The following is a 144179-nucleotide window of genomic DNA, read 5'->3' as shown; positions in this document are numbered from 1 at the left end:
CTAACACCATACACAGAAATAAACTCAAAATGGATTAAAGACCTAAATGTAAGGCCAGACACTATAAAACTCTTAGAGGAAAACATAGGCAGAACACTCTATGACATAAATCACAGCAAGATCCTTTTTGACTCACCTCCTAGAGAAATGGAGATAAAAACAAAAATAAACAAATGGGACCTAATGAAACTTCAAAGCTTTTGCACAGCAAAGGAAACCATAAAGAAGACGAAAAGACAACCCTCAGAATGGGAGAAAATATTTGCAAACGAAGCAGCTGACAAAGGATTAATCTCCCAAATTTACAAGCAGCTCATGCAGCTCAATATCTGAAAAACAAAAAACCCAATCCAAAAATGGGCAGAAGACATAAATAGACATTTCTCCAAAAAAGGCATACAGATTGCCAACAAACACATGAAGGATGCTCAACATCATTAATCATTAGAGAAATGCAAATCAGAACTACAATGAGGTATCATCTCACACCGGTCAGAATGGCCATCATCAAAAAATCTACAAACAATAAATGCCAGTGAGGGTGTGGAGAAAAGGGAACCCTCTTGCACTGTTGGTGGGAATGTAAATTGATACAGCCACTATGGAGAACAGTATGGAGGTTCCTTAAAAAGATAAATATAGAACTACCATATGACCCAACAATCCCACTACTGGGCATATATCCTGAGAAAACCATATTTTAAAAAGAGTCATGTACCACAATGTTCATTGCAGCACTATTTATGATAGCCAGGACATGGAAGCAACCTAAGTGTCCATCGACAGATGAATGGATAAAGAAGATGTGGCACATATATACAATGGAATATCACTCAGCCATAAAAAGAAACAAAACTGAGTTATTTGTAGTGAGGTGGATGGACCTAGAGACTGTCACACAGAGTGAAGTAAGTCAGAAAGAGAAAAACAAATACTGTATGCTAACAGATATATATGGAATCTAAAAAAAAAAAAGGTTCTGATGAACCTAGGGGCAGGACAGGAATAAAGACACAGGCATAGAGAATGGACTTGAGGACACAGGGAGGGAGAAGGGTAAGCTGGGACGAGGTGAGAGAGTAGCATTGACATATATACACTACCAAATGCAAAATAGATAGCTAGTGGGAAGCAGCTGCTTAGCACAGGGAGATCAGCTCGGTGCTTTGTGACCACCTAGAGGGGTGGGATAGGGAGGGTGGGAGGGAGGCGCAAGTGGGAGGGGATATGGGGATACATGTATACTTATAGCTGATTCACTTTGTTATACAGAAGAAACTAACACAACACTGTAAAACATTTATACTCCAATAAAGACGTTAAAAAAAAAGGAGCAATACCAAGACTCCGCTGGCAAATGAACAGAAGCTGAATTTAAAAAAAGAAAAATCCAATTAGAAAATGGGCAAAAGACATGAACAGACATCCTGAAGAGGATATGCAAATGGTAAATAAGCACATGAAAAAAGAAGTTCACTATCTGTGGCCATGAGGGAAATATAAATTAAAGCATGTAAGCTATCTCTACACACCTAGCAGAATGGCTAGAATAAAAAATTGGCAACACCTAATGCTGGCTAGAGTGCAGAGAAACTGGATCAGTTACAAACTGCTGGTGAGAATGTAAAGTGGAACAGCCACTGTGGAAACCAATTTGTCTGTTTCTTATAAAACTAAACATGTAGCTACCATACAACTCAGCACTTGCTCTGCTGGGCATTTATCCCAGAGAAAAGAAAACTCATGCTCCCGCTAAAAAACTGTGCACAAATGTTCAAAGAAACTTTATTCAAAATAGCCAAAAACTAAAGACAAAACAGATGTCTTTCCACCAGTGAATGGTTAAGCAAACTGTGTACATCCACACCGTGGAACACTACTCAGCAATAAAAAGGAACAAATTATTGATATATTCAATGACTTAGATGAATCTCCATGGAAGTATGTTGCATGAAAAAGTCAATTCCCCCCAAATTACATATTGTATGATTCCATTATATTATATCCTTTTAATGGCAAAACTATGGATACAGAGAAGAGATTAGTGGTTGCCAGGGTCTGGGGAGGGAAAAAGAGAGGTGAATGGGGCTATAAGAGGGCAGCATAAGAGGCCCCTTTGATGATAGGACTCTTCTGTATCTTGACCATATCATTGTCAATACCCTGGTTGTGATATTGTATTATACTTTTATAAAATGTAACCATTGGGGGAAATTGGATAGAAGGATCTCTGTGTTATTTCTAACAACTGCATGTCAATCTACAATTATCTCAAAATAAAGAGTTTAATTAAATGAAACTGCACATGAATGTTTATAGTGTATTTATTCATAATCATCAAAAACTGGAAACAAACCAAATGTCCATCAATTCTTAAATAGTAAATAAATTGTGGTACAACCTTACAATGGAATACTAATCAGCATAAGAAAGAATGTACTATTGATAGGCAGCAATATGAATGAATGTCAAAAGCATTATGCTAAGTGGAAGGAGCCAGACTTAGGAGTATATACTTTATGATTCCATTTATATGAAATTCTAGAAAAGTAAGAAACCATAATGATAAAGAGCAGATCAGTGGTTGCCAGGGCCCAGAGGGTGAAGATACAGAATGACTGAATATGGTTTCCAACTAACTTTTGGGGGTGATGGAAATGTTCTATCAATATAATGATTGCAGGGCTTCCCTGGTGGCGCAGTGGTCGAGAGTCCACCTGCTGATGCAGGGGACATGGGTTCGTGCCCCGGTCCAGGAGGATCCCACATGCCACGGAGTGGCTGGGCCCGTGAGCCATGGCCGCTGAGCCTGCGCGTCCGGAGCCTGTGTTCCGCAACGGGAGAGGCCACAACAGTGAGAGGTCTGCGTACCGCAAAAAAAAAAAATAATGATAATGATTGCAGTAGTGGTTATATGACATTATATATTTGTTAAAACTCATCTAATTGTGCACTTAATATTGATAATTTTGTTGTATTTAAATTATACCTTCATAAAACAGACCCCCAAAATGGGGCTAATACATTTAGATGAATTTACAAATTTTTCACTTAACTGTGTATTATGGACTCTAGCTTCAGGGCATATAGCCTTACCTTCTTTCCACAACAGTTGCATAGTATGCCAGTGTATGGAGCCCCATAATCCCAGAGTTAATTTAGTTAATTTAATTGTCCCCTTTTGATGAGCATTTGGGATGTTTCCAATATTTTACTTTACAAATAAAGTTGTAATAGTCAACCTTATCATATATCTTTGCATATTTGAGTGTTTTTATTGAATGGATTCCTAAAAGTGATTTCTTGGTCAAAAGTTATATACAATTAAAAGTTTAGTAGTAAGTATCAAATTGCCCTATAAAATAGGGTGGGGTCAACTTACATTCTTGTCAGTGGTGAGTAAGAGTCCTGTGGTTGTTTCTAAGGGATTTTTTTTTTAAACTCAGGCTTTCAGAGTTTATTTCATCTATTTATTTTCCATCTAAGGGATTCTTTTTAAGCTCATTTACTTGTTCCTTTCCCACAGCTTTCTCGTGCAGTTAATATTTTCCTTTTCACAGGTCCCATAGGATTTCTGTAGCTCTGAGTTTTGACTGGTTTTTTTTGGGGGGGGGTATAAATTTTTTTATTTATTTATTTTTGGCCGCGTTGGTTCTTCGTTGCTGTGCACAGGCTTTCTCTAGTTGCAGTGAGTAGGGGCTACTCTCTGTTGTGGTGTGAGGGCTCCTCATTGCGGTGGCAATGTGTTGTGGAGCACAGGCTCTAGGCGTGCAGGCTTCAGTAGTTGTGGCACGGGGGCTCAGTAGTTGTGGCACATGGGCTTAGTTGTTCTGCAGCATGTGGGATCTTCCTGGACCAGGGCTCGAAACTGTGTCCCCTGCATTGGTAGGTAGATTCTTAACCACTGCACCACCAGGGAAGTCCTCTGAGTTTTGATTGTTGATGCTTTGCTAGGGCTTGTAGAATGTCTTAGTTATTTGCTGACCAATCCACAAGGAGCTCAAATGATAGTGGGGAGATAGACATGAAAAGCAATACTATATAGCATGTTAAATAGCATAATACTTGTGTATGTGTCATACACTGATAGTAATGATGAGAGAGAAGATGATGATAATGGTAATAATAATAGCCAAAAATTATTGAGCCCTTACTATGTACCAGGAAGTAATCTAAGAGCTATATATATACTTATTAAATCCTCCCCAAAATGCTCTGAGGTAGAAACTATTTCTACTGTGCCCATTTTATAGACTCCTTTGCTGGGCGTTGAATGACGAATAGGAGTTATCTAGGTGAAGAAAGGTTGTGGATTAAATGGAATCAGTCAGAATGAAGTGTGTATAAAGGTACCGGGGAAGAAAGAAAAGTCAATTCAGCAGTCCTGTGAGTAATTTCAGGTGGCTGGCACCCAAAGGGCACAGGAAAAGAAGAAGCTGGAGAGAGTTCATGAGAGGGTGGATGGAAATGTTTCTCATTTCCTCTTGCTAAACACACACACACACCCTACATTTGGCTGCCCCCACCTTGTTAAGCTATGGTTTCTAGTGGAGGCTGGGGGAAGACTTCTCATTAGCAAGTAATGCCTGGGGACTTCTCTGGTGGTCCAGTGGTTGAGAATCCGCCTTCCAATGCAGGGGATGCAGGTTCAATCCCTGGTCGGGAAACTGAGATCCCACATGCCGCGAGGCAACTAAGCCCATGCACCGCAACTAGAGAGAAGCCTTTGTGCTGTAGCAAAGAGCCTGCACGCTGCAAAGAAAGATCTGTGTGATACAAGGAAAGACCCGACACAGCCAAAAATTATTAATTAATTAATTAATTAAAAAGGAAGCAATGCCTGGAATTAGACCCAAAGGTTGAGTAAGAGTCGACCAAACAAAGAAGAGGAACTGAGTGTTCAGGCAGAGAATGTGACACAAGGTATCATGACTGGAGTGCTTAAGGAACTGACTGGAACTGGAGATGGCTAGTTATGAAGTGTTAAGGGAGAAGAGCCATTAGCGAGGCCAAAGAGGGTGGCAGAGCCCAACTCATGTAGAGGCTGTGGGTTGCATTAAGGAGTTCTCAAAACCCATGGTGACTCCAAAATCAATCAATGAAAAAGAAATGATCCAATATCTACTCTAGGCAGGCCCTGTCCTGGGGGCCAAGGGAGATGCAATGATGTGGACTGCCTTTAAGAAGCTCATAGACTAGCTAAGAAGGTAAGACATGAGCAAATATAAGGGAGCCAATCAAAGATAAAGAGCTGCATATAACAAGGAATAAATGTGAAATGTTGGGATTTATGGGAGGGAAAGACAATTGGCTGGGGAGGTGGGATAGTGAGGCATCAGGGGACGGAATGGAGTCTTGAAGGGAGGGTGCCATTTGGAAGGTGATAGGGAGTTAGCCTTCTGTATAGGACATTCCAAGAATAAACAAATGGAATATATCCTATATATATATATATATATAGGATATATATATATATATATATATATATTTGGAAGAGACTGAGTAAGTCTGCTGGCCCAAAGGGTGTGTGTGTGCAGGAAATATGAGAGAACCTTAGAAAAGGTGCATAAGGTCAAATTAGGAAGGGTTCTACATGCAAGGCTAAAGAATTTGAATTTAAATCTTTGTGGACAAAGAAGGGCTATTCTGTCTTTTTCAGTGTTGAGCAACTTGAATAAGGTGATCTTGTTTGATGATTAATCTGGAACAAAAGAGATAACCAAGTCAGGGAGACAACTTAGGAGGTTAGCGCTTATGTCACAGTTTTGTACAAGGTTGGCCAAAATAAAGAAGAAACGAGAAACCAGAGGGAAGAATGTGCCTCGTCATTTATGCCTTTTTGCAGGAAAGTTATTTTCTTCCTTACCATGACATACATTCTCTTTTCATGGTAATCTGCCTTCAGAACCTTGACGATGGATGTATTTAAAGTTCTAGAAGCCAAGTCGATGGCATAGTATGATGTCTTTTAGGAATATGTACTCAAGTTTCTTCATTGGTGTCTATCACTGTGTTTCATGCTCACTCTCCTGTCTGCTGGGTCTCCTTTTTCCACAGGAGGTTCATTATTGAAGCATTCTTGATACAATAATAAAATATATTAAAATTATTTAAAAGGATGTTTCCTTCTCTTGGGGTGTTTTTACTCACAACACTTCTGTGGGTTTTCCCATGCCAACAACCGGTTCTCCAACTCTCCAGACACCAACTGGGTGTCCTACAATTCAATTCTATTCTGACACTAACTACCCCGAGTTAGCACAGACTCCACAGTTTTAAGGGTTCAGTCCCACAAGACTGTCCCACTTCAGATGCCAGCTGAAAGTATTGGGTCCCCCAGGTACCCACGCTTTTGGCTGCAGAGTCAGAGTTCCCAAACTCCCCACCAACTTCATGTTCCATCATTTGCTAGAATGGCTCACAGAATTAAGGAAAACACTTTACTTTCTACCATTGGTTTATTATAGAGGATACAAATGAACAGCCAGATGAAGAGTTATGTAGGGTGAGGTCCAGAAGGGTCCTGAGCACAGGAGCTTCCGTCCCTGTCGAGTTAAGCTGTGCCACCTTCCCAGAACAGAGCTGTGTTTGCCAACATGGAAGCTCTTCCAGCCCTAGGTTTTTATGGAAGTTTCACTACACATGTGTGATTGAGTAAATCACTGGCCAGAAGTGATTAACTCAGTCTTCAGCACCTCTCCCCTCTCCAGACTTGGGAGTTCTGAAAATTCCAAACCTCAAATCACAGGGTTGGTTCCCATTGCAACCAGCCCCCACAAAGTTACCTAGGGGCCCACCAGCCACCTCATTAGCATAAACTCAGGTAAGGTTGAAAGGGGCTTATTATGAATAACAAAAGACACTTCTATCACTCAAGAAATTTCAAGGGTTTTAGAAGTTCTTGTACCAAGGAACCAGAGATGAAGACCAAATATAAATGTATTTATTATATCATAATATCACACCTTCCTCTTATTTGCTGAACAGAAGTGAATACGGCCTGTGTCATCTTTTAAAAATAGAGAGTTTTCAGTGAACACTTAGCATTTTTCATTATTTTGCTCTCCATTGTAAGGTCAGGGACCCGTATGAGAACCCGCTTAAAAACCACGGAGCATCACCCCACCCCAAAATGCACTATGTACACACACACACACACACACACACATGCACACATGTGTAAAATTTTGCCTGCAATCTGAGGGGTTCACTGACAGCTGAAACTTGTAGCCTCCAGGTTAAGAATCCCTGTCCCTCTGTATCCAGGAGACAAGTGCTGTCTGAAGGCCACAGAAAATTGAGACAAAATTCTATTACCTCTACAGTATTAAGGAAAAGGGAGAGAAGGTATGGAATGCATTCCAGTGAGGAACTTTACTGGATTCTTGAAAGGTTTAAATGGTAAGATTAATAATAACAACTAAAATGCTTTGTATATATACACCGTAAAATGCTAGACCTGTATAAATTTAAGGGATTCAGTCTCCATTTGTGTATACAATATGGTAGAGAGCTTAAAGTGGAGGAGAAACATCAGCCCTCCTCATTACCCCCTCCACCCCCCCCATATAATTGGCCCTTGCTGGACTTGTTTTCAAAGCAGTAAGCAGTTTTTGAGGGCCCTGCAATGTGCCAGAGGCTATGCTCAGCACCTAAGAGGGAAAAGAAAGACTGTGAAGACTCTTGCCTTCTAGGGAAGTTTATAGCCCAGCAGGAAGAAACAGATGTATATTAAAAAAAACACACTAATAAAAGGAATCAATGATGTGTTAAAATAGACTTGTGAAAATGCTGTGGAGAAAGGAGGTGGTACTAATTTTGCCTGGAGGTGAATTTGAAAGCTCTGCAAAATGGGAAGGATGTTCAGGTGAAGTTTTGTTTTGTTTTTTTCCCTTTTAGCACAGGAAGAGAGAATTCCAGGGTCCCTCTACCCTGGACTTATCACCTGGACTCTGTGTACCAGCTACTCCAGAAAGAGAAATGGCCAAGTGCATTCACCCTGCTCTTCAGTAATGAATGAAGTAGCTAATGTGTGCCAGGAATGCTGCCTGGCATTCTCCAGCTGTTATCTCTAATTCTGATAACAACAAAATGGTGGAGTGTTAGCCCCATTTTCCTGAGGAAACTGGGTTCTGAGCTAGGACTCATCATGGTCACACCACTAGAAAGTGGCTGAGCCAGGACTGGAGCTGACTCTAACTTCAAAATCACTATCTTTCTTCTATGCTACATGGTTGCTTTGGGCCTGTGTTTTAAGGCCTTGTGATGTTGTGGTGTACTCAAGCACACACATAGCAGACATTTGATACTTGTGGGGTAAATACATGGATAAATGAAGAAAAGAACGAAAGATTAAACTTCCCAGTAGGGGCAGCTCCTAGGAAGCCTGTTCCTGCATCCTGCAGAATGAATTTATCTTCCTTGCTATTGCCATATCATCAGTCAGACCCTGTTGTCCAGAGGGACTCCCCTCAGCAGGGTGTGCTGACCTCTGCTGCAGGCACTGTCTGGGGAAGTATAGATTTGCCCAGCCAGAAGCCATGCTTGTGACTGAAAAGTCATGGCACCACTTCTCATCCACTCTGCCAGATTTTGCCACCATCTGCCCTGGACTGTAACCACATGTGGAGAGACCTTGCTTTGCCTGTGAGGCTGAGAGTCCCATCTACCTCACTGTTAGCAAAATGAACTCGGGTTTGCTGGTCTGATATGCAGCAAAGCCAGCCTCCTGACACCAGGTGGTGGTGAAGGAAAGTGCAGATTTTATTGCAAGGCACCAAGCAAGGAGAATGGACAGCTCATGCTCGTAATCCCCAATGGCTTTCAGGGAAGTGTCTTTAAAGGTAACCTTTAGGGGTGAGGGTCACAGGGTGTGTGATCAGCTCGTGGACATTCTTCTGATTGTTTGGTGGTGAGGTAACAAGGTGGTATTTCGGGATTTTAATGATCAACCTTCTGGTTCAAATCAGTCTGGGGTCTATATGCTTGCAGTCAGCATGTAGTCACCATCCTAGTGGTGGTGACCCTGGCGGGTGGGGTGGTCAGTTTCTGCAGAACAATACAAAATTATGCATCAGATTGTAATCTGTATCCCTTCAGGAAGAGCTAGGAGTTTTGTGACTCTATCATTCTAATCATAAACTGCTTGAGTTTGTTCTTTGGAAACTTGGGGAAGGCCAAACAAGAAGTAGGGGACACGGAGGAGCTTTTGTACCCCAGAGGCTCTCTTTTTCTTTAAGACTCCTCAATCCTGAGGGGGAACAGGGGCAGGACAAGATAGGGAATACAGTTTTGGATGGAGAGGTTAATTATCAACTTAGCAGGGGAACTCAGTTTTAGGGGGACTTGGTTTCATCGCTACCCTGCTCCCCGTGGTCCCTGGGACTGACACACAACAGCTGGGGAAACCAGAGCAGCTCTAAAATGGGAACCACTTTCCACCAATTTTGTAAAGATTACAGAGGCATAGTTGTCACTTGAAGCCCTTTAAAGTATACTGTTGAATACAATTATTGTTATTATTAGAGTTAGCACTTGACAAATGTTTAGCAAATGATTAGACAAATGATGATGCGAAAAAAAGTATGATGGGGAAAATGTGTTCTAGGAATTCAGATTACTGTAGGGTGGGGGGCCACTGAGGAAGGGAGACTGGAGGAAGGGAGGATTTGGCTAGTTTGGAATATGGAAATGACAGTGGCCGTGGGGAAAATAACTAGAAGGGAAAAACTGCACCAGCATTCAGTTCAGCAACACTATTTATTTGCAGCAACATTCTGGTCTGAGGAGTCCTATAAGGAAGTTTTATGTAAAGGTAACTCAGCAATAACTAACATTGATCAAGAGTCACTTTGGTCTGGGCACTCAGCTAAGTGCTTTACATGGGTGACCTCCTTTAATTCTCACAACAGCCCAATGAGGTGATTACTGTTATAATCATCCTCAACTAATAGATCAGGAAATTGAGATGCAGAGAAGTTAGTTAACTTACCTGAAGTCTAGTGAAAGCCAAATCATGCAGTGATTTGAATGCCAAACTAAGACTTTGAACTCCCACAGTGACAGAGGAGAGCTGCTGAAGCAGTAATATGGGTAGTAACATGGGTGCTTCAGGAAGAAAGCAGTATGGTGCAATACTTAGGAGTTGGGACTTTGGCACCAAACTACCTGTTTTTCTAAAATCCCAGTTCTGCCACTTGCTAGCTGTGCCATCTTAGGTGTATTATTTAACTGCTCTGTGCCTCAGTTTCCTCATCTATAAAATGGGGGTAATAAAAGCATCCTGCTTTTAGGGTCTTATGAGGAGTAAATGAGATAATAAATGTAGAGTACTTAGAAACAGTGATGGCACATACATGTATGACAACTGTTAGCTACTATCAATATGTTAGCTATTTGCTAGATGGACTGGAGAGAGGTCAGAGGCAGGGGGCCAGCAGGAGGCAAGGACTGAAGCAGCGCTGCCTAGGGTGATGGCAACTGGAATAAAGAGTAAGATATTTTAAAGTAAGATTCAATAAGGTTCATTAACTGGAAATGTGGGATAAAGAAGAATAGTTAATAATGATTCCTGGTGTCATTAACTGGGAGGAAAAGGGTTTCTAATAGCAACAGGAACACTAGGAGAGGAGGTAGTTCTTGGGGGCCAAGACCACACTTCGGGAAGGCATGGGGGGCATGTCAAGAGGACTCTGGGTTCTATTGCTAGCTCTCACCAGCTTGGCAAAAGCCTCCTTCCTCCTCTGGGTTTTCCCATCAGCAAAATGAAGCTTTTACACTTGAGATCTCAAACTTCTCTCCCAACTCAGATATTTTCCTATTTTACTTGGGAGTGCCCTAAAGGGAGACTGATGCTGATGGCCTGGCTCAGGCTTTTTGAAGTTCAAGGGTAGGTGACAGGAGGCAGGCAATAACAGAAGAGGGGGACTCCCCCCTTCTTCTTTTTTTCAAATTGAATTATAATTGACATATAACACTATATTAGTTTCAGGTGTACGACATAACGATTTGATATTTCTATATATTACGAAATGATCACTGCGATAAGTCTAGTGATCATCTGTCACCATACAAACTTATGACAATATTATTGACTATAGTCTCTATGCTGTACATTTCATCCCCGTGACTCATGTATTTTGTAACTGGAAGTGTATAGCTCTTAATCCCCATCACTTATTTTACTTCTCCCCTCTGGCAGCCACATTTTTGTTCTCTGTGTCTATGAGTCTGCTTCTGTTTTGTTTTGTTTTTTCATTTGTTTTGTTTTTTAAATTCCACATATAAGTGAAATCAAACAGTATTTGTCTGTCTAGTTACTTTACTGAGCATAATACCTCTACATCCATCTATGTCATTGCAGATGGCAAGATTTCATTCTTTTTATGACTGAGTAATATTCCATATATATATATATATATATATATATATATATATATATATATATATATCACCTCTTCTTTATCCATTCATCTATCAGTGGGCACTTAAGTTGCTTCCATATCTTGGCAATTGTAAATAATGCTGCAGTGAATATAGGGGTGCATATATCTTTTCAAATCAGTGTTTTTGGTTTCTTTGGAAAAATACCCAGAAGTGGAATTGTTGGATCATATAGTAGTTCTATTTCAAATTTTTTTTGAAAAACCTTCAAGCCATTTTCCATAGTGGCTGCACCAATTTACAACCTTACCAGCAGTGTATGAGGGTTCCCTTTTCTCCACATATTTGTTGTCTTTCTGATAATAGCCATCCATTCTGACAGGTGTGAGGTGGTGCCCCCTTATTTTTCTTCATGCCCCCTTAAATATTGAACCTCAGGTCCTGCAAAGGCCCCCTCTCTTGAGATCCCAGGGATCTCTGGGACAGGCTCTCCAAAACAGCCTGTCCCAGAGATCCCTGCACCTCTCAAGAGATTCTGGGGAGCAGTGTTGGAGAAAGTCAAGGTCAGTGTTTGATTTAGATGCACCGCCTTCCACTTGACTGGTTCCTGACTGAGGCTTTGTTTTTCTACCAGATTAGAGAAGAAAGGAGAGGTTGTCTTTAAAAGTTCACTGTCCTTAGCACTGGCATCAGAAACACAGCAACAGTGAAACTGGAACCCTTGGTGGTGGCAGCAGCCCAGGAGAGCTTGTGTTTACCCTGATGGGCACACCTGAGGGGGTGGAGCATCACCTGCCCAGGTGCACCTGGAACTGGCCCTAGGCTGGTGCGTGCAGCCGGCCTTCCATTCAGAAGGGCTGTGGGAGAATGGGCAGGTGCTTTTCCGAGAAGAGCTGCATTTTGAAATGGAGTTTCACATAAAGTAAAATAGAATGACAAAACCTAGGCTGAATAATGAACATGTTGAATGCATGCCAATCAACTTAGACAGAAACAAACACGGGGAGAAAAATGTTTTTTCAAATAAAGTACTACTTCCACAACATAGTGGCATAGTACTACACAGAGGAGGTGCCTTCTCCTTTTTTAAAGCTGGCAACTGTGCTTAGACCATTTTCCTCAGATTCCTCACAATATTTAGGAATTAAATTTAGGAATTAAAATTAATTCTTACATATAGTGATTGGGAGTCATTTAAAAAACCTTAATTGGCTCTCAGACTTAATGATTAGAGGGAACTTTGACATTAAGTAGGCTCTTTTCAGTTCACACAGTCATCACTTTTACTCATGTCAGCAAATATTTATTGGACATTTTTGTATTAAATAAAATCCTACTTGGCAAGAGTATTTTAAACACTTTAAAGCACTGTGCAAAAATGTTCGTGTGCTTGGCGGATTCATAGATTTCAAAAACCTTATGCCCCACGTTTTACAGATAGAGAAACTGAGGTCCTGGGAAGCAAAAAGTCTTACCGATGATCATTCCCTATTTTAAATATAGTGCCAGGCTGTGAGGATTTAAGGAGATGAGACATGCAAGTAATGGATAATCTAGCTCAAGAGAGATAGCACTAAGAAATGGAACCCATGGTGTTTAATTCCTTGTTTGTGTCCAATAGAATGCCCAATGCTTCTGAGGGTAAACTGGGAACCTAGGAGACTGCATCTTCCGTGCAAATTTGGAGAGACCATAGTGAAACCTAAAAGAGAAGAGGACACAGAAGTGACTAGAAGTATATCCATGGCCCCCTGGAGAGATGGCAGGCTGCTGAAGACTGCTGGTGACCACCCTGAAACAAGTGCCTGATCTCTAGGGACAGGCCTGGCGGGGGGTGGGGGTGGGGTGGGGGGGCTCTGTTTTTAAGCAGCACCCACAGGAGACTTCAATTATTGGTTAAGTATCAAGAGAGAAACCATGGGGAAAGTAGGGCATGGTGTGGCGAGAACCCATCCTTTGGCTAAGTCATTCCACTGGAGTCAATCTCAGTGAAATAATCACTGTTAAAATAGTCTCAGTGAAATATGGACAAAGCTTTATACACTCCAGAATGATTTATAATTGCCTCTGTTCTCCTTATTTTTCTCTTCACTCCTTGCGCCAGTCATACTGAAATACTTGTAGTTCCTCTGAACTTGCTGCATCTTTTTTCACATCCCTATTTTATATATATAAAATATTTCTATCTCCTTTCACTTTTTATTCTTTACCATCCTTCTAGAATGAGCTCAGTGTCACCTCCTTCCAGCATTTTCTTGTCGCTAAATTTTGGCGGCTAAATCGTGTCTCCTTAAAATTCCTGTGTTAAGGCCCTGACCCCACCCAAAGCCTCAGACTGTGGCTGTGTTTGGAGATAGAGCCTTTAAAGAGGTGATTCAGTTAAAACGAGACCTTTAGGGTGTGATGACCCAATCTGACCGGTGTTCTTATAAGAAGAGGAAATTTGGACGTACAGACACCAGGGGTGCACACACACAGAGTACAGGTCACATGAGGACACAGTGAGAAGGCCACCAAATGCAAGGTAAGGAGAGGCCGCAGAAGGAACCAAACCTACTGACACCATCATCTTGGATTTTTAGCCTCCAGAACTGTGAGAAAATACATTTCTGTTTTTTTTGTTGTTGTTGTTTGTTTGTTTGTTTGTTTTTTGCGGTAAGCAGGCCTCTCACTGTTGTGACCTCTCCCGTTGTGGAGCACAGGCTCCGGACGCGCAGGCTCAGCGGCCATGGCTCACGGGCCTAGCCGTTCCACAGCGTGTGGGATCTTCCCGGACTGGGGCATGAACCCATGTCCCCTGCATAGGCAGGTGGACTCTCAACCACTGTGCCACCAGGGAAGCCCCATTTCTGTTGTTTAAGCCACCCAGTCTGTGGTACTTGTAGGTCCTTTCCTCTCTGGGTTAATGGCACTCCTCGTGCCTCCTCTTGTCACCTTATTTTAATTGTATATGTCTGCTTCCCCGTCATTTTTCTTCCACATTTTGAGTTCCTGGAAGTCTAGACTTACTCACTTTTATATCTTCAAACCAAGCCCAGTGCTTGACTCCTGAATGCCAGGGGTTCAGTAAATGCAGAATGAATTAATTACTCTGAATGAAAACAATATGCAATGTAAATGAGGAACAATGAGTAACAGGATATGCAAATTATAGCATATTCCTATGACTAAAACAATGCTTACAACCAATTTTTGATAATGTGGGAGAGGGCTTCCCTGGTGGCACGGTGGTTGAGAGTCCATCTGCCGATGCAGGGGACACGGGTTCGTGCCCCGGTCCGGGAAGATCCCACATGCCGCGGAGCGGCTGGGCCCGTAAGCCACGGCCGCTGAGCCTGCACGTCCGGAGCCTGTGCTCCACAACGGGAGAGGCCACAACAGTGAGAGGGCCGCGTACTGCAAAAAAAAAAAAAAAAAATAATAATAATAATAATAATGTGGGAGAAATGCTTATGTTCTTATATTAAGTGAAAAAAAAGGTAGGATAACAGATTCTACCTTCAGGATGGGCACAACTATATTAAAATGAATCAAAGGCAACTCAAAGGAATTATGCAAAATGTTCCTAGTGCCTCACCCGGGTAGTGGCATTAATGGATGTTTATCTTAGTTCTTGCTTCCTACTTTGGAAATTTGTACCCCTGGTATTTCCTATTGAAAGTCAATCTGTACTTACCTCCTTTGTTGCATCTCTCCTTCTGCATTTCAATTTTCTGGTTTCTTATTCCACTCTTTTACTAGTCAAGACTATATACTCCTTGGAACCGGAGCAGTGTTTTTGTACTATGGTTTCTCTGGTGCTTGGCATATCGTATTAAACACTAAACATCTAGTCATTCACTAAATAATTCTTCAATGAATGATGGCAATAACAACCACAAAAATGAAAGTTTTTGTTGTTGTTGTTAAGGAAACTCTCATTAAACCTCTTTTTCTTATGCCTGGCAATCCGGAAATATGTGAGCAGAGATGACAGTTTTCACTATGAATGGAGGCCAGTAATGATTCAAGTAACCTTGCATCAAAAAAAGGGATAGGGCTTACCCGGTGGCGCAGTGGTTGAGAGTCCGCCTGCCGATGCAGGGGACACGGGTTCGTGCCCTGGTCCGGGAAGATCCCACATGCCGCGGAGCGGCTGGGCCCGTGAGCCATGGCCGCTGAGCCTGCGCGTCCGGAGCCTGCGCTCCGCAACGGGGAGAGGCCACAACAGTGAGAGGCCCGCGTACCACAAAAAAAAAAAAAAAGGGATAAAATGGGTCCACAGAGCAGAGAAGGGTTTTGTGATTTGGGAAGACTCTTTGAAAGGCCTAGGTGTGTGACATGCTGAGGGTGGAGAAAGAAAACCTGACTATATTTTGTCAGATTTCTTCAAAATCCCTTACCAGTTAGTCAATTTGTTCATCTAAAACTTGACGTCATGGTAAGATAACACAGGAGTGTTTACAATGAAAAGTTACTAGCAAAACACATGGAGTGGGGAGGGTGGGAGGGAGGGTGATGCATGAGGGAAGGGATGTGGGAACAGATGTATATGTATGACTGATTCACTTTGTTATAAAGCAGAAACTAATTAAAAAAATAAATAAATAAACTTTAAAAAAAAAAAACAAAACACACATGGAGTGTCTAGTTGGCACAGCTAACACTTCTTGCTCTCTGAAGTTTAGCCTCAGTTTCTGGTGAAATTTAGTAATGAATATCCACATCCACACTTGCAGATGGGAGTGGACCTGTCTCATAAATACTAGGTCAAGGTTTCCTTCCGAAGCTTAAAAACAGCAGAGTGACTATTTGTGGCACTCACCATAGAGCCCCACTGTGAGCTCAGCACTCTGGGTTCATCTTAGCTTCACTCACACACTCAAAACAGGAGAAAACTCAGTGGGCCCGAAGCAAAGGTGGGATCTTAGAAAAACACAGCTGCCAGGGTTAGCATGTGTGTAAATGTTTCTCTCTGTCGTGCCCGTGTTGCTTTCTTATCTGCTTGGCTCTGAAAGCTAAGCTTTCGGGCTTTAAACATAATCCCGTCAGACCTGAATCGATGCTTCTTAATTATGCCTGTGATGTAGTAAATCAACACCCTATTAGGAAGTCATTCAAGCATTAAATATTTAGGAACTTATTACAAGAGAATTGCAACATGTAAGCCCTCAGGCAGGAAAAGATGTTGCTAATCTGTTCCATGTATGGAGCAGTGCTAACTGACATTGTGCAAACCAGGACAGGGCTGCTGGTCATATGTCCATTCATATATTTCATCAAATCCCACCTTTCAAATAAAAAAAACATCCAGTATAACCTCCCACCTTCACCTTTCCTTTTTATTTGCTTCTTTGTGGTTCCCTTTAAGCTGAAATTAAGTCCTAGTTGTGGCTCATGAGCTTAGTTGCTCTGCGGCGTGTGGGATCTTCCCCAATCAGGGCTCAAACCCGTGTCCCCTGCATTGGCAGGCAGATTCTTAACTGCTGAGCCACCAGGGAAGCACATGTTGGAAGATTTTTTAATCACAGTTCTATTTCAGTGCTTGTGATTGGTCTGTTTATGTTTTCTACTTCTTCCTGGTTCAGTCTTGGAAGGTTGTGCTTTTCTAAGAATTTGTCCGTTTCTTCCAGGTTGTCCATTTTATTGGCATATAGTTTCTTGTAGTAATCTCTCATGATCCTTTGTATTTCTGCAGTGTCAGTTGTTACTTCTCCTTTTTCATTTCTAATTCTGTTGATTTGAGTCTTCTCCGTTTTTTTCTTGATGAGTCTGGCTAAGGGTTTATCAATTTTGTTTATCTTCTCAAAGAACCAGCTTTTAGTTTTGTTGATCTTTGCTACTGTTTTCTTTGTTTCTATTTCATTCATTTCTGCTTGATCTTTATGATTTCTTTCCTTCTACTGACTTTGGGTTTTCTTTGTTCTTCTTTCTCTAGCTGCTTTAGGTGTAGGGTTAGATTGTTTATTTGAGATTTTTCTTGTTTCTTGAGGTGAGATTGAATTCCTGTAAACTTCCCTCTTAGAACTGCTTTTGCTGTGTCCCATAGGTTTGGGGTCATGTTTTCACTGTCATTTGTTTCTATGTATTTTTTTTATTTCTTCTCTGATTTCTTCAGTGATCTCTTGGTTATTTAGTAGCGCACTGTTTAGCCTCCATGTATTTGTGTTTTTTACAGTTTTTTTTCGGTAATTGATTTCCAATCTCATAGCATTGTGGTCAGAAAAGATGCTTGATATGATTTCAATTTTGTTAAATTTTCTGAGGCTTGATTTGTGACCCATGATGTGATCTATCCTGGAGAATGTTCTGTGTGCACTTGAGAAGAAAGTGTATTCTGCCACTTTTGGGTGGAATGTTCTATAAATACCAGTTAAATCTATCTGGTCTATTGTGTCACTTAAATCTTGTGTTTCCTTATTTATTTTCTGTTTGGATGATCTGTCCATTGGTGTAAGTGGGGTATTAAAATCTCCTACTATTATTGTGTTACTGTCAATTTCCCCTTTCATGGTTGTTAGCATTTGCCTTATTGCCTTATTGAGGTGCTCCTATGGTGGGTGCATGAACATTTATAATTGTTATATCTTCTTCTTGGATTGATCCCTTGATCATTATGTAGTGTCCTTCCTTAGCTCTTGTAACAGTCTTTATTTTAAAGTTTATTTTATCTGATATGAGTATTGCTACTCCAGCTTTCTTTTGATTTCCATTTGCATGGAATATCTTTTTCCACCTCTTCACTTTTAGTCTGTATGTGTCTGTAGTCTGAAGTGGGTCTCTTGTAGACAGCATATATATGGATCCTGTTTTTGTATCCATTCAGCCAGTCTGTGTCTTTTGGTTGGGGCATTTATTGATACATATTATCGATATGTATGTTCCTATTACCATTTTCTTAATTGTTTTGGGCTTGTTTTTTCTTGCCTTTTTTTTTTTTTTTTGCTGTACGCGGGCCTCTCACTGCTGTGGCCTCTCCCGTTGCGGAGCACAGGCTCCGGATGCACAGGCTCAGCGGCCATGGCTCACGGGCCCAGCCACTCCACAGCATGTGGATCTTCCCGGACCGGGGCACAAACCCATGTCCCCTGCATCAGCAGGCAGACTCTCAACCACTGCACCACCAGGGAAGCCCAGGGAAGCCCCTGGGCTTGTTTTTGTGAGTCTTTTTCTTCTCTTGTGTTTCCCTCCTGGAAAAGTTTCTTTAGCATTTGTTGTAAAGCTGGTTTGGTAGTGCTGAATTCTCTTAGCTTTTGCTTGTCTGAAAAGCTTTTGATTTCTCCGTTGAATCTGAATGAGATCCTTGCTGGGTAGAGTAATCTTGGTTGTAGGTTTTTCTCTTTCATCACTTTAAGTATATCCTGCTACTCCTTTCTGGCCTACAGAGTTTCTGCTGAAAAATCAGCTGATAACCTTATGGGGATTCCTTTGTATTTTATTTTTTGTTTTTCCCTTGCTTCTTTTAATATTTTTTCTTTGAATTTAATTTTTGTTAGTTTGATTAATATGTGTCTTGGTGTGTTTCTCCTAGGGTTTATCCTATATAGGACTCTCTGTGCTTCCTTGACTTGACTGACTATTTCCTTTCCCATGTTAGGGGAGTTTTCTACTATAATCTCTTCAAATATTTTCTCAGCCCCTTTCTTTTTCTCTTCTCCTTCTGGGACCCCTATAATTCAAATGTTGGTACATTTAGTGTTGTCCCAGAGGTCTCTGAGACTGTCTTCAATTCTTTTCATTCTCTTTACTTTATTCTGCTCCTCAGCAGTTATTTCCACCACTTTGTCTTCCAGCTCACTTATTCGTCCTTCTGCCTCAGTTATTCTGCTATTGATTCCTTCTAGTGTAGTTTTCATTTCAGTTATTGTGTTGTTCATCTCTGTTTGTTTGTTCTTTAGTTCTTCTAGATCTTTGTTAAACATTTCTTGTATTTTCTCAATCCATGCCTCCATTCTATTTCTGAGATTCTGGGTCATCTTTACTATCATTACTCTGAAATCTTTTTCAGGTAGCTTGCCTATTCCCTCTTCATTTGTTTGGTCTTGTAGGGTTTTACCTTGCTCCTTCTTCTGTGACATATTTTTTTGCTGTCTCATTATTGTTATTTATTTATTGGTGAGTGGGATTGTGTTCCTGTCTTACTGGTTGTTTGGCCTGAGGCTTCCAATGCTGGAGTTTGTAGGCAGTTTGCTTGGGAGTTCCTTCCGTCTCCTTGGGCATCAAGGGCCCCCACCAGCATCTGGCAGGTGCCCTAGTTGTGGGGAGACATGAAGGCTGTGTCTTCCCACACTGCCATCTTGACTCCGCCCTCTAAAGTTTTAAAAATGTTAATATTTTACTATATTATTTTATCTATCTATCTATCTATCTATATATTTATCTTTGTTGTTTTGTTGTTGTCAACCCATTTGAAAGTTGCAGACATCATGGCTCTTTATCCTCAAAAACAATCTCCTATTATATCACATCTCAGAAAACTAAAACTGGTGAAATCTAAATTCAAAATTCCCTTCTTTCTAAGAATCCTTTTACGTACTACCAGGATTCCAAACAAGGTTCATACATTGCATTTGATTGTTATGATGTGCTGGTCTGTTTTATTCTAAAATAGTTTATCCATGGTTTTGTTTTCTGATTGTTTATTTTCAAGACATTGACATTTTGGAAGAGTTCAGACCAGTTGTCTTACAGAATGCTCCCACTTTTGGATTTGATTGATTGTTTCCTACTAGTGTCTAACTCATTCCTCTAACTCCTGCATTCCCTGTAAACTGGAAGTTAGATCTAATGGAAATTTGTGGGTTTTAATTAGATTAAAGTACAGTGTAATCTGGGAAGTGGTGATCCATTTTCTAGGTATTGACTGGATTAAACACCATTTGGGGGACTTCCCTCATAGTCCAGTGGTAAAGAGTCGCTTTCCAATGAAGGGGATGTGGGTTCAGTCCCTGGTGGGGGAACTAAGAGCCCACATGCTGCAGGTCAACTAAGCCCTCGAGCCACAATTAAGACCCAATGCAGCCAAAAATAATAAATATTAAACACCATTTTAAGTTGTTGGTACTTTAGAAGATCATCTTTAGCCTTATAGGACTCCATTCCTATCCTTTACCCACCTAGGGAGGGATGCATGGTTATATATGGACAGAGAGGGAGAGAGAGAGGAAGATTTCCCTGGCATTAAGAGGAAGAGCACTGAATTTGGAGTTTAGCCCTGAAGTTGATCATATCCCTTTCTCAGTTTCCTCATCTAAAATTTAGAATAAGTTTCTTTTTAATGGATTGTTGGTTTCAAATGAAAGATCAGAAAAGTCTTTTTTTTTAGTGAAATAAGAAGATCTATGTGGAAGTAGCTCTGCTTCAGGGGCTGACATCCAGTTCACAGACATCCTTGATTCATCTCAAGTAAGTGAGCAAAGTATGAATCAATCAATCTATCATCTATTATCTATCTATCTATCTATATCTATCTATCTATCTCTCTCTATCTATCTATCTATCTATCTATCATCATCTACCTACCTACCTACCTACCTACCCACCTATCCATCTAGAGTAATGAATTTTTGATATTTCTCAAGAGTGACTAGAAAGTGTGGTGGGGGTCAGTTTTTCAATGATGATTTAAGACAGTGGTTCTTAATCAGCGGAAATTTTGCCTTCCAGGGGATATTTGGCAATGTCTGAATACACTTTTGGTTGTTTAACTGGGGAGCAGTTACTGGTGTTTAGTGGGTGGAGGCCAAGATGCTGCTAAATATCCTGCAATAAACAGGACTGTCCCCCTCACCCCCCCAGCCAAAGAATTATCCTGCTCAAAATGTCAATAGTGCCAACATAGAGAAAACTTGATTTCATATAAGGCACAATTAAATATTGAACCTTAGTCCAAAATCCTAGGCCAATCCTTCAAATAAGTATTGGGAATTTGAAATTCCATGCCATAAAACAGTGAATTATGAATAGAAGAAGAAAAATAGAAAGAAAAAATGGAGATACAAATATGTTAATCATTTCAGTTAACATAATTGCTACAGTTCAACTGAGCTTCCTCCAAGACTAAAAAGAAATCACAATCAGTTGTATAATTTTGATTATTAAAAAGGGTAACTCCTAAAGGACATTGATTTTCCTAAAATAAATTATAAAATGTAATTTTCAAAAAGTGTTTTATAATACAGGGAGCAATGAGTGACCTAATGATGGGATGGGCAATAGTCTCAGTATTCATGAAAAAAATGCAGAAGTAAGTTCCATATGGCTATTTATTATAGCAACTTAGATAAAAGCTACAGGGAAAATATTCAGATGAAATGCCTTTAGGGTGATTCTGTGCGGCACTGGATTAATATGATTCCATTTGGAGCCTTCTGATGGTCTAATTTGATTAAAGAATTGAATTATGGTACCTGGAGGAATATAAGGTTTAAGTAAAGGCACCACTGAACCATGGCCTGGAGCCCTTATTATGGTTTTAAAAACACTTTGTAAATATACTATTTAAAAAAATAACTTTATTGAGATATTATTCATGTACCATAAAAATCACCCTTTTAAAGCATAGAAATCAGTGTCTTATGGCATTTTCACAGAGTTGTACAACCATCACCACTGTCTAATTTCAGAATATTTTCATTACCCCAAAAGGAAACACTGCGCTCATTAGCAGTTACTCCCTCTTCATCCCCCCGAACCTCCTTCCTCCATCCCTGGAAAACACTAGTCTACTTTCTGTCTCTGTGGATTTGCTTATTCTGGACATTTCATATAAATGGAATCATACAAGATGTGGCCTTTCGTGACTGCCTTCTTTTACTTAGCATAATGTTGTCAAGGTTCATCCATGTTGTCACATGTGTTGATATTTCATTCTTTGTATTGCCAATTAATATTCCATTATATGGATATACTTATTCACTTCTCGGTTATTATGAATAATGCTGCTATGAACTTTGGCATGAATGTTTTTTTATCCTGAAAAGATATTGAATTTTGTCAAATACTTCTGCATCTATTGAGAAGATCATGTGGTTTTTGTTCTTTATTCTTTTAACATAGTGTATTGCATTTATTGATTTTCATATGTGAGATCAACATTTACATTCCTGGGATAAATCCCACTTGGTTGTGGTATAAAACACTTTTTACATGTTACTGGACTTTGTTTTCTAGTTTGTTAAGGATACTTGTGTCTATAGTTATAAGGGATATTGGTCTGTAGTTTTTTTGCATTGTCTTTGTCTAGTTTTGATTATCAGGTTCATACTGGCCTCATAGACTGAGTTGGGAAATATTCCCTCCTATTTTATTTTTTGGAAGAATTTGTGAAGAATTGGTACTCTTCTTTAAATGTTTGTAGAGTTCATCGGTGAAGTCATCTATCTGGTCCTAGGCTTTTCTTTGTGGGAACTTTTAAAAATTACTAACTCAATCTCTTTACTTGTTATAGGTCTATTTAGATTTCTATTTCTGCTTGAGTCAGTGTTTTTTTTTTTTTTTTGCAGTACACGGGCCTCTCACTGTTGTGGCCTCTCCCGTTGCGGAGCACAGGCTCCAGACGCACAGGCTCAGTGGCCATGGCTCACGGGCCCAGCCGCTCCGTGGCATGTGGGATCCTCCCAGACCAGGGCACGAACCCGTGTCCCCTGCATCGGCAGGTAGACTCTCAACCACTGCGCCACCAGGGAAGCCCTTGAGTCAGTTTTGATACTTTGTATCTTTCTGGAAATGTATCCATTTTGTCTAGGTATCTAATGTGTTGGCATACAATTATTCATAGTATTCCTTTATAAATCTTTTAATTTCTGTAATGTAGGTAATGGTGTCCTCTCTTTTATTCTTGATTTTGGTAATTTGAGTCTTCCCTCTTTTATTCTTGATTATCTGGATAAAGATTTGTCAATGCTGTCAAAATTTTCCAAGAATCAAGTTTTGGGACATCAGTTTTCTGTAATGCTTTCTTATTCTCTTTTCAATTTATTGTCACCCTAATCTTTTTTATTTTCTCCTTGGTAAATATACTATTAAATGTTTGCATAATGTGTTCTAAACTACATTCTCATTTTGCTGACCATCTTTGGGCTTTAGGTTTTCTCTTCCTTCCTTTTCCTCCATTATAAATGATATCTGAGTGACCATCTCTGTGTAAGCATTTTCTCTGTTTCAAATACTTATATATGTTAATAGAGGAGAAATGGCTTTGGAGGGACACACTGGTCCTTTAATTTACCCAGCTATTTGACATTGAACAAGTTACTCAAGTTTAGGTTTCTTTAGACATTAACGTCCCTTTAGGATGTTAATCCTTTCTTGGCACCCAGGTAATGTTATTAGTTTTCTATGATTGAGATATCTTGGGCAGAGGATGTAAACATTTCTTTAAAAACTTGATATGTAAAGGAATACTTTTTATTGTTCCTTCTTATATGAAATAAGAAAAGGAAATAAATATAGATATGGAAGGAGCCACTTCAAAAGTTCCAAGACAGGTATCTGAGTGATGTAACGGTCTTTTCTATGTGTCAACTTGGCTAGACCAGTTATTCAGTCAAACACTGATCTAGATGTTGCTGTGAAGGTATTTTGTAGATATGATTAAAGTCCTTAATCAGTTAACTTTAAGTAAGGGAGGTTATCCTAGACAATCAATTGGTTCAATAAGTTGACAGGTCTTAAGAGCAGGGCTGACTCTTTCCTGGAGAAGAAGAAATCCACCTGAGTGCTCCAGCTGACCTTTCCCGATGGTCTGCCGTATAGATTTCAGCCTTGCCTCGTCAGCCTCCACAATCGTGTAGGCCAGTTCTTTGAACTAAACCTCTTTTTTTTTTTTTTTTTTTTTTTTTGCGGTACGCGGGCCTCTCACTGTTGTGGCCTCTCCTGCCCAGCCACTCCGTGGCATGTGGGATCCTCCTGGACCGGGGCATGAACCCGTGTCCCCTGCATCGGCAGGCGGACTCTCAACCACTGCGCCACCAGGGAAGCCCTGAACCAAACCTCTTAATAGATATCTCCTGCTGTTCCTGCTTCTCTGATTGATCACTGACTCTTACAAGGAGGACCAAATTTAATGAAAAAAAGTTAAAAATTCTAAACCTCCTTATCCTACATTTATTGAGGCTGTAGGCTAATTTATTCAAAATTTATTGAGTGGTTACTACCTAATGTTTATTGTTGTAGTTGCTGGGACTATAGGAATGAATAAAATAGAGAAAATTCCTGTCTTCGTGGAGGTTACATAGCAACCATAACAATATTGACCACCTGCTACAGCATCCACATGTGGAGGATAAAAAGGTGAACTATACCCTCTCTCTTGGACCTTGTAATTAGTCCATGAATATTTGAATTGGTATGAAGGAGGGTGGAACTGAGCAGGAATTTTAATTGTAGGAACACATAGTTTCTAATGAAGAGATAAAATCAGGTATTTCAGAGAAACTATGAGGTACCTCTTGAAGGGATATTTGAGATCTTTAGGGTCCTGAGACTTCTTCAACAAATAAAATAATATTTAAAAAATGAAACTAAGTTCATAAATGTATTTAGATGTACCCTAAAAAAATCATAAGCTTAAAAAAATTATAAAGGGAATTTTTAGTAAAGCCCCAAGAGGTTTCACTTTGGCTTTCTTTGTGAGCAATATGAACTATTTAAGTATATTTAAAGAGTCCAGTGACAAAGAGCAATGTGCAAATAGTGAGATGTTTCTGTTGTTCTCCACTTTAACACCTGGTTCTATTTCATTTTGTGCCTGCAGCTGTTGTGGAATTTGCAGAACCTTGAGCTGTTTGGACTCTGCTTTCTAGACTGGATTAGATTACAGGTAACCTCATGGTGGAGGTGTATTTTGGATCAACTTACTTTTGAAATGTTTCTGAAAGAAATTCTTTGGTAATGGGACTTCCATACAGTAGCTCAGTCAATATTGCCTTCATTTGCCAATTTTGGTGAGGCATTTTTTCCTTTGACAAAAACAAAACGAGAAGAACAAATGGGTTCTTTTTCTTTATTACTATAAAGAAGCAACAGCCTTCAGCAAACAGATGATAACAAACAACCTTCTGGTGATCTTGAGATATGGACCTGTCATAGTGGGATGAACATCTGTCGACTTGAATGAGACAATCATACCCACCTACTGACCTGCAATCCTTTCACCATTACTGAGCAATTCTTTTTTGTTGCCAGGAGCCTAAAGGAAACAATCACCTATAGCTGGGCGTGTTCCTTGTTTGCTCCAGAAGCCAGAACTGCCAGCACGGAAAATAGGTCACAAGTGGCTAGCAGTCCCTGAGAGGCTCACAGGAAGTAGCTGCAGAGGTCAGGGGAGGTTTTTAACGATTATCTAAGAGGCCAGTGAATGACAGGCCTACAGGAGTTTCTCTGCTTGGCATCTGAAACAGCCACGTGGAGGAGCTGCCTCGGAGACAGACTGACAGGTGTGGAGATGTGAGCCTGGTGCCTGAGCCCCATGGTGCCTTTGTTCTGCTGTACAAAAAGCCTATGACTATATACAGTATAAGAAAATCATCTTTCAGGACTCAAAGGATGATCATGAAGGATTTACGGCAGTAACTGCAGAAACCCAACACAACAGCCCCAAGTGGAGAGTCAAGGTTGCGATGAACAATCTCTGAATTAATTCCAACCCTGAGATATTGGGATCCCGTGACATCAGGTATATGTTTCTACTAATATTTGCTTTCATGGATCATTTGTTACTGAAGTTTATACCTTAATGCTGTTTCACTGAGAAAATTGTTATAGTACAAATGTCAGGGTAGAGTTACAATCTTGACATTACTTTTCACTTGTCTTATTGGCCAAGAACACAATTTCAGAACCAGCTTGACCCTGGGAATTACTAGGCTCAATAATAACCATTGCCTCTCCCCGAATAAAGAGGCAGGATACCATAGAGCAGGGATCATCCAACTTTTTCTGTAAAGGGCCAGATATTATAAATATCTGGGGCTTTGTGGGTCATACGGTCTCTGTCACAACTACTCAACTCTGCTGTTGTAACACAAAAGCAGCCATAGACAATACGTAAATGAATGAGTATGGCTGTGTTCCAATAAAACTCTATTTTTAAAATCAGGCAGCTGGCTTTGACTTGGGGCCCTAAAGGGTAAAAGCACAGACTTTGGAGTCAGGTTCAAATCCTGGCACTATTACTTGCTAGCTGTGTGACCTTAAAGAACTTAATTAACCTCTCTGTGCTTTGCTCTTTTCATATCTCTAAATCGATAACAGTACTTACCCCACAGTGTTGTTATAAAGATTAAATAAGTAAATATGTAAAGTACTTAAACAGTGCCTAGCAGATAGAAAGTGTTATACAAGTGTTTGTTAGATAATTAACCATCCTGTGAAGTAGGTAATACTATTCCTATTAAAACTGAAATTTGAAGAAATAATATGTTACTTCTAAGAAGGCTAAGACTGGAACCTAGTTTTCCCATCTCCAGTACAATTGTTCTTTTCTCATCAGAGGTGAAATCATTACCTCTAAACACAGAGAAATCCTGGGAACAGCCTAAGGGGGCAGGCCTTGCCCCTAAAACCATCATTTAAAGAGCTGCTTGTATTTCTCCTCTCCCTGTCCACACGAGGAGGCCCTATAAGCAGTAGTGTGCTGGAGCTGATTTGTGTTGGCTCATTCGAGCAGATTGCTAAATTTTCAGGAATTCTGTGAGCTGCATAAACTGTTGGTAGCTTGAAAATGGCCATGGTGGGAGTATTTACACCATGAAACTAGCAGGTGCTCCAAACCAGGGCTTTTTTCCTTTAGGAGGCCTGGATCACTAGCACATGACTGGCTACATGCCAGCAGTGAGCACTCCTCCAAGCAGGGGTCCTATGATCTAAGCGAGTTGGTAAACAATATTCAGCAGCATGTGACCTACCATATCCTAGTGTACCATGGCCTGAGAAGAATGCGCATCCCTGGCTTTCTGTCTCGTGGCAGAGACAGAAAAGATTACATGCTTTGTTTAGCAACAGAAATGAGTGAGTGGTGGCCCCTGGACTCTGATTTCTATACATCTGATTCACAGCTCTCTTCCTATTCCTGTTCCAACACACTCGTGTGCATGCACACACACACACACACACACAGAGGCCTGTGTGGTTCAAGCTAAATAGGGACAAAATGACTTAGGAGGGGCTGAAGGAAAGAGAGAGCTTGTTAGGCAAACATCATCAAGTACTTTTTTTTTTTTTTTTTTTCTTTTTGCGGTATGCGGGCCTCTCACTGTTGTGGCCTCTCCCGTTGCGGAGCACAGGCTCCGGATGCGCAGGCCCAGCGGCCATGGCTCACGGGCCCAGCCGCTCCGCGGCATATGGGATCCTCCCAGACCGGGGCACGAACCCGTATCCCCTGCATCGGCAGGCGGACTCTCAACCACTGCGCCACCAGGGAGGCCCCATCAAGTACTTTTTTTTTTTTTTCTGCGGTATGTGGGCCTCTCACTGTTGTGGCCTCTCCCGTTGCGGAGCACAGGCTCCGGATGCGCAGGCTCAGCGGCCATGGCTCACGGGCCCAGCCGCTCCGCGGCATATGGGATCCTCCCGGACCGGGGCACGAACCCGTATCCCCTGCATCGGCAGGCGGACTCTCAACCACTGCGCCACCAGGGAGGCCCAAGTACTTTTAATGGTCACTTTTTATAGGAAAGGCAGTGAGTGCTGTGGCATTTTGTTTTTAGTCTTCTAAATTTTTTTTTTTTTACTTTTTTTTTTTTTTTTTTTTTTGGCTGTGTTGGGTCTTTGTTGCTGTGCATGGGCTTTCTTCTAGTTGCGGTGAGCGGGAGCTGCTCTTCATTGCGGTGTGCAGTCTTCTCATTGTGGTGGCTTCTCTTGCTGCGGAGCACAGGCTCTAGGCGCGCAGGCTTCAGTAGTTGCAGTGCATGGGCTTGGTAGTTATGGTTTGTGGGCTCTAGAGCCCAGGCTCAGTAGCTCCGCGGCATGTGGGATCTTCCCAGACCAGGGCTCGAACCCGTGTCCCCTGCATTGGCAGGCAGATTCTTAACCACTGCACCACCAGGGAAGCCCCTTTTTTAGTCTTTTCTAAGGTGAAGTCTTCCTGAACACTGTCCTCTAACCTGTGGGAGCAGCGGAAGAAATACAAAAGAGGGCTGGAGTCAGTCAGAAGGACAGTAAGACAAATCACTTCCTCTTATGAAGTTGTGAACCTCATTTTTCTTCTCTATAAAATGAGAAGCTTAATCATGCCATTGTTAGTCTGACATGGTGGTTGTGAAAATCAATGACAGTTTGTTATTCATTTAGTCGACATACTTATTACTGAGTACCATCATTAGCCAGGTCCTCCACTAAGTGGTAAGGATCCAGAGATGGGTGAGTTGGGTCCCTACTCATGAGAAAGTCAGAATCTGGGTGTTTAAACAGATAATCCAAAGAGTTTGGATCCCAGAGGCTGGATCCCTGTGACTTCATTTGGTTGTACTGATGAAGAGTTTGACCCTGGAGCCAAGTTGCCTGTGTTGAATCCTGGCTGTGTGTTGTTTATTAGCTCTGTGACTTTGAGTGAGTTATTTAGTATCTTTTCCTATTTTGTAAAAGGGAATTTTAAGTTCTCCTCAGTTTCATCTTTAAACATTGAGATGATAATAGTACCTACTTCCTGGATTATTCCAAAGATTAAATGAGATAATGCATGTAAAGCTTTCTCATTTAAAAAAAAATACAGATAATAAAATCTATTAAAAAATACAGATAATACAGATAAAAATCTCTTTAAAAATACAGATAATAGTAACTAATGCTGCTTTTAGTATTGGCATTGTTGTAATGATCAAATAACATACAAAAGTACTTAGAACTATAGAAACAAAAACACAAATACAACATAGACTAATGGAAGACACAGACGGTAAACAGGTACTTGTTCAAGGTTGCAAATGCAGTAAAAAGATGCACAGAATAGGGATGCTTAGCCTGAGAGTCAGGAAAGGCATTTAACAGAGATGATGTTTGGGAATGTAAATTCATTCATTCACTCATTCATTTGACAACAAACATTTGAGAGTCTACCATATGCCAGGCTTCATCTAGTGCTTGATATATAGTGATAAACTAAACCGATTCAGTCTTTGCCAGTAGCTGCACCAAAAGATGGCTTCTGGGGAGGGCAGGGGAAGTGCTTCCTGTGTCCCTTCCCGTTAATTCCAAAAATCCTTTCCCCATTTACAAACATGGACAACTGATCCTTTTTCAGTCTTACATAAAGTGCCATGGAAGCATAGCCTCAAGACAAACCCTCATTTCTTCATCCAAAAAGACTACCACTTTTAAGCCCCGAAAAATTCTTGAGTTGTAATCAGTCCTCATCTTCACAGAATTGAAATCTGGTGGGAGAGACAGGTGTTAAATATGTACATAAACTCACAGGTAATTAAAATTGTGGTAATGCTTATAAAGAAAATAAATGGAGGTCATCAGAAAATAAAGGAAAGAATAAATAGCCAGGGAAGGCCTTTTTCAAGAACTGACGTACACGTATTTAAGGCATGAGCTGAACTTGTATGAATTAGCCAGGCAAGGAAACAAGGGAAAGAGAGAAAGAAAAGGTTGTGCAAAGGCCCTGGGGTAGGAAAGAGTGTGGCATGTTTGAAGAACTGAAAGAAGGCTTACTGTGGTTGGAATGAGGTGAGGTAGGAAGGGAGGAAGGTGAGGGTGCAGGAATGTCAGTGAAGGGGGAGTGATGGGCAGGCCATGTCTAACCCTGGACTTTGTAGGTCAAAGCAGTTCACATTTTATTCTCAGTGAAATGGGAAGCAGTTGAAAACTTTTATCAGAAGCTATGCTCGGAGTCACACACAATAATACACTTTGGCTGCTGTGTAAGAATGGATTGGAGGATGGTAAGTGTGAAAGTGGGGAAATCAGTTGGGGGCTAAGGTGGTAGTTCCAGGTGAGAGAGAAACTTGAGAGGTGGCTTGGATTATTCTAGTGGAAGTAGAGATGGAGAGAGGTGGAAGGATTTGAAGTGGATTTGATATTGGAATGGAAAGAATGACACCCAGGTTTCTGGCTTGAGCAGCTGGGTGGGTGACAGTGTCTTTTGCTGATGAGAAATTCTGAGAATGTAGCTGGTTTGGAGAAGAAGGGCAAGAGCTGAGTTTTGGATAAGTGAATTTATGAGGTACCAGTGAGACATCATGTGAAGATGATATGGACGTATGGCCCAGAGACTCTGAAGTGAGACCTGGGCTGCAGGTATATATATATGGTTGTGAGTTATTAATGTACATGCAGACAATAACTACAGCTATGGTATTTGAGGTCATCAGGGGGAGTGAATGTGGATCAGGGCTCTCATCCTTTTTTGAGGTTCCAGATGTCTTTGAAAAGCTGATAGATGCTATACTTCTTCCTTTAAAGTATTTTCATTCAAGTTTAAGGAATTTATAGACCCTCTGAAGCCCATCCACAACTCCTGTAAGGTCCATAGATGACCAATTAAAAAAAAAAAAAAGACCCAAGCAATAAGACTTGTATATAAAGAAAAACAGGCCCTGGATTGAGCCCTGGGGAGCAGCACCATTTAGAGGTGAGACAGAGGAAGTATCCCCAAGAGTCTGAGGTGGTGTAGACAAAGAGGGAAGAGAAATTCCAAAAGACTTATTGAAACTGAGAGAAAAGTCTTTCAAGAATGGGAGATAGGGCTTCCTTGGTGGTGCAGTGGTTGAGAGTCCGCCTGCCGATGCAGGGGACACGGGTTCGTGCCCCGGTCTGGGAAGATCCCACATGCCGTGGAGCGGCTGGGCCCGTGAACCATGGCCACTGAGCCTGCGCGTCCAGAGCCTGTGCTCCGCAACGGGAGAGGTCACAACAGTGAGAGGCCCGAGTACGGCAAAAAAAAAAAAAAAAAAAAGAATGGGAGGTAAGTATTGCTGAGAGGCCTGAGAGATAAAGACTGAGAAGTGTCCACTGAGGTTGGCAACAGCAGTGACCTTTGGGAGGCCCAGGACTGTACTTATGAAGGGTTAGAGCTCTCGGAAGGAGGCATTGTCTGCTCCTCTGCAAAAACTGGAGTGAGGGGGAGATACTGGATGCAGAGGTGGGTTGATGTGTAGATTTGCAGGTGTTCCCTCTTGATGGCCTGCGTTTTTTTCAGTGAACTAGAAGGTAAGGTGACAGTGAGAGAGGAAGACAATTGAGAACAAGGATGGAAAGTGAAGTTAGAGCTTACTAAGACGTCTGTTACCTATTTGGGGTTGTGATCAGGGGCTGGGTCTTAAAGAGTGAGTAGGATCAGATGAGGGAAGGGCTGGGCTCAGTACGAACAGAAGTCTGGGCACAGAATCATCGTGGGCCAAGAGCCAGCCAGGCTTCCAGAACTTCTCAAGGCTTTCTCCACTCCCTTTCTCTTCATCCTGGGCTTCTCTTTTTCTGGCTTGTCTTTCCCCTCAGCCTATAAACATGCTCAAGCTTTACCCAGTGACTCAGCAACTCCTCTCATCAGTGTCCAAATTCTCTTCTTTCCATACCCAAAACATCTGTAACAGGAAACTTTTTGAAATCTTCAATTGCTCTTGTTCTTCCTATAGTTTTCCCTTGCTTGGTTGCGTGTTGCCTTATTTTGGGGATGTTGGCTGCTTTTTGAAGTCTGGAGCTCTACATGGTCTTTTAAAAGCCTGAGTGCATTGATAAGTTCATGCTGGGTTCCTTGGAGATACAAGCAACAGTCAGAAGCTGGGGGAACCCCTGCATGATTTTAGATAGGTATGTGTTTTAGACAGTTCACTCTGGAGGCTGTGTGGAGGATGAATTTGTCTGAGGGAGACTGTTAGGAGGCTGCTGTAATAGTTCAGGCTGGAGAGGATGGCTGGAACTTTTGCCAGTGGGAATGGAGGTAGAGATTTGAGTGTTACTGAGGGGAAATAGAAATGACTGGATGATTGGATAACACAAGAGGCTGAATCTAGAATGACTCACACTCATTCCCAACTTTCTAATTCTGATGGCTGTGGATGGTGGTGCCAACAGCTGAGGGAGGAGCTGCTATGAAGGCAGAGGATGAGTTCGGTTTTGGGCAAGCTGAGTTCGGGGCACCCCTGTGATATCTAGATAGAGCTGCCTGGTAGGCAGTTGGATATTTGGGTCTAACTTTTGTGGAAGAGGTCTGGGCTGGTGATCATTGATTTGGTAATTGAAACTGTGAGGGTGGAGGTGATTTCCTAAGACTGGAATGAGACGAGCTGTGGCCTTGCAGTGGAGTCTCCCATATAAGGTGCAGACTCACAGTTGGTTGTAAAACAGGATGTTACGGGGCAGGGCACAACTTTAAAAAAAAATGACATAGCCATAGTACGTGACAAAAACTACTGAGAACCAACTAGGTCCAAGATGGCAGAAGATTCGACTTCCAGTAGACCTTGAGCCTCATTATACGCTCATTGTAATACATTAGCATGCTAAATGACACACCCACAGGCCCATGACAGTTTTGAGGCCAACCATAAAAGGTCAAAAAGTGCAATTCTTGGAAATCCCCACCCCTTCCCCAAAACAGTTGGAATAATCCTCCCACTCATTAGCTTATGAAATTATCCATGCCATATTTCAAGGCCTCTTGCTTCTTGCCTTCCGAGATGGCCCACACTCTGTCTGTGGAGTGCGTTTCTCTCTAAATAAATCTGATTTTTACCTATCACATCGTCTCCGAATTCTTTCACAATGAAGAAAGAACCTTAAATTCACGGGCAACAATGGCACTTAAGGCGCCACCCAAGGAGGCACAGGCTTTATTTACTGAGATGTGAGAACTGGAAGAGTTCTCACATCTTCTGGAAACCAAGAGAGTATTGAGATTCCAGAGGTGGGAGTCGTCTGAGCTGTCAAAAGTAGCAGAGAGATTCAGAAAGATAAGGGTCTGCAGGATGCCTGCTAGATTTGGGAAAATGAAGGTCACGGTTTACTCTGCCCTAACAGGGTTAGGAAAGGTGCTGGGGGGGGCGGGGGGAGAAGAGGGGAAGCTTGAGTGCCTAGTGCTGAGAAGTGAGGAAGTGGAGTCAGCAGGACAGACCACCGTTTAAGAGGTCTGCATGAGAGGAAGAGAAGCGCTTGGAAGCTAACTGGAGAGGGCCCTTGGAGAGGAGGGTGGGCACGATAGTTTTGTTTTTAGAACCTAAGCTTGTTTAAAGGCTGAGGGAAAACAGCGACGAGCCAAGGAGCCCAGAGAGGTGAGGAAGGAGGCTTTAAGGGCTCCACGCCGCCAAGACAGCTTCTTAGAGTTTGCCCAACGCTTCCACGCTCCTTATCTCATTTAATCATTTGAGGGGGGAAACAAACGGTGAGACTGAGCCCAGGAATCGGGGAGAGAGCTGTAGATCCATCTCGGTCCAGGGCTTAGTCCATGCCACGTGGTACCAGGAAGTGTGCGGAAACCGTCCAGCTCCACGCAACCTACGGGCCAGGAGCAGCGTGTTCCTGGCTCCCGGTGAGGTGACATCGGTGCCGCGGACTTGGGGATGTGTGCTGCCCCCAGATGAGGTGTCAATACGTGTCGCGGACCAAGGGTAGCAGCCCCCCGCCTAGTGTTTTTATGTGCTATGAACCGGAGGATGAACGCTCCCTGCCCTCGGCAAAGTATGCCCAAGTGCGGTGCACCAGAGGTCGTTGAGCCTCCTCCTTTCTTATGCTCCAGCAGCTGGGAGTTCTGTTAGCGGTAAGGTGAATGACAGTAACAGTGATAGCCGGGCCTCAAGGGCGCGGGCAAGGTAGTCTCACGGCCGACAGATGGCGGGAGCCCGAGGAGGCAGGTGGCTGAGCGCGCTCCTCGCGCGAGTCACCGAAGGGACGTCGCGAAAACCAAACTCGCGATTTGTTCATCCGGCCGGGGCCCTTCTCCGAGATAAATCTTCTGCGAGGGAAGTATTTAGTTTGCATCCAGTGCTGTCGGAAGAAACTCCTTACCGCTGGAGGCGGTGTAGTGGGTGCGTGGGAGCTTTCTCCTGGGTACGTCTTCCAGTCCTCAGCCCAAGGCCGGGCAAGCCAAGCAGGTTGTTAAATGCAATTTATAGTTTTTGGTTTGTTTTTGGAGGGGGGAGTCTGCTGTTAAGGAATGAAAGTTACCTGGATTGCGAGCCAGGATCTGACCTCCTCTCCATCATTCTAGTACAAGCTACCTCTGTGACCTTGACTCTGCGCAAGTTAAGCTAGGCCCTTCACTGCGACTCAGTTTCCCTGTTCATAAAATGGGGATTTGGACTATGATCTGGTCTGCACGGCCAGGATAGCAAATTCCACCTCCTCCCGCCAAAAAAATGCATTCCTCCGTTAGAAACACCCCCTCCCGAACAGCCGGCTCCTCTGTAGTGCCCTCCCTCACCCTTTCTTTTCTCCTCCCTGCCTGGGGGGACGGGACCAAACGGGAGGAGGTGGGCGGGGCCGCCCATCGCCCCGCCCACCAGGCCCCGCCCCCTCCCCTCCCGACTTCCCCTCTGTGCCCCTCCGCTTCGGCGCTGGATGAGGCAATCACGTGACCTCACATCCGGCTCGGGAGTCCCGAGCTCGCCGCGCGCGCTCCCCTGCAGCCACCCGGCTCTCCCCGCAGCGTGATCCAGGCGCCACCGCGGAGGGGAGGGGGGGTTCGCTACGTCGCTGGCGGCGGGAGGCCGTTTCGGAGTGCAGAACGCCCCCCTCCCCTGCCTATCTCCCCCTGCTGCCCGCCCTTGTTCTCGCCCAGCTCCGGCTACACGCCGCCGCCGCGGGCGCCGAGGAGGAGAGAGCGGACGCCCCTGCGCCCGGCTCGGCCCGGGCCCCGCCGCGGCGCCTCCCTCCCCTCACCCCGAGCCGCAGCGTGCGGCGGCGGCGGCGCCTCGAGCTCGAGCGACCCGCGGCCGCCAGCGCCGGCCGAGGGCGATGGGGCTGGGCTGAGGCGAGGCGGCGACGGCGGCGACAGCGGTGGGCCCCGGCCCTGCGCGGCCCCTCGGCTGCTTCGGCCGGGAGGCCGCCGAGGAGACGGCGCGGCGGTGCCGGGTGAGTGGCCCCAGCTTCCCCGAGGCGTCGGAGGGCTGGGTGAGCAGGGCGTGGAGCCGGTGGGAGGTTGGAGGAGGTGAATGGTATTGTCGGGGGTGGCGGGTACCAGGTGAGCTCGTGGTCGGCCTCCTCGAGCCGGAATTGGGCATCACTTCTCGGGGAAGGTGTGTGTGGGCTGGGGAGAGGAGCGTTAAGACTGCGGAATGTCTGTCTGGGACAGGTGAGGCGCGGAGGAGGGCACCACGTTGTGGGTGTGAAGACCTGGTTGGGACACGCCGCTTGGGGGGAAGGCGAGTGTGTTGGGTTTGGGAGTGAGATGGTGGTCCAGCCCTTTCAGAAAGTCCGGGAGATGGTGAGATCGAAGGTAGGGGTATTGGCAGGGCGCTTGATGGGTTTGTGCGGGTGCTGACTGAGGAATCTTCATTTCGACCTTAGCCACGGAGTAGTGGAGCTCCTGGCCAGTCACCGCATAAAGCTAAGTGAGGCCCAGAGAGGAAAAGTGACTTATGACTTGCTTAAGGCCTCTCACTTTGACTCTAGAAAAACCCAGGGCCCTTTCTCCAATACCTCCATGGGCTCTCTCTTTAGAGCCTTTCCTTCTCCCCACATCATTCGCAAAGTTAGGTTCTGGTGGATATGTGACCTCTTTTTTTTTTTTTTGCGGGGGGAGGGGGAGCAGAGGGCATCTGACTGGGGATTGACAGTAGTAATGCAGAGCTTCCCAGTTTGGAAAGCTTTTGTGACAGGTGTTTATCATTTCCTCTTCCCACAGATCTGACAGAAACATCCTTGGATCTTGGTGTCTGGACATAGGAGGTATGAATCACTCAGATAATTAACTACTTTTTCATCAGTGTTTTAGAGCTATATTTAGTGGTTACATTAGTGCAAAATGAATGGGTATGGAGTTGTAAACCTAGAAACAGAAACCTATGTTTCCTACACGATTCCAAACGAAATGAGTAGAACGTTTATGTATGTAATGACTATTTTAGATCTATGAATCAGGAAGTTAGAATTTTTTAAAAAACTAAGAAATGCAGGGACGTTTAAGATTATTGCAGAATGAACACTTTTCTAAAGACTTTGTGGCTAAAGTGAAGGTGTTCTGATTTGATTGTCTTTTGAAGGGCAATTACTTAGTTAAAAATGCTCTACCGGGCTTCCCTGGTGGCACAGTGGTTGAGAGTCCGCCTGCCGAAGCAGGGGACACGGGTTCGTGCCCCGGTCCGGGAGGATCCCACATGCCGCGAAGCGGCTGGGCCCGTGAGCCATGGCCGCTGAGCCTGGGCGTCCGGAGCCTGTGCTCCGCAACGGGAGAGGCCACAACAGTGAGAGGTCCACGTACCGCAAAAAAAAATTAAAAAATGCTCTACCTTTGCTTAGAATTCAGCCTTTTAGTACCAGGGCACATTTATTAATTTTGTTTCACTGGAATATATGTGGTATTCTTTTCTTAGGAGGATTGTTGCTTTGCTGAATAGGCTACAGTTGCCAAAATAAATGGATGCAGGCGTCCCATTCTGGTTTAGCGACCCTTTTTAAAGGCAAGTCAGTTCCTGGAAGTTGCTTGAAATAGTAAGCCTATTATTAATAATTGTTATGAAAGTTTATTTTTGCTGCTATCCTTGTTTTTGTATTATCCACCATTAGAGCAGATGAGGGTGAGACGCCTAAGTGAGATTTTTGAACATTATTAGAACAGCAAAGCCTATTTTTGGTCAGGGGATTGGATAGGAAGAATGTTGACATTGGTTGGTTGCATTACTTCCTAAGTAGTACAATTATAAAAAAATAAAAATATTAACTAGCAATTTACTTTGAAAATAAAGTTGACAGGCTTCACTTTGACTCTGTGTTCAAATTATGTAGTAAGAGGGCAGAGTTCTTCATCCAGGCTGACCAGAAAGCTTTATTTGGGGTAGCTTTGGTTGTTAAAGTTTTAATTTACAACTGATTTGAGATAAATAGGATAAATTCCTATATAGATAGGAAAATAGTTTCACAGTAGTTAAAACAAAACTCTATAACCTGAATGTCTAAACAGTATTTTCTGATGAGTTTTCTACTTTGTTCTGCTTATTAGTTATTAGAGCTAAAATCCTTCTGTTGGTTTAGTTAGCCCTAAATAGTTATTTCATTTAGGTAACATCAGTTTCCCATCTGTTATGTTTCAAGTATGCATTCTTATGTGGATAATACTGTGTGTTTGCAGCTACAGAATATTGTAGTAGAAGAAGCATGGGGCCTCCCTGGTGGCGCAGTGGTTGGGAGTCCGCCTGCCGATGCAGGGGATACGGGTTCGTGCCCCGGTCTGGGAGGATCCCATATGCCGCGGAGCGGCTGGGCCCGTGAGCCATGGTCGCTGGGCCTGCGCGTCCGGAGCCTGTGCTCCGTAGCGGGGGAGGCCACAGCAGTGAGAGGCCCGCATACCGCAAAAAGAAAAAAAAAAAAAAAGAAGCATGAACTTGGGAATCAGACCTGAGTTTGATCTGACTTTCTTAACTAGCTATTGACTTTGACCAATGCTGATAGTTATTGAGTAAGCTTACTGGATACTGTGCTTTGAATTAAACATGATGTGAATTGTCTCATTTAAACCCCATTTTACAGATGGGGAAACTGAGGTTCAGAGATGTTAAGTTGCTCAAAGTCACATGCAGCTAATCCGGTAAACCTAGAAATAGAAACCTCTATGTCACATACAGTAACAGAACTAGGATTCTGGCTGTGTTGAAAGTCCCTTATACTGTTGCTTAACTTCCCTGTTCTGCTTTTTCTTTCTTCTTCTTCTTTTTTTTTTTTTAATTAACAAAGGAGAATACTAGTACTTACATCAGAGAGTTTTGAGGATTAGCTGAGAGCATATGTAAAGAAAGGAGCCCTCTTCCTGGCACATAGTAAATATTCCTTTCCCCCTTCCACTCCATATACTGAATCAGGGCTGTGCTTGTTTAGCATGGTGGTTTTGTAACCACTGTGAATATAAGGTTTTAAATGTGAATATACTTTATTGCTAAAATGGATAGCAGTCCTAAGAAATGGTCAGTGATGAATGATAATGGGGCATGCTGTGGAGGTTTGTCTTTAGTTTTTGTGTTTTTTCCCACTGGTCTAGGTGATGGTGGAAATCGGAACTTCATGCTTGTGAATGACAATGAGGTGGTGGTTGTAGTTTCTAAAATCTTAGAAGACAGAAGTAGAATTTCAAAATGATATTGATTACTTGGTTCATCTAAAGCTGGCTTTTGTTCACTGGTATACTGGGTAACCTAAGCAGGGGACCTTGTGAACGGACCCTAAGTTGAATAGGAGTTAGCAGCTTAGCACTAACTGGACAACATTCTTCAAACAACTCACAGTGGTATGCTAAAGGAAGATAATCTAGTGTCTGACATCTACCTGATACATAACCAGAAGGTTTGTTCCAGTGATGGAATGTGTTCTGAATGTGCTCTGTAGCTCATCTGGTTAAATCTGGATCTAAGAGTTAGCTGATGGGATTTAGTCTTTGGTTTTAGAACATAGTTTTTCTGTGTGAAATGAAGCAAACTGGCCTGTTGGAGAGAGTAAATCTGTAGTCATCAAAACCGTATTCTAATTAACCCACTTAACTAGTCCAGGTAACAAGCAAGAAGCAAGGAAATGATCATTACAGTCTTACTTTAATGTTGTTGATCTTCATATTTTGAGAGTAGAGAAATGAGAGAGGATCAGGATTGGGCTACATATTTTAAGATTTAGGTTAGGGCTTCCCTGGTGGCGCAGTGGTTGAGAGTCCGCCTGCTGATGCAGGGGACACGGGTTCGTGCCCCGGTCCAGGAAGATCCCACATGCCACGGAGCGGCTGGGCCCGTGAGCCATGGCCGCTGAGCCTGCGCGTCGGGAGCCTGTGCTCCGCAACGGGAGAGGCCACAACAGTGAGAGGCCTGCGTACCGCAAAAAAAAAAAAAAAAAAAAAAGATTTAGGTGAAAGAGTAAAAGGTTCTAGGCTTATTTAATCTGGAGAAAAGTATGTATCAATTACAAGGTAGAATGTCCTGAAGTTAATGGTAACTAGTAATTATAAAAATTGAGTTAAAAACATTAAAAACATATTAGTAAGATTAAAAACAGAGGTAATGTGAAATGTTATGAATAAATGGTAACTGGAAAAAATGATCACTGTTATCATGGTGAGTTGAAAATGATTTTTTGGTCCTCAGTAAGAAGGGAGAAAAGTGGAATGAAGGAAAGGGAGAGCTGTTCAAATAATCAAATATCTGAGACAGAGGAAAGTTGAGGATGAGGATTGCTGAAGAGTTTCCATAGACCACCTCTCCAGAGAGGTATCCCAACACCAGACCTCGTAATATCTTAAACCCGCAGGCTTGTATTGGGGCCTTTGCTAGGTCTGAGATGGTAAAATATTAACTCAAGTAGCAAACTTTGAGACTGTCCAAATTAAAAAAGGACTTATGTACCTTATGTATGTGTCTCCCCAAGGGAAGGGTCCACATAGATTTATGAAAATGGAGCTTCCCAGAGGCATGTGTCTTTGAAGTTACAGGTGAAAATGAATCTTTTACCTTATCTATCACCAAAGGCCACTAACGCTAGTATGAGCTGAGAATGCAGGAAGAAAGTAGTACCCTGTGTTTGAAGTCTGTTTTTTTGTATGTAAGATGGGATGAATGAAGTGAGTTGTAATTAATCTCTATTTTTTTGTAATTAATCTCTTAATCAAAATTTCTCTCTTGTTGACTCTTTCACTTACTTGCTGTGGATCTTGCTTTATTTATTTATTTATTTATTTATTTATTTTTTTGCGGTACGCGGGCCTCTCACTGTTGTGGCCTCTCCCATTGCGGAGCACAGGCTCAGGACGTGCAGGCTCAGCGGCCATGGCTCACGGGCCCAGCCTCTCCGCGGCATGTGGGATCTTCCCGGACCGGGGCACGAACCCATGTCCCCTGCATCAGCAGGTGGACTCTCAACCACTGCGCCACCAGGGAAGCCCTGGATCTTGTTTTTAAATAACCCGTTGAGGGTATTCCCTGGAGGTCCAGTGGTTAGGACTCTGAGCTTCCACTGCCCGGGGCGTGGGTTTAATCCCTGCTTGGGGAACTAAGATCCCACAAGCAGCACAGCGTGGCCAAAAATATATATATATATATATATCCAATGGCACTCAGATACTAGTTAGATTAGAAGCATAATTTCCAGGAAAAGTGAGTGAACTGTAATGTAGAATTTCTTGATTACATGATGTGGAACACGCTGATATCTATATAATCTTTCTCAGAAATTATTAATAAAAGTTATTTATATCTGTTGTTGGGTGATGAGGTGAAAGACAGGTCTCCCTCAGTGATAGCAAGCTAGATTAATTGACTCCTATTTTTTTGTTTTTTTATTTTTTTCACAAAGGAATTTATGAGTTGGACATTGAAATAAGGAGGTATGAGATTGGAAAATAATAATGCTGAGTGGTTGTAGGTTATTTAGACTAGCCCCTTCTTTTTATAGAAAAGGAAACTGAGGTCTGGAGAGGTAAGTGACAGCATGTTGGTAAAGGAGAAGCTTTCTATTAGTTGGGTGTTCTTTCCACCCTTGTCTTTAGTTTGTACTCTGTAGTAATGGCACCTCTCAAAACTCAGTGTATGTTTTGTGGGTTTTTTTTTTTTTTTTTTTTTACTTATTGAGAACCAACTTTAAAGGATTGATTTTGATGACTTGACAGACTTCTGGTACATTTTTAGTTTATTTTAAAATAAGTCATGGAACAGCTCCCACATATGTGTCTAGCATGGCTTATTTACAGCATCCCTATTGCTCTATTTTTTCTATTTGTAAAGTAGGATGAAAAATATGTTAGTAACTTACTTTGATATATAAAAGACAGGTATTTTGGTTCCTAATTCTTGCTGATCTAAACAGCTGAGTAAAATGAACTCCCCTTTTATGTAGGGGCTTTGGGCCTACATTCTCATTTAAGGTAAAAATCCTGTGTAGTCAAAATTACCCATGAAAAAGTCATTTAGGAAGGCACCAGTTTGAAAACTGGTTAACTGACATATGGTGTTTCAATTCTCACAGCTAGTTTTTTCTTCAGCTGTTAGTATAGGTTACTTTTTTCTGGAATCATAATCGGTTATGTACTTTGGATTGACCAAGGAACACCAGATTTAGTCTCCGTTGCATGCTCACTCTGGGACAAGAATGTGAGGGCAAGCGTCCTGCCGCCATTATTTAGAGTATTTTTCTCTCTTGTTTTTCTTTTTTCTTGCAGCACAGATAGTTGAATTGTAATTAAATCCATATGTGATGTGATTCCACAGGGTGAATAATGGAGAAAGAAATTAGGTGTTGAGGAAAATCTGCTATTTCCCTAGGGTTATACTGGGTGTTTTATATCACACAAAACTAGCATAATTAAAGGGCTAAGTAATAAAGTTGGGATTATTGGGGCACTGTTGGTACTTTTTATAATTCTAGGTGGATATTCAGCTACTATCAGTGTTTCTTGTTTCTGTTTGTTTTGTTTTTGTTGTTTTGGCTGTGTTGTGTCTTTGTTGCTGCTCGCCGGCTTTCTCTAGTTGTGGCGAGTGGGGGCTACTCTTTGTTGTGGTGCGTGGGCTTCTCATTGCGGTGGCTTCTCTTGTTGTGGAGCACGGGCTCTAGGCGCACGGGCTTCAGTAGTTGTGGCACACGGGCTTAGTTGCTTCGTGACATGTGAGATCTTCCTGGACCAGGGCTCAAACCCGTGTCCCCTGCATTGGCAGGTGGATTCTTAACCACTGCGCCACCAGGGAAGCCCTTATATCAGTGTTTTTAAGAGTTAATGTCTCCTTACTGCTAGCAAGATTTGCTTTATTTAAAAACAACTCTGTAAGTTGTTAATGTTTTCCATGAAATTTAAAGTATTTGAACTTAAATATCACTCTGGGGATAGCACAGTAAGAAAACACCAGTCGTTAAAGAAATGTTATGGTGACTAAAGATTTAACAGTCATATGCCCTGGGAGAGGGCGTGTGTATTGGTTAAAATATGGCCTCAGAGCCATATACAAGTGATTTTGAATTCCAGCCTCATCACTTACTAGCTCTGTAGTCCCTTAACCCTATTTAGCTTCTTCATTGGCTGAATGGAGGTGATAAAACATAGAGAATTGTGAGGATAAGAGGCTCAGTAATTGGTAAATTACTATTATTTGTTAGTTTAATAACATTTAACATATTCAAAACAAGTCACATTCCTGTGTGTATCTGTGTGTCGTGAGAGAGTGTGTGTGTGGGTTGTGATTGAGGATTGCTTTTTCTCAACTGGAGCAGCAGGCAATAATGACATACTGTTTAATTCAGGCTTTTATAGCAAAAATACCATGATTTTGCATCTTTGGTAGTGACATCCTATAAACCTCAAGATGTTAATTTCATGGGTCTCTCATGTACATTTGATGTATGTTTTTTATTTTTATCTTGATGTCTCTGGGTGTGTTTGCAGTCTCTTTTTCCCCCATCCTCTGTGTTAATGTTACCTGTTGTCTCTCTCCCTGGCTGCATTACAAAATTTAAAAATATGTTTAGTTATGTTTATTTAATAGGATTTTATGTTCCCTTATTTTCATTTAGAAATTCTGGTTAGTGAAATGTGTCTACATCTTTTCTTTAAAAAGAAGTCTTGAGGGCTTCCCTGGTGGTGCAGTGGTTGAGAATCTGCCTGCTAATGCAGGGGACATGGGTTCGATCCCTGGTCTGGGAGGATTCCACATGCTGCGGAGGAACTAGGCCCGTGAGCCACAACTACTGAGCCTGCGCGTCTGGAGCCTCTGCTCTGCAACAAGAGAGGCCGCGATAGTGAGAGGCCCACGCACCGCGATGAAGAGTGGCCCCTGCTTGCCACAACTAGAGAAAGCCCTCGCACAGAAACGAAAACCCAACACAGCAAAAATAAATTAATAAACTCCTACCCCCAACATCTTTTAAAAAAAAAAAGAAATCTTGAAATTTTGTTTTACTTCTCTGGCCTTTGGATTGATTAAATGTAGTCACTGGTTCTTCGTAGACCAAATATTTTTTCCTTATTGTTTTCCCAAGCACCTGAGATGGAGTTCTTACTTACATGCTAATTATCATAATGTAATTCAGTTTACTAAGTGAAATGTAAAGTACTGCAGGCAAATAGCCTGAGTAGCACTTAATTACTTGAAAGACTAGTCTAGCAAATTGTTAGTTAAAATAGATTTTTATTCCATGGGTCCTATATAAAAATATACTTTTTATAGTTATCACCACTGTCTTAGAGTTAGTTGGTGAATAATTTTGAGCTAATCTACAGTTGTTTTCTGTTCAGTTTTTGGTGAGAAGAGTAGAAAAACTGCTTAATTTTGTCAGGCTCAAAAGCATCTTAATGTGTGTTTTCCCAAAATCCTTTCTAATCTCTGGTGCAGCCCATACATTTCCCCATGTTACTTTAAAAGTTGTGGCAATTACCAATTGTTGTAATGCATAAGAGTTGTGAGTTTTATAGGCAGTAAGGAAGGAGGCTGGGTCAGGGCCTCTTCGTTGAGCCCTAAGATTGTGTTGGCATATCTAACTATTGGATACTTTTTTAGTTCCTGTCTGTGCCCAGCACAGGGCTAGATGCTGGGTATATGTTGATGAGTGAGTTCTGCCTTCTTGGAGGTAAACAGTCTAGCAAGCGAACACAGAACTACTGCTTTGCACACCATTCACATTGTATTCTTCGGGAATGTGGCCCCTTGGCACGTCCTTGGGTCTCTTTCAGTTGAGAAAAGTTCAGAATCTCCATCACGTACAAGTTAATCCATATCTTTATCAAACAGGGTCTTTCATCATAATTTGATTCTGTTCCATCTTTTTTAGCTCCATTTCCAGCCATTCCCCAGAGGCCATCCTGTGCTCCAGCTAGTTCAAGTAACTTGTATTCCTGACATTTTCTGGGATTTCTCACCTTAGCACTTGTGCATATGGTAATTCCTCTACTTGGATTCCATCTCTCTCTTATTTCCCCTCTTTTTACTGCTTGTTTGCTTGATGAACTTCACACCCATCAGGTCTTAGATCAAGGGAGAGTTCTTCTCTGAAGACTGTTCTGTCCCTTGCCTGCCTCTGCCTCCCTCCCTGTGCCTCTCCGTGCTCCCAGTGCTCGCATGATACTTAATTTACTGCAGTGTGCAACTGCTTTGATATGTTTGCTTACTTGTCTAGCCTAGGTTTGGCTTCTTGAGGTTAGAAATTTAATCTTTGTAATCTCCAACATTTAGCACGTACTTGGCACGTGTAGACAATGACATTCTAACAAATGATTTTTTTATGAAATAGGAAGTAGTGATAGACCATACTGATTCTTTCTAGAATGCTAATTTAATATTTACAGATTTATTTTGAAATATTAAGGGTACTTGGGCAACATCTTGGTTTTCTCAATTAATTTGCCTTTTCCTAAATCAAACAATGCTCTAGGGTTGGATTTTAAGATATTACTTGGTTAGGATAGAGGCACTGTTTTAAGTTCATTGGTGAGACTTTCTGTCCATAATAATGAAAAACTGACCATCACTGGTCTCTAAAACAAATAAAACTTTTCAACCCCAAAATAATGGGTGATCCGTAGGATTGCCATAGCACCAGCTCCATCTGTCTCTGCCAGTAGTGCCTACTGCTGCTCCTGGGCAGCAGGGAGACTCAGTCAGGAGGACTCCCAGATTTTTATGGGCCAGCCTCTCTGAGTGGTAGAACTGTAATGCCCACTCCCTGTATCTCCTTCATGCTTAAAGAAAAAATATTTTGGGGACTTCCCTGGCTGTCCAGTGGTTAGGACTCCACGCTTCCACTGCAGGGGGTGCAGAGGTTCAACCCCTGGTCAGGGAGCTAAGATCCTGCATGCCTCATGGTGCAGCCCCCCAAAAATAAATAAATAAATAAATAAATTGTTGCCTAGAGATTCATCTTAGATTTGCCAGCTTTGAGAGGCTGTAACCCATTTATGTATTAACTTCTGAACAGAATAACTCTTGATGAACTGGACGAGGAAGTAGTTGATACTGGTGAGCATAGTCTTGTGGCGGTGGTTGTATAGGGTTAGGTGAGGTCACTAAGGGCCTGGGGAGAGGGTATTGGGAGAGTCAGGAAAGGGAAAGGGGCATAGGGATGAGACGTGGGAGCAGGGCAAAAACAAAATTTACTTTGTTGTGAAATTTTGCCCAGAAAAAGGAAAGATTTTACCCCTTCTTCACACTCACCTCCTGTCTTGCCCTGTCTGATTCAGTCAGCTGTGTTGCTGGTTGCTGGCCTGCTTCCCAACTTTAAGTCTGTTTTTAGTCTGTAAGCCCAATATTGTGAGACAAGTGCTGACTGCTCTGACACGTGTAGAGGAGGGACAGAGGTGGGCCAAGTCTGCTGCGGGGCGGAAGGGACAAGCAAAGCTTAGCAGAGAAGATAACTGACCAGGGGCTGGAAGGACCAGCAGGAGCTCTTCAGCCAGCCTAAGTTAGGGAGTGGCATTCTTAGCAGAAGGAATGATGTATATAAAAGAATGGAATCAGGAATCAGTAGGGCTCTTTGAGGAACTGCAAGTTGTGTTCTGTATAGCTGGGAAGTAAGGTTTGTAGGAGGTGAATAATAACCAGTGATGAATGGAAGGTGGTGTTGACAACTAGGCAGGGCCAGGTTCTGAAGGATTTTATGTGTCTCCCAATTAGTTGTGACTTTGTCCTTGGAGCCCAATTGGGTCTCTCTTTTGCCCCAGTTTCCCATGGTAGGCAAACACATAATAGTATTGTGTGTTGTAAGACTTTCCAAAGTCTTGCTGGTAAGAGGGCTACTTAACTTTGTTTAATGCAGTACTTTTCTTCAATTTATATGAGCAGTCAGTGCCTTTAAATTTTTTTTATTTTGGAGGGGCTTGTACCAGTTGGGAAATGCTGCTGCAGACAATAGGAAGCTCTTGAAATTTTAAGCAGAGAGAAACGATCACATCAGGTTCATATACTGACTAGAATGAGGGAGACTGGAGAGGGGATCGGGACCCAAGGTGAGGCATGCCAGTGCAGATAGGGTGGGGTGAGGTGGGCTTGAGAAAGGTAGGAATGATAAGACTTAGTGCCCAGATGGATGTAGAAGGTGTGGGATAGGAAGGAGTCTAGGATGACTTCCAATTTCCTGGCATGGCTTTTTAGGCAAGTCCTATTCGTTAAAGGAGTAGAGGGAATTGGTAGTGGCAGCAGCAGGTGGGAGGGCAGGTTTTTGGAAGAAAGTTGAAACAAGCCATTTGAATTTAGCTGTCTGCAAACATGGACCGTAGATGTTTGAATCCGTGCGTCTGGATCTCCTGAGAGAGCAGTGCTGACAATACTGATTGGTTGTTGCCACTGTAGATGGGCCAGTGGTGCCACCCTTTGCCCATGATATTGTTACAGAGAGAGAAGCATGGAGGAATTAATAGTTAAGAAGTAGTCAGAGGGGGGCTTCCCTGGTGGCGCAGCGGTTGAGAGTCCGCCTGCCGATGCAGGGGACACGGGGTCGTGCCCGGGTCCGGGAGGATCCCACATGCCGCGGAGCGGCTGGGCCCGTGAGCCATGGCCGCTGAGCCTGCGCGTCCGGAGCCTGTGCTCCGCAGCGGGAGAGGCCACAGCAGTGAGAGGCCCGCGTACCACAAAAAAAAAAAAAAAAAAAAAGAAGTAGTCAGAGGAAGTAGAGGCTTGGTAACCTGGCTACCTGCCTCAACACCCAGGCTAGTGTAATATGAAGTAGAATTCAGCAACATTGTGAGAGGTAAAAAGGTCATTCGTGGGCTGTCTTAGGAACCTACGCTGTTTACCGTATGAAAGCGTGTATTTCAAGTACATGCTGCTCTCAAATGAATTTTTGGAAAATGAATGGTGCTGTCTACATTAATTTGTTGGTAAGGCTTTTCGATATAAAGTCACCCCGTGCTTGGCTTTCTAGGGAAAGTGAAAAATGCTAATCTTAGTTAAGTGAAGATTATTATTTTTTCCTGTTTTTAAGACAGTATTGATTGAAAACTGGTAAATCGATAATATTTTGTAAACTAAAAATCACTTTACAAATATCAGTCACTATTATTACGGTTGACATAGTACCCAAATACATTGATTTTTTTTTTAATCCTGAATAGTGGATTATAGAATGACCATAGGAAATGAGGAAGTTTAGATTTCTGTGATGGTTGTACCATGAGTAAGGCCGTTATCCTCTTCAATAGCAATTTAAAGTTCTGTATTATTGAAATATTTGCTGAATGAAGATTTTAGGGCCTTTTATACTTCCTTTCTATGCTGGATCAGCATGAGTAGGTTTAAAATTGGGGGAAAAGGAGTCAAGTGGAAAAAAATTCACGTAATTGAAAAAAGCTGATCCAAGTGCCTATCAGTTGTAGTTGGAAATTTGCAGGATTGTACTTTTTGTACAGAATGGTTGCCTGGTGATTTTGTGCTTCTTTGAGGTTGAGCCTTTATAATGTGTGGAAAAATGAAATGTGAACCGTACTGTAGTATAGATCATGAGTAAAACTAATTTTGTTTTCTTGTAAGCATAATACAATAATCCTGAAGTGACATATGCTGAGTTAGTGAAGAAAAATTATTTTGGAGTTTGTTGTTATAAGAAAAATGAACATATCTGTAGTCTATGTGTGACTCCTTAACATACTGAAGATTTAGAAGTATAATTCTCCGGAAAGTTCTTCTGTTCTTCCCTCTTTTTTTTTTTTCCTTCTCTACCTTTCCCTATCCCCCCACCCCTTCTGATCCTAGTTCTTCCTTTCCACTCTGCTGCTCTATTTTGATACTTTTCTGTGAAAATGATTACTTTTTGTTTCAATATGCAACTACAGTGTAATCTTTTTGAATATTTTTAATAATCAATTTAAACTCAGCATTGTACTGCCAATAATGCACTTTACTCAACTGAAATGGCAGTGCCATAAACAGTTGACACCAGCTTTGAGTGTGTGCATGCATTGATCACTGCATCACCATGGTTACCTGTCAACTGCAGCAGTAAGGTTTCATCTATAAGTTACATCCCAATTTTAACTACGCTAAAATGTGGAAAATACGAGTCTTAGAATTAATGAATGTTTAGATTTCAAAGACTATCTTTTAAATGGCTGATTGAAATGTCAAACAAGTTATTAGGGATTGGATTAATAGCATTACATTTTAGAAGAAATAGTCACTAATTTGCATTAAAATGGAAGAAACATTCATGTATATATTGCTTAACAAAAACCCTTACCTTACCTCTGAAAAGTGTAACTTTTTTTTAGTTGAAGTATAGTTGATGTACAATATTATATGTTACAGATGTACAATATGGTGATTCAATATAGTGATTATACTTCATTTATAGTTATTTTAAAATATTGGCTATATTCCCCATGTTATACAATATACCCTTGCAACTTACTTTATACGTAATAATTTGTACCTCTTAATCCCTTACCCCTAAAAGTGTAACTTTTAGTTTGGGGACTTAGGCACAAACAATTTGGTTTATTTATACAGTTGTTATTAGACCTGTTTTAATAAATGAATGAATGAATGAATGAATGAATGAATAAATAAATAAATAAATAAGGCTGCGTTGGGTCTTAGTTGCAGCACGCGGGATCTTTGTTGCGGTGCACGGGCTTTTCGTTGTGGCACGTGGGCTCCAGAGCACACGGGCTCAGTAGTTGTGGCACATGGGCTCTCTAGTTGTGGCTCGTGGGCTTAGTTGCCCTGCGGCATGTGGGATCTTAGTTCCTTGACCAGGGATCGAAACCCGTGTCCCCTGCATTGGAAGGTGGATTCTTAACCACTGGGCCCTGTTATTAGAACTCTTGATTTGTCAATTGCTATTGTATTAAATGCCCATGGCACACAATTTCTTTTGTGCGTGTTTTAAAATACTCTCATTTGTTTCATCTAGGCTTGTTTGTTTGTAGGTACCCACTTTCACCCCTAAAGAGAAAGAAAAAGCACAAAACTTTTATAGTCTATTTCGTAAGTCTAACAATGCAGAGAGGAATTTGAAGAAACTGTTAGTGGTAACATACATGTATAGGGACATGTGACATGGATTTCTAATTGGGATTGTTGGATCAAAGTATGTAGGAGGTTTAAATTTTTGTATACTGTCAGTTGGTTTTCCAAAAAGCTAGTACAGGTGCACTCTTAACAGCAGTGTATAAAGGTGCTCTTTTTTTGTGTGTGTGCCAATTTAATAGGCAAATAATGCTTTATCACGTAATTTCATACTTTACCTCATCTTGTTTTCTAATAGGATCATGTGCTCTTTAATTGTTACTGTTTTCCCCCTCCCTGGTTCTACAGCATTGTAAGATCCCTAAATTCTAGTTTCAGACGATTGTGAATTTGGCAGTAATCTTTATAAAGGGAATAATATACCTGCCTTTCCCTCCCATTATCATATGTTTTATGTTTATTGTCATGTCTTATTTTTCCATTGAGACACATGAAATAGAAGTTCTATTATAGGCAACTCCTACTTTTATTAGTATTTCCATTGGTACTAAAAAAACTATATAAAATTTCTTACCTTTAATCATTCTTGATCAGTGATTGCCTTGCTAAGGCTTGTGAAAACTGTCAGCCTCTTTTCTTACCAATGTTGGAACGTCACCTAGTGGTGAAAGAGTGCAAGAGAAGGCTGTATACACAGGCGATACTTGTGTAGCTCAGAAACTTTCATGGTTGGAATAAATCATGAGTTATTGGGTTGGCCAAAAAGTTCGTACGGGTTTTCCGTAAAATGTTGCAGAAAAACCCAAACAAACTTCGGCCGACCCAATATTACAACCGTCTCATTTTAGTGGAGAAGTTGAAACCAAGATGGGTGAAGGAACTTGCAAAATAGTTCATGTTGAATTAATTGACATTTAAGAACAAGTTGAAGCTGATTCTTGAGTTGTGTACTCTTTTCATTTGTTTTTGTTTCTTTTTGTATTTTGGGATAAAGTTTTATATCTCCTACTGTTCCTAATATAGTAGTGAACATGTCATATATGCTCACTTAATACTTATAGTTGAATTAGTTTGATAAAATAATTTAGAATTTGCCGTTGCTTTTGCTGTATCACTGGCTAGTACTTTTCCTCAGTGGAGCCAAAATATGGAGGAGACAGAAAAATAAAAATAGCTAACTGTAGCTTTCTTGAAATATGCTTGTTAAAGGAGCCTTCAAAATGGCTACTTTACCTTGTCTGGGGTAAAATAACAATAAGAGTACATCCAGGCAAAGAGAGTAGAATGGTCTGATAGAGACCATCTGGAGGGTCCTACAAGTTCAGGCCCACAGTTGGCCATGTGTGGTAGAATTAGAATTCTGTACATAGGCTCAGTCTTCTTTCTTTCCTTTCTTTCTTTAACTATTTAAAAATATTATTGCACATAGATGGTGAAAGCATTCAAAGAGCACGGAAGTCTCCCTCATTCCCATCCTGACACACTGTTACCCCTGATAGTTACATCACCAATTTACAGATATATTCATTCTTTGGTTGTCTTAGGGGTGGGTGCCAGTTTTCTTTTGAGGCCTTTTTGGTTCTGCCAGTTTTGAATATTCACTCTTTCGGACTGGTCTTATCATAGTGAGCCTTTCTACTGCTTTCAGTTGTCTGCTGTAGCATTTTCCATAATAGATGGTAAGATTTTGAAATCAATCTAGCAGTTATAATACTTTCATAACTTTCAGCCCTTGAGTATGGAGTTTTAGAAAGTCACATACATGAGGAAGGTTTAAGGGGAAGTATAAAAGTTTTAAGATCAAAGTAACTTGAATAAATGAAAAAAAATCTCTCATTCATATTAAGTAGACAAACTTAATTATGCAAACTTAATTATGCTGTATATAAATTATATATTTTACTCATTTCCTTTTTTTAATAATGAGAATAAAGCATAGATACCATTTGTCAGTCCAAAGGTACCTTCTCCCAGTTTTTACTGATTAAATACTATACAATTGACTGTAATACTCAAAGCCATTATTTTGTCTAATGATAGTCTTACCACGTGGGGTTTCTCTGAATAAATGGGTTGATTTCTTTCTTTAAATAGTGTATATAATAAAAGTGATAAAAATGTATGCACGTATGTTATAGTGCAGGTTAAGTTATGACTCGTAATGTTCTTGAATTGACCCTAAGACAGAAAATTGCATTATCTTTCCTAATTATAACTTATTTTGTTACAGCTATCACATTGTTTTATAACTTACAAAAAAAATAATTATACAAAGACTGCCTTTTACAAATGTAAATACAGTTTTAGTTTGGTGTATATTGGATACAATGGTCTTCCTTAAGCCTAAACACAGAAACAAAAGCATGTATTATAAGAGAAAGTTCAAGATGGGAAGTGATAAAATGGGTATTGAGTAGAGCTTTGTTAAGATTTAGCTGGTATCCTCGTAAAATTTCCATGTATTCATTAAATTATATTATGTCATTCTTATTGTTAGGAGCTGACTTGAAGTGTTAAGTTTTGCCCTCATAAAGTTGTCACAATTTGGTTACTGTTGTTGGGAGATTGAGATTTTGTCATTCTTTTTACACAAATATTTGTGTAGATACTAAAATTAAGCTTGGACAGTGAGTAGAGTTAGGATTTTATATTAATAGGGCATGTTTCAGTTGTAAAGGTAGAACTGCTTTTGAATTGCAGAAGGTCATCTTAATTGCTGTAGATGCTACAAATTTGACAATGAAATAATATTGATTGAAATATTGATGAACTAATACAGAATGCTGGCTTTGCTGTTTATACTTCAGAATCTTTAAAACACCCTTTGCTTTGTGGTTCTGAAAGGTGTGTTTATCAAATCTTTATTTAACATGTATAGGTATGTTTAATTCTCAGGAAAAAAACCTAGAACTACAAAATAAAGTGGGATGATTCATTTTGTTTTTCAACAATACAAGGTGGCCCAAAATTTTTAGTGTAGTTTTAATTTTTAAAACTTAAGAAGTACATGTTCCAAACTTATAAAAAATATCATTTGAGAATTTTTAATACTTATTTAGTTTTGCAAATATTGAATAGTACATTTTAAATTTTATTTATTTGTTTGTTTTTGTGGTACACGGGCTTCTCACTTTTGTGGCCTCTGCCGTTGCGGAGCACAGGCTCTGGACACGCAGGCCCAGCGGCCATGGCTCACGGGCCTAGCCGCTCCACGTCATGTGGGATCTTCCCGGACCGGGGCACGAACTCGTGTCCCCTGCATCGGCAGGCGGACTCTCAACCACTGCACCACCAGGGAAGCCCTAATTTTATTTTTTTAACTTCAGTTTCCCTGAAGTTGGCAAATACCAACAGAAGTAAAAAATTAAATTAAAAATATTTATTCAGAATTTACTTTGCTTGAGGTTTTACTTGAGTGGCAGATCATTCATTCCCTAATTCACCTCGTAAAATTACCTACTTTGGAAATCTAAGCACATACATTGAGTATCCTCAAAGAAAACCCTCCACATATAATACTATAATATTGTTACAGCTAATGCGAAACTCAGGTTTGAAGCAAAGATGCCTTAGGTGTGGGGATTCTATGCTTGTTAAGTCTAGCTCATCTTGTTTTAGGAAATGAGATCTGACTCTTAACCCTAGATTTAAGACTATACCTTAAATGGTTCTTAGTAATTACATAATGTGAAAAAATGAGTTAACTTTCACAAAAATTAGCATTAGATTTTGTGTGATTTACTCCTGATAGCTTCACTTTGTCCTGTGCTGCTGTTATTACTTACACAAAAAAATCAGGTTCATTGTAAATGCAAGGAAGGGTTTGGTTAAGCACAATAGCCTATAAGCTGCTTGCTACTTAGATAACATCAAGGCTCAGTCATGCACCGTGGAATTGGGACTTCAGTATGCTAGCTAGATATGATTTATTCAAGTAATAGGAGCTCTGCAGTGGCAGTCAGATGGCAGAAGGTATGTCTTCTGAAAACCCATTTAAAATCGGAGCATTAAAAAATCCTAAATTTTAATGTCTTAGTCATTTTGAAAACAGTTCAAAAAGAACCCAAACAAGTATGTGGCAGAAAATTGTCTTTTGAATGGATTTTTATGCTTAGTTTCATTTTATTTTTGTTATTAAGAGCCGGCTTTTGAAAGCTCTGCTAATATCAACAGTTGGAAGGAATGATGATACAGTGCTATTGGTAAGAAAAATTTCTTTGTTTTTTATGATCTAGAAATTGACTTGATTAAAAAGCACACGCCCTCAAGCAAACCACCGGAAGTTATACTTCTGTAAGTTAAATGGATTTTAGAAGTTTGATATTAATGTTTTAAATATCTAATTGAGTAAATGGTAGAATAGTATTTAATATGTATTTTCATCTTGATAAGTAATATATTTTGAAATATGTTATATAGATTTTTATCTTCATGATGTCATAAAAATGTTAAGGGGTTTCTATATGTACATGTTTTTAAAATTTATACATTTATGGTATGTATATGTTTTAAATGTAAGCTGTTGCACTTGTCTCACTGGGCTTTACTAAAAGTTTATGTGAAGAGTGAATTCTTAGTAATTTCCTATGAAGTATAATATGTTTATAGAGAATAATAATTGGTGACTTTTAGAGCAACTTTTAATTTGAATTACTTAAATTATTTTTAATATTTCATCTTTGGTAAAATTTGGTAAGACTTAAGAACTTTGCCTTAAAAAGTAGAACTTTGCCTTAAAAAGTAAGTTAAATTTCAGAGAAATAACACTTATAAAAAGAGTAATGAGATAATATGGTCAAGAATTGTATTTAGAAAAGTATGAACATAGATTGTTGTAGGCAGTGCACCATGTGTAATGGCTCATTTAAAAATAATTTGAGTATTTTTTTTGCTGTGGTCAGTTTTTACCTGTAGAAGATGAGATAAAAATATAGTTATCTTGGACTAATTTGAACTCTGTCAAGAGATATTTGGGGAAAATATTTAAAATAGTTATGAGCATATGGAATTAAGGAAAACATTGTATTTTAATGGTAGTTCTTTTTCTAAAATTATGAAAAGCATGCTTATTTATCTGCAAATATATTCTACATTGAAAACTTAGAATTTACAGAAGTGGGGAAGTACATCTATATTTCTAGGCAATGGATGAAAGACAAGAGTGAAGAAGAGTTAGATTCAAAACCCAGGGGTAAGAGTTTATGGATAATACCTGAACATAATAGGTTGAATCAGTAGATTTGGGACTCAAGAGTCCTCAAGATTCATATCCCTTCGTGCCAGGAATGACTATCCTCTGAAATTTTTCTTTTATTTTCACTTCAGATGGGTGAATTTTTTTTTTTAATTCAAGTATAGTTGATTTACAGTGTTGGGTTAATTTCTGCTGTATAACAAAGTGATTCAATTGTACATATATATATATATACACATTCTTTTTCATATTTTTTCCATTTTGGTTTATCACAGGATATTGAATATAGTTCCCTGTGCTATGCAGTAGGACCTTGTTTATCCATTCTATATATGATAGTTTGCATCTGCTAATCCCAAACTCCCAATCCATCCCTCCCGCACACCCCCTGCCCCTTGGCAACCACAAGTCCATTCACTATGTCTCTGAATCTGTTTCATAGATGAGTTCATTTGTGCCATATTTTAGCAAATGGATGGCTTTTATTTAAGAAAACTTCCATTATGGACAATTTATACATATTAAAGAGTAGAAAGATGAGTATAATGAACTCTCATGGACCATCACTCAGCTTTTTTTTTCTTTTTTTAATTTTAATTTTTTTTCATCACTCAGCTTTTAAGTCAGCTTTATCAGTTATCAACTCACAGCCATCCCCTGACTAATAAAGATTTTTTTTTTACGTTTTAAGTTTTTTTATTGGGAAGTAAGTTCAAACCTGCAGAAAAGTTGGTTTGTTTGTGTAAAGTTGTTTGTTGGTTCCTTGATTATTCTTCTCATATCTGCATAATCTATAGTGATGTCTCCTGTTCTATTCCTGATATTGATAATTTTTGCCCCCCCCCTTTGAGTTTAACTAGAAATGATCAATGTTATTAATGTCAAAGAACCAGATTTTGGTTTCATTGATGTTTTTCATCATTTTTCTGTTTTTTAAAATTTCATTTATTTCTTCTCTGAATTTTAGTCTTTCCCTTAAGTGCCTACACTCGGTATAACTTGCTGTTCTTTTCCTACTTTCTTAAGAGCATTATAAGAGTGTACTTTCATTTCTCCATGTTCTTTGTGCTGTTGCTGTGTATAGTTACCCACTTAGTTACCATTTCTGGTGCTCATCAATCCTTTGCGGAGATCCTTATTACCATCAGTTATCTTTTTTCCCCCATCTGAGGAATTCCCTTAACAATTTTTTTTTTTTTTGGTTCACTGCTGGTGAATTTTCCCCAGCTTTTGTATCTGAAAAAGACTTTTATTTCACCTTTGATTTGGGAAGATATTTTTGCTGGGTATAGAATTCTCAGAATCGTTTCTTTTTCTCAGTACTTCAGAGATGTTGCCCTGCTGTCTTTTCGTCTGCATTGTTTTTAGCAAGAAATTTGATGTCATTTTTATTTATTTTCCTTTGTATGTGACATGTCTTTTTTCTCTGGCTTCTTTCAAGATATATATATATATATATATATACACACACACATATATATATATACACACACATATATATACATAATATACATATATATATATACACACGTGTGTGTGTGTATATATATATATAAAACCCATTTTTCATCATGGGTTTTGATGATGGTATGCCTTGGTTTAATTTCTTATGTTCTTTGGTTAGTGTTAGTTGGACTTCTTGGGTCAGTGGGTTTATAGTTTTTCATCTAATCTGGAAATTTGGGGGCCATTATAGAATTACATATTTTTTGTTCCCTCCTGCCTTACATGTATATCAGAGTGCTTGAGATGTCACACAGCTTACTGATGCTGTTATGTTAGCTTTTTTTCCCCTCTAGTCTTTTTTCTCTCCATTTTTCATTTTGGATATTTCTATTACTATGTCTTCAAGTTCATTGATTTTTTTTTTTTGGTAATATCGAATCTACTGTTAATCCCATCTAGTGTGTTTTTCATGTCAGACATTGTACTTTTTATTTTATGTTCGATTTGGTTCTTTTTTATATTTTTCATGTCTCTGCTTCACATGATCAGTCTTTCCTCTTGCTTTTTGAACATATGAACTATAGTTGCTTTTTGAACATAAGAACTATAGTGGGGACAGTGTCAGGGCAGAGTTCCTTTGCAGTTATTTTAATTTCCTTGTCTACCAGTTCTATTATCTCTGTCAATTCTAGGTCCTCTTCTGTCCATTGATTTTTCTCATTGTGGGTCATATTTCCTTGCTTCTTTGCAAGCCTGTTAAGTTTTAATTGGATACCAGACATTGTAACTAGATATTTTGTATTCCTATAGATCTCCTTGGACTGTGTTCTGTGAAGCAGTTAAGTTACTTGGAAACAATTTTATTCTTTTAAGTCTTAAAAGTTTTGTTAGGCAGGATCAGAGTAGCTTTTAGTTTCAGGTTAATTTGAACCCACTACTGAAGCAGAATCCTCTGAGTACTCCGCCTGATTTCATGCAGCTAATGAGGTTTTCCCACTGATTGGTGGGAACAGGTGCTCTTCCCAGCCCTGTGTGAGCCCTGATGCATTTTTCTCCTTAAACCTTTTGGGTAGATTTTCCCCTGGTCTTGGTAGTTTCCTCACACACAAGTGCTGATCGGTATTCAGCTGAAGACTTGAGAAGGGACCACTTTGCAGATTTTCAGTGTTCCTTCTCTGTACATATCTCTTCTCTGGTAATCTGCCCTGCAAACCCAGTCACTTTGGTGCCTCCCCAGACTGCCAGCTTCATCTCTTCAACTCAGGAAGATTGCTGGGCTCCCCCTGGGATTCCTGTCCTACATTTTTTTTTTGCATCCTGTAAATTATTCAGTTTGTAAACTGGGACAATTGTAGAGCTCACCCATTTTTGTATCAGTTTCCTTCATTGACGTCCAGTTCCTTGAAGACTATATAGTTTTATATATTTTATTCATTTTGTTGTTTTAGTTAGGAGAGCTAGTCTTGGTTGGAAGCAGAAGTCTCTCCATTTAAGAATTTGAAGAGGTTCCTCCCCTCGAGAAACATATTTTAGGTGGTGTTGGGAAATGGGGATCAGAATTATATGTTTTGGTTGTTAAGAATGACTGGTAAATCCTGAGTGATGATCCTGAGACACAGTCCATAACTTAAGGAAGAACCACGGGTTAAAGGTTAAGAACCCCAGACTGGATTCTTTAGTGGGGACAGTGTCAGGGCAGAGTTCCTTTGCCTTATTACCCTTTGAAGGTAGGCACGTGCACATTTGAAACCTTGCAGGATTGGACTAAACCTTACAGGTTCAGGCAACAACAGCTGATCTCTTCTACAGGGAAAGAGGTTGGACTTGCTCATTCTCCCCAAAGTCTATAGCAGCAGGTGTATAGCCCTTGAGCATAACTGCGGCCTCAAGTTGTATTGGTTTGATGGAACAGCCTTACAATGGTGGGATGACTCTAGTCCTATACTTTTCAGGGCTGTAACAGTACCCTAGACTGAGAAGAAATTGTTACTAAATTGCCTAAAAGGTTTTGTATGATAATGTGTCTTGTTTTCCTCTGAGAAACAAGATACCTCTGAGGCTTCTTTTCCAAGATGGCACTGAGTCCAATAGAGAGAGAGAGAGAGAGAGAGAGAGAGAGCGAGCGCGCACGCGCGCGTGTGCGTGCGTGCGCGCGCGCGTGTGTGTGTGTGTTTTTTCAAACTTTTGCATTTTATTTCTGTGGAAAGCCCTGACTCTACCTAGCCCTAACCCCGTCTTCAGGGCTACCAGAAGGTAGAGAAACTTTGAGTGCCCATTCAGGAGGCATCAGTATTGTTTATTGGTCATTTTGTTGATGGCATAAATCAGGAGAGTTCAGTAGCCTTATGGGGGGGGGATTAACTTGAAATCCTCCAGTTGGTTTTAGTTTGCTATTAATTCATATCATGTAAACCTTACATGTGGCTATTGCTGTCTTAGCACAAATTCTTTATCAGGTCATTCATTCAGGAGGTATTTTTTGATTGCCTACCATGTGTCAGACTTGTGCTTGCTATACACCGTATAGATGAGTGGAGGTATGGCATCCGTAATGAGGCAGGTAATATTCCCACTGTGTTCTGCAGAGATCAGCCTAGTCTAAAGCAGTGGCTCTCAAACTCTTTGGGCTCAGGGCTCAGACCCTTTTACATTCTTGAAAACTGTTGTGAACCCTAAGGAGCTTTTGTTTATGTGTGTTATACCTGTTATCGCCACATTAGTTTTTATAGATCTTTAAGAATATTAATTTAATAGAACAGTTATAGATACTACATGTTAAGTACATATTTTCCAAAAATATATATATTTTCCAGAAGCAAAAAAAAAACCAAAACGAGAAAACCGGCATTGTTTTACATTTTGCAACTCTCTTTAATGTGTGGCTGAATGTCTAATATTTGAATTTAATCTGTTTTTTAATACAGGAAAAAGATTTTTGTCAGTGGGCTCAATGAATTTTTTCCTACACAAGCATTATGGGTGGTCAGGAACAATAAGATTGCTCAGTGGACTTGGCATCAGAATGAGTTAGTCAGTTGAGTGGTCTCCGGTAGAGGTACACTTGCCTTAGAGATTAACCCAGCAATTGCCATACATGTGATAGGTGCTCAGTAGATGAGTCTGGGGAATGAAAAAGGAAGAGTCTGTAGTAATAGTTTCTCTCAGAATTTAAACGGCTTTGTAGCAAGGCTAGTGCTAGTATAAATTAATTAATGAAATATGCCAAGTTTTGTGATAGCAGTAAGCCAGGCAGTTTCAAGAACTGGCACACCATTGAAAATGTCATGAGAATTAGCACTTTAGTGACTACTTAAATATCAGTTAAACTTGTATCAAAACAAGAAATCTAGTAGTATGAAGTTAGTATCAGATATAGTCTACCAAGATACAAGATAATGTTCTAATATTTGTTCCTCTTTCCCTCAGTTATCTTCAATTGTTCTGAAGCACAAGACCTTTCCAACCACTGTAGATATGGACAAAGAAGAAAGAAAGACTATCAACCAGGGTCAAGAAGATGAAATGGTAACCAGCTTTTATAATATACTTATAAAGTATGAAGAATTTATATTTCTAGGGAAGTAGAAAAGTATATTTAAAAAACTGCTAAATTGGGCTTCCCTGGTGGCGCAGTGGTTGAGAGTCCGCCTGCCGATGCAGGGGATACGGGTTCGTGCCCCGGTCTGGGAGGATCCCATATGCCGCGGAGCGGCTGGGCCCGTGAGCCATGGCCGCTGAGCCTGCGCGTCCGGAGCCTGTGCTCCGCAAGGGGAGAGGCCACAACAGTGAGAGGCCCGCCTACCGCAAAAAAAAAAAAAAAAAAAAAACCTGCTAAACTAAAATACAATAAAACAACAGCTAAACCAGTGTGCTGTCGTCTGACTGTGTTTTTGAGTTGGGATTATGTAACACCTCTGGTTCCAGTATAGTTCCTGATTCACTTGTGAACTGTTAAAACTTAGAGGAAAGAGATATGTGTTTTCATTTGATAATTTAAGAAGTTACATTAGCTAATGTTTAAATATATCCCAAATGCAAAATTTCTAATTTTCCATTTATAAAAAATGTTTAAAGTCAGCTTAATAAAACTCAAGTCTTTGTTGGTGGTATGTGGGGGGAAAGATAGGGTTGTCACTTTGAAATTTACCTCTCATGTCACTTGATGTGTAATCACTATGTCCATGCAGGAGATTTATGGCTATAATTTGTGTCGCTGGAAGCTTGCCATAGTTTCTCTCGGAGTGGTGTGTACTGGCGGCTTTCTTCTCCTGCTCCTCTATTGGATGCCCGAGTGGCGGGTAAAGGCAACCTGTATTAGAGCTGCAGTTAAAGACTGTGAAGTGGTGCTGCTGAGGACTACTGTAAGTCCACGTGTGTACTTGTAGCTGATTATTTGAGAAGTAAAATAATGTCTTTGTGTGTATTCAAAATAAAATACGAAGAGAACATCACTGCTAGGATACAATGAGGAATACTAATCCTAGTATTTCTAAAGCATCTGTGTTTGAAGTGACTATTATCCCAGTGATTAGACTTTAAAGGAATCTTAAAAATGATCACATCTACGCTTGTTTATAGTTCTTGATGCACTGAGAGATTGGATCAGTGGTTGGTCTATCAAACTCACTTGACAGGACTGTATCCCAGATCTTATCTACTGTGCAGTGCTGTTGCACCCTAGGATTTGTTTTAAAATCCTAATTGGAAGCATTTTATGAGGCTTTAATATCTAGTCTCAGTATATAGTTGGATAAATTAAGAAATTATGATCTTTTATGAGATCCTCTCAGTGAAGTATGACATATAAAATGGTGAGCAGTTGAAAGCACTTCCTTTTTGAATGTATGCATCTTCGTATTTCGAAATGGTTTAACATTTAGTGAGTGGAAAGTGAGACTTTCTCAATTAGAGATAAGTAAATAATATATCGTGTAAAGAATGGGAACCAAATATATATGGTTATGTAATATGCATAATTGACTCTTTATCCTTATTCCTTTCTCTTCTAAGGATGAATTCAGAATGTGGTTTTGTGCAAAAATTCGCTTTCTTTCTCTGGAAACTCCCCCATTTTCAAGCCCAAAATCTATGGCTAATAAGGTTTCAAATGGCCATGCAGTTCACCTAACTGAAAATCTGGCTGAAGAGAATAGGCTTGAGATGAATAAATATTCACAGCCTCAATCACAACAGGTATTGTGATCTTAGTCTCAAAGTTCCTTTAAGAACTAGAATTGTTACATTTTATACTATTACGGATAGTCTATAATTTTGTACTTGCAGTTTTTTTGTTTGAGATAAAATTATATGCATATAAAGTGCCTATTTATCATTGTATATAACACAATTTAGTTATTTACTAGAAGAAATAGATTACATGTCACGTGATTGCTTTAATTTTAATAGTTGTTACACTATATGCTAAATTTGTGTTAGTAAACTTAATTGTTAACAAGTGATAATAATGCTTTTTGATATAACCTTTATGTATGTTCTACAGATTCGTTATTTCACCCACCATAGTGTAAAATACTTCTGGAATGATACCCTTCACAATTTTGTTTTCTTAAAGTACGTACTTTTCTTTTGTTTGGATTATGAGTATCTTGATAATGTTTTAGCTAGAAAAGAATTCATTTTAGTGTTACATAAAATTGAAGAGGTTTTTGTTACATAACTTTCATTCACTTGTTCATTAATAACTCCTTGGTGTTATTTGAATACTTAATAACCATTTTAGAATAAATCCTATCTGCAACTTGTACCTTGGCAAAATTTACATAAAAGTTAGAAGCAGTATGCTCCCAAAATCCAGTCTGAGTCCTTTTCTTTTTGAGGATTCATCTCAAAGTGAATTTTGAGTATACCTTTTTTTTTTTTTTTTTTGCGGTACGTGGGCCGCTTACTGTTGTGGCCTCTCCCGTTGCGGAGCACAGGCTCCGGACGTTCAGGCTCAGCGGCCATGGCTCACGGACCTAGCCGCTCCGCGGCATGTGGGATCTTCCCGGACCGGGGCACGAACCCGTGTCCCCTGCATTGGCAGGCGGACTCTCAACCACTGCACCACGAGGGAAGCCCTGAGTATACCTGTTAGTCTGTTGGTTCTTTTTCTTTTTGAGGGTTCACCTCAAAGTGAATTTCGAGTGTACCTTTTAGCCTGTCAGAGTATCTGAATTATCACCTCTCAATTTCCTGACAGTTCCATCCACTTGTACTTGAGGGATGGAGTGATTGACAAACATAAATTTCACCTTAATATGTGGATAAAGATGGGACATCATCAAACAAGTTCAGCCTTGGGTAGAACATATTGGAATAATCCTTTAAAATTTATTTTTTGTGGAGGCTTCAAATGATATAAGTACTAAATTAACTAGGATTCTATTTTTATTGCTGTTAAAGTGATTATTGTAAACACTCGTTAAGTATCATTGCTTGAGAGTGGCAAAGAAATTCTTAATATTAGCAATAAAAAAAGAATCACCTTGTGAACATTTAAAATGTTCATGCCTGGATTTTGTTCCTCAGATGCTAAAGAATTGGTATATTCTGGAATGGAGCAAGGCAATTCCACATGCCTACTTCTGAAGACCATTCCTAGTTAAGAACCATTGCTTTCTTTATAGAACACTGCCTATAAACTGTCATTTTGTTTTTTAAAAAAATTTTGACTTGGAGCTGATCCCTGCTACCTTTGGAGAAGTAATCAATCTCAGTGGGAAAAAAGAGTCAAACATATTTGCTGTGTAGCCTTTGCCAACCATACCAACTTGTAGAATTTAAACTTACCCCAGTGATAGCAGCTAATCATGGAGCTTGGTTTTTCTATCCGAAAAAAGCAGAAAAGGATTGGAGTTAAATGATATGTTAGATTCTCTTTAGAGTTTTTCTGAATAGCATCTCAGTTAAAATAAGCATAATTAAGACATTTGTGGTGGAAAGTAAATATGCTAGTTGAATCCCAGTTTTAATTGTTACAGATTTTAGACATTGCCTGTGACTCATACAGATTCAGCACTTCTCTTCTCAGTATGTATTAGATGAGGGAAGGATTTAGATTGATGCTTTTGTAGAAAGAAAAATGAGTAGGACTTCTTAAAGTGAAGCTTAAAAATTGAAGAGGGAAAACTAGATAAAAAGTAAAAACTTCTTCATCTTTAGTTTGGAATTCTTGAGTTAGTCAAACTTTAATTTTCTTAATTATTAGCTCTTACAACTTTGGCACAGACTTAAAGGATAATAATATTGTTACATAAGCTTGAGTATTCAGAGCCATCTTATTATATGATATGTTGGATAATTTAGAAGTTGCCACATTTGAGACTTAGACCTTTCATTATTGTTTTATCTTAGGAATTAGAGATTTAAAAATTCTCATCCATATCTCAGTTTTTGTTAGGGGTTTCTATTTGTAAGGAAGTCACACTTTAAAACCAGGAATATAGAAAAATGAGGCATTGAGAAATTTGGATATTTTAAACTTTGTTTAAAGTAAAAACTTTGGATTTATTTAGGGGACTGGATGAAGGTGTTTCTTGTACGTCAATTTATGAAAAGCATAGTGCAGGACTGACAAAGGGGATGCATGCCTACAGGTAATTTTTATCCAACTAAAGTTAGACCTATTATCAAAATTCCTAAATAAAGTAGTATATATAGTCTACCCTTTTACCATATAGTTGTAATATTAACAGGTATTTAAGTATTATAGTAGTTGACAACTTATTGATATTTTATTTGGGTAGCATTGTCTCTCAGTTTAAGAATTATCAAAATGTTGAAGCTGATTTTGAAGTGAATATCCCTGATAATATACTGTATTTCATCAGTTCTAAGGTGCCCACTTCCCTGCATTTTAACATCTCTATAAGGAGGGTGTGTCATACAGTGGGTGGAGTGTCATCCTTTACTTGACACCATTTTTATCTTTCTTGATAGTACATAAAATCATAGAATGTCTTACAATTCAAATCTTAGATTTACTGAAATGTTGGGAATGGTAAGCATGAGCTCAAATTTACCACAATGAAAATTTGTAAATTGGGAGACATAATCCTTTTTATAGTGTTGTTCTTTGCTAAAGTATAAAAGTATACCAGTGTATTACATATCGTGGAGATAAATGCCTTTTTCAAACTACATTAGAAATTTTCTTGTACTCCTATAGCATGTTCTTTCAAAGGGTTGGAATATAAATTCATTCATTCAGGCTTCTACTTCATAAAAGGCAAGAATTAATGTGTCATATAGGAAGTACTATTATAAGGAATTTAAGTGGAAGGCTTTAAGCAACTTAAGCATTAAAAAAAAGCCAAATGTATCATGTTTTGAAATAAACATTTTTAGTACAGTATTCTTATTAGAAAAATAGTACAGGACCCCTCAAATTTACTTACGTAGTCTCTTGCAAAAATTAATTGCAGTTCAAAATTGTTGAGATGTATTGTGTTCATGGATGGAAAAGAAAGTCTTTTGCTGATATGGTTATTGTAGACTAGTGGGAAAGGTACTTGTCACACAAAAAGATAAAGTGATAACAGTATAGTTATCCAGTATGGACTACATTGATGTAAATACTGTAGATAGAGAATTTAAATTGTAGAAGACAACTGTTTTTAGAAACATGAACATTTAAGTTCTGGATTTAAGGAGCAGTCAGTGGTTTGAGCCTTATCTAATGCAATGCCTTCCCTAAATTGTACTATTATGATATAATATAGTGTAATATTATTATTATTGTATTTTCCTGTTATAGAAAATTGCTTTATGGAGTAAATGAAATTGCTGTGAAAGTGCCTTCAGTTTTTAAGCTTCTAATTAAGGAGGTAAGACAATTGTACTTGTCTCAGCATTTGTGATCAATAGGTTTGTCCATTGAAAAGAGCCAGGATTTAAGTAATAAGATATCCTTGGTTTTTTGTTTCCTAACTTCTCTTTGCTTATTTTTTTATTTGGAAGGGCAGAAAGATATTCCTCTGATAGATCAGTAATTTGGGAGCATGATTACTTTTTTATTTTGTCTAATTTTTTTCTTTTCTTGTCTGTAGTTTTTTTTTTTTTCTTTTTTTACACTCAGGAAGTTGCACATCTAAAGTTGCCCTATTTTACAGATGTATACACCTGTCTTTTCTTTTTTCCCTCTAATTTTTTTGGCCACACTGCGTGGCATGTGGTATCTTAGTTCCCTGACCAGGGATCAAACCCTTGCCCTCTGCAGTGGAAGCGTGGAGTCTTAACCACTGGATGACCAGGGAAGTCCCTCCTCCTAATTTTAAAAACAATTAATCATGTTTTCTTCATGTGGTACACTCTTAGGAACTAGGCATTGTGCCAGAAGTTTGGAATTAAAAACATGACATGATGAGTAACAATGAGGAGCTTGCACTTTAGCCCAGGAGGAATACATGTCAGTAGTTACTGTAGTGACCCTTCAGTTGTAAGAGCCATAGAAGCGGTGGGAATGAGGGATTGCAGGCATGTAAAGGAAGGAGTAAGTGGTTTTGCCGAGGAGAGTTGGGCTCTCCAGGCTTCCTGGTTTTGGGCTAAGGTATAGAATTAGCTGTATTGGGTGAATACTTTTAGTAGAAGGTACGGATTGTTTTCCGTCAGTTCCTGAGAGTGGCCATATAATGCTGCTTTAGAGCATAGCAAAGGGTAATGATTAGGAATTAGAACACTGGTTTAAAATATGACTTCATCAGTAACTAGCTTTGGTCATTAGAAGACCTTTCTCCCTGCTGCTCCTTTATTGGTAAAATTGTAGGAAGTCCTTTAATGATCTCATTTAATTTTTTTTTAAGGGAACTTTTATTTATTTATTTATTTATGGCTGCTTTGGGTCTTCATTGCTCCACAGGCTTTCTTTAGTTGCAGTGAGCGGGGGCTACTCTTCATTGCGGTGTGTGGGTTTCTCATTGCAATAGATTCTCTTGTTGCGGAGCACGGGCTCTAGGCACGTGGGCTTCAGTAGTTGTGGCTCATGGGCTCTAGAGCGCAGGCTGAGTAGTTGTGGCGCACGGGCTTAGGTGCTCCGCAGCATGTGGGGTCTTCCCGGACCAGGGCTCGAACCCGTGTCCCCCTGCATTGGCAGGTGGATTCTTAGCCACTGGGCCACCAGGGAAGCCCATCTCATTTGATTTTGAAGTAAAATGGGACTATATATGTGAAAGTGCTTTAAAAAGTACAGAAGCATCAATTTTAAAACATTGGGGGGTTATTAATGAAATTGGTAAAATACTATAAAATTAGGGTAAACAAAGTCCATTGCCAGGACTCCTTATCTTTTTTTTTAATTCAGGTTTTAATATTTAATTATTTCCTTAGAGAAAGCAAAACAGTGTAACTTATTTCATGTTTGTCTTCTCTTTGGACTCCAGTGAACCTTTGACTTATAAGTAAATTAGTGCTTCGAGTTCATAATAAGTAAACATTTGTTCCAGTTGGTTAAAAGTTTTTGTATCCTTTAGCAGCACAGTAATATTGAAAGTAAATGTATTTTATTGCTAAAGCAGAATGAAGAACAGATAAATTCACACACGTTAGCTGTTTCTAGCTGAATCTGTATTTGGGTTTGGTATGAATCTAAATGGATGCAAATAAATTAAGCTTATTTAGTCAAACTCTAGTAGCTTGATGGTAAAAAAAAAAAAAAAAGTAACATCTTGCCCTGCTCTTTGGGTAGTTACTTGTTAACCTAGGATACTACAGAGCTTATCCTGTAAGTATCCTGTTGGTTATTCCTTAAATTTGTATGGTTGTAAATATCTCATTCAATTTGACTTAAAAATCTTGTTTTTTAGGTTCTCAACCCATTTTACATTTTCCAGCTGTTCAGTGTTATACTGTGGAGCACAGATGAATACTATTACTATGCTATAGCCATTGTGATTATGTCTGTAGTATCAATTATAAGCTCCCTATATGCCATTAGAAAGGTAAGTCCAATTTATTATGGGTTTCACAACTGTGTTTGTAATAACACGTAAGGTGTGTAGAATGATACTTGGTATAAAGTAAGTACTCCATACAGTTGTTCTTTTAGTTATGTGAATATGTACTCCCTTTCCCTCTTTTTTGAGGTGGGGGAAGGCAGCTCCTTTTTAAGAGTCAAAGTATCGCTTGACTGCTTTGAGGCTGAAGGATCTATAGTTGCTTATCTAAGACTGGAATACTGGAGGGCTGATTCTGCTGTTTTCAGGGCTGTCTCATTAAAGTGCTTCTTATTTTGTCTAATGTTTTGAGCAAAAATATTGAATGATCTTTGAATCTTTTGGTCTTGACCTTTTCAAAGACAGAGTAATATGAGTTTATTATTTTAGCTTACCTTATTTTATATTACCCTTGCTTTCTAATAGCTTGAAGAGTTAGTTTATATTAACAAGTTAAAATTTTTTTCCCTGATTCAGCAATATATTATGTTGCATGACATGGTGGCAGCTCACAGTACTGTGAGAGTTTCAGTTTGCAGAGTAAATGAAGGTAAGTAAGTACTTCAGTTTACTCTTGGAAAAGTAAATTTAAAAAGATTTCCACTAAGCACTAATGTGTGAAGCAAGCCCAATATATTATACATATACACTTATTTCCATAAGAAATAAAAACGTGTGTTTGGATTTATACTCATGTTTCTGTATCAAATTCTTTCATTTATGTGAAATTGTATTTTTCTTTTTCTATAATGTGACAGATACTATACTAGGCTCTTGGGATACAGTGGATGGACATAGTCCTTGCCACCATTGAACTTCAGTCTAGTTAGAAAGACAAATGATAAACAGAAACAGTAAAGTGTGATAAATACTATGATAGGGAGAAATCAGGGTTAGATATTAGAGCTCATTTACTGTAGGTGTCAGGGATGCCTTCTTTGAAAAAGTATTCTTACGTGATTGAATTAGACAGATAAAAAGTAGGTGAGAAAGTGGTAAGGTGGGGGCGAGAGAGGGATAGAGGAGGGTTCTAAGTGCCCAGAGGCCTGATTATTAGAGAGAGTTTGGTCATTGTAATAACTGAAAGAAATTCAGTGTGGCAGATGCAGCAACTAGATAGTGGACAGCCTTTTAAGGCTTGTTAAGGGATTTGGACTCTCCCAAAAGGCAGTGGAAAGCCATTGAAGGGTTTTAAGTAGGAGAGTGATATGATCATATTTACCTATTTGAAAAAATCATTCTGGCTGCCATGTTCGAACTTATTTAGGGGGGATTAATATTGAAGGCATGAAATGAATCAGGGTGAGGGTAGTGGAGATGGAGAGTGGTGAGATGGGTCTGAAAGATACTTAAATGTGGGCTTTGAAGAAGATTTGATGATTCATTGGATGCAAGGTGATACAGTGGTGTCAGGCTGGGGGCATGGATGTTGGTGTCATTTAATTAAGTAGGGAACACTGGAGGAGAAGCAGGATTGTAGGGAAGGATAATGTTTTGGACATGTTAGTTTGGTGAGATATTGAAGAGGTAAAGGAGGTAAAGGGGTGGCAGCACAGCATCATGGACCTTGGAGACAGTAGCCGCTTTGATTGATCAGGAAAACCAAATCAGTCTGCACTCTCTTGGCTCAGTATACACATCCGGGTGTAAACCCAAGTCGGCCTGGCAGGTTGCTTTCTTCCTTGCGCCTCCTGGTCACTTGCTGGAGCACTAGCTGATCGTTCCTGCCTCCCCTAGCTGCAGTCTTAGATGTGGAGCTTGTTGGTGCTCCTCCTCTCCCCACTCTGCCGCTGCCGAAGATCCTGGGGAGGCTAGGACAGGGACAGTGCTCAGCGTTTAGCTTCCTTATCCCCTTTGTATAGTCCAACAGATCATTGATACTTCGTTTCTCAGTGCACCTAAGAGGGTTAGAATTTCAAGTGGCATTAAGGCATTGAGTCACGTTTTTAAAATAAGGGATCTTATTAAGAAATAAAGATTATTATACTTACTACATTGCAAAATAGCATTAGAATTCTTTAAAAGTTGTTTCCTCATAGCTTAGTAAACTACTTCTGCCTTTTTTTAGAAAGGGAAGAGTATCTGTCCTGCAGGCTAACATCACAAACAGTAGTTTTCTCCTCACCCATCTTTGCTTAGAAACTAGTGTAAGTCTCTTCTAAGCATAGTTTAATAAAATCTAGGGGTAGGAGAAGAGAGAGAGAATGCCCAAATATAAGGCCACCTTTTACTTGGGAAGATCATTAAAGAAATATTTAACTAACTTGAATATAATACATAAATTTCTAAGGAAATAATGAACTAGGTATGACAGAATTTAATTTATTTTATAAATTGATTTAAAATAATATCTAAGATATTTTGGGACTATTTTAGGAATATTGAGAAAACAATGAGACATTATGGATTATAAATAGTAGCAACAAGAAAAAGAATGCTGTTAAAAAAGGAAGTGCTAAAATTTCAGTGCTTTTATCTGTTTCCAAGGGATTACAGAAATCTGAGTTTATTTACCTGTTGCAGGGGGTCTCCTGTGTGGATTCATCGTCTGTTTACTCATAGGGCTGATAACTAAGATTGAGCATCCACCGTTGTAATGAGTGTTGAAGCCCACCTACCTGTTAGCTTAGAGGGGACTTGGCATCAACTCTGTGCAGTTGGCGTCCTATCCAGGGACAAACTAGCTGACACATTTAGACACCATGCTTTGTTAGCTTAAGGAATAATCTTATTTGTCAAAACTCTTCATCTCTTGGGATTTTTCTATTTAACTCCATTATATTTTTAATGTCTTGATGAGATCAGGTGGCCTTTGGATAGATCTTTTGTTTGCTGTATTCTTATTCCAAGTTAAAGAATATTCTTTTCAGACTTTTCTTTCTTTAAATTCAGAAATCGAAGAGATCTTTTCTACAGATCTTGTGCCAGGAGATGTCATGGTCATTCCGTTAAATGGGACAGTCATGCCTTGTGATGCAGTACTTATTAACGGTACTTGTATTGTAAATGAAAGCATGTTAACAGGTAAACTAAATTAAATGAGTAAAACCCAAATGAGTTGTTTATAATGATATTAGGATTAAGTAGTTGTTGATTAAGCTATGTCACAATTAACTGTGCTGTTTGTATCCTTTACTCATGAATGTCATGAATGTGATAGATATTTGTGAAAAGATTTTCTTTTTTTTTTATTTTGAGGGAACCAAATTCTGCATTACACTCATCTGTGATACTAAAGCACAATGCTGTTGTTCACGATATCTCTTGTCCTGCTTCTGTCCAGTCTTTTGACATGAGGAAATGCTTTATAGTAAGGGAAGAGGAAAGAAATCCTTTGCTCACAGCATATTTATTTCTCACTTTGATGTGCAAAAAGTGGGACTAGAAGAGTCGATATTTTTATTAAATTGGGGAGAAGTAGACTTTAAAATAACTTCCCTTTGGAAATTCACAATCTGGAGGTAGAGCTTTATATCTTTATTTTTTTTAATTTAATTAAAAAAATTTTTTTCTTTGAGCATTTTTTTAACATCTTTATTGGAGTATAATTGCTTTACATTGTTGTGTTAGTTGCTGCATAACAAAGTGAATCAGCTATGTGTATATATCTTTTTATCATGACTATTTTTTAATTGTCATAGTCAACCTGGCAAGAAAGTGATTCCTATATAATACATTTTTGAACTGTTAAGAGTCTTAAAACACACTCATACACATAAATATCCCCACACACCTGTCGCCTTTGACATAAGAAGTGTGAATGCTACAGAGCACTACATTTTAATGTTAAAAGAATTTGTCTCTTTCTTACTGTTAGAGAATTACCATACTCTCTGCCCTGCTCGGATGCTTGTTCTCTTACTCGTGTGTGTGTGTGGGGGGGGCGGGTCGGGGAGTGGGGTGGGATTAGGAGTGGATCTTCACGTGTTGTGTGTGCTTGGGGTTGCAGAGTGCTTCCCAGGTTAGCTCTCAGGGATACCAGAACAGGTGCTGAGGCGACGGTAGCAACCTCATCTTCTTATTTGAAACTTGGCACAGTTATTTCCAACTGATTTCCTTTGAGTCACAGATCACTTTCGGGAATTACTGTGGAAGACAAAATTTGATATTTCTGGGTAAGGAAATTGATAGACCAAAAGCTAATTGATTAAGCTATGTTATTCACATGTGAGAACTGTTAGTAACCGTTGCCAACAGTATGATAACATTTAGGATATTTAACAACTCAAGATTTGTGTGTTTGATACTGATTTCTGTGCTTTAACTTACGGATTTTTTTTTTTTTTAAAGGAGAGAGTGTTCCAGTGACAAAGACTAATTTGCCAAATCCTTCAGTAGACATAAAAGGAATGGGAGATGAATTATATAGTCCAGAAACACATAGACGACACACTTTGTTTTGTGGGACAACTGTTATTCAAACTCGTTTCTACACTGGAGAACTTGTTAAAGCCATAGTAGTTAGAACAGGTAGAAAATATTTAATCTTGTCTTGCATGGTTTAGCATACTTGGAGCCTATCAAATGCTTAAAAAGAGATTCTGTTTTGAGAGATAACTCTCATTTTCTTATAAAAATACTATATAATCATTTTCTTCTTTAATTTTTTTGAAAGGATTTAGTACTTCCAAAGGACAGCTTGTCCGCTCCATATTGTATCCCAAACCAACTGATTTTAAACTCTACAGAGATGCCTACTTATTTCTACTGTGTCTTGTGGCGGTGGCTGGCATTGGGTTTATCTACACTATTATCAATAGTATTTTAAATGAGGTATGTATATGGGACCCTTAATAGAGTTTGATTCTTAGTCTGATTCACATGTGGCTCTTGAAGATTTGAAATGTAGCTAGTGAGACTGAAAAATTAAAATTTTAATTTAATTTAAATTAATTTAACTTAAAAAAAAAGCCATATGAGACTTGTAGCTATTATGTTAGAAGGTACAGATCTAGAACATCACCATCAAAGCAGAAAGTTTTGATCAGCTCTGGTTTAGATGATCTTTTATTTGCTCTCTAGTTACTTTAAAAAAAAGGAGGAGTGATCCTATACTCACCAAAAGCTTTATTTTTTTCTTTTTTAACCTCTGGTATATACAGCATTAAAATTATTTGTGATTACTGAATTGAAGGTATTTCTAAGGGACCTTGTCAAATTTCTTTTTTCTATCCCCTATAGAGACTAGCATAGTAGTAAGAGTCAATATCTGATAATATTTGACTTTGAAGTATGTAGTGTATGAAGTATATGGGGCTATTAAAGTAAGAATTAGCTTTAAAAATAGCTCATTCTGCAGTCCACTGACAATTCATTGAGCTTTCCATTTTGCAGAATCTCTAAAGGGAAAAAATTATAGATAGTTAATACATGAATATACATACACACTTATTATATATAAGATTAAAAATGGTTTATAGACTTTTCACTAAAGAAATACCCCCATTGGGTTAATAAATATTTAATATTGGGGGTCTGACATTTATTTTTATGTTAACTGTAGGTAGAAGTTGGGGATATAATTATCGAGTCTCTTGATATCATTACAATTACTGTGCCACCTGCACTTCCTGCCGCAATGACTGCTGGCATTGTGTATGCCCAAAGAAGACTGAAAAAAGTGGGTATTTTCTGTATCAGTCCCCAAAGGATAAACATCTGTGGACAACTGAATCTTGTTTGCTTTGACAAGGTTGGTTCAATGTCATATCATTGTCAAAGGTCACTTTGTAGCTTTGTAAGTCTAAAGTATTAGATTAATGGTTTCTGTATTCTTTATCAACTAATTTGCACACGTTTTAAAAGAAATGTTCTTCTCATTTTTCTCTTTTAACTTATTTGGCACATGCATCATTTTTGTATTATTTCTTCTCATTTTTTCAATTTTTAATACTTTGGATATTGCTTATTTGTCCAAATCTGCAATTGACTGACCATTCATATCCAGAATTATGCCTTATAGTAGTAGTAGTAAAATTTATCCGCTCTTTCATCTTTTTAACAGAATAGGCTCTATACAGATATAGTTAACTGGAATGTTATTGCTGTAAAGTATATACACTTAGTGTTTGCTCTGTGATTTCATTGAATGTGTTACAAAATTATGAAAGACGCTGATTGTATGATTTTATGTGAAAATGAGAAATTTTGTACCTGTGTAAAATATACCTTGCCTCTTACAAAGGGTTCTTTTTTCCTCACCTGAAATTAGTTTTCCTAAAACTTTAGAGAATTAAACCTTGGTCAGAAAACTTTCCATCTGTCTCTTCTGGGTAACTGACATGATAAGAATTTGATTTTTGTGCATCTTCATTATTAAAGAAAAAAATATGAGATGTACTTTATTAAGAGAAAAAAAAGTCCTATCCCATGACTGTGTTTTATAAGAGTCTGTTCAGAAAATTTTACTTAAAATTTTGCTTAATCTTTTTTTGGAAATGTTTTAAAAATTTTTAAGCAGACACAAAAGTGGAGAAAAAGATGCAAGTATAATAAACCCTCATTTGCCCATTATCCAGCTTACACAGTGACCAACAGTTTGTCAGTCGTACTTCACTGTCCCCTCATTTTGAAGGTGGCAGCCTCAGACATTCTGTTATGTCATCCACATGCTTCAGTCTGTAGCTCCAGAAGATACTGTTTTAACAGAACTCACCACAGCACCGTTATCACTGCTTACTACACTGAACAAAATTAACAGTTCCTTACTATTACCTAATGTCCAATTCATATTCAGGTTTCCCTGCCTTTCTCAAAAATAACTCAAATTTTTACAATTTGTGTTTTCAGTCAGAATCCAAATAAGGATTGCATTGGTTCTAATTAATCTGTGACCATTGCTTTTCTTGCCTCTCTTTCCCAGTCGTCTTATTGAGGAAACCAGGTTATTTATATCCTGAATTTGGCTGATTGCACTTCTTGATGTCATTTCACTTGTTCCTCTTCCCTTTTTTGGCTCCCTCCATTATGTAGATGCAGCATAGCTTTTCATGATTTTGTAAATGTGTGCTTTTTTTTGTTTTAAGACTGGAACTCTTACCGAAGATGGTTTAGATCTTTGGGGGATTCAACGAGTGGAAAATACACGGTAATTATTAGCTAGACTTGATCATTTATTTTAGTTAATTTTAATAAATATTTTAATATATGAAACATTCAAACATATAGAAAGTAATATTACAGCTATGTACCCACCACTAAGATTATACAGTTGACATTTTGCCAGATTTGCTTCAGATCTCCTAAAAGATTTAAAACATTACAGATATTGCTTAAGTCTTAACCTATCTCTTTTTCTATCCCTACCACCATTTTGAAGTTGTCTTGTTATCTTTGCATGTTTTTATATTTTTACTTCATATATATCTACCCATAAACAAGATCTGTCTATAAATAAATATACACAACTGTTATGTACTGTATGTGTTTTGCTGCTTTTTTGCCTCATAACATTGTTTTCAAGATTCATCCATGTTGATATGTATAGATCCAATTTATTAATCTTAACTGTTGTTTAGTATGCCGTTATATGATTAAACCATAATATTTGTTCTTCAGCTAAGGGACAGTTTCATTTTTTCTCCCTTTTTCCTTCCACTTTCACAAACAGTTTTGCAATTAAAATTCTTAGGCACACAACTTCTGTGAGCAAGTGGTTGAGTTTCAGTAAGCCAGCTTCTTAAAAGTTTCATTGCTGTGTCATACCGCACATGCATGGCCACAGCTCTAGTAGGTACCGTCTACTTGCTCTCTAAGTGATGGTGCTAACCTACTCTCTCTCCCTCCATGGGTAAGAGACCCTGGTGCTCCATATCCTTGCCAAACTTGCCATTGTCAGACTTCTGATTTTCCCAAATGGATAGATATGAAATGGTATTTCATTGTGGCTTTGTTCAGAGTTTCTTTGTTTGGAGTTTGAGCGTATTTTCACATTTTTGGAAGGAGGGTAATTTAGCATTCTCTGTATTGTCAATTTATATCTTAATTTTTTTAATGGTGTTGTTTGTCTTTATCTTATTCACTTGGTAGAAGTCCTTTGTATTTTCTGGGTGATCATCTTTTTCAGTACTATACATTAAAAATATTTCACCAGTCTCTGTTTCATCTTCTTACTTTGTTTTTGCTGTCTTTGATACTTAAAAGTTTTACTACTATAGCTGTGTTTATGCCACTTTTTATTTTTTCTCTCTCAAAAGTCTGTGGGATTTTGGTTTTATACAGTCTGAGAGACTATTGTTTGGTTCATGTCATGTCAGAACTGTCACATTGTGCCCTTATCCCTAACGATGCATCTTGCCTTAAATTCTGTTTCATCTAATATTTGTATAGTTATACACCAGCTTGCTCTTGCCTAATGTTTGCCTCGTATATCTTTTTTTCTATCTCTTTACTTTTCAATCTTTACATTCACATTTATTGCCATCGTGTTCACATTTATTGTGATTTCAGATATATTTGAAATTATTTCTACCATCCCTCACCCCAATTCCCACATTTTCTCATATTTCTCTCATTTTCTCAGAATTTACACATCCTAATCTTTTACTACTTGTCCTTAAGTTATTAATATTCATATTTAGAGTCTAAAGTCCATGGGTGTCTTTATTAGTTTCTAACCCCCCCAAAACCCATGCACTGTACACTACTTTTACTTTTACCTCCCTTTTTATATGTATTTGTTGCATAACATTTTATGATTATGATTTTGGCTTTATACAGTCTGCATGCTAGGATTTACCTAGGTTTACAGATATCTTTGCTAACCATTGCTTCTTGTATCCCATTCCTCTGGATTAAATTGCCATCTTCCATAACTACATTCATTAGTAGTTCTTTGTTTCGTTTTCTCTCTTGAATGATGGTGTAACTGTATGGATTCCTAGGTTGACAGCTGTGTTCCCTCAGCACCTTGGAGATGTTATTCCATTTCTCCTAACTTTTTTTGTTATTGCTATTGAGAAGTCTTAGTCTTCTTCAGTAATTTTTTTTTCTACTTTACTTAAAAAAATACTTCTTTATGCTTGATTTCTGCAATTTTACCATGATCTTTTTCTTTGTGTGGTTCTCATTTTGCTTCTTGAATCCAAAGATTCATGCTGTTCCTAAATTCTGGAAAATTTGCAGCCTCTTTCTGTTCCATTATGGCTTTTCCCCCATTCTTTGTTTTCTCTCCATCTGGGAATCCTAACCATACCCTGGACAAGAAATTTCATTTGGTTATTTCCAAATCTGCCTCTCCCCTTTTCCCCGCCATGGTGTCTTGTTCTTTTTCTAAGTCTGTAATTTTAAAATGCCTTCTTTGCATTCTTTCAGATTGCCATTCTATTATCTCAAGTTTATGGGATTCTAATTCTGTCTTTGTTTTGTCTGTTGAGTCGTGAGAATTGTTTCCTGGTTCATTTTTAAATTATGGACTCATCCTTAGCAGGATTTTTCTGTCAGTCTCCTTTGTGGCTGTGTTGTGGGAGCTCCTCTCTAGAGAGTTTAAACTTTGGCCAAAAGTAGTGTCAGTGGTGCCAGACAAGCTGTAATGTTACTTTCATAACTTGGGGATTTCTAGGCCAGGCAGTAACATATATTCAAGCCCAAATGCCATCCTGAGTAGCGTAATGGTTTAGAGTTTAGGTACTGACACCAGACCTCTTGTGTTTGAATCCTTGCTTTGCCACTTATATGCTGTGACTTGGCAAGTCACTTAACCACTCTGCTTCAGTTTCCTCATCTATAAAATGGGGATAATAAAACACCTTCCTGTGGTATAAGGATGAGAGGAGTCAAATAAATTTAAAGTTCTCAGAACAGTGCTTAATGCATAGTAAATATGTTATATAGATATTAACTATTTTCTTGAACTTTGGGTGGGGGAAAAGAGGTAAGCTTATTCTTAGTTATGCCTTTGTGTGGGGGTAAATTTTTTCTAGTATACTCTTTTTCCAAGGGTGTAGTTCTTCAAGAGCACTGGCTGTCTTAGGTAAGAGGGATTCTCTCAGTTCCAACTCCCCACTTTGTATGTGGCCACAACTTTGTCTCCTGTTCTCCATGTGGTTATTAAAACTCAAGGCCTTAAGGGTACTGAGATGGCTCTCCTCCCTCTTCCTTCTCCCCTAGACAGTCACAGCATCTTTTTAAGGTCACACCCCTCTGGTTTTCCTTTCCCTGTTCTGGCACTTGAAATTTTCCTTTTCTTTCTTATGAGCCCAGTTTTGCATTTGAAAGGTAATGCGTTACACATTCATTTTATGTTTTTACAAGAGAGTTTTTATGTGTTCTAATTTGCCATGTGTCCATAGGCAGGAGTTTTAATTATTGTTTAGTATGTAGTATTTTCTATACTGTTAATGTCTGGTCTAGTTATTCAGAATCTAAGGTAATACTGTATTTTAGTCATGTATAATAATTTTCATGGAAGAAAATGTTTTTGAATGTCAAAATCTATAGTGAAAATTAATACATGCATAAATGCAAACATTTTATTTCTACTTTTTAAAATAATAAAACCTGAAAAGGCCTGTTAGACTATTGTCTTCAGCCTTGGGATTTATGCATCTAATTCAGTGCATTTTCTATATAGTTTTCTTTTGCCAGAAGAAAAGGTTTGCAATGAGATGTTGGTAAAGTCTCAGTTTGTCGCTTGTATGGCTACTTGTCATTCACTTACAAAAATTGAAGGAGTGCTTTCTGGCGATCCACTTGATTTGAAGATGTTTGAAGCCATCGGATGGGTAAGTTCAGTGTTTTAAAGTACAATTAATTAACTTTAGAAAATAGTAAAAACTAACTTGCAGAAGAATTGTTTCTTCACGTTGTTTTGACAATGGTCTATCTTGTACCATAAAAGGAACTATGTAATTTCTTTCTTTTTTTAAAATTTTTTTTTAAAATTTATTTATTTTGGCTGCATTGCGTCTTTGTTGCTGCACACGGGCTTTCTCCAGTTGCGGCGAGCGGGGGCCACTCTTCATTGCGGTGTGCGGGTTTCTCATTGTGGTGGCTTCTGTTGTTGCAGAGCTCAGGCTCTAGGTACGTGGGCTTCAGTAGTTGTGGCTCGCGGGCTCCAGAGCGCAGGCTCTGTAGTTGTGGCTCACGGGCTTAGTTGCTCCATGGCATGTGGGATCTTCCCGGACCAGGGCTCGAACCCGTGTCACCTGCATTGGCAGGCAGATTCCCATCCACTGCGCCACCAGGGAAGCCCTGTAATTTCTAAAGATACATCACTGGAGAGATATTTATAATTGTCTAAAAAGTCTGTTTTAGTTAAATTGACTCATTCAAACGACCTTTAATAGAGGATGACCTGCTCAGGGCCCTGCTTCGTGTTTACAAGAGAAAGCAGGTATCAGTATCTTGAGGCAGTAAGTCTAAGTCAGTAAGAAGATCTCAGTGACACAGTTCGTTGGCCATAGGGCAGAAGTATAGAGTGGGCATGTGTCTTCAGTGTTCTTTTGTCCCCATCCATGTACTACTTCCTGTGTCCTTACTCTCACACGCGCACACACACGCATGCGCAGAGGTTTCTGTCTGTTCACTTCTTTCTGTTTGTTTTGTCCTTGATTATTTTAATTTCTCAGTGCTCGCTTGTGTTCTCTGGTTTGTTTTCTCTGTTCTTCTTTTACAGATGTAATAATAGTTTGTTTTTAAAGTTCCTTTCTTGCTTCTGAATTTTTAATTTTCTCTGGGTCAGGTTATCTTCCCCCGCTTCCTGTATTAATCTTCTCCTTTATGCTTTTAGAAAAAATTGAGGTGTCATTGACATCTCCTTCATGCTTTTGGTTTTCATTATGCATCTTTTTTTTTTATTTTTTAATTTTTTTTATTTTTTGCTTTATAACAAATTAAATCAGTTATACATATACATATGTTCCCATATCCCCTCCCTTTTGCGTCTCCCTCCCACCCTCCCTATCCCACCCCTCCAGGCGGTCACAAAGCACCGAGCTGATCTCCCTGTGCTATGCGGCTGCTTCCCACTAGCTATCTACCTTACGTTTGGTAGTGTATATATGTCCATGCCTCTCTCTTGCTTTGTCACAGCTTACCCTTCCCCCTCCCCATATCCTCAAGTCCATTCTCTAGTAGGTCTGTGTCTTTATTCCTGTCTTACCCCTATGTTCTTCATGACATTTTTTTTCTTAAATTCCATATATATGTGTCAGCATACAGTATTTGTCTTTCTCTTTCTGACTTACTTCACTCTGTATAACAGACTCTAGGTCCATCCACCTCATTACAAATAGCTCAATTTCATTTCTTTTTATGGCTGAGTAATATTCCATTGTATATATGTGCCACATCTTCTTTACCCATTCATCCGATGATGGACACTTAGGTTGTTTCCATCTCTGGGCTATTGTAAATAGGGCTGCTATGAACATTTTGGTACATGTCTCTTTTTGAATTATGGCTTTTGGTTTTCATTATGCATCTTGATGGTACTTTTATATTTAAGAATGAAGGTCTGATTTGATAGTTCTGGGTAGCTGCAACAAGGTTTTCATCCTTGTTCATATGTATGTTAGTCTGTTTGCCTGAGAAGTGTCTTCCCTGAATGGGAAGGCTGACTGGGGGAGCCTGTTGTGTGCTGAGGGTGGGGCCCCTTCAGCAGGCATTCTTCAGTTTCAGGGGAGCAGAAGGAGTCTTTAGGTTGCTTTCCCCGCCCACTCCCCCAGTGCTTGCACACGCAGTACTCTGGAATGCTGCCCCTCATATTAGCAGCCCTTCCTCCTCTCAGGTAGGTAGTTCGTATCTGTAGAGCATGACTCCTGGGTTTTTGGGTGGGGGGGGCGGTTTGTTTCTTTTTGCTTTGCTCAGCTATTCTGGCTGATAAGAAATGTTCCCACCTCTCCTGTATGTCCTTTTGTGTTTATTCTGGGCTACTATTTCCTTCATTGCTATATCCATCAATATGTTTCAGTTCTCCTTGCTTTGCTTTCTGTTTACTTTTACAGGGTTGTTTCTTTTTTTGTGTTTTGTTAGTATTTTGAAAGGGAGGGAGATGAATGAAGAAGTACTCTGCCATTTTCTGAAAGCCCACAATAAATACTCATTAAATTTAATTCCTTAAAGGAGACCCACTTCATTTATAAGGAGTAAAACAAAGTACAGCTGATTCATCTCTGATATTCTCTAAAGCTGTTCTCCAACTGAACAGATTTTCAGTAGATTTTTTGTTCTGTATGTGAATCTTTTAAAAAGTGGGCTAAATAAGTAAGTTTGTATAATAGCATGCTTTTTTGACTCTGAGATGCTTTGATGCTCAATCTTACCACAGAGTATCTATGGAATGTTTTTACATAACTGGGCACTACTATTATTTTATGTGATTAATACCATGTAAGATGCACCCCGATTTCAGAGGTGTTAAAACGTTTCCTAAGAACTGTGTAAAATTGGCTAATTGGACACAGCTCTCTTCCCCTTCATTTTCCCATTGATGATTCCTTCACTTATAGATCCAAATTAGTTTATTGTTTGTCATGGGCGTGTATTTAATACAAGTTTTTGATTGAATTTTTCACCAGAAATATTTTAAAATTAAATTTCAAGGAGTTAGGATAGTAGTACTTTAATTAGACATATTCAAGCTGGGACACTAAATTCACATCTTTGTTCCTCAGAGTGCTCTTGACCCAGTGGTTCTGCTAACCGTATCTGAGTTCCACGTATTTTTGAATCCTCTTCTGTTAGCAGAAAGGAATCCCTGGATGATAGACAGACAATTCTTGGAACTGCAAGGACCTTCTGTGTCTTGCAGAAGTAGTCTTTAAACCCAACTGGTTGTAGGCTCAAAATTAGAGAAATTTTTCTCTATTTCTTTACTAACCTCTGTCTCCCCTCTCCCATGGGTTGCTAGGACTTTAACTAACCAGCTTTGTTTATATTTTGTTTTACTTTTTTTTTTTTAACTTAACTGAAGATAGCCGTAATGTTTCATTTTAAAATGGAACCAGTGAATTGAATTTATGAATTTCATGAATCAATACTTTGAATATTTTCCTTTCAGATTCTGGAAGAAGCAACTGAAGAGGAAACAGCACTTCATAATCGAATTATGCCCACTGTGGTTCGTCCTCCAAAACAGCTGCTTCCTGAATCTACACCTGCAGGAAACCAAGAAATGGTGCAGAATTGTTTTAAACTAGATAATACTGTTGGTGCTCACATTTTGTCCTCATTTTAAAATATTGCTGGAAGATGAAGTCACATGTCCTTTTTCTAACTCTAATAGAGATATGAATATGTTTACTGCATTTATCGGAAACTACACCTGGTGTGTTGCAGGCCTTCTGTGTAAAACATTGAGATTCAATTCTCAGTACTATTACTTTTTTTCCTATTTACTGAGTGGCTTAGTGCCTTGTGATTTAGATGCATGGTGGTTAAGACTTTTAAAGTGCATCTGTATTCCTGGGACTTAATAAAAAGAATATGTGAAAGGCTTTATTTTTAGGTTAATTTTTAAATATGTTCCTATTAGTTTATGTTAGAACTTAATATTTTAATATTTCTAGGCTAGCAGAATGTTTTAAAATACTCAAGAATATACTTTTTTAATAAATGGGAGGTGGTAAAGAAGCAATCTTAAAACCTGACTTTGAAATATTCAGAATTCCTTACTGTTTTCCAAATGTTTTGTGGATGTGTAGTTAAAATTTTTTTAGCTTGAGTGTGTTAATGGACTTAATTTATACTATTACTTTATTCTTTTTGTCTTGTTTTATTTTTAGGAGCTGTTTGAACTTCCAGTAAGTGAAGATTGTTTACTTGTTACCTAAGTATATCTTAAAAAAAAATTTTTTTAATTGAGGTATAGTAGATTTACTTGTATATGTTTTAATTCTTAAAAAATAATAAATGGTTTTTGCATCTTTTGAAATTACATAGGCTATTTATGAGATAGGAATTGTTCGCCAGTTCCCATTTTCTTCTGCTTTGCAACGTATGAGTGTGGTTGCGAGGGTGCTAGGGGACAGGAAGATGGACGCCTACGTGAAAGGGGCGCCGGAGGTCATTGCCGGTCTTTGTAAACCTGAAACAGGTAAGGCAGCAGCTAGGCTTTGAGTGAGATTCTGGTATTTGTGTAAGCTTGTAGTCACAATTCTAATAATGACCTTTATTTTCTCCTTCTTAAAAGTTCCTGTTGATTTTGAAAAAGTTCTAGAAAATTACACCAAACAGGGCTTCCGTGTGATTGCTCTTGCACACAGAAAATTGGAGTCAAAACTGACATGGCATAAAGTGCAGAATATTAGCAGGTAAGGTTGATGAATGGTTTTTCTACAGTTTTTCCAATAAGGCATCATTTATGTTTATAAAAGTCTTGTACAATAATTTATATTCAATTACTATTTACTTATTAAATAGTTATTGGATATATGCAAATATGTAAGAGTTCAATGTTTGTTTTAGGCAGTTGACATAAAAGTACAACTCTGGAGTTACTTTTTTTTTTTTTTTTAAAGCTACCTTACCTTTAAAAATATTTATTTATTTATTTATTCATTCATTCATTCATTCATTCATTCATTCATTCATTCATTTATTGGCTGTGTTGGGTCTTCGTTGCTGCGCACGGGCTTTCTCCAGTCGTGACGAACGGGGGCTACTCTTCTTTGTGGTGTGCACGCTTCTCATCATGGTGGCTTCTCTTGTTGGGGAGCGCAGGCTCTACGCACACGGGCTCAGTAGTTGTGGCTTGCGGCGGGCTGTAGAGCACAGGCTCAGTAGTTGTGCGAACGGGCTTTGTTACTCCACAGCATGTGGGATCTTCCCAGACCAGGGCTCGAACCTGTGTCTCTTGCATTGGCAGGCGTGTTCTTAACCACTGCGCTACCAGGGAAGTCCCTCTGGAACTACTTTTAGTTTATTTGTTAGATATTTATTGAGTGCCTGCTATGTGTCAGGCATGTTTTAGGAACAAAATTAATGTTTTTGGTAAACATAATTCTACAGAAGTTTATTTTTCCCCAGTGATCTACAGTTATTCCTCGGTATTTGTAGGGGATTGGCTCCAGGACCTGCCTCACGGATTCAACTGTGGATCTTGTAGTACTGTAGTATTTATTGAAAAAAATCTGTGTGTAAGTGGACCCACACAGTTCAAACTTGTGTTGTTCAAGGGTCACCTGTACTTGCTTTTGCCCAGTAGTTGAAACCAAGTATCATGAGTCACAATAACCACACACCCCCACCCTCACCCGCAAAGGTCAGATGGCCATTACCAGCGTCACGTTTACTTGCAGTTATAGCTATGGGTTTCACATTCAAGGATTGTCACTTTTACTATAACTGATACAGACCGACCTTTTGAAGATAACACTTTTGTTTAGGAATATTTCATGAGGTACCTGGCATTTTGTAAGCAGAAAGAAATATTTATTGGCTATCCTGCTAATTCTGCCTATCAAATAGACTTTTCTTCTCACATCCCTGCCCCGCTGCCATTGTCTCTAATTCAGGGACTCAGCTCTTTAGTCCAGTCTTTCCTATATCTAATCTGTGTACCACACTATATCTACAGAGAGCTCTTTAACATTCAAATCTAATACTAGTCTTCTACCTGGAATTCTTATAAATAGCTCCCCATCATCTACTGGCGGAGTTTACAAGCAAGAATATGAATCAGGAAATAAACAACAGAATACATACTTAGTTAAAAAAAAAGTAAATGATTCAAACAGATAATTATCAGAAAAAGACATGCAAATGGCCACTGAACACATGAAAGTGATAAGATACTTCAGTCTTGGGGAACTACAGAATTAAACCACAGCAAGACATGACTTCTTTCTTAAGGTTTACAGAATTGAAAAGATTGATGATATCAAGTGTTAGAGAAGGCTTGAGAAGATTTTAACAACATACTGCTACTGCACTATTGTACATTTGTAAAGAACATGCATAGTACCTATCAAAATCTCAACTTGCTTATACAATTTGATCCAGCAAGTGCAGTTCTAAGAATCCAGCCGAAAGAAATATTTCTATGTGAGCATAAGGTTCAAATTTAAATAGTATAAATAACATGGTATGATAGTGGTTAAATCCTGAAGTATTAATACTTCTGTTAATTATTCTAAGCGCATTATGTGAAAAGGGTAGGACAGTGTTTATAGTACAATCCTGTTTTTCTGGATGAGAACTAAAGGAGTGGAGTGGATAGCCAAATAATAACTAAAAGGAAAAAGAACTTTAGGAATTCTACCTGTTGAAACAGAATACTGGGGGAATTTGGTCTAATCAGGGACGTTTAAAAAAAAAAAAAAAAAGACAGCAGCAACCAAATGATCTGATGCATATGCATATGTGTGATTGGGAGCCACACATGTAAAATATTATACCCTAATTCCTACGAAGGGAACATTAAGGTTGTCTTTCTCTGTGGCTTTGCCTTTTACCACCTCCTCCCCCACCTTAAAGACTGAGAACTGAGTTGCCTGTGGTTCTTGAGCCTGTCTTTCAGGCATCCTTCTGTGCCTTGGACAGGCTGTTCCATCTGCCCAGCATACCCTACCCTCCCTATCAACCCTTCTCTCTCTCTACTCCCCTTCCTCATCTTTCAACCAGGATCTTCCCTGTGTTTCCATTCTACCTGGAGGAACAGGTTTTGGCATTTCTCTTACAGCTTGAACCTGTATATCTTGAATATTGTACTATTCGTTAACGAGAAGGCAAGATTTCCATGACCTGTATCATTCCTAGGAGAGTTAGGAAACCAGCTGCAGCCAGAAACTAGAACCTCACAGGAAAATGGTTACAGAGCTTTGACCCAGTAGTTTCACATTGGTACAGCTTTGTGCTTTGAAATGCATTTTCAGGTTTCAAGGCTTATTTCTCCTGTTACCACCAGCAGTATAATTCGTATTAAGTTTTCTAACTATTCTTTAATATCTTTACCACCCATTGTATAATTATATAATTTCAAAGATGTTTAGATTTTGTCGCTGTTTACTTAGGCACCTTTATTTTGAATTTTGTGTAGAAAAACCACTTGGTTATTGCAAGTCTGAAATTTTGGTTCCTATCTTCAAACCCCATTTTCACCATTGAAAAGAATATTTCTCTGATATAATTTTGATAGCTTTAGATTTTTTAAGAATGCAGCTGTCACTGAACAGACTTCATCTCCATTGTAGTGCTGAAGCACGTATTATTTTTGCATGATCCCTTTGCTTGCATGTCTGTTTCCCCACAAAAGGGTCTTGAGAGTAGAGATCATGCCTTTTCATCTTTGACCTCCCAGTGACGAGTGTACTACTTGGTGCACAGTAGATAATCAACTATTTGAAGAAATAGCATCTTGATAACTATTGAATATTAATATTCTAAAAGACCCATCTCTGGATCCTGGTAGATCTCATTGTTGGACTGCTAATAGTTTTTGTATCACGCTTCCAGCATCAAGAATTTGATCAAGAGTTTTATAAAATTCCTCAAAGACTTGATAATGAATCCAGTATAACTATTGAATGTGCCTGTGTACAGTTTTTCCTTTTCTCTTAACATTTAAATTAGAGTATGTTCGATGGGGAATGGTAAAAAATAGATATATTTTATGGTCATTCATTTTGTAGGTAGGATACAAGATGAATATTCCTTAGTACTAGAAGTATTTAGTGTCTTAGACAAAGATATCCATTTCCTAAGGATCTTTATATGCCCATGTTTCAAGGGTAAAATTTAATTTTAAAATGTATTTCTTGGGAATTGTCTTTTCAGATTTAAGTTCATTGAGATCGAACTCATAAACTTATACATTTATGGTTTATTCAGCATATAAAATGTTTTAATTTATAATTTATGGCTATTTTAAATTGCCTTATCAACATAAAATGAACAAATACCTGTTCTCTTGACTAAATCATGTTAAAATTTCTTTTTCTGCAGAGATGCCATTGAGAACAACATGGATTTTATGGGTTTAATTATAATGCAGAACAAATTAAAGCGAGAAACCCCTGCAGTACTTGAAGATTTGCATAAAGCCAACATTCGCACTGTCATGGTCACAGGTTAGACTTTATAAAAGGACACAGAAAAAAATCGAGTGTGACTCTTAGAGTTCAGGTTATCTAATACTGAGGAAGGATCAGTTAGTTGTAAAAGCGTACTTATTACTATTGACATAGCTCTATCTAATACCACACTATTATCCTATAACGTAGGTAATTAAATTTATTATATGGTTGCTCCATCTTACATTGCCCTATTTCAGCTCTGAATACTTTTCCAAGATAGAGGACAACTTTACAATACGCTTTGGAGGTCTAGCAAATCTGTTTATAATAGGTATAATACAGTAGTGAAAGGCACACTGTAAATATTTAACTGTGCTCTTTTTTGTTCTCTCTCTTTAATCATATATTTCTTATAGCAGTTGTTTTACTCTGCTTGTGTTAGTTATTTGTAGATTTGTTTTCTCTATTAGAATATAAGATTCTTGAGGGTTAAGAATATGATTTACTTATTTTGAGATTGTCTATAATTTTTAGAACTGTGCCACATACATGGAAAATGGTTAATAGATATTTGTTATAATTATATTTTTATGTATAAGATAGTACATGTATCATTGTGTGTAACAGTGAAAAGAGCCATTTTTCGGTTTCTTTCTTGACTGCTACATCTAAATGATTCTCCTGGTGTTTTTTTTGTTTTGTTTTTTGTTTGTTTGTTTGTTTGTTTTGTTTTTTGGGTTTTTTTTTTTTGCGGTACACGGGCCTCTCACTGTTGTGGCCTCTCCCGTCGCGGAGCACAGGCTCCGGACGCACAGGCTCAGCGGCCATGGCTCATGGGCCCAGCCGCTCCGCGGCATGTGGGATCCTCCCAGACCGGGCCATGAACCCGTGTCCCCTGCATCGGCAGGCGCACTCTCAACCACTGCGCCACCAGGGAAGCCCTCTCCTGGTGTTTATCATACTGTTATGATCAACAGTTTATCATACTGCGGATAATATTAGATAATTCCTTTCTTAGTCGTATGACATTGTGGCAGCTCTTAAAGTGTTTTTTTCTTAGCAAATAATCAAATTTAAGATATTCACTTTATGGCATTTGCGTGTTCAGTAAGACATATGGAAAAGGCTTGTGTACATTTTTATGTTTCAGACTCTGAGATCCATCTAATACCATACTTGTTACCAGATAGCTCAAGTAACCAAATTTATTAGCATCCCAGCAGTTCTTGGTTCTCATGATCCTGATTCAGAGCACTTTGTCTGTATCACTGGCCCTTGTTTTCCTGCCATGAAAGAATATGGCGTTGTGTCTCAAGAGGATCTGTCAGGTCATAGGAAGACACGCTTGGAAATAGTGTGTGGGAGTTGAAGGAAGAGACAATAGTGCCCTTCCGTTCTGGTAGCAGTGGGCTCCCCAGACCTTTGCCTGCTTCTCCTGTACATCTGCATTTTCTTCTCTTGATCTTGTCTTTACAGTGTCTTTAGTTCTTTCCTTTCGTGACTGAGAAGTTGTCTGTCTTGCTTCTCTTTATATCTTGTAAATTGTATTGTTGTTACTTTGCTTATCTTTTTGTTTTGTGTACTCTTGCTTTTGTACCTCACTTTTTTCTGTGATGCAACTCTCATATTCTTGTACAGATCACCAGTCACTCCCAGGTTATTTCAACAATATTTATTGAGCACTGTGCCAGGCATTGAATGGGTACCACTAGTCCATGACTCAAAAAGATTGAGGCTGTATTTGTCTTTAAAAATTGTGGGTGAGAGTGTTCTGACTATTTAGTAACTATGTGCTTTTGAATTATTTGAGGCTTCTTTTGATGTATATATATCCTGATTTTATTATTTTTAAACTCCAAGAGTAAGGACCATACATTAACTTCATTTTGCCCAGCCCCGTAATGGGGACTGTAGTAGATTCTCAGTAAGCACTTGTTGTTTAATGCATTCATGTTTCTGTTGTAATGTTAATGTATTTTCAATATTTTGAAAATTAGGTGACAACATGTTGACTGCTGTCTCTGTGGCCAGAGACTGTGGAATGATACTACCTCAGGATAAAGTGATTATTGCTGAAGCATTACCTCCAAAGGATGGGAAAGTTGCCAAGATAAATTGGCATTATGCAGACACCCTAACACAGAGTAGTGATTCATCAGCAGTTGACTCAGAGGTAACGTCAAGTAGAATTTTCTTTTACAAAACTTGCTTGTTTTAATTTATTCTGAAAAAATGTGCATTAAAAACACAACAAAAGCTCAACAAAAACAGAAACCTGGGCCATCTCCTCAGAGACTCTGATTCATTAGGACTGGGGCAGATGCAGGTCTCTCAGTGTTTAAATTTTGATATTTAGCCAAAGTTGAGAAGCACAGTTTTAAAGTATAAGAATCCCAAATACTTATCCTATTTTAAAAGTAGTGGTAAATGATGCAACTGATCCATAATGTTTAGCTCATGGATCATTTCAAACCGAAGCTGATATTTAGCCTTCCTTAAGTTTTATTTTTTAAATAAACAATATAGACAGATTACCTTAAAACTGAATTTTCTTTTGCTTTCAATAAATGTTAAACATTCACTTGTCTTGTGTAAAACATCAAATGAAAGAATTTAGTTTTGGATCAAATATATTTAAAATAGGATTGTGTTACTTGGTTTGGCTAAATATTGTTCTGAATGTCTTATACACAGGCTATTCCAATTAAATTGGTCCATGATAACTTAGAGGATCTTCAGGTGACTCGTTATCACTTTGCAATGAATGGAAAATCATTTTCGGTGATACTGGAACATTTTCAAGACCTTGTTCCTAAGGTTAGTGATTTGGGTTATTGTTCATACGAATACACTGTGAACAGTATTTTAAAGAAATTTATATTTTTTCCAGTTGATGCTACGTGGCACTGTGTTTGCTCGTATGGCACCCGATCAGAAGACACAGTTAGTAGAAGCATTGCAAAATGTAGAGTAAGTATTGGTGGATTTTGTTTTGGTTTTGGTTTTTTGGGGGGCCCTGCTGCAATGCATGTGGGATCTTAGTTCCCTGACCAGGGATCGAACCCGTGCCCCCTGCAGTGGAAGCACAGTGTCCTAACCACTGGATTGCCAGGGAATTCCCGGTTTTTGTTTTTTTAATTTTTTATGAATTGTAGTTTTGTTTTCAAAACCAGAAAAGTAACTAATATTTCGTGTATATAAACTTGTCACCTGACAAGATAGGTAGGTGCCTCTTTAAAAGAGGCTCATCTGCTTATTTATTTAGGTAAAGTACAATATCCACCATTCCTTTTCTAGGTGATATCCATGAGGATATCATTCACTCTTGAATGATACCATTCACTCTTGAATGATAGAAGTGATGTTATACTTTCAGTAACTAATGTTTCAAGTTTTTAAGGGAGAAATCTTTACTGATAGCCTTAAAAGTAAGTGTACTAAAGACTAGGCAGGCCCAATCTTTGCTCTAAAGATTAGGAAACTGAGATGCCAAAATGATAAACTGATGGTTGCCCATCCTGTGACAGTACTGGAGCAGTGACCCAGGTCATTTGACTTGCAGGCTGGTGCTGTTCGCAAAGCAGCATGCCTGTGGTCATTGTAATTAAAAGATTCATTAGTCCCACTGGGGGAAGCTGGGTCTGTCAGTTCTTCAAAATACTGTGCTGGAGGAAATCTTAAGTTAAAGTTGTATATTTTTAGAAATTAATCAAAATCTTAACATAATTTTTGTTTCTTAGTTACTTTGTTGGGATGTGCGGTGATGGGGCAAATGATTGTGGTGTAAGTATAGATTTTGTGATTTGTAGTTCTTTCTGTGGCCTAAATCACATGCACAAAACGCAAGTAATTTTATTCTTCAAACCATTAGGCTCTGAAGAGGGCACATGGAGGCATTTCCTTATCAGAGCTCGAGGCTTCGGTGGCATCTCCCTTTACCTCCAAAACTCCTAGTATTTCCTGTGTGCCAAACCTTATCAGGTAGTATACATTGAAAAACTTCCCATTATCTTTTTGTAGCTCTAAGAATATAGAAAAAAAAAAACGTTATAGAAAGTAATTTGAATTTGTTTTAATGGTATGTTAGTGTATTTGATCTATAACTCTTTAGCAACAGATTGATTGCTACTCCTCATTTCTTCCAGTTCTGCTTTGGCTAAGTTCTTTTGGTAGAAAAGTGCTTTGTTGTAAGGGTTGAATGTTGATGTTCACCTGTCAAGATATAATTGTGGTTTGGAGGAGGCATTTAGAATACTTCTGTTCACATGCCAACATTTGTTTTCACAGGGAAGGCCGTGCTGCTTTAATGACTTCCTTCTGTGTGTTTAAATTTATGGCTTTGTACAGCATTATACAGTACTTCAGTGTTACTCTACTGTATTCTGTGAGTACTGACATTGCTAACAGAGATGGTATTTTGTGTTAAGACATTTAAATTCAGATACTGAGCATATATGTTTCAGTTTGAATGCATCCATTAATTGTGGAACTTAAATAACTAGCATCTGTAAATATTCCTTATATTTCGAGTAGCAAATTGAAAATCTCATTAATCTGGAATAGCATTTTCCTTAAGGCCAACAACTGTGGATTCAGCCTTGTGAATGAAAGATGATTGTATTCTTTTTTTGCCTTTAGTGCAGATTGGACATCTTTTTAAGAACTCTTCAAAATGTCAAGCTGTGACGTACTTTAGAATTGCAGTTAACTTTGCTATACATTTATAAGGAAAGGCCAGAATGAGAAAAGATGTTTCAGCTGTAGTTTTAGGACTTTTAGGACTTGTATAAACAAGTGATATCCCTAGGTACTCCATAGGTTTTGTAGTTGAAGTGATCTCACTTTAGATTTTTCTCTAAATGAACACTGGTGAGATCCCAAGAAGTCTTTGTGAAACTATCCCCTTTTACCATTTGTGGAAAGTATCAGGCGGGGTGGTGGTAGATATTAAGGAAGCTTCAGGATACTAATTTTCAAGAATGTTCAAATTTTGTGAGTAGAAGTTTGTGTTTTCTTTTTGCCAAAAAACTTTTAAAGTTTTTATTGAATGAATTTTTTGGAGCTACTTTTTATACTAATATATTAAATTGAATTTTGCAAATATGTTACATTTCACTAATTTCAAGGCAAATCTGTTCAGTTTTTAAGCATGTCCAAGTGTCATTTTGAAGTTGTCATTTAAAACCAGGGAGGAAAAATCTAATAAAACCAGGTAGAAATGATATAAAAGTGGTGCTATAAAAATAGTTCCTGAACACTAACTATTTTTAAAAAATCCCTTCTCTAGATCTTAAGTAACCTAGGAGACTTCCAGTTTCTCTTCATTGATCTGGCAATCATTTTGGTAGTGGTATTTACAAGTGAGTATTTTGCTTTGTTATTGTTTTTAAAGCATATGAAATTCTGATGTGGCTTATTAAACTTTGGTAAATTTACATGAACGGTTGTAACACAGTGCATATCTCTCCATTTTCCCTGTAAGTATGTTCTTTTATTAGTGGTTGTTTATATTTTGCCCCATTTGTTTTATTCTTTCTCCACTTTTTTCTGAAATATTTGAGAACATGTTTATGTTATCATGACCCTTTGCCTCTGAATGTTTTAGTATATATTGCCCTAAACAAAGTCATTTTCTTATACAGCTAAACACAGTTATAATGATCAAGAAATTTAACACTGATACAATTTTACCTAATCCATACCCATATTCAGGTTTTGTTATGTGTTCCAGTAAGGTCCCTTATACCTATTTCCCCCCACTAGTCCCCCATCCCAGGATCTAGTCTAGGCTCATAAATTTCATTCAGTTATCATATCTCTTTTGTCATCTTTAATCCAGAATAGTATGTCAGCCTTTTGGGGGGGGCTTCTTGACGTTGACATTTATGAAAGAAGATAATCCAGTTATCCGAGTTTGTCTGATGTATTCTCATTAGACTCAGGCTATGCATTCTTGGCAGGAATACCAAAGAAGTGATGCTGTGTCCTCCTGAGTACATCATATAAGGAGACAACATGTTGATTTGTTTCAGTATTGGTGATGTTAACATCAAAATAAATAATAATGTTAATGAGATATGATCTCTTTAATCAAATGAAAATTCATAAGTCCATACTGGAAATAAATAAGTGATTGGGAGAGAAGGGAAAGCTCTTCCTTACAGTAAAATGCTAACTAATAATACAGAAGGAATGATTGGCTTATACTATGGAAAGACCCTTGTCTTACTGACATCTTAGGCCGGCTACGTCTTCGCTGTGGGGGACTATTGTGTGTGTCATAGGATGCTTACCAGTATCTCTGGCCTCTACCCACTGGATGCCAGTAACACTCCCCCATTTGTGACACCCAGAAATATCTCCAGACATTGCCATATGTTCTCTGGGGGCCAAAATCACTTTGGTTGAGAACCACTGAGTTTGACAGTCTTTAGTGGATGCTACAACTAGTAAATGAAAGTTGATAAGGAACAGGATTTTTACACAGTCTTAGTATCTTTCTACAAATTACTTATTAATTACAAAGAGAAAAATAGAAACGCTACAGTGGAGAAACTTGGTGGACCACCTTAATAAGCAATCAGAGCCTTTTTTTTATGTTACTGTTATGTTTATATAGCTTCAAACCTTTGTTAATATCTTAAGAGGAGGAAATATGTATTATTTTAACTGTAGCTTTGCAGTTAAAGATTCAGAAATAAACATACAAGGGTGGTGATGATATATGCTAATATTTACTATTCTTTTTACTTGTACTAGTGTTTCCTTTGAATTTCAATAGACTAATGTAAAAAGTACTCCTGAGCCATTTTTGAAAAAGCCAAAATTGTTTACTTTTACAGATTATTTAGGTATGTATAGCGTCTGGCTTGTTTTTTGGACATTTTTCATGCTAAATATTTGTTAGAGAAAAACAGTTGTTTTTTTTTTTCCCTAAATGTTCCTAAATGAATCTGACAGATGAATTTAGATATAAACCTTTCCTCTCTTTCTTCTCAATGTAGTGAGTTTAAATCCTGCCTGGAAGGAACTTGTGGCACAAAGACCACCTTCAGGTCTTATATCCGGGGCCCTTCTCTTCTCCGTCTTGTCTCAGATTATCATCTGCATTGGATTTCAATCTTTGGGATTTTTTTGGGTCAAGCAGCAGACGTGGTATAAGGAATCACATCCACATTCAGAGTAAGTTGGTCAATCCATTAAAAAGTATGTGTAAAATGTATGTAATATATATGCATGCAAAAGTAAGTTTAAATTTTATGTAAAAATTGCATGCAGCTTGACTAAGCACTTAAATAATTTGACCTGTATTTGACTTTATCTGTAAGAAGGTGGTCAGGCCAGGTCCTAATAGTCACTACCAAGATGGGGACATTGGATCAGTTTCTTAATTTGCTGCTGAGCCTTGCTTTCCTTATCTGTAAAATAAGAAAGATGAAATTAATCACTAGGGTCTCTTCTAAACCCAGAATGTTTGTGTTCCTAACTTCTCTATCCCCAGTTTGGGAAATGACATTTAAAACCTAAAAAAAATTAAGTAAAGGTATTAAGTGGGTCTTTTATTTGTTTATGGGCAGAGTGTTTTCCAGTTCACAAATTATGATAACATTATTTTAATTAATTACACATAGGTAAACACAAGGTCTGTTTACCTTTACTATGCTAATACTACTCCCCAAATTTAAAGAATGGGGAAAGGGTTAAGTAAGAGAGGCTTATTAATTAATGAAGTTTCTTACTTTCTTGTAATTTTTTAATTGATCGGAATGTGACTAGAAAGAAAAACTGGTTTCCTTTGGGAAACATATTGTGTTTGCTAATATAAAATCTTTTGTGTGTGTTTTAGTACACAGGAAGCTTTTAATACAACAGGAAGCCTATATGGGAATTCTTCACATTTGTACAATGAAACCAATCCTGATAGACATAATATAGAAAATTATGAAAATACCACAGTGTTTTTTATCTCCAGTTTTCAGTACCTCATAGTGGCAATTGCCTTTTCAAAAGGAAAACCCTTCAGGCAACCTTGCTACAAGAATTGTAAGTTTGGCATTTATTGTTATTCCCATCCTGCTTCCCTTCTTTAAAAGTAATGCAAGAGTAGAGTTAAAACTGTCCTTTCAAAGTAAAATAGATCTTCACAAATAGAATGAACCTAGTGATTTAGATGTTTACTGTCTTGTTTTATTCTCTTGGTAGCTGCCACCCTAAGTTTAAAATTAAAGCCAGCAGTTCTAAACATTCCTGGTTTTCACATCCTATTACTTCTGGCTCCAACTTTTATTTTTACAGCCCATTGCAAGGAGAGTTAGAATTAGAAGCAGGAACAGAGGTTCCTCAGTTGGAACAGTGGGTATTATACTTTGCTTCTGGGTGGTCTGCATAGCACCAGCTGTCTTTTCTCATTTTTGACACTGTTCCAGCCAGTATTCACCTGGAATTCTTCATTTCTGTCACCTTTGCATCCACCACAGAAGGGGCCAGTAGAATGGAGGCTTGTGCCTATGTAAGCTTGTCTGCCTGTGGCAACAGGAGATAGCATATTTTGATTGATCACAATTAGGGTTTGGGAGGAAAAAAATTATTCACTATTTGTAAATTGCTGGTTTTAAAAATTTGAGACTGTACTAATTAATATATGGAATACTTAAATTTTTTTTCACGTAAAACTGGACTTTTGCAGTATCTTGGGATGAGTAGTAGTTATTCTTTTGCTGTAAAGAAATGCCAGTGTTCTAGTTGGCAGAATGTCAGGCCACAGGTTTTGGTGTGATGCAGGGGTGATAACTACTCACATCTCTATATCATGTTAGAGTTAACAAAGCATATTCACATGTTTTCTTATTTAGTCTTCTATCCTCTGGTTTGTAGGGAAGGTTTTATTACTTTATATTTTAGACAGGTAAGACTTTAAAAATATAAGTGCTGATAATAATTGAAATCTGTTTTTTCTCTTTTTTAAAAAGAACTGATATTTCTTATCTAATAAATGGAGGCTGTATTACTGAGAGTCATATTAAAACCATGGGGGACAAAAGGCCTTGCATAGAAGGTTTATCACTGTACTTTTAAGAGAACTTCATAACTTAAGTTACCTTATTATAAGGTGAACTTAAAACATGTATATCAACCTTAATTATTATTTTTAGTTCAGTATTTTTAAATTCTAAGGAAATATTGAGCATGCCCAGGGGTAGCTAAAACATCTATCAAAGAACAAAACTTTCTTTACATCAAGAAAACTGGTGTTCAGACTGGTTGATAATAAGTAAGCCAAGCCGCACCAGGAAAGTTAATTTAGAGGTCTAAGTAAATCCACCCTATCCATACTTCTCCAATTAAGAAAAAGAAAGAGGGCTTCCCTGGTGGCGCAGTGGTTGGGAGTCCGCCTGCCGATGCAGGGGACACGGGTTCGTGCCCCGGTCTGGGAGGATCCCACATGCCGCTGAGTGGCTGGCCCTGTGAGCCATGGCCACTGGGCCTGCACGTCCGGAGCGTGTGGTCCGCGACGGGAGAATCCGCAGCAGTGAAAGGCCCGCGTACCGGAAAAAAAAAAAAAAAAGAAAAGAAAGAGACTATTAGTTGCCTATTTTTTAAACACATCTTTTATATTATTTTGGGAAACTTCCAAAAAAATGAAAGGCTCAAATATTTTGATTTCCTATTAAATTTCAAATTGATTTAAATAAACTCAATTGTTGATGGCTGGACTGTTTTTTTTTTTAAACATGTTAAAAATTATATTTTAGTAGAAATATAGCCACAAAACCTTTGTCCTTACTATAAGCAGCTTGTGCATGTCTGTCAGTGCATGCTGTCATTAAAACATGCCTCCCGGAAAATACAACAGGAACAGGAAAGTCAACATATACATACTTGGCTGATTTTCACATCCTGTCTGTCTGTCTGTCTTTCTGCCATTGAAGTCCCCTGATCTTGGAATGTAGTCAAGAAGGCAAAGTAGAGAAGAAAGTAAGAAATGACAGAAGTAAAGTATTACTGTATAAAGTGATATACAATGTAAAGTATAAATATAGAAGGAAAAGAGTGGGGAAAAGGTTAAGACTTTCCTAGAGCTGACATTCATTAGCCTTTTCCTTTTGTCCTGCACAATAGACAGTTAACAGGTCTTCACTGGGACCTGCTAGGTGCTCTTCTCAATATCTAAACAGTGTAATGTTTTCAGTCTGTCTTGAGGTGATTATTTTTAAGAATTAACCTCCATCTTAGGCATTTAAGGCATTATAGGGTTTTTTGCTGGCCTCTAGTGGTTCCGTTTGAACCTACGTAAAACCTTACTTCAGCCTGTGGTTACCCACTTTTAACTTTGCCTTTAGCCCAGTTATGTTTTCTTGTGTGACTGTGCTATCGTTTCAGGGGCCATGATCATGTGGACTTAGTGCTATAACACTCTCTCTTAACTAGATGTGATTTCTTGAGATCTGGCTTCCATGTTTGCTACAGTTTTTTTTTTACTTGATCCCTATAATTTACTGCTTGTGAAATCCAGGCTCTTTCTCAGTTTATGAAGGCATTATTACTGACATGCCAGTATCCTTCCTGTTCAGGCCTATGTATCTTTTTTTTTTTTTTTTTTTTTTTGCTGTACGCGGGCCTCTCACTGCTGTGGCCTCTCCCGTTGCGGAGCACAGGCTCCGGACGCGCAGGCTCAGCGGCCAGGGCTCACGGGCCCAGCCGCTCCGCGGCATGTGGGATCTTCCTGGACCGGGGCACGAACCCCTGTCCCCTGCATCAGCAGGCGGACTCCCAACCACTGCGCCACCAGGGAAGCCCAGGCCTGTGTATCTTTTGCCTGTTCATCTGCCATGCCTGAATTGGTTGGAGCAGATATCTAGAGGCCCTGCAGAATAAGGCGGCCTTTGAAAGACAAGTAACTGAGTAAGGAAGGAGGGAATAGGAGAACGAAAGACTTGAAATCTGTGTTATAGATCAGGCAGTCCTGGTTAGTATTTTTGAGGAAGGAATAAGAGAGGTATATATCAGAGCCATGGATAAGTATTACGGATTTATTTACTCTATGTAAGTTTTTATTTTTGAGTCACTTAACTAAGGGGAATATGAACGAAATCCTTTATGGTGCCTTATTTTGATGCCATATTCCATCAGAAGGAACTGGTATCATTAGAAGAACAATTCTGTGATGCCATAGCTGGGATGTATGTAATAATAACTTAAATCTACTGTTTCCTCCAGGATCCTCACCATATCCTCATTTTATGGTTAAAATAATTTGACTCTGAATGACTCGTTGATGTTCACATAGCTTTGTGGCAGCATCTGAAATAGAAGCTAATTCTTGAACTTGTGGAACATTCTCCCTTAGCCGCCAGTCACCACCAACACAGAGTTTGTTTTGATAGCTGTCTTCTGGTGAAGAGTATTCCTTGCACTTCAGTACGATCACTAAGGAATCACTGACCATGCCAGGAGAATCCCGGAGTTGAGAGCATAGTCTGCTAGAAACTCATACCTCTCCAAAATGAATCCCTGACTTTTCCATTCTTGGTTGAAATCCTTATTGATTTTTTTCATTTTGGTGGTTATCTAAATCTGCCAGCCATCCACCTGCCCTGTCAGATTCCTTTGAATAGTGCCTCTTTTTCTCCCCTGGCTAAACAAAGGAAAGATTCAGTTATTTATTTTTTCCTTCAAATGGAAATCTTGGCAGATTTTTAGAGGTGTGATCAAAGGGGGTGGTTATAGGAGAAGGACAGATGAAGAGTTGAGAAATACTGTTGAGGTAGATGTAAGAAGTTTTTGAGTTCGAGTAAAAAAAAATTTTTTTTTGTTAACATGTCAGGACTAGATTGCAAGTCTGTTTTTGCTTATCGTTATAAAAATGCAGTAGGATTTGAAAAACATTCAATATGGGCTATTACTTTATTGAAACAAAACCTTTTCTGTCTCTCTGTCTCTCTTTGGAATTTATATTCTGACTTTTTTTTTTTTTTTTGGTCCTTTTTCTGATTTAGTCTTTGTGTGTGTGTGCTTGTGTGTGTGTGTGTTCATGTACTTCCAACTAGCACTTTCCGAACACTTTTTCTTTAACTGACTATATAGATATTTGAATGGCTATATAACGTATTACTTTCATTGCTGCATTTATTGAATAGAATGTTGTATCCCCTGTTTGAAATTTATTTTTTATTTTTTGGTGAAATTTTAATTTTAATTTTTATTTTTTGGCCACCCCGCACAGCATGCGGGATATTAGTTCCCTGACCAGGGATCAAACACGCGCCCCCTGCTGTGGAAGCGCAGTCTTAACCACTGGACCGCCAGGGAAGTCCCATCCTGTTTGCAGTTTAGTAGAATGTTGGAAAAGATAAAAATCTAGAAAAAAATTCCTTTTTTATATAAGTGGGTTCCATATTTTTCATCCTGTTGGTCAGTGGCTCATAGTAAAAGAGTTTCCCCACTTTTGGCATGAATGTTAGTATAACTTTCAGTCTAAGCTTCTAGAACAATAAATATATATATAAAACAATAAACATATATATATATAAAACACAGTATTGTTTCTATAGAATAATAACTGTTGGCCTATAGTTTTCAACTGACAGATTAACAAATTTCATATTTACAAATGACTCCCACATTTAAAAATATTGAGACCCCTTCCTTCATTTACAGTCTGTAAATAGTATATTAAACTTCTTTACTCAGTCTGAAGGCTTCATGATAAAGTTTTGGTTATATGTGGTCATAGTAAAGTTTGAGTTTTGAAGCCGACCTCAAATAGGAACTTAGAAATAAATATCAAGACCAAAGAAAAAAGGGGGGGAAAGTTGGGGTCTGTCAATACAATTGAGACTATTTCTGAGCCCCCTCCACCCCCGTGGCTTGTTACATAAGGGTGTGCTTGTATACGTGCATGTGAATGCATGTATTACACAGTTAACGAAATGGTCGTGAGCAGGGAGTTTTATTTTTGAGTTAGGAAAGTGACACAAGTACTGATGGATGGAATTTACCATCCCTACCTACCACAGCAAGCCACAGGGTTAGCCCACATTTAAAGTAGCAGATCAACTCAGTTTCTGGGTTTTAGCTAGCGTTTTCTGTGGAAATATTTTCACGGAGGAAATGAATGAAAAAGTGGGATTCACTGAACAGAAATATACTTACGTTCAACTTAGAGTGCCTCTGTTTAGGATTATAACATAACTAATACTGAGAATAAATGTTATTAGCATTTTTACAATCAGTTGTCTTTGCATGTATGTTTTAAATGATAATCTAATTTTGCCGTACGTAGTCTAGTCTCCTGTTTGTGATTATAGATTGGCTTGGTTGTCTTATAAAGTAGCTATCTATCTGTGAGATACACAAATAAATATCCATAAAGGTCTGTCTCTTATTTTTTATAAATGCTGATTATTTTCCCATTACATAAATAAATCCTTTAGGCCTGCATGATGTATCATACTCTAGGAAATATCATAGAGCACACATTTTATATACTTCATCAACCGGAATAGAAGTATTCAAAACCAAATTTAAGATCGACAGTATACCAGTTGTTATTATATGCCTTTTTATTGAAAGGAACTCCCTAATTTAATTGTTTTACTTTCTGTTTCAGATTTTTTTGTTGTGTCTCTGATTATTTTGTATGTTTTCATATTATTCATCATGTTGCATCCAGTCGCCTCTATTGACCAGATTCTTCAGGTAAGGCTTAAGCACATCAATTATTACTGATTGTCTGAGGAGTAATAGGATCTGGGATAGCAGTGGTAAATAAGACAGTAGTGGAAAATGACACATTAGTATCACATAGCCAAATGAGACTTCTGGATGATTGCTAGGGCTTAAGATCTATCCGCCTCCTCTGCTCTTATGTTACTGGGGAAAGAAACTAAACTGTCTTTGTTTCTTTTTTCCAGGATCTCTTCTTTCCTAATTTTCGAAGATCCTGTTATATTAACCCAAAGGGAACATAATTAAAACAGCAGCAGCCTTTATTGACTCTACCTGATATTTTTCTTTCCTGTTTCTTCAGTCTTTGCTTCTAGTTCCATTTCCCTTTGTCCACAAGCAAATTAAATGTCCCTTGGTCTTTAAAAATAAAAGAACATTGATTCCATTATTTGACCCGACCCTCACCAACCTCCTTCTTGAGTAGTCTGCAGGCGCTGCCTCATCACCTGCTCTCCATTGAGTTCTTTATTCTCGTTCTCATTAAAAACCTTATGAAAGATGGAATACTTGTTTTATACAAACGAATATGCATACACGTGTAAGTTGTTAATCATAATAGCAATAAAATAATACCTAGGAGTCCAACATGTTACCTAAAAAAAAGGTAGCATTACCAACACCAGTAAGGCTCTGTTGTGCACCTTTCTCCAAACACCCAGAAGGAACCACTACCTCATTGTCTTACTTTTCACTATACCATATATGTATGAAGTCTTAAAAGATAGTTTTGCTTACTTTGGAACTTTATGAAAATGGTATCTGGTAATTGCTGTTTTACTGTGACTTGCTTTTTCCCAAAAGCCTTACTATGATGCTGCATGCATTTCATTTTCATTCTGTATAGTATTCCGTTATAGGAATATACCATAATTCAATTCTCAGTTCTCCACTGGTAAATAACTGCATTGTTTATAAACTTTTCCTGAATTAATGGTCCTGATGTAAACATTCTTATACACGTCTCAGTGTAAGGGATTGAGTAACATCAAAGAGTTCATCCCAAGTACAAGCAGCAAGGGGTGGTACAATGCTGTTGAGAATTTAAAACCAGCAATAAAGCCCACTAAACGTCCATATCCTAGAAATATCACCTTGTCATGGGAATTCTAAACAATGTCAGTGGTAAAATACTCCTTCCATTACCACCCGCCCTACCTTGGCATACCACTAGGGCAAACGGTCTTCTGGTGTGTTCTAGTATAAGTTTGAGCATGTCCTCTTTAGCTTTCTGAGGTTCCAGTTGTTTTCCAAAGCGATTACACCAATTTATACTTCCATCAGTGTATGAGATCTTTTGTTCCACATCTTTGCCAATGTTTGTCTAGTGGGTATAAAGTGTGATACGACTTTGTAAGTGATTTTGGATAGGACCCCTAATCCCCACCTCACATTGTTCATCATGATCTTTTTGGCTGTTCCTGAGCTTTTCTTCCTCCGTATACATTTTAAGTTTAAGTTTATACCAGGGTAAGCCCTCTTGGAATTTTTATTAGAATTACACTGGGTTTATCAAAAATTTGAGGGGGAGAATATCTCTATTTCTTCAGAATATCTTTCTCCCTAAAGGTTTTTTTTTTTTTTTAAAGAAAATGTTGGGTGGTAGGAGTGTATTTATTTATTTATTTATTTTTGCTGTGTTGGGTCTTCATTTCTGTGCGAGGGCTTTCTCTAGTGACTTAAGGGGGCCACTCTTGGGCTTCCCTGGTGGCGCAGTGGTTGGGAGTCCGCCTGCCGATGCAGGGGGCACGGGTTCGTGTCCCGGTTTGGGAAGATCCCGCATTCCGTGGAGTGGCTGGGCCCGTGAGCCATGGCCGCTGAGCCTGCGCGTCTGGAGCCTGTGCTCCGCAACGGGAGAGGCCACAACACTGAGAGGCCTGCGTACCGCAAAAAAAAAAAGGGGGGGGGCACTCTTAATTGCGGTGCGCGGGCCTCTCACTATCGCGGCCTCTCTTGTTGCGGAGCACAGGCTCCAGGCGCGCACGTTCAGTAGTTGTGGCTCACGGGCCTAGTTGCTCCGCGGCATGAGGGATCCTCCCAGACCAGGGCTCGAACCCGTGTCCCCTGCATTAGCAGGCAGATTCTCAACCACTGTGCCACCAGGGAAGCCCTCCCTAAAGGTTTTTACACAAGTTTTTGTTAGATTTATTCCCGTAGTATTATGGTTTTTGTTCCTCTGATAAGTATCTGTTTAAAATTGCATTTTATAGTCCTTTTATGCTGGTGGAAACAGTGCAGTTATTTTGGATATTCATCTTGTATCCATCAGCCTTGTCAAACTTTATTCTTAAAATTTTTAGATTCTCTAGGATTTTGTTTTAGACACTTATCTATAAATAGTGACTTTTTTTGTTTCTCACATTTCAGTCCTTACGCCTTCTATGTGTTTTTCATGTCTGTTAACCACACGAATGTTGGTGTGATAGTGATGTACTTGTCCTGTTCCTGACTCTACAGGGAGTGTTCCTAGTATTTCACCACTGGATATATTGTGGGCTGTAGGTTTCTGGTATATACTCTTTATTGGGTTGAGGAAGCTTATTTCTGTGGTGTTGTTAACATAAATAGACGTTTAATTTTATCTAATGCTTCTTCTACAGCTGTTGAAATGATCACATAGTGTTTCTTCCAGGAGAATGTGGTGAATTACAGTTGACTGATATTCAAATGTTGAACCAGCACCACATTCCTAGAATAAATCCAACTTGGTCATGATGCATTCTTTTTTATATCTGCTGGATTTGGTTGACTATGATTTTGTTTAGGATTTTTGCTTGTGGTTGCATGAGTGAGATCAAACTTAGTTTTCTTTTCTTGATGTTATTGACAGGTTTGGGTTTCAAGCTTATAAGCACTTTATGGATGAGCATTCCATTTCATGGACTTTTCCATATTTTAACTAATCCCTTTGATGGATATTTAGGTTGTTTCCACTGTTTTGCTATTATAAACAATGCTGTATTTGCAGATTCTTGCACACTTTGTTAAGAAGGACAAATGCATATTTAGAGGTTAATGTCAGAAGTAGAATTGCTTGGCCAAAGGGTATCTAGAATTTGAATTTTTATAAATACTATGTTATTGAACTTTGAAAAGGTTGACAGTTTATAGTCTTACCAACAGTGTATGAGCATCTCTTTCCCCACACGCTTCATTCAGGGATTTAGATAAGCACTTTAGGCAAAAGAAGAAATATAACACATTTATATAATATTTCTCTCTCACCACATGCCTTCTGCTTCACAGCGAAATTATTTTTTGAAAGAATGCTACATGCAACTCACCTCTCACACGCTCATCAACTAATCTAATCTGGCTACTACCCCTGCCAGTCTACTGAAACTGCCCTTGCCAGGGCAATTAACAACCTTCTTGTTAAGTCCAGTGGATTTGTACCCCTGATGTGTGTGTGGGGTTTTTTTCCCCTCAGTCTTACTTGTCTCCTCAGCAGTATTTGACAGGTTAGCCATGCCATCATTCTTGAGACATTCTCCCTGGAAGTTTATCATGCTTTGCTTTCTTCTGACCTTTTCCTACTTCTTCTGTGACTCCTCATTCTCCATTGTGGTTCCAAACCCTGTGCCTGTGTCTTAAATGTTAGTGCTCCACACATTTGTGTTCTTATCCCTTGTCTTACTCTATCCATTCAGGTGACCTCATCCTTAATTGTGGCTTCCCCTGTAGTTGCCATCTATGTGTTGAAAACTCCTGACTTTATACCCTTAGCCTCGTCTCACAACTGAGCTTTAACCTGAATGTCTACTAACATACTGAACATTATATGCGTGGTTCACCCATCAGTTTTCTCAGTCAACATTTAAACAACTAAGCTCATCATGTTCTCCCTCAACCCTGCTTCGACTCTGTTTCTTGATACGACCATTTATCCAAGGCTTCTGTGTGTGTGTATACTTGTCTTTTCCTTCTCTTTTCATGGCCAGTCTGGTCCTAGATTTTCTCAGGTTTCTTATTCTGTATCCCTGTCTCTCTCCAATCCCATCTGCCACCTAAAAGGAAACTATTGTTTCCTACTCAAAACACTTCTGACCCCAGATGTGTGGGGTTGTTTCACACCAGCCAGTTCTCTGGACACCAACTGGGTGTCTTGCAGTTCAGTTTTAACACTACCTGGAGCGAGCACAGACCCTGCGAGTTAAGGGCGTGGTCCCACAAGATTGCCCCCGCTCCAGGCACCAGAAGCAAGTCACAGAATGTCACCTGTACTTCTTCTGACCAACCAACTATAAGTCAGGGTTCCCACAACCCTCATCTCAGCTTTGGTAATTTGCTGTAACAGCTCACAGAGCTCAGTGAAACCCTTAACGTTTATTGGTTTATTATAAAGAATATAATAAAGGTACAGGATAACAGCCAGATGAAGAGGTACATAAGCCAAGGTCTGGAAGGGTCCCAAGCGCAGGAGCTTCTGTCATATTCCATTGGGATGCTTCACCCTCCCAGCTCACGGATGTGTTGACCAACCCAGAGGCTTTCCAAACTCTGTAGTTTAGGGATTTTTTTTTAAATGGAGATTTCATCATACAGGCATGATCAATTATTCACTTGATCTTTAGCCCCTCCCCTCTCCCTGGTCTTTCTGATGACCAGCCCACATCCTGAAGCCCATGAAGAGTAGCCTTATTAGAACGAAAACATTCCTGATACCCAGGAAATTCCAGGGGATTTAGAAGCTCTGTTTAAGATGTTCCTATCTCTCCCACCACTCAGGAAATTGAGTTTAAAGAGCCCTGTGTCAGGAGCCAGGGACAGAGACCAGATATATTTATTTCTCATTATGTCTGCCACCACTGTAGTTCAGGCTACCATTGTCTCTTGCCTGGATCAGTATAGCAGTCTCCACCCCTCAAATCCTTGCTGAGTCGTAAGTGTCTTTCTAAAACATTTCGTGCCACTCCTCAGCGCTTGACACAGGTACTAGTGTGTACCTAAGTACTCAGTAAATATTTGCTGACTAAAGAGATGAATGCATGGATGAGATTTTTTTTTCCCTCTTCTTCTCCTCTTTTTTTTTTAGGCCTTAGAAATTAATCACAGGTTTTAAAGTGAAAACTTCCTTCTTAAATTGATCTGCACAGTTCTTTTTATGAATTTGTCTTTAAACAGTGTAGAGTTTTGAGTAGTACTTCATTATTGGATCAGTATCTACTTCATTGTTTAAAGATAGGACTTTATTTTTTAAATAGAGACTTGTTAGAAATTCATGATCTAGTAGAGCATGGGCTTTTGAGTTTGAATTGGATTTGTCTCTAAGTTCGATCACTTTAATGTATCTTCTAAACCTTGAGTTACTTCACTTTGGGTTTTATCATCTGAAAAGTGGTTATAGTATCTACCTTGTGGCATTGTTGAGGATTGAGTAGATAATGTATGTGAAAGTGTTTGGTATATAATAGGAATTAAATAAATTTGGAAATTACGATATAATGCTATAATATCAACTACATACTATATTAACATAATTTTTGTCTTACAGATAGTGTGTGTACCATATCAGTGGCGTGTAACTATGCTCATCATTGTTCTTGTCAATGCCTTTGTTTCAATCGTGGTAGAGGTAAGCACTTTACATAATTAAGTGGCTGCCTTGCTGCTTTGCAATTCTTGGTGATTTAATGGTAATGGGGGAAATGGATAGGTAACATTATGGAAGCCCACAAAAACTTTCAGTGTCATTGCAGTTAAATTCATTTAGCCTTCTCTTCTCAACTTTTCCATGAGCTAATAATAGTCATATTAAGAGATAGGATGGACTTCCCTGATGGTCCAGTGGTTAGGACTCCTTGCCTTCACTTCCGAGGGCGTGGGTTCGATCCCTGATTGGGGAACTAAGATCCCTCATGCCATGCGACGTGGCCAAAAAAAAGAGAGAGAGATGATTTAGCTGCAGTCATAGATGGGAGAAAATAAGCAGTTATAAATCAAAAATTAGTGACTGAGAGAAAGGAGAGAAGATTGGTGCTCAGGTGGCCCATAAACTGGTAAACCAGTGGCCATGAAATCAGAGCACCACCCAAGTCCTGTGATGTACAGTAAAATCTCCCATTTAAGGGAGGAAAGGGAGGGGGCTCTCTCCATGAAGTATAGTAAATATTAATAATTAGAGAGTTTATTGAAATTGTAAAATAGTGACTATGATGAACTTACCCAATCTCAGCACTGATTGCTGGAACTTCTTCCTTGGTATTTACTTCTAAGTTTTCCTTAGAGGGAAGAGGTCTTAGGTACTCTTTGATCCATTTTATACTGTATAGTTATTCTCCTACTAGGATTCCTTTAGGTCAGCTGCTCTAAAAGGAGATAGTAAGTTCTCACTTGCTGCTTATTAATAAAATTTGGTCTGTTCTCAGAGCTACTATTATTCACTCTTACAGTAGCAGTATGTCAAATGAAGAAGGAGATACAGTTGTGATTTTTAAGGGTTTCATAGAGTAGGCTTTTGAATTAAAATTAGGTAATTTGTGGGAAACATGTATACTTTAGAGATAATGTCTGTAGACTTGTTAATTATGTTTAATTTGATATTTTTCTAAAAGATGATTTGGTATTTAAATTGGGGCCATAGTGGACAGCATGGTTATTATGGTACTGATCTTTTTAGGTTGCCCATTTTAATGTATTTTTGCTGTTTTATGCATGTCCAAGATACTGTACTTTAAAAGCTTTCCTTTTGCTATAGTATAAGTTCATCTTTTCACTCAAATGTTATTTAAGATAAAATCTTTTTATAAAACAATTTCTAGGGAATCCTTTCTTAATCTCCCTTAATTTATTCTTGCTTACTATCAAAAGAATTATTTTTCATCATATGCATATAGATACAGTTGTATATAGATATAAATAACTCAATTCACTGTTAAGAAAAATACTTCAGATTATAAGCATTATTTTAATATGGGAAAGACCTGAGGATTCCTATAAAAGCCATACTTTGTAGAAAATTTATCAAGAATTTTATGATGATTTATATTTGTTACAAAAGTCCTGTTGTTATTCTTTATCCTTTTGCAATATAAACTGAAATTCTCTATATGAAAACCAAGTCATGTTTTTCACAAATGTCTCAGCATTGTGTGAGCCTTTTTAAATGTATGCATTAATAAAGAATGACATAGTCATTTTTAATTCTTAACTCGCTGGACTATCTCTCAGAACTTCTTCCTTGACATGGTCCTTTGGAAAGTTGTGTTCAATCGAGACAAACAAGGAGAATATCGCTTCACCACCACACAGCCACCACAGGTTGGAAATCAGCCCTTACTCTCAATTCTTCACGTCAGTTGTGTACTCTGCATTGTGTAGGGTGGTATTCTGTTGTGTGTTGCTCAACCTTTTCCTCTTTGCCTGGCATTTCATTTTTTTGTAAGGAGTCCTAGAAGATTCATGGCAAACATTTGTTACAGTCTTTTTAGGACTTCAGAAATTTCATAAGTCTCTTTTCCATTCCAATCCTTATCTTCTCTGTGTGTGAAGGTCTTATTCTCAGTGGTAAATTTTTCCATTTCTGTCTGGCTTAAATTTTATGTTTCCAGTTTTTATGAGTCCCATTAGAGGCTAAATGAGATTCATGTAAATAAAGTTATGGAATCGGAATTATTTCTTCATGGATCAGAGTCCAAAGGTCAAAATTCTGAGGAATTATTCCTGATTTCTTTTCAGTTACTGTGCCTTAATTTTGGGTGGCTTTTTGGTTTTCCCCAGCATATGTCTCTCATCATTTAGAAACATTTTCAGAGAGATAGTGTTCATTTTTATACAAACCGTGGTTTAAGGATTTTTGACTTTCTTTGTGGTGAAAAGAAAAGAGAAGCAGATGAATAAAACCTATTTTTTGGTGTTAGGATGTTGAAATTCTAGATAGAAAGTATAGGTTAGTCTTGTTTTTTAAACCAGTACCATTGAATCACAGCTCTGAGCAGCTTTTTTGAGTACAGAGAACTTGACAGCATAAAGTTTCACTCCCTCATTATTGTGCCCATTGCTGTTTGTAGGTGGGCGATATACTTTATACACATGAGTTCTAAACCTTTCACTCACCCCAAGCCAGAAAGCAGCTTTCCGAATTCAAGAGGATTCCCTGGTGTGGGTCACTCACTTATTTTTAGCCTTCTTTTACCTGAGTAGCTATGTCCTGAGCTTTGCTTTGGTAATTCATCAGGCATGATGCCTGGTGTAGTAGTATCGCAGGATCACTTTATAAGTTCTATAGAGCACCATTTCCTTTTCTAATGCTTGATGATGAGTAAGGATAGTTTTGTAATAATGTGATAAATCTGGAATCTGCTTTAGTTTCTTTTTCTCAAAGCAGTGTAAGGCACAGTTGTCCCTAGTAAGTATGACCAGAGCTGTATTAGAGAGAGGCTCAAGTCCCTGAGCTACATCTCCTCTGTGTCTTGGTTACCTCACTACATTGCTTCAAAGGGTTAACTTTGGGTCCTATCATCAGTCCTCATATAAAATATTTGTACTGGCAAGGCCTTGGCCAAGGAAAACATTTCCATCGAGTTTTTAGCTTTTCCAAAGAGATCTCCGACTATTGATCTAAACAGGAAACGCAGGTTCTGAAGAGGAGCTGTACGCTAAGTCAAAAGTGGGTATCATAAAGCTCCTTTAAAACATTTGAATTGGAAAGCCTTCCTCACTTTTCAACCAAAATTAAATGGCAGAAAATTCTATCATTTGCTACATCTTTTTTCTAAAAATGTGTAAATAAGTATGTGTCCTCATTATTTTTAAGAGTTTGTGCCTCTCATGTGAAGTTGTACCTCTGAAGTGTTCTGGGGAGAGAGTGGTCTGAGCAGGGAGGCTCCCGCTGGCCCCATGTGTTTACCAGTTCTGAGCACCACTGAGTAGACAAGAAGTTTGGCCTTCAGTTTCTGGGGTCATGTTTTAAGAAAGCATTTTTTAAATCATTGGCTTCAGAAAAGAGAGTTCTTATAACCTCTTAGCACGGAATGCTGTGCTTTCATCTTCCAACATTTCCGTTTGTAGTTTGCTCTCACTGTTCATATTTGTGACCCTTGGAGAGCCCATCAGTTAGTCAGATTACTGTAAGGCTGTAGATCTCAATTAGGGGTAATCCCCCCATCCTCCCGGGGACACGTGGCAGTATCTGGAGACATTTTTGTTTGTCACAATTGGCGGGGGTGGTGGGGGTGAGGTTGCTACTAGCATGTGGTGGGTGGAGCCTGAAGATGCTGCTGAGTAAACATCCTACGGCAGCGCCCAAGACAAAGACTGTCTGGGCTAACATGTCAGCCGTGCCGAGGCTGGAAAACCCTGCCATACGGTGAAAAAGCAAGTAAAGATGAGAGTGACCTGCTACACCTAGGAGCCCATTCTGTGCTCTTTCCTACCAAGAGTCCCGTGAGGTCTTCTAAGATCGCAGCTCTCAACCTTCTCTGTTAATGTCGGGGGAAGAACGGCCATGTTTCTTCATTCCTTCCTTACCATATAAACCCAGAGACCATTGAGTAAGGTTCGAAGTTTCACAGCTAAAGACCCTGGACTAGGCTCCAGGTCTTAATGCAGTTGAGTTGTGAAGTCGAGAACCTCACCTAGAAATCTCTAGTAGCCATGTCCAAAATATCTGGTGATCTGCAAGGCAGCTATGTAATGCCTCCAGAATCCTTCCAATCTTAAGGTGTTTCTAACTTCGTTTTATACATAAAGAAACAGCATTCAGTCAACTTGCCATGGTTATGCAGCTTATGAGTGGCAGAGCTGGGAGTTGAAGCCAAGGTTTCTGATTTCAAGAGGAGTGTTTTTTCCACTGTGCCACACTGTCTCACATTATGAGGCCACAGAGATGCAAACTAATATAACAATCAAGTGACAAAATGGAGACAAAGAACAGCTACTGTTTTCAAAACCTACTTTTTATGGTAGACACTGTGAGGCATTTTGTATAAATTCTCTCTAGTTATTACAGCCACCTAAGAGGTTAGGGTAGAGAGACTGAAGATATCCCTGTCTTCACAGATGAGGAAACAGTGTTAGAACTGGAATTCAGGTTCAGTTTAATCTGGGCCCAGGACCATAATATTCCTATAACAGAAAGCCTCCATCTGTTCTTTAAAAACGAAATAAACCTTTAGGTGTCATTTTATTTAATAGTAGACATTTTAGATATTATGTTTATTTGGCCCACTGAACATACATACATACAGCTAACCTAATTTAGATACAGAAAGATTTTTATATAATAGTCATTTATTTCCCACAGTGGTTCTTTTTCTTATTAATGCACAGTGGCATCAGTAAATGTCCATTGAATCAAATTGAAAACAGGTTAAGTAAACCATTTGTAAATAATCAAAGTTAAAACTTTTATGTAACTAAGTATTTTTTTTTCTGTAATCTTTAGCAGCTCCAGATGTTAATACTTATTCTCTGACCAAAAAAAAAAAAAAGATTCTTGAGATGCAGTGATTTTCAAGTAAGGATATTCATCACAAATGCCTTGAGCTCCACCTTTGATCTACTGAATGAGAAGTCTTCAGTGGAGGGGCCTATCACCTGTGTTTTTCTGTACAGCTTTACCCGTGTTTGAGATCTGTGCTTCATATTCTCTTTCGAAGAAGCGTTTGTGCCTACCCTGTGTCTGGTAAACTGAGGCTGCTTAGTGGTAGATATGGAACTGGAGTCATACCGTCATGTATTTTGATAATGCCTGAGAATGTGTCCTGATTATGTTTCCCTTTTGGGGGAAAAATCCAGATGTTAGCTGTAGTCTTTATGCCACTTAGGATATTATTCGAGTTTATTTACATAGAATGCTCATTCTGATTGTGTTTGTCTTATATTCAGGATTGGTATGGAAGAAGACTTTTATGAAAACCACAGTACCATTACAACATTTTCCCCATAAGCATGTGTTTATATCTTACATACTGCCTATGAAAACATTTCCTAAAAGACACTGCTAGGAGTTAGCTGGCATTGGGGTTCTGGAATGAACAGCTTGGACTGGTCTAAGAAGCAGGAGAATTTTAGCTGTAGATCTTTTTGAAAGTTCTTTGTGTTTTTTCTGCTGGGCTGTGGTAGCCACTTTGCCTTCTCTGAGGGATACACTTGGTTATTTAACCAGTCCTTTCAGGAGCAAATCACAAGATCCAGTTGCTGGGGCTCCTGTGTTCTGCTTCAGAGACTTACCCTAGATGTTTGGCGAGGCCTTGGTGCTCATTCTAAGCCCCGTCATGCTTCATCTCTTCCCTCTCCTTGCACAGTGCTTGCCTTTGTCCTGTTGCCACTGTCTTTTCTCCCTTGAGTTAGTTCTATTCTAGCATGCCTGTAGCACCGTTTATTTTCTCTACCAGTGAATTATATTGTTTGAGGATGTCTGTGGTATGCTTGTGTTTGTAAATTAACAAGCCCGTGCTTGCTTATAGTGTATTTTTTGTGTATGCTGTTTGGGGAAGGTGAGGGTACAAGAACAAAATATGAGTCTAATTATAGTGGAGGGGGGAAGTATGAGGAACACTCATACTGTGTTCCTTGTGACTGAATTTATTTTTTAAATTATAACAAGTGTATGTTGCTTTTAATAGGGACATGAGGATTTTTTTTTAAAAGCATGCACATTAATGTGAAAAGAATACTATTCAATTGTGATTCTGTTTGCAGTAGATTTCATTTTAATTTTATTGCTTGCCTCATTTTCCACAGGTGGGGAAATGATGGATTTTATTATTTTTTGTTTGTTTGTGTGTGTGTGTATGTCTTACATTTGAATACACTTGGCTGTGACTTTCCTTAACTCAGCCTGTTTTGCATTGCTTTCAGCCCAACTGGCTCATCTGGACAGACAAGGCCTATATGTTTCTGCCTTTTTTTTTTTTTTAAGTCAGCATTCACCATTCGCCCTTTTCTGTGATCCTTTAACAGTGCTACTTGCTGTAAAATAAAAAGTGACGGCTTTCACATTGATTTAGGAACAATGAATTTTTTTCCCCTGCAATTAGATGGAAGAATTTAAACACCTCGGGGAAAAGATAGGTCCAGGTAGTGAACTGTTGCCTCAGATCAAACATTCAGGTTTGTCATGTGTACACCTATCCCGGAAAGGAATTATTTGTTATTTGGATCACCTGAAGGGTCCTATAACTAACCTCTTCTATATTCTAATGCTAAATGTTTTCTATGGGCTCCCTTTGAGGTGATGGTAATAACTCTCTTTTTAGCTATGACAGTAAAGAGGCTACTCGATGAATAATCCTCAAATCTGTATCCCCACTAACCCACCCCACCCCTAACTTAATACAGCTTACTTGTGACAAACCACAGTTTTTGCCTTTAAGTTCTTGGTAGTGGTGCAGCTTATACTGTTTTGTCGACAGAGTGAACTAGAAGGCCTTTAAAAGCACGTAGTTATTGTGTATCATGCTCTCTGCCGCATGCCCACCCCTAGTTTTGAAGAAGGAGAGAGTAATGGGTTCCTGTTCTGGTGGTTGTCTCAGTACGATGAGACCTACCAAGTCAAAGTATGAAGAAGTTTTGAAGAGGTTTCATTTTAAAGTATTTTTGCTATTCTCCATTGGCCAATTTAGAAACCTGTGTTTTAGGATCTGTGTTAGAGCAAATTTGCCTTTCTTGATCATGAAGATATTTTGAGAGTTAACATTAGAATACTTCCGGAATTTTGTGAGCTTACAGCTGACCCTTGAATAATGCCAGGGTTAGGGTTGCTGACCCTCCCCACAGCCAAGAATCTGCTATGATTTATATAATTTATAGGCCTTCTGTATACAGGGTTCCTCCATATCTGCAGATTCAACCAATTGTGGATCATGTAGCACTGTAGTATTTGCTAAAAAAATCCACATGTAAGTGAACCTGCACAGTTCAAACCCGGTGTTGCTCAAGGGTCATCTTTACTTCAGTTGAGCTTAGACCTGGTTGTAGCCTAGGTTATATGTTGATGGCAAAACAAAACCTGGGATTTAAATGTTGCTTTGTAGAAGAAACAGCCAAAATAGTTAAGAATTGACTGTTCTTCAGAGGTGAATATAACTACAGGTCTCAGTAGAGTCATTTAGTTTTATTTCACTTATTTCCGGTTCCAATTAAGACAAACTCTGAGGGCCTTTATTGGATTTACATTTTTGTACAATAACCAGGGACTCTGCTTTCTTGTTCTTCAAGAACTATTTATGTAAGATCACATCCAGTAAAAACACTGGGATTGATCCGAAGGAAGCCTGTGACACCAGAGCTTTTTATAATGAAATAATACTAAGAATTAGTACTTGCTGTATAGTCTTCTGTGTACCTCTTTCCAGTTGTGGGCCACCAAGGGGAAACCATCATTATAAAATAAAATTGTTTTTTATGTTAATGAGAATGTGGTTTTAAAAGAAGTGATTGACATTAAACATGATCTAAGTTCTGATTTTGACATAACAATATTTACATAATGCTTTGAAAGGTGATATTAACAGCAGCAGTGGTCTCTTTACACCGTTTTCTTTCAAAAATGATCAGGTGGTTAAGTTGCTAGAAGCAGTAGTACCAAAAGATAGTTCAGGATAGGATGATGGGTTTCATATTAAATATTAAAAACGTTTTCTCTGAATAGTTTGAAGTTATTCTTAATACATCAGATGTTTTATGTTATGGAATCACAGACTCCAGATTTACACGTTATTTTTAAAATGTATCTGCATACAGGAGGAAGTAGGAACATAGAACTAAATAAAATGAAGTATAAATTATATGGATACTTTAGAAATATAATCTTAAAAAAATAATGTTCCTAAATAATGGAAAGCTGACTTTTTTTTAAGCGTGGACTTTTTTTTTCTTTCCTTCATGTATTTGTTGTGCTCAGAAGTCATTTCCTCTTATTTTTCTGTGCTGATGAACTATGCTTTAACAAACTTGTTAAAAACAACAGCTCTTAATCTACTGGGTGTTCCTCTTTTTCCTTATTTTCTTAGGAGTCAGTGGATTGGTGGGGAAAATGCTGCTTGTCCTGGGCCCTGAACTGTAGGAAGAAGATGCCAAAGGCCAAGTACATGTATCTGGCCCAGGAGCTCTTGGTTGACCCGGAATGGCCACCAAAACCTCAAACAACAACAGAAGCGAAAGCTTTAGTAAAGGAGAATGGATCATGTCAGATCATCACCATAACATAGCAGTGAATCGGTCTCAGTGGTATTCTAGTAGCAGTATTGAGGAGAATGTAAATGTAGGACTTAATCTGATCCTGTGCGTCAGAATGGCACCCTTTCAATTTATGTCCCTTCCAATATAGTAGCTGACTTGAGTTTTTTTTTTTTTTTAAACAAAACAAACAAAAAGAGATTGGCCTGTCAGTTAAATTAATAATCAATCTTCAAAGTCCTATACCTTCATTCAGTAACTCTAAATATTATATATATTTCCAGAACTTGCTTGATTGTTATCCTCAGTGATACTCTTTATAGGGTACAGAAGAAAGTTGGTATCTGGGAGGTGTTTAGATACTAGCTTCTAAGACTTTAGTTTATGCCTTTAAATTTATTTTCACAGCCCCCTTATTAGAAAAAGTCATCATTTATATACAGGCCCTAAATTTGTGGTTGATAAATAAAATGGGTGTTAATTAGCCTCCGATGAAAATAGGTACAAAGCCTGTTTTTATTTGATTTCAGTATTTCTCCCAAAGAAAACTTAGTATACATAACACCAGTTCCCTTTAATAGCCTAGAGTTAGGAGTGAATTTTATGGTGTTGCAACTCAGGTAATTTCCACTTATGGTTTTATATTTTCTGTACAAACTGCCTGGGTTTTATTTTTTCTAATCAGCAAGGTGCTTCACTGCCTTCTTGAGATGTCCCTCAAAGCTATTAAATGGATCTTGTGCTATGTCTGGTGTCAGTAGTATAATTTGCTTTAGTTAAATGTTGTTGAAGCCTTTTCAGTAGGAAAAAAGCTGATTTCTTTTGGCAGTAGATGTATATCTACCTTTCTAATATCTCCTCATACCTGTTTTTTTCCTCTCAGGCTTTATATTATTTTAAATGTCTTTTTATTTTCTTCTACGTCTTTAATTACCTAAAGACATAGGATAATAGTTTTTTGTTTTTTAGTTTTTTGAGTTAGAATTTTACCTCCTAAAATTTTAAAGGTTTGATGTATGTCTCTCCTGTCAATAATGAGGGTTAAAAAAATGAGTGGTTTTGAATAACTGCTGTTTTTTTTCAAAGCAGTATGAACCTGGCGAGTTTGTTTTATGCCATTAGGTGGCGCCAGAGGTCAGAGTTTACCTATTTTGGATTGGGTGTTTACGAATGAGCATATTTGGTTGTGGAAATTTCTGGGAGGAAAAAAAAAATGAAATAAAGTTAAAAAGAAAAGTCATTCATTGAGCCAAAAGAAATGGAAGATATTTTTCATCTTTCTGTTTTTCCTGGTTAATGTTTAAATTCTAAACAAAATTAAAGTAATTTAAAAATGCCTTTATAGGTAAGATCCAGCAGTTTGGCAAAGCCCAAAGTTCTGATAAACAAGAAAACTGATACTGCTCTAAAGTAGACACTAAACTACTAAGATTGTGTGATCTTATCCTGTGCTCTTCCTTGACCGGTAGCATGCTTGTGCTTTCTACTTCTAGCTGATCATTATTTTCCTGATACATATTTACCAATTTGATCAAATGTTACCCAGAACCATAAAACCAAATGGTTCTCATTTTTTATGCTGCAGAGACCTGATGATTTTTGGTTAACTGTAGAAAAATGTATGTTACACTCAGGATCACTGTTAACTGCTGTGGCCACTGATGATTCTTAGAAAAATGTAATCAAAGTTTTCCATCAAAAAAGTATGATACTATATTAATACACATTAGATGATAAGAACAATTGTTCCATGAATGATTCTATGAAGCTATGCATCTTAGACCTCTTGAGCTGTGAATTAGCACTTTTTATAGTTAATTACTCTCTTTATCATTTTATAATTTCCACATTCAGTTCACTTCCAATACATACGAGTGATAGTCTTCAGTGATCTCCCACAATTGTAAATTTTATTCTTTGATTTAAATACTGAAGCATATAATTAAAGTAATTGCTAAGTAGCAGCTTAAAAATCCAACTATCAGATTGTATTTAACATCTTTAAGAGCATGATCATAAAGAGCTATATTTTTGACAACCTCCCCCCTTTTTTAACATTTAGATTTTATAAGGGTTTTATATCACATCTGTCCATATTGTTTTCAAAGGAATGAGGTTTTTAGGTAGGTGGACAAAGCATTTGTAGGAGGTTAGATTTGAACATAGACAAGGTGGGTTGTTCAGGTTGTAATGGATGGCTTCCAGAATGTGATTTGAAGAATGTCTGTGAGTCCAGGTGTGGGTCCTACTTAGTGCCATAGATAGACGAGTCCTCCCTCTGTAGGTCACCATTACATAGTAATTTTGATTCTGAATTTCACATTAAATTATTTGCGTGTATACAGATCTAAATTTTAAAATCTGTACATATATTATTTTGATGTATTAAGATGAATAAATATTGCTGATTTAAATTTTATTTATGCACATACCTAAAGGACAGAAATGTCCAGGAAAGTAATTGTTAAATAATATGTAACTTTTTAACTTTTTAAATAAATAACAAGATTTTTAACGTGTGTCTCCCTCAGGGTTGTTTAAAGTTTTTTTTCCTCCCTCAAATATAAATAGTGGTAACTATATGTTTTGTATCTTCTAGCACCAACTGCTGTAAAGCAATGCTGCAAATAATGCTTGAATAAAAGTGGCTAAGCCAACAACAAAATAAAAACTTTTTATATTAGTTTTATAATCCCTACATTCAAAAGCTTTCCAAACTGTACTTGCATTTAAATAAAACTGTTGCCGTTTTTACTATTTATTTTGTTTCCCATGTTTATGAAACTACTGCACAGTTTCAAAAGCATGGAAACTTACATCACTGTTTATGTACTCTGTTCCCCCAAATGGCTATGGATCCAATGTCCAGAGAAGAGCAAAATTCCAGCTTTAGAAAACATTCTAAGATTTCATGCATGCAGTTTTGACATATCTGATAATAGGCTTTTTGTATATTTATGGTGGGAGGTGGTTGGGAACTTTTAACAAAATGTTAATTTTTGTACAGTCTGTAGGCATTTACACATATTTTTAATGTATTAAGATTTGGTAATTATGTGCACATTAAATTAATAAAATAATTACTTCCTGTTATGATTTGTGAATTCCCTAAGACTTTGGATTTTTTTAAGTAACTTTATATCAGAAATGATACTGCATCTTTATATTTTTTAAATTGTATTGCTGCTCAAGAATGGTACCCTGATGTCAAAAAGGCATACATTCAGAATTGTACATTCAGTACTGTAAATAACCTTATGAAAAATTTTTGATTGAATCTGTTCAAAATAAAGATTTGAATGATATATATAACATTTCTTTTTTTCTGTGTCTTTATATACGTTTGTTTGCTCTTTAGTTGCATGAATACTGCCCGCTCTGGATTTATTTTCCTGCTTAATACTTCCCCCATTTCTCTTTTTTTTTTTTTTTTCTTTTTGCGGTATGCGGGCCTCTCACTGTTGTGGCCTCTCCCGCTGCGGAGCACAGGCTCCGGACGCGCAGGCCCAGCGGCCATGGCTCACGGGCCCAGCCGCTCCGCGGCATATGGGATCCTCCCAGACCGGGGCACGAACCCGTATCCCCTGCATCGGCAGGCGGACTCTCAACCACTGCGCCACCAGGGAGGCCCTCTCTTTTTTTTTAACTTTGAATTTTTCGAGAAAATAATGCAACTTTCCACACATCGCGTCATGCCTGTGACCGGCCCGTGGAAACCTATCAGTCAGATACAGTGTAGAGCCAAATGTGAAGTATCAGGAGGTCTGAGGGAAATGGTGAAATAGAAGACTAGGGACTTAGAATTTATTAATAGTTGGGAAGGTCAGACGGAAAGCTAATGCCATGTAAGCCATGGTAAGTTTGAGGGGAAGCAGCATCCATGGATGCAAAAAGAGTGCTCCATGGAACAGGAGACCTTGGAGCTAACTACTGGCCATAGGAATCCCAGAGAGGGCAGGATGTGCTGGGCCTTGTGCTTGGGTGGGAGGGCTTTCCTTGTATCGCAGGTTCTGCAGGAGCCATGTGTCCCTCTGCCGTGGGCCGTGTGGATGGTTGGCTGGTGTGAGACCTAGTTTGAGCCCAAGTTCCTTCCATTCTCTGTGGGTTGTGTAGCAAATGATCGTGTCCCTTGCACCACAGCCTGCAGGTGGCAGTACAGTTCTGCATGTCTGTCCTTCCTTTTCCCCCTCCATCACTGCCAGTTGCTTTACTCTGGGTATACACTGCAGGGAAGGACAGGGAGTTCTAGGAGTTTGAGTGAGATTGTCCCTGTACCAAGTTGGGGTTGTGATTACTCCACAAGTACAGAGAGATCGCTGCTGTGCCCTGGCCTTGGAGTCTCTCCCACGGAGGAAGAAAAGCATATCTCATTCGTTAGGTACCTGGTTTTGAATGGCCAAACCCTGTAAGCCAGGGTTCTGTGACTGATACAGAAGCTGCCACTTAGGACAGCAGATTCCTGACTTGTTTCATGGATCCAAAATCCAAAGGACTTGAAACACTGGTGCCGTCATTACTTCAGTGCTCAAAGTACTTCTCAGTACCTCATCAATTTGCTCATTGGATCAACTCTGTTCCTCCACTGACTAACTTCTGTGCCCAGTGTTCCCTTCTTGGCCCATCATAACGTCCTGTCTTCAAAATAAAACTTGGAGGTAATTCTCACTGGAGATCTTCCTGGGGAGATAGGCTAAAGAAGTTTCACCCGAATTTGACTCCAAGTCGTACTCTGATTATCCCACAGTACCTCTTCCCAGGTCTCTGTCATGCTGGCTCCTGGCATTTGATGGGTAAGGGGCCTTTCACTTGGTCTGCCTGTGTGACTGACTCACTGGTCACCAGGGGAGCTGTTCCAGGCTCTGGAGCTGCTTCCCTTGATTTGAGTGGAAAGACGGCTCAGTGGCTTTCCCTGTGTTTTAGGACTGCACGCTTAGAAGATAATTTCAGTCCCTTCGGCATTTAACGGGCTTTGACTGCATTTGGCTACACTAAAGGCTGAATAGATTTCAGTTCCTTTTCTATAACGCCTGACAATGTCGATTTGGGGGACTTTTATCCCAACGAGGATGAAATAATTTAAGAACCACTTCTGCTGTACCACTGCACTCAAAGATTCCAGAGGTTAATGTTTATTCTTTTGCAATTCAAGCACTGACTTTTCCCAGTATTTTAAAATACCTATATTCCTACCTTTTTTCTTTAATAATGCCATTTTCCCTCCCAAATCACTTTATATTTGCATTAAAATATTTTAATAGTGACATTAAGCACATTTGATAAAATTTCAAAGCTCACAGAAAGGTACTTAAGGAAGTCAACTTTTTTTCTGGTTTCTCCCCCGAAGGGGGAATACTAAAGTTTCTTGGGTGTATTGTTCTAGAAAAAATATATATGCTCATATGTTTTTTAAAATCCTACACACATAGAACCCCATGTTATATGCTATGCTACCCTTGTTTTATGTCATTCAGTGTATTTTAGAAAGTTATGTCAGGGACTTCCCTGGTGGCACAGTGGTTAAGAATCCACCTGCCAATACAGGGGGCCCGGGTTCGAGCCCTGGTCCGGGAAGATCCCACATGCCACGGAGCAACTAAGCCCGTGCACCACAACCACTGAGACTGCGCTCTAGAGCCCATGAGCCACAACTACTGAAACCCACGTGCCTAGAGCCCGTGCTCCACAACAAGAGAAGCCACTGCAATGAGAAGCCCGCGCACCGCAACAGAGTAGACCCTGCTCGCCGCAACTAAAGCCCACGCACACCAACAAAGACCTAACGCAGCCAAAAATAAATTTAAAAAAAAGAAAGTTATGTCAGTACTTGCAGCTCAAATCCATTCTTTTCAAAGTCTGCAAGGCATCCTATTGCATGGCTATACTATAATTTAAACGACTACTTCCCTATTGATGGTCATTTAGATTTTCTTTCTTTTTTTTCTATTAAAATCCTGCAAATAAGTTTTTGTGTACATGTCTTAATGAGCATTTCCATAGGATGTAGTTTTAGCAGTGGAACTGCTGGACAAAGAATACGTATGTTTAAAATTTGGTTGATACTACTAAATTTTCCTCCCCAAAGTTTGCTACCATTTATATTCCCACCAATGTAGTATGAGAATATCTACTTCTTCACACTTCATAAAACACTGGATATTTTCAGGCTTTATATTTCAGTGTGGTGTTGGTATAGAGATTATCAAATAGCCCAGAAACAGACCCACACAACATTCATCAGATGTTGATTTATGACAGTGCTGACATTGTAGCTCTGAGGGAAGAAGGGATATACATATATAGGACAGCTGGTTATCCTAATGGGAAAAAATAAAATTGTACTTACATCATACACAAAAATCAATTCTAGACGGATTAAAGACCTAAATGCGAAGGACAAAATTCTAAAATGTAATAATAAGTTGTTATAGGAGAATATTTTTTTGGCTTGCGAGGAGAGGAGGAATTATTTTAATAGACATAAGAAACAAATCTTAAAGATTAATAACTGCCTATATTAAGACTTCTGTCCATCAAAAGACGGAAAGCAGATGAAAAGGCAAAGCACAAACTAGATGAAGATATCTGTAACACATACAATTGACAAATGATTAGTGTCCAGAATACATAAATAATGCCTACAATTCAGTTTTTTAAAGACACAATCATACATACTTTGCATGTAGAAAAATGGTCAAAAGAACCCAGATTTCTCAGAAGATGAGGCACAACTGGCCCTTAAAAATATGAAAAGATGCTCAAGTTCATAATTCAATAGGGAAATGAAAAATTAAAACCATACCGAGGGCTTCCCTGGTGGCACAGTGGTTGAGAGTCCGCCTGCCGATTCAGGGGACACGGGTTCGTGCCCCGGTCCGGGAAGGTCCCACATGCCGCGGAGCAGCTAGGCCCGTGAGCCATGGCCACTGAGCCTGCATGTCCGGAGCCTGTGCTCTGCAACGGGAGAGGCCACAGCAGCGAGAGGCCCGCGTACCGCAAAAAAAAAAAAAAAAAAAAAAACCATACCGAGACAATTATTTCATAAGAATGGCAAAAATTAAATTAAAAAAATCAATTCCAAGGCATGGGTGGAGGTGTACAGGAACTGTCATACACAGTAGGTGGCAGCATATATTGGCACAACTACTTTGCAAAGCAGTTTGACATCCCTGTGTTCAATTGAACATGTGGACACCCTTCCTTCAACCCAGTAAGGCCATTATGGAACATATTTGAGAATGTTTTTAGCTTTACTACTCCTAAAACGAAAAAAAAAAATGAGTGGAGCACTTGAGAATGTCCTTAGCCTTATTCCTTAAAGGGGGAAAGGGGAACTGGAAATGGCAGAAAAAGGAACACCCAAAGGAAGTGTAGCCCAACCAGGGGTGTGGTTGCTGCAGTGGCCCAGCTGTGTCACTACTGGACACACATCACAAAGTCATATTGTGCCTCTGGGGAGAAACTGCTCTCCCTCCTGCTCTTATCATTCAACTTTGGCCATAGGACTTGGGTGATATATGGTCTCTTTTTCAAAGTTTGAATATATTTGTCATTAAAAACCAGAATATGTCCTCTGAGATAGGGTCCTTAACATGACTTTTATTCTGGGATAGCCTTTATCCTCAGGATGCAAGGATACTTCCCTCTTCCTTTGGAAAGTGCCAGATCACATGCAAAGCTCTAAGCCTTTCAGTTGCTTTGGGCTGCAGCACCATTTCAGGTAAGGCCAAATATTTTAAAAATTAGTATGGGCAACTGGAGGGCTCGGTTAGTCTGTACGAACAAGAAATAAAATTTAGTACAAGAAGCAATTCGTTTAAAATTACATGTAGGGAACATTGTTTTGGCAGATGAGTATTACTGTATTTCACAGATAATTCAGTGCCACGAGTACTAATTTTTATTTAAGCATCTTAGCAGTGATAGCTCCTTGTTTATGGCTCAATCAGAAATACTACTCTCAAATTCTAGCTCTGTGACCCTGGTTAAGTTACTTAAACTTTCTGTGCCTTAGCTGCATCATCCTTTAATTGGGGATAATATTAGTACCTAACTCATAGGGTTGTTGTAAGGATTAAGTGAAATAATTTAAATAAAGTTCTGAGAACAATGCGTGGCATAAAGGGACAGGTACTATTACCCACTATTACCTACTTTTCTCAGTGTGGTTCACTATTATGGGGTGGTCCTGTTTTAGAGTAAGTTGGCACTGAAGATACAGCATGATTGTGATAAAAGGAATCAGGTGATGGTTGCTGCTGTTTTAACAGACTTTGCTGTTCCCTTCAGGGCTGTAGGTCATAGCCACCCCAGGCTGTCATGAAGTCAAGAGCAGGGCTATGTTCACAATGCACACTGCTCTGTGATGTCTGTGAGAAAGATTATTTTAATTAGTTCTCTCTATGTAAAGATTTAAAGGTATTGACTTTTCCATTGCTTGAAAATGCTTTCATTTCAACGATTTGAACTAAGAGTGGAAAATCTGTAAAACGAACGAGGCCTCGTAGTGTAGAATGAACGTCTTTTCACCACCCAGGAAAATCAGCACTCCTAAGAGGGAGACTTAACTTGTACCTGGGTAACATTCAAAGTCGGTGATAATCCTGGCGAAAGGATCATGCAGGGTTAGGTTACAAGATTGAAATTAGAGCGTTTGTCCTTTGGGTGTTGCCCACAGATCTGCCGCGGTCGCCTTTCCAGACATGCTGAGGAGCGCTCTGCTGTGCGCTGCGCTCGGGCTCCTGCGCGCCCAGCCCTTCCCCTGCCCACCCACCTGCAGGTGCATTTTCCGCGACGCCGCGCAGTGCTCGCAGGGCAGCGTGGCGCGCATCGCGGCGCTCGGCTTGCCCACCAACCTTACGCACATCCTGCTCTTCCAAATGGGCCGCGGCATCTTGCAGAACAGCAGCTTCAGTGGCATGACCGTCCTGCAGCGCCTAATGCTGTCCGACAGCCAAGTTTCGGCCATTGCTCCCGGCACTTTCAACGACCTGATAAAACTTAAAACCCTGAGGTTATCGCACAACAAGATCACTCATCTTCCAGGCGCCCTGTTGGATAAGCTGGTGCTCTTGGAACAGTTGTTTCTGGACGGCAATGAACTAAAGAGCCTTGACCAAAACATGTTTCAGAAACTGGTTAACCTGCAGGAGCTCTTTTTGAACCAAAACCAACTCGCTTTCCTCCCTGCTAGCCTCTTCGCCCACCTGGGGAACCTGAAATTGTTGGATTTATCGGGAAATAATTTGACCCACCTGCCCGAGGGATTGTTTGGGGTCCAGGTTAAGCTTGAGAAGCTTCTGCTCCACTCGAACCAGCTCGTGTCTCTGGATTCGGGGCTGTTGGATAGCCTGCGCGCCCTGACGGAGCTGCAGCTCGACAGAAATCACATCCGTTCCGTCGCACCCGGCGCCTTCGACCGTCTGCGAAGCCTGAGCTCTTTGACTCTTTCCAGAAACCGCCTCGAGTTTCTGCCCTCTGCCCTCTTTCTTCATTCGCACAATTTGACCTTCCTGACCCTGTTCGAGAACCCGCTGGAGGAACTCCCCGAGGTGCTTTTCGGGGTGATGGGCGGCCTGCGGGAGCTGTGGCTGAACGCCACCCAGCTGCGCACCCTGCCTGCCGCCGCCTTCCGCAACCTGAGCGGCCTGCGGGTCCTGGGGGTGACGCTGAGCCCGCGGCTGAGCGCGCTCCCGGAGGACGCCTTTCGGGGCCTCGGCGAGCTGCGGGTGCTCGCCCTGCGCTCCACCGGCCTGGCTTCCCTCCCCGCCGGCTTGCTCCGCGGCCTCGGCGGGCTGCGGCACTTGTCGCTGCGCCGCAACCGGCTGCGGACCCTGCCCCGCGAGCTCTTCCGCAACCTCAGCAGCCTGGAGGAGGCCCAGCTTGACCACAACCAGCTGGAGACACTGCCCGGAGACGTATTTGAGGCTCTGCCCCGGCTGGCGAAGGTTCTGCTGGGGCACAATCCCTGGCGCTGCGACTGTGGCCTGGGGCCGTTCCTGGCGTGGCTGCGGCGGCACGCGGGCCTCGTGGGTCGAGCCGAGCCCCCGCTGTGTCACGGCCCCGGGCCGCACGCCGGCCTGCCGCTCTGGGCCCTGCCCCCCGGCGACCCCGGCTGCCCGCGCCCCGGGAGCCCGCCTTCCCGCCGCCTTGCCCTCGGCTCTTCCGAAGGCACCCAGCAGCCCGCCCTGCCCGCCGCCCCTGCCCGCGCTTCCTTGGGACCCAAGCGCTCCGAGTCCTGGGCGTGGGCCCGGCCAGTGGCCGAGGGCAAAAGTCAGGACCAGAGCCTGTTCTGGGCTCTCTATTTTCTGCTTTTAGCTGCTCAGGCCATAATAACCGGGATCATAGTGTTTGCGATGATTCGACTCTGCAGGCTCTTTCGGAAATTAATCAGAGAGAGAGCTCTGGTTTGAGGCAATGGTAAAACCTTGCAATTAATTAAAACGTGACCAGGGTATTGTCAGACGTGGCTCTGGGGAGAGTCCAGACGGGCTGCCGCTGTCTTCCTCTCCTTGCTTCCTCTTCCTCTTCTCCCATCTCCCTCCCTCCCTCCCTCTCTTCCTCCCTCCCTCTCTCTTCCCCTTTCTGTCTCACCTCCCATTCCCGCCCCCGCCCCGTACCATTTACTGTCAGAAATTGTGGCTGCCTGCTGTGCCTTTGTCGCCTCCTCCATCGTGTGCACCAAGGGGCGCGGGCAGTGAAGGCCCGTCCCAGTGCCCGCCGTGCCGGCTGGAGGGAGGGTTCTCTCCACTGTTTTCGGAGGGAAGGTGCAAAGGAGGCAGCCAGCCTCAGTCCAGGGCCCGCCTCCCGCACCTGGCAGGTGTCTGGTAAATGTTTGTGAAATGAATGAATAACATGAATACAGGGGAATCCAGTGATAATGGCTTTTCCTAACGGAGAAGATGGAGTGCTCGTTTTATCTACTTTTATTTGAAAAGCAGAATTCTTCCAGTTCTTGGACTTCCCTGGTGGCGCGGTGGTTAAGAATCCGCCTGCCAATGCAGGGGGCACGGGTTCAAGCCCTGGTCTGGGAAGATCCCACATGCCGCGGAGCAGCTAAGCCCGTGAGCCACAACTACTGACTGAGCCTGTGTTCTAGAGCCCGTGAGCCACAACTACTGAAGCCCGCGCGCCTAGAGCCTGTGCTCCACAACAAGAGGAGCCACCACAATGAGAAGCCCGTGCACGGCAAGGACGAGTAGCCCCCACTCGCCACAACTAGAGAAAACCCGCACGCAGCAACAAAGGCCAAACACAGCCAAAAATAAATAAATAAAATAAATAAATTTATTTAAAAAACAAAAGAACTTTTCAAAAAAAAAGAATTTTCCAGTTATTTTTCTGTCCTGTTTCTTCTCACTTTATGTATGTCTGACCTGTGCGGTTTTGGGGAGAGCGCTGAACTGCATCCACACAAAAGCATATTTTCAGAGCAGGTCCGCTGAGAGAGAGAAAACCCAGCCTTCCCTCTGGGAGGTCGGTGCCCAGCGCAGAGCCCTTACAGCAGGGTCTGGGCTGAGCGCCGAGGAGCGGGGGAGGGGCGGGCACGAGAGCAGGTGGGACGGGGGTTAGGGAAGGAGCGGGGGCGTTCGGGGGTCTAAGTGTGGGGCTGGGAGCGCCCACTGCGTGCCCGTGAAGCGCTGCTCTGCTTGTTCACGGGGCCTGTGAGTTGCTACTTGCTTCCTACAGGGGTGAAGACTGTCATTTTGACACTGGGTTGGTTTTCATTTCCTGAAACTAAACGCTACCTCATTTCACAAACATTTACGGAACACCTGACAGTGACAGGTGTTCATGAATATAATGATAAGCTTGGGTTCTAGTTTATTATGCTCGGATCATGTTCTCATTTATTCCAATTGAAGGCAGTAAAACTCTTCTTGCTTTCATTGGGTGTCTGCTTGTGAGAAGCAGTGGTTAAAACATAGGCTTCGAGTCGGAAGGGTTCAGATCCCAGCTCCACCTACTAACTCCATAGGACTGTGGGCAAGGCACCTGAATTCTCGAAGCCTTGGTTTCCTCATCCCTGGAAAGGTATAAATAGTATGTGCCTCTTAGAGTTGTTGTGAGAACTAAAGGCAATAAAACATCTGATGAGAGCCCAGTGCCCTGCATACAGTAAATACTCAATAAATGGTAGCTCTTATTATTAAAGGGCAAGCAATTATTACTGCAGTCATCATTTCAAAAGAAGAGCTTTGAGCTGTTTTTTTTTTCCTCTGTGTATATAAAGATGAGAGCAAACATCCTCAAACTGGAGATAACATTCAAGTTAGTCTTCACTTGTGGGTGGTCTCAGCCCTGTGTGGTCAGGCTCTGTGCTCAGGGTCCAGAGAAATAGGTCCTCCAACAACCACTGGATGTGGAGCAGAAAGAGCTGGGTTCCTGGCATTGTAGGTGCACTTCTCTTTCAAGGCCAAGTTCACATGTCTCCTCCTGGTGAAGTCTTCCCTGACTGTCCTAGCAGATTAAAGTGTTCCCTTCTGTGTGCCCCCCTCTCAGGCTATCTGGCACCAGGCACCCTCCCACTCCAACTGGTTCTGCTCACCCTTCACTCTAAGGGGTGTGTGTGTGTTTATGTGCCTCCTTGGCTTATTTATTTACATTGCTCCAAATTTTGAAACTACCTACAGCATAAAACTCATACTCTGCATATAGTATTCTTCAACTGTTTTTTTCTGGGCTAACACATTTTCGAGATTTATCCACATGAAGCATTTGGCTCTAGTTCATTCATTTTAGTAGCTACATGATATTCTATTGAATGAATATACCACAATTTATCTGTTCTCTTGTTGATGGACATTTACTCCCAGTGTTTTTTCTTTTCTTTATATGGCCCATTACTCTACATCCTTACCACCTCTTGATAATGTCAGAATTTTTAATTTTTGTCAATCTGATAGGTAGGAAATGGTATTTCATTGTTGTTTTATCTTATATTTCCCTGATAACTAGTGAAGTTGAACTTTTTTTTTTTTTTTTTTTGCGGTACGCGGGCCTCTCACTATTGTGGCCTCTCCCGTTGCAGAGCACAGGCTCCAGACATGCAAGCTCAGCAGCCATGGCTCACGGGCCCAGCCACTCCGCGGCATGTGGGATCTTCCCGGACCGGGGCACGAACCCATGTACCCTGAATCGTCAGGCAGACTCTCAACCACTGCGCCACCAGGGAAGCCCTGAACTTATTTTTAAATGTCTATTGAACGTTCAGATTTCTTCTTAGAATTATCTGTGCATATCTGTCAACCAATTTATAATGGGGCTTTTTGTCTTTTTGGTATTGATTTCTAGGAACTCTTTACATATCCTGGACACTAATCTTCTGTAAATTATATGCTTTGCAGGTATGTTTTTTCTGTTCTTATTTCACTTTATTCATACTATGTTTTTTTGTGGAGCAGAAGCTTTAATTTTAATTTAGTCAAATTTAGCAATAAAACTTTATAGTTTGGGCTTTTGAAAAAAAAAACCTTGTCTTAAGAAAATCTTCCTGGGGCTTCCCTGGTGGCACAGTGGTTAAGAATCCTGCTGCCAGTGCAGGGGACCAGGGTTTGAGCCCTTGTCCGGGAAGATCCCACGTGCCAAGGAACAACTAAGCCCGGGTGCCACAGCTACTGAGCCTGCGCTCTAGAGTCTGCGAGCCACAACTACTGAAGCCCGCAAGACTAGAGCCCATGCTCCACAACAAGAGAAGCCACCGCAATGAGAAATGAGAAGTCCGCACACCTCAAGGAAGAGTAGCCCCTGCTCGCTGCAGCTAGAGAAAGCCTGCACGCAGCAATGAAGACCCAACACAGCCAAAAATAAATAAATAAAATAGATCAATTTATATATAAAAAAAGAAAATCTTCCTACTCTCAAGCCATGAAATTACTCTCCTTTATTTTCTTCTAAAAGTTGTAAAGTTTTTCACATTTAGATCTTTAGTCCATATGGAATTTATTTTAGTATACGGTGAGATGTAAGGAAACGACTGTATTTTTTGCAAATGTACATCCTATTGTCCCAGACCATTTATTACACAGTCCATTCTCTCCCTGCTGGTATGCAAAGCTGTCATTTATCAAGTTTCCTTATATGCATAGGTTGGTTTCTGGGTCCTGTAGCTTAAACCATTGGCCTATTTATCTAGTCTTATACTCACTGTCTTCATTATTGTAGCTTTGATAATTCTTGGTAGAGTCACCACTCCACCTTGTTTTTCTTCAGAAAAGTTTCATCTATTCTGGGCCCTTGGCAGTTCTATGCATATTTTAAGGTCAGCATGTCAAGCTCCACTGAGAAACCCTGCTGGAATTCTGATAGGCAACTGGCATCCCCCAGATCGAGTGTTCAAGAGAGAGATATCAAGACAGAAGTCAGTGTCTTTTATAGCTTAGCCTTGCTAGTCACATTTCATCAGTTCCTCAGTATCCTACTGGTATATGCAGGTCAGCCTCTTCAATGTGCGAGGGCACCAGCTGGAGTGAGAACACCTGGAGGCAGGGATCACTGGGGCCATTTTGGAGCCTGGCTACCATGGATGTGTAAGTTTGTGTGGTTTACTCTTAACTACCGATTTAATTTCAATGGTCATAAATCTGTTCAATTTTCTATTTCCTCACTTTTGTTACATTATATATTTTTAAGGAGATTGTTCATTTTGTCCCCACGTTTTCAAATTTGTTAGCCTAACATTTTCCATAATATTTAATTTCTCTGTTGTATCTGTTGTTGTCGTCCCCCTTTTATTCATCCTTAATATTGTTTATATCCATCTTCTTTTTTTTCTAGATAAACCTCACGAGTGTTTTTTCTGTTTTCCTACTTTTACTGAGAACAAACTTGGGGCTTTGCTGCCGCTCTCTATTGTATCATTGTTTTCTATTTCATTCATTGTTGGCTTTATTATTTCCTTCCTCCATTTCCTTTGAGTCTATTTAGTTGTTTTTCTCTTCATGACTTCTTAGGTCAGATACTTAGCCCATTAATTTTTCACTCTTTCTTCTTTTTCAGGGTGTAAATTTCCCTTAAGGACTGTGTTGAGGTTGATGACTTTTATGTTCTCTTACTGTAATTAACATTTTGGTGGTTGTTGAAATGAATAAAAAGGAGTTGATGTTATTGCTTCTTTGGAAATATTGTTTACTATAGTGTCAAGTAGTACATTGTAACTACATTTCCTTTCTAACACTTCCTTAATCTTTCTAGAATTTGTGGAAATCACTCTGGACCTCTACCCAGCTGCCTCTGGGAACTCCTCTCCATGGCTTTCATTGGTTGCATCCACTATCTCCTAAATTCCATGTCTTCCTCTTTCTAGTGTGGTCTCCCATCTTATAACTTCCTAGGAGAAGGGATACAGAGGATATCCTTTTTTCTGAGTCCTTACCTGAAATTTTCTTTATTCTCCCCTCATACTTGGTTGCTAGTTTAGCTGGGAATAGAATTCTAAATTCAAAGTGTCTTTTGCACCAAGATTACTGGTAAGAATTCATTGTCATTATTTACAGCTGCCTCATTTTTTTCTTTTTGGGAGCCTTTAAGATCTTCTCTATGTCTTTTGTGTTCTGCTGTCAATATGATGTGCTATGTATTCCTCTTTATTTCATTCACACAGCTGGAAACATCCAGGCTCCTCTGGAGACTTACGTCCTTAAGTTTTGTGAAATTATCATACACTACTTCCTTGATAATTTTTTGCCTCTCTTTTAATCCTTTATTTATTTATTTATTTATTTATTTATTTATTTTTATCTTCTCTTGTGTCTCATCTTTGAAATCTCTCTCTTCTACTTTCTGGAGACTTCTCAACTCTGTCTGCCAACACTTTAATTAAAATTTTAATTTCTGCAGTTGTATTTTTAATTTCTGTGGTGCCTGTTCTTTAATTGTTCCTTTTTATAGATTCTTACTCTTGTTTAATGGATGCAGTCTCTTTTGGTAGGATGCTAGGGTTTAAATTTTTGTAGTTTTTAAAGTTACCTTTTCCTTTCTGAGCTATATCTATTTTCTCTGGGATTTGTTGTTGATTGTTGTTTGCTTCCCTTAAATCCATGGTTGTTGGCTCACATTTTAAAAGGGAGGCAATAAAAGTCACCATCAGAGAGCTCTGTACACATGGCAAGTTTCATGTTTGGGTTCTGGGGTAGCAGGCTGAGTATTATTACACTGGGAACCTCTACAAGCCAGAATGTTCATGGAGGGTTGTTTTCTCTAGAACATTGTAATTTAAAAAAATAACTTGTTTGTTTTCCTAGGTGTGGGAGCAAAGGCAAATGTTCCATATAGTAGCTTTCACATAACGCCTTGGTTTTTACTCCCCCGTCTCACACACACCTATCCTGCATTGTACCTGGTGTAATCAATTTTCAAACCTCTCTGGGGCTCTGTAAAGAAAATGAGATCTCCCTGCTCAGCTATCTTCAACTGTTCTGTTCCATAAATGTGTTGAAATCTCTAGTCCATTGATAATCCTCTTCCATTCCCTGTGATGTAGTGGGTTTATCATTTCAATTCCTTTGTTACTATCTAAGTGGGGTCCTTGGAGGGAGAGGAGATAATTGGGGACAAGCAATTTGCGTGTTTAACTGCAAGTCTTTCCATTTCTATTCTCCAAGTTTCCAGTCTCTCTGCCCCCATCCCACCCCAGCATGTTGTAATTGACTTCTCTTTCTGGAACAACGGCAGGTTGGGCTCTGAATCTCTGCTGACATGGGTACTGACCAAGTCTGCTTTGGGAGAAGTCACTCTGGGCTTCCCAGCTTTAAAAAATCACCATTACTACCAGGGCGTGCCGAAGGCAGGGAGATTCCAGGACTCACTGCTCAGTAGCTGTGCCCACCCTCATTAGGCATCTGGAATGTTACAAGATGATTTCATCGCATCATGAAGAGACAAGCATTAATTGAATTCAGTGGCTGGATCCAGGGTACCGGGGAGCCTGAGATGCCCGGGGGAAAAACAATGAACAGCTTCTTCCCAGTGACACTCTTCCTCCATTCCTTTCCACCTCTCTGTTGATGCTTCCAGGTGCTTCTTGGCTTTTATCACCCCAACACAGATATTGATATTTTCAAGTCCACTGCTTGGGATGGTTCTGTGTTTCAGCTGCTGCAGCATTCAACCAAGCTTTATTAGATATATAATACATGCCTGGTACCATGAACTCAATTTTCCTAACCTTTACAACTGCCCTGGGAGGTAGGTATTATTATCCCATTTTATCAATGAGAAAACTGAGGTCCAGAGTGGAGCAGTAATGTACCTAAGGTTATGATCGGCAGAGCTGTCTGTGGGCTCAAGCCAGAGCTGTCTCCTGGCTTCTGGCCTAGACTATTCCAAGCCCCCGCCCCCACTGCTTCTCCTGGTGTGGACGGGTGACCTGCTCAACCCAGAACCTACTGATCGGGGGAGGCAAGCACCAGGAGGACACTCATTCGTGGTTGTCGACATCCTGACCTCAGCCTTCTAGTCCCTTAAGCCTATTAGGGGCTCCCGAGAGCTGAGAGTTATTTGTAGGGGCTTTGGTTGCTAAGAAGGAGAAAAGAAGAGAGAATAAAGGGAGAGAAAGAGGGAAGAAAAAAGGCTGGGAGAGAGGTAGTTGAGAGGGGAAGGGAATGAGAGGAAGGAGGTAGAAATCCAAGTGCAGGTCATTCTGAGAGTGGATGCAAGCATGACCCTGACCCAGCAGGAGCTGTCCAGAGCCCACGGGAGGCACCGTTGTGTGGTGGGAAAGACAGAGAGTTGGTCTCAGATATGGGTCTGAGCAATGCCACTGACTGAGTTTCCACATCCTCCTGGGGTGGTATAGGAGTCCAATGGATGTAAAAGTGCACTGTAAGCTGGAGCTCTGTCCCTAAGGGTCCCCTGTTTTTGGCACACCTTTGGGGCAGGGTGGTTCTCGATCTACCACCTCCGCATCCCGGAGCCAAACCCAGAACAGTCACACTTGGCCCAAAGAAGACCCACAAATGCAAAACATCAACAGAAGTTGCAAAGAGATAAAGGGATGCAGGATGTGTCTTCTGCACAAGCCTTTCCCATGGTCCTGTCCTCCTTCCACAGGCCCTGCAGCCCAGAGCTCCCACGTTCTCCCCTTAACCGCTGCAGCAGGAGCTGCCAGATTGAGGCCCGCCAGAACCCCAGCTTGACAGAAGGCAGAGAGCTGGGCCTCTTCCCTGGCTGCAATCCCCTAGCAATTCATGTCCACAGTGACATCAAAAGAGAAACAGAAAATGTCGCTATTTCTGAGTTTTTGCCCCCTTCAAGCTCAAGGTCCAAGTCAGCCTCAGTTTAAACTCTTTTCAGTTGATTTGTAGCACATGAGTAGAGGAGATGGCATCAGTGAAACTCTGCAGCCCACCCAGCTTTGGGAGTGCTATCATTCTAATAAGGTATTGGCCCGGCGACCTGCCCAGGAGCATTTAGGTGGAACACAGTCTACCTGAAGATGAACCTCAGAGAACCTCCTGACTGCATCAGACCCCTGTGTGCCATGACCCTCCCACTGCCCAGCACCCTTTCTGGTTCAATTAAAGTAACTCCTGGGCAACGTAAGATCTGTTAATATTTCCAATGATGATGAAAACATCAGGGTTCTCTGTTCAGATCTGTCAATAGGAAGAAACAAGCTGCCTTGATAGGTAACGTATCACACAACCCTAGAGGCAATCAGGCTCTTTCTGGAAAAGGAAATAAAGAAAAGCAATCTAAAAAAAGTTGGGGAAGGGCACAAAAAGTAGCCAGGCTATCCTGTCCCCATGTCTTGTACAAGCACATTCTTGTAAATCTCTTTTCCCTTTTATGCCAGGGTGCTCCTGCAAAACTACAAAGCCTTAAAGGATCCATTCCCACAGGCAGAGTTAGTTGTTCTCTGTGGAACATAATGGCCAAAATAGTGGCCACCAAAGATGTCCATGTTTTAATCCTCTATGAATGTGTGAATAGGTTAACTTCCACGGCAAAAGGGACTTTGCAGGTGTGATTAGGTTTAGGACCTTGAGATGGGAAGATTATCCAGGTGAGCCCAATGTAATCACAAGGGTTCTTATAAGTGAAAGGATGCAGGAGGCTGGAGAGAGATTTGAAGATGTGACAATGATGCTATTGGCTTTGAAGATGGAGAAAGTGGACCATGAGCCAAGGAATGCAGGCAGCCTTTAGAAGTTGGAAAAGACAAGGAAGTGGATCCTCTCCTAGTTCCTCCTGAAGGAACCCAGCCCTGCTGACACCTTGATTTTAGTCCAGTGAGACCCATTTGGGGTTGGTGGTCATTTGGTATAAGAGCAACAGGAAACTAACTTTTCCCACTTCCATGCCTCAATTACAGCATCTAGCATATTTTACTATAATTCTACGTGTATGGATCTGCTTAAATGGGCTCCTCGGGGTCAAAGCTATGTGGTTAAGTAGCCTCTCTGTCATGTTGCTACTGGGTCTAGTAGGTGCTCAGAGTTAGCTCTCCTGAATGAATATGTCACATCTACGCTGGCCTGCAGAATCAGACCTGACAGAGGTCAGCTGCGACCCATGCTGTGCTGTTAAGGGAGTTCACCTTTGACCCCACTGCCTTTAGAGAGTTAAATGTTCTTCCTTTTTAAGGTTTTGGAAAGTCAGGATTTGCCACACACTTAATTATGAGCACAGGTTCCCATAACTGTTCTCTGAGCAAGTGTGGCCTTCGTGTGTGTGTCTCTGAAGCTTGGAACAGAGGGTCTAAACCCGAGGTAACAGGAAGGAGAAAGGGCATGTGGATTAGGTCTCTAGGAAGGTGCTTTGAGATGTTGGCCCTCACCTTGAATGTTATGCTCAATCCTGGGGAGCCAGGCTTAATAATTAACCTAGTAGAGAGAGTGTAGAAGAAAATGACTAGGACGAAGGGTGGGAGGGAGAGCTGATGAAGGGCTGGGACCCAGTCATGGGGAAACTGGTTGAGAGAGCCGGGGTGTTCAGCCTGGAAAGGAGAGGATTTGGGGGGCTGATCACTGTGTTTAGGCAGTTCAAGGGTTGGGATGGGGAAGAGGAAGGGATTTGTTCCATGGGGTCTCAAGAGACAGAACGAGGACCACTTGGCAGGAAACATGGGGTGGGCGGTGGAGGAGACGGTTGCTCCCAGGGTTGGCGTGACCATCACGTGGGACCGTGAGCCGTCTCTGTGAGCTGCTCAAGCTGTGGCCGCACAGCCCCAAGATGGAAGGAATTCCAGTGTTTGATGGAGACAGATGTGAGGCTGCTACGTGTCCTTTAAGGTCCCTTCTCCCTCACACGGCCTGGGATTACTCGACCTTGCCCTGGGTTGAACTGGGTGGATATGGGTGGACCCTGCTGCCCAGACTCTGGCCGCTGGAGACACTGGCCGTGGCCTTGTTGAGCTGATCTGCACAGAGAGGAAGAGCAATTTGCAGGCTCTGTGTCAGCATGGGTCCTTAATGCCCTGGGGTCAATCCACATCCTCAAACATAAAACCAGCCGTCCCAACAGCAGGCTTTTTGCAGTTTGCTCTTTCCGGGGAGGAGGGCTCTCACTGGCCAGCAGGGCCTCCCAGGGGTTTATATTCCCAGATTGCTTTGGAAAAGCTCAATCCTAGGTTCCCACACAGTCCTTAGAGGGCTGGTCCGCGGCCAAAGTGTGCGTCTGCTTTTCTCCCCTCTTCTTGTGCCTCTTCTTCTAGATACCCAGCCCCCCCGCCTAGGGCTCAGGTCCTCACTCTGCTACTGACCAGCTATGTGACTGTGAGTTCTTTTCCCTCCTTGGGCTGTAGTGTCCGCATCTGTAAAATGGGGGTCTGGACCAGGAGGTCACTCCCTCTCTGATGCTACAGAAACCCAGAGTCTAGGACCTGAAAAAATCACTTCCCTTCCTTGTCCATTTACCTCTGTCCTTTCAAAGACACATCCCTGTCCCCTCCTCCCTGCCCACCCCAGGCTGCCCTTGAATGACTGACCCTGCTCATCTCCCTCCTAACACTTAAGCAGCTACAGAAAGGGCCTTTTCCCAGAACGAGTGGAGAATCAGTCTAAGTGCCTGTCCAGGTGTCCCCGAGCCCATGTTTGTTCCTACTGCCTGCACCACACTTTGTAGAAGCGCATTTTGGCTGGTTGTGCTCGTGACTCGTGGTTGGAGGGCCCCCTGGCGAGGTCGCGTCTGAGCCCCAGGTTCAGTCCGTGCTGTGGCGGAGTCCAAGGCTCCCCTCTAACTAGGAACACAGCCCGCGTGTTCTGCAGCAGCTACCTGCTGCCCAGTCCCTGACCACGAAGAGAAAGCTCATCCTCTGGCACCAAGCCTGGAATCTCGCTCATCCTAGTGCAATGGCCAGATGTCCCCTGGGTTATCGTGGCCCTGCTCTTACCACCCCCACCCCTCTGCTGATGGCTGGGAATAGACGGTCTTGGAACAATCATGGTGAGACATGAGTGAGGAAGTGCTTTGTGATTTGAAGAGCTCCATGTGAGGAATGACTGCATCTGGGAGGCCCACTGGGCCCCCATGGGACAGCGAGGCAGGGCCTCCCCAGGACTTGGGTTCTCCCTGGTAGCATCTGGGGAGGCATGTTAGGTCAGCAGATGCTACTGTACGTGGGCTTAGATGTGTCGAGTCAGGTGCTTCCTGGAAAAAGAGTGCGACCCAGAGCAAGAGCAAGATAGAGAGAGAGAGAGAGAGAGAGAGACGGAGAAAGTGAGGGTATGCGTGGACCCCATCTTGGCTGGGTCCCTCACTGTGTGGCCCTCGGCAAGTTCTCCTTCTCCCTAAAATCAGTTCCTTCACCTGTAAAGCGAGAAGGTTGCTTTCAATGCCAGACATCCACACGCCCCTATCGGTGAGGCTCTGTGAACTCAAGCCTCTTCTCCGCCTCCTTGGGACTCCTGGACCACACAGCTCCTGAGCTGTCACCAAGGCTGAGGCAGAAAGGAGACCAGAGCGGTCTGGGTAGCTCAGTGGTTGGAGGAGGGAGCCAGTGGGGCCGTGGAGATCCCTGCTTGGGCTGCATCCTCCACAGGCCTCCCTCACCCAGCAGGAGCCAGGGGGAGAAGTGAGGCTGATTCCCAGGGGCCCGCCCGCATGGTGGATGGTACAGGTTCCCAGGCACGTCATCCTCCTGACAGGCCTGCAGTGCCAGCCTCTTAAACAGAGCCCAGCCCTTTGGACTTGGTTTATAGATTGAGTTATGGGACATCACATAAACGCCCAGTGGAAAACCAGTTCCTGCATCTTCCTTTCTTCCTGAGGAATTCCTGCTTCTGCTCAGATTAACCAGATGGTCCCTTTGCTGGGCATTTAAAGACTCTCCCTTTTCAAAACGCTTGATTTTATAAGAAGTCAACTCGAAGATGGGCAGGTCTGCATTTTCTGGAGGGAAGCCCTGCACTTCAACACGTGGCCGAGAGAGCAGGGTCAGCCTCACGGCCACTTGATGTTGTTTCGAAGCTCAGGTGAGAGAAGCAATATTTAGGGCGAGTTGCTGGAAAGAGAAGACATGGGAAGTGGCTCATACACTCCCCCAGGTACCCTAAAAGATGTCTCTCAGACAAGCCAGAAGTGTAGAGAGCTGTAAATGTATTTTATTTTATTATTTATTTATTTATTTTGCTTTACGCGGGCCTCTCACTGTTGTGGCCTCTCCCGTTGCGGAGCACAGGCTCCGGACGCGCGGGCTCAGCGGCCACGGCTCGCGGGCCCAGCCGCTCCGCGGAATGTGGGATCTGCCCGGACCGGGGCGGACTGTCAGCCACTGCGCCACCAGGGAAGCCACCCTGTAAATGTATTTTAAAAATTCCCATCCATAGGGGATTCCCTGGCGCAGTGGTTGAGAGTCCGCCTGCCGATGCAGGGGACACGGGTTCGTGCCCCGGTCCGGGCAGATCCCACATTCCGCGGAGCGGCTGGGCCCGTGAGCCGTGGCCGCTGAGCCTGCGCGTCCGGAGCCTGTGCTCCGCAACGGGAGAGGCCACAACAGTGAGAGGCCCGCGTAAAGCAAAAAAAAAAAAATTCCCATCCATAAATCCATACAGAAAAGTACATAACTCGCATGTGTGCCGCTGGATGAATGATCACAAAATGAATTTTGAAGTATTCACTTTTAGTCGCATTCCTGAATACCTTTGAGTCCTTCCCTTCTATTTTTCCTCCTTCTTTCCTTCTTGCTTTTTTTAAATTAAAAATTTATTTTTCTTTTTGGCCGCCCCGAGCGGCATGTGGGAATCTTAGCTCCCAATCAAACCCATGCCTCCTGCAGTGGAAGTGCAGAGTCCTAACCACTGGACTGCCAGGGAAGTCCCCCTTCTTGGTTTTAACTTTGGTTATTTTGTTACATTTTATTTGAGCTACCTCAAATCCTTTCTGGAACCAGGAGGGATGAGAGTAAATACACAGAAAGATGAATGGGTTGATGGATGAAAACACAGTTCTCTGAGATGACTGGGAAGCTGATCCACCCAGAGTCACCAGTCCTGAGGGCCATGACTCCAGCCTAGACATGAGGAAATGCCTCTCAGCAGGGATGGGGCGGTGATCTTAGCAGGGGAGAGCCCGGGGTCATCCTTGCTCTGCCTTGACGCCAGCTCTCTCCTCCGCCTCGCTTGTCACCTGGGTCTCCATCCATCCTGTTAACCACTTCCTGCCTTCCTTCCAGGTTCCCAGTTGTAATAAACACTATCACTGCATTCCTGTCTTCAAAATCCTCTGCTGTCAGCAGCAAAGCTTAGTCATTTCCCTTAATTTGCCAGCAGGGAAATGGCCGATGCTAGAGAAGACAGTCTGTCATTCCAAGGACTCGGGTGACGGCTCTGACAGTGGAACCCAGGCACCAGGGTCATTTAGCCTTGTTTTCCCCTCAGAGCAATAACCAAGGGCTTCATTTATGAGAAGCAGCAGCTCTTTCAGCTGTCTCATTTCTTATGCAAAGGCTGACCAGAAGGCAGTCTTCAGGAATTATATGTTGCTCCTCTGAAGAACAGAAACTAATAGTCAAAGGTGTGGTGTAACGCAGAGAATGCTGGATTCTAATCCCAACCTTTGACTGAGACTTCTCTAGAATTCAGTTTCCTTTTCTAGAAGAGCATAGATTTAAACTAAATGAAGTCGAGGCTCCTTTCCGGGCCCCGCCCTCCTCCAACCCCTCCCCCAAAGCACATGGTTTGGGTGGGTAGTGGTGTGAGAACCCTGACCACTTTTAGGTGCCCAAAAATGGTTCTGGATAATAACACATGTATAAGCAACTGTTTGAACAAGAGAAGAAACCCCAATTCCTTCTGATACCGATTTTATTTAGAAAACTTTGCTAGACATTTCTTTTTGGACAAGTCCTTAAAAAAGGGAATAGGGGACAAAGGCCTGAGATAAACCTTGCTATGAGAATGTCTCCTTTCTGAACTGCAGATGCTGCAACCCCTCAAGGTACTGGATTGAATAAATGGCCTAAAAGCACAGGTTGGAGTTTTTCAAAGCAAATGAGGAGGCAGAATTACAGAGGCCTCAGCTCAGGCAAACCGTCTGAAGGGGCTCCAATCTGAAATGCTCTTGTCAGGCCTTACGACGGAACTGACTCGCTGAAGGCTCCAAGTGCAAGGAAACCTCTGAAGGAGTTGCTCACAACTTATCCAGACCCAGCCCAGCCGACTCCCACCCTGCAAGAGCCGCTGCCCCCCAGCCCAGCCTGGGGAGGAGCCTGGGTCACTCTATGCACCTGCGCGGTGAGAGAACATCAGAAAAACATTTACCATTTATACGTAATAAGTGACAATAATAACAATACTAATAAATAAAGGTGGAAGCTGTTGGGTCTGGGCACTGATGTGTGAGGTGGGCAGTGCAGAGTCAAGAGGGTCTGAAATTAGTCAAGGCGAATGCAAACATAAACTGTGAACAAAATTGGCCCACCTCCCTCCATCACTTCCTTCCTCCCTCCCTCCTTCCTTTCTTCTCCTTTATCAGATGAGATCAGGTGAAAAGTTATGGTTTATTTCATAGAATAACAGACTGTCATAAATAGTTAGCTCGTGTAATGTCCCCACTTTATGGATGGGAAAACTGATACCCAGAGGGGGAAGTGACTTGCTAAGGTCCATGTTCTGGGCTCCTAGCTGTCGTCCATGCCTTTCTTGAACCTGTTTGTCTAGCTAACTGCGTTTTCTTGCTCCTATTTGGGTTGTATACTGAGAGGAATTTGTAGAGAGTGTGCTGCGCAAGGCAGGTTATTCAGAGTGGGGAGCAGGGGAATAATGAGGCTCCTGGGATTGAGCCCAGGTGCCCCTGTGTTTTTGTGCAAACCTCAATCATCTAGGGCATTCAAAACAGACTTGTTCATTCACGTAATAATTAAGGAAAACACAGCAGCTCTTAAAGTGCTTGTCTCTGACCTTTAATTAGGTGTGGTGACGCGTTGGAAGCTGCTCTAGCCGTGAGGACCACGAAGTTGCTAGTTTAATCATCTCAAAGGCTGCTCTGTTTTATTGTGGCATAAAATTTGGAAGTCTCATATTAAAAGGTACAATTAAATATAACTCAAATAAATGGCTTTAGGCCAAAGAAAACTTTTCCCTTCTTCCTGTGACCAGCCCTGTCCCCTTCCCACCCCCATCTGTTAACTGTTTATTTTCAAACTCCCTGAATCCCTTTGAGGTAACTAGTTGATTGGGCTCTTTGAAAAACAGTGTTTAAAAAGACATTTGGCAAGCTTACCGGAGTCAGTCTGTAGATTCAGAGATAGCTACTGGTTAGGCTCAAACTGTCCTACCTGCGTGACTTGAGGCTGCTGGGACAAGAAAGCAGACTCTGAGGCCTCTTGATCTACATGGGCTGGTCTCTTGATAAAGTAAATGAAACCATAACAACCACTACCCTTCCTGGTTTGTAGTCAGCTATGGAAAAAAGTCCAAAAAAGTCTCTCAGCCTGGCATACAAGGGCTTCACAATCCAGTTACCTATAAAAGCTCACACCCGCAAACAAGTACCCTTTCTTGCCTTGGGCCTTTGCTCACCCCGTGGCCCTTGTCTGAAACGTCCACCCACCCCCTTCAAACCCTTTCAAAATCCCATTCCTCCTCGAAAGCCCTGCGTCCACCCTGCCATGCCTGCCTTGATCTATCTCGGCTGGAGAACGTTCCCCTCCTCTGTCCCTCCTGGACACAATGCTTGCAGGAGGTCAGGATCTGTTTGTAGTTTGGGATGCTTTATGTTGGTTGTTTATGTGTCTCAGGTCCCTGAGACTGAGCTCTGAGGATGGGGGCTGAAGGTCATTCCAGTTGGTCTCTGCAGACAGTTTGTCCCTAGCAGAGCACCTACCTGGAGCCCAGCTGATGGCCACAAAGGTTTGCTGGGACATTTGTTCATCTGGACTGTAAGCCTAGCCCATCCCTATGATCCTACCTGCATGACTCACTTAGGAAAACAGCATTTCACTTGGGGGCTGGTCCTGGGCAGTGGAGGTCCCTCCTGAGAAACACTGAGCCCTCGCTCACAGGGGTTGGCATGGAGGATGGGGTCTTTAAAATATGGGGAATTTCAGGAATGTTTTCTTCATTATAAAAATCGTCAAATCATTTTAGAAAATGTGGAAAAAATATAAAAGACAAAATTATAGGGGAGGGAAAGCTGGTTCTTATTCCCGTCACCTAGAGGCAGGCCAGTCTTCCTCCAAGGCTCAGACATGTCTGCTGGGCGAGGGGAGCTGAGTTCAGGCCAGAGCAGAGGGGTGGGTTCTGTGACCTGTCCGCATCTGGGTGAACCAGGAACCAGCTCACTTAGACTGGGTTTCTGTGTTCTTTATTTCGGATAATGTTTTCAGAAAGGCCTAATTTTTACGTTCATAGAAAAAAACATTTCACCAGTTAAATAATCATCTTCAACTCTGTCTAGCATACCATTTTTAAGGGTACAGTTCAGTGGCATTAAACATATTCATATGTAACCGTCATCACCATTCATCTCTAGAACTTTCTAATTGTCCCAAACTGAAACTCTGTACCCATCAAGCATTAGCTCCACATTTCTCCCTCCTTCAGCCCCTGACGGCCACCATTCTACTTTCTGTCTCTGTGAATATGAATACTTTAGGCACTTCATATAAGTTGTATCATACAGTATTTGTCCTTTTGGACACTTGGGTTTCTTCTCCCTTTTGGCTATTATGAATAATGCTGCTATTAACTTGGGTGTACACTTATCTATCTATATCTATCTATATCTACCTATCTATCTGTCTATACGTACATATACGTACATACACCTGGAAGTGATATTGTTGGGTCATATGGTAATGCTATGTTAATTTTTTTTAATTTTTATTTTATATTGGAGTATAGCTGATTTACAATGTTGTGTTAGTTTCAGGTGTACAGCAAAGTGACTCAGTTATACATATACATATATCTATTCTTTTTCAGATTCTTTTCCCATATAGGTTATTACAGACCATTGAATAGAGTTCCCTGGCTATGTTTAATTTTTGAGGAACCAACATACTGTTCTCCATAACAGTTGCACCATTTTACATTCTCACCAGCAACACACCAGTGTTCCAATTTCTCCACATCCTCTTCAACATTTACTAGGTTCTATTTTGGGCATAGAAACCATCCTAATGGGTGTGAAGTAATATCTTATTATGGTTTTGGTTTGCAGTTCTCTGATGACTAGTGATGTTGAGCATCTATTCATGTGCTTATTGGCCATTTGTATATCTTCCTGGAGAAATGTATACTCAAGTCCTTTGCCTGTGTTTTAATTGGGTTGTTTGTTTGAAGATTGCTTTTTCACATGTGAAATCCTCTCTGCTCCCAGGCTTGACAACCTCTGACCAAACAGCCTCCTTGGGACACTCATGACTCAAAACACATCACCATCATCATCAGGAACAGAATGCCAGGATGAAGAACCATCTCATGACACCTGCCTTTGGAGAAACACCATTAATAACCTGGTATAGATGGAGATGAGTCTGGGAGCTGTCACTGGGGATTTTAAGAAGGTGACTTTCAGAACCCTCCTGCACTGTTGGTGGGAATGTAAATTGGTGCAGCCACTATGGAGAACAGTATGGAGGTTCCTTAAACAACTAAAAATAGAGCTACCATATGATCTAGCAATCCCACGGGCATATATCCAGACAAAACTCTAGTTTGAAAAGATACATACACCCCTATGTTCATAGCAGCACTATTTACAATAGTCAAGACATGGGAGCAACCTAAATGTCCATCAACAGATGAATGGATAAAGAAGATGTGGTGTATATATATGCAGTGGAATATTACTCAGCCATTAAAAAAGAATGAAATAATGCCATTTGCAGCAACATGCATGGACCTAGAGATTATCATACTAAGTGAAGTAAGTCAGACAGAGAAAGACAAATATCATTTGATATCACTTATATGTGGAATCTTAAAAAATGATACAAATGGGCTTATTTACTAAACAGAAACAGAATCACAGACATAGAAAACAAAGTTACAGTTACCAAAGGGGAAAGGGTGGGGAGGGATAAGTTAGGAGTTTGGGATTCACAGATATGCACTATTATATATAAAATAGATAAACAGTAAGGACCTACTGTATAGCACAGGGAACTATATTCAATATCTTGTAAAAAATTATGATGGAAAAGAAAAAAAAAGAAGGTGAGTTTCTGCTTGTTTGTTCCATTAATATTATTCTGCATATTTTAAGTGTTTCATTCTTCCCTCATGAGGCTGGTGTGTGATACTTTACATGGCCCAAATCGTGCCACTTTGGGACAAGTAGGAAGATTAGAAAGTCATTTTTACAAAGACTGCCCTTTTCCTGAGAAGTAAAAAGCAGCCATCCTATAAGAAGAGGAGGGTGGGGAAGAGAGAAGGGCCCACCCACCTACTGAGCATCTACTGTGATCAGGACTGAGCTGGGCCCTTCACACATGATTTTTCTTCTCATCCTTTCATCAGTCATGTCAGGCAGGTTGTTACTGAGTTCACACACGGGGACAGGGAGGCTTGGAGAGGTGACGAACTCACCAAGGACCCAGCCAGAGACAGGTAAAGGTGGCAAGCTCCCCAGAAGCCTAAGCCCTTTCTGTGACAACAGGCACTTCTGCTCCTGGTGCTGGGACCACACCTGAATCTGGTGTCAGGAACCTGTTTCAAGAAAATATCATTCCCTCTATCTCTTCACAATTCCTCCCTCTCTGCTGGACATTTCCACTCAACCTATGACATGTTGAATCTTGTCACCCCAAAAGCCCGGTGTCCCCTCCAGGATGAGCCTTCTCTCCCATCCCTCGCTCCGGGACCCTGCCTCTTTCGCCTGCTCATTCTACTGCCCCCACAGCACCGCCACGCCCACGGACTCCCCACCACCGCCACGCCCACGGGCTCCCCACCACCGCCACGCCCACGGACTCCCCACCACCGCCACGCCCACGGGCTCCCCACCACCGCCACGCCCACGGACTCCCCACCACCGCCACGCCCACGGGCTCCCCACCACCGCCACGCCCACGGACTCCCCACCACCGCCACGCCCACGGGCTCCTCCGTCAGCCGCCTCATTATCGTAAACTCTGCCCCACCTCTCAAACGCTGCATCATACTGCTCCTGCCACCTCCCTCACTGCTCTTTTTGGTCCCTGCAGTTGGCTACTCTGCCTTTGTCTGCCTCAGTAATATTGGGAAGCCCCAGGCTGCCTTTCTGAACCCTCTTCTTAGCTCACTCTGCACCCAGACCCCTTGAGAATCTGACGAAAGTCATGAGATTTTTTTTTTCTCTAGAAAATCGCCCATGCACAGCACATGCACTGACATGCTATCTCACGGAGTCGGCCGCTGCCTCTCCCTCTCATCCTTTAGGTGTAGAGCCTGCTTTAATCAGTGAGGTTCTTGGACTCCAGATTAACACCATTTCTGGACAATGTCCTCATCTATGGCTCCTTAGACCTCCATCAGCATCCAGACCCTTTCCTGAGCTCAGACCCTTATTTCAGACTCCACTGGACAGCCTACATTGTGGTCCCATGGGGCTCAAATGCAACCTATTCAGGTAAGTCTGCCATCTTGCTCCCAACACCCTCCCCTGTGTCTTCTCCCCCTCTTAATGGTACGCACCGTGCTAAAAACCTGGTTGCTTTCCTTCATGAGTTTTTTCTCTTTCATCACCTGTGGCATGGACTGCTAAGAGACCCACAGTGACTGTGCACACCTACTTTCATAGTTATAAGTGTTTTACTTTTGTACATGGCGTTCAGCTCAAAACTACATTTCCCTTGCAGGAAGGGGCAGCCATACGACTAAGTTCTGACCGATAGAAAGTGAACAGAAGTGATATGTATAGGGCTTCCCTGGTGGCGTAGTGGTTGAGAGTCCGCCTGCCGATGCAGGGGACACGGGTTCGTGCCCCGGTCTGGGAAGATCCCACATGCCGCGGAGCGGCTGGGCCCGTGAGCCATGGCCGCTGAGCCTGCGCGTTCGGAGCCTGTGCTCCGCAACGGGAGAGGCCACAA

General features: G+C 40.3%; 2 protein-coding genes across 7 annotated transcripts; both read left to right on the top strand.

Annotated features, from left to right (window-relative positions):
* Positions 1 to 35291: 35291 nt before the first annotated feature.
* Positions 35292 to 117045, top strand: ATP13A3 (ATPase 13A3). Of its 6 annotated transcripts, none has more exons than XM_081236074.1 (35): positions 35315 to 35370; positions 36143 to 36186; positions 53504 to 53566; positions 59431 to 59529; positions 60192 to 60365; positions 61015 to 61197; positions 61505 to 61575; positions 63519 to 63599; positions 64760 to 64829; positions 66804 to 66938; positions 67410 to 67482; positions 69825 to 69956; positions 71223 to 71402; positions 71548 to 71705; positions 72436 to 72624; positions 73958 to 74019; positions 77503 to 77653; positions 80932 to 81078; positions 81656 to 81673; positions 81813 to 81966; positions 82063 to 82183; positions 85815 to 85939; positions 87883 to 88058; positions 88580 to 88702; positions 88776 to 88855; positions 89626 to 89668; positions 89757 to 89866; positions 90173 to 90269; positions 91173 to 91245; positions 92890 to 93067; positions 93732 to 93928; positions 99495 to 99583; positions 105105 to 105185; positions 106781 to 106870; positions 113566 to 117045. In XM_081236074.1, exons 4-35 carry the CDS (start codon positions 59479 to 59481, stop codon positions 113761 to 113763), a joined length of 3810 nt encoding a protein of 1269 aa, XP_081092200.1. In that variant the 5' UTR covers positions 35315 to 35370; positions 36143 to 36186; positions 53504 to 53566; positions 59431 to 59478; the 3' UTR covers positions 113764 to 117045. The 6 variants fall into 6 exon arrangements, with proteins under 6 accessions (XP_081092202.1, XP_081092200.1, XP_081092201.1 ...); XM_081236075.1 differs by lacking the exon at positions 53504 to 53566 and adding an exon at positions 53600 to 53657 and having other exon boundaries at positions 35324 to 35370; XM_081236076.1 differs by lacking the exon at positions 53504 to 53566 and having other exon boundaries at positions 35292 to 35370.
* A 4357-nt stretch (positions 117046 to 121402) lies between these two features.
* Positions 121403 to 124140, top strand: GP5 (glycoprotein V platelet; the record flags this gene model as incomplete). The annotated part of the gene is made up of 2 exons (XM_081235172.1): positions 121403 to 121448; positions 122429 to 124140. Exon 2 carries the CDS (start codon positions 122431 to 122433, stop codon positions 124138 to 124140), a length of 1710 nt encoding a protein of 569 aa, XP_081091298.1. The 5' UTR covers positions 121403 to 121448; positions 122429 to 122430.
* Between the last annotated feature and the right edge of the window lie 20039 nt (positions 124141 to 144179).

This window comes from Mesoplodon bidens, assembly GCF_964165515.1.
Source record: "Mesoplodon bidens genome assembly, chromosome: 5".
Classification (NCBI taxonomy): domain Eukaryota; kingdom Metazoa; phylum Chordata; class Mammalia; order Artiodactyla; family Ziphiidae; genus Mesoplodon; species Mesoplodon bidens.
The sequence above is the reverse complement of the archived record's forward strand: the minus strand, read 5'-3'. Positions and strand labels throughout refer to the sequence as shown.

Coding starts and splice junctions, on each gene's coding strand:
- ATP13A3 (XM_081236076.1), top strand. CDS start 59,479: ATGGACAAAGAAGAAAGAAAGACTATCAACCAGGGTCAAGAAGATGAA. Junction 77,654..80,931: donor TGTTTGAAGCCATCGGATGG/GTAAGTTCAGTG, acceptor TTTTCCTTTCAG/ATTCTGGAAGAAGCAACTGA. Junction 93,929..99,494: donor GCAACCTTGCTACAAGAATT/GTAAGTTTGGCA, acceptor TTTCTGTTTCAG/ATTTTTTTGTTGTGTCTCTG.